Source organism: Oncorhynchus clarkii, chromosome 7 (assembly GCF_045791955.1).
Source record: "Oncorhynchus clarkii lewisi isolate Uvic-CL-2024 chromosome 7, UVic_Ocla_1.0, whole genome shotgun sequence".
Classification (NCBI taxonomy): domain Eukaryota; kingdom Metazoa; phylum Chordata; class Actinopteri; order Salmoniformes; family Salmonidae; genus Oncorhynchus; species Oncorhynchus clarkii.
In genome coordinates, this window is record NC_092153.1 from 49,499,469 (window position 1) to 49,643,647 (window position 144,179).

Below are 144,179 nucleotides of genomic sequence, written 5' to 3' on the forward strand. Positions count from 1 at the left end.
GAACATATGTATTTAAGTAAAAATTGAATGAATGAGAAACACACTTAATTAACAGATTCAAACATGGAAGCCATTCCTAAACAGAGCTATATCAACACCCTTATTGTAAATTGAACAGGTCCATGTTGCCGCTGTCAATTGTGAGCAGCACATTTAACACTGCACTCTGTCTTATTCCTCCAGAATAAGCAGGACAACATTACACAGGTGAAAAAAAGGTACCAAAAACAGTACACCACAACACTTTTAAATGTGTTACTGAGTGTAGATGTTTCAACATAAGAGTTGATGGGGCAAAGTTGATGGGGCATAAAAAGCATGGTATGTAGTAAGGGGTAGCTAGAGTGATGGTTGGCCATGGAATAAATATAAAATGGGGTGCTGGTGTGCTTCTTCACCCCCTTTAAGTCGTTGTCACAAATATCCGGCCCATGCCCAGTCATATTCGAGGTCTTAGCATGTGTCATTAGACGTCATTCCGTTTTAGATGCAGCATTCAAATTGTGGTCATCATGTGTCTGTGAATCAAAAACATTAAAGACGATGAGTGATCACAGAATTTCCACATATTGAGCCATAGACAATACAACTTAAGAATTGAGGAAAGCATATTGTTGACAACATGGTGGTTTACACTATGTCTACTGTGTGTGAATGATGGAAGAATCTTACCCCAGCTATAGGTACATTTGAGTATATGTGGTCACTTATGCTTGCACATCAACCACTAATGGGAGTGTTGGAGACTTGGGATGCTTACTCTGAAAATGCTGCTTGAATGTCTTCGGGTCTGCATCCATAAAGATAAGATGTTGAGGGACCATGGGGCATAGAGTGGAATAAGAGGTAGCTAGAGGGGTGGTTGGCTTTCTTCTAAGCAGTCGTCGCCATGGCATCAGTCAACAAGTTCAACTTCAACTTGAGAGTGGAGCATGCGTTATATATCAATATCCCCACTCCACCCCCTTATACGGGAGTATGTATAAGCTTTTCGTTCCAGCCCAAACCTGATTGCAAATCGCAGCCTATCGCCGTGATTCGGTATGTTGATTTATTAAGTCAGGTGTTAGAGCTAGGCTGGGACAAAACCCTTCACACACGCAGGCTCTTCAGGAGTTCCTGCAATGACTGAAATAGACCAAAGCAGGAGAATAGTGTTTCAGGTTGAAACCACTTACAGTACCTAGCTGAGAGGTTACAAGACTAAGGCACACCCATTGGTTCTGGAATATAGAAGGTGAAAATAAGGTTTGCAATTTGTTATCAACCTTAAGCAATTCTTAAATTGATAACATCAATAACATGACAGTAATTCTACCTCAAAAACAAACGTGTGAATACCTATTAATTTAAAACCCACCATAGCAGGTAGGACTAAATAAGGTCACCTAACCTTGTCTACTAGCTATACTAGTGATCTGCTGTCCAGAGGGTTACAGCAAACATAATGTTTCCCCCAGTAAAGTGAGCACACTGTTGACTCAAGATCAGTCCATCTCTGAAAATTCTCAAAATGCCAGATTAAAACAATACAGCTAGCTAGGGTAGCTACAAGTCAAATCAAATTAAAGTTTATTTGTCACGTGCGCCGAATAGAACAGGTATTCGGTATACCTTACAGTGAAATTATTACTTACAGGCCCTAACCAACAGTGCAATTTTTAAGTAAAAAATAGGTATTAGGTGAACAACAGATAAGTAAGGAAATAAAAAACAACAAAAAGACAGTGAATAATAACAGTAGGGAGGCTGTAACAGTAGCGAGGCTATATACAGTAATGAGGCTATATACGGGCATCAGTTAGTCGGGCTAATTGAGGTAGTATGTATATGAATGTATAGTTAAAGTGACTATGCATATATGATAAAGAGAGAGTAGCAGCAGTGTAAAGAGGGGTTGGGGGGGGGGGGGGGGGAAATGCAAATAGCCAATTGATTACCTGTTCAGGAGTTTTATGGCTTGAGAAGCCTTTTTGTCCTAGACTTGGCACACCGGTACGGTATTAGAGAGAACAGTTTATGACTGGGGTGGGTGTGGTCTGTGACAAGTAGTACTTGAAGTAGGCTACACACCCCTCACCCACAGACAAACAAACAAACATTATGAAGGACGCATTTTTATTTATTTATTTCACCTTTATTTAACCAGGTAGGCAAGTTGAGAACAAGTTCTCATTTACAATTGCGACCTGGCCTAGATAAAGCAAAGCAGTTCGACACATACAACAACACAGAATTACACATGGAGTGAAACAAACATACAGTCGAAAAAGAAGTATATCTACAATGTGAGCAAATGAGGTGAGATAAGGGAGGTAAAGGCAAAAAAAGACCATGGTGGCGAGGTAAATACAATATAGCAAGTAAAACACTGGAATGGTAGATTTGCAGTGGAAGAATGTGCAAAGTAGAGATAGAAATAATGATGTGCAAAGGAGCTAAATAAATAAATACAGTAGGGGGAGAGGTAGTTGTTTGGGCTAAATTATAGATGGGCTATGTACAGGTGCAGTAATCTGTGAGCTGCTCTGACAGCTGGTGCTTAAAGCTAGTGAGGGAGATAAGTGCTTCCAGTTTCAGAGATTTTTTTAGCATAGATAGTTAACTAGTCTGTTGGTTTATAAAAGCGAAAGAAAGCTCAACTCGTTTTTATGAAATTCTCATACATTTAAAATACATCTCTCCAGGCTAATGTTGCTAACTAGATAACCATGAGCTAGCTACATTTAAAACTACATTTAAAACTTGCCCAAGACAGAATTGTCAATTTAATAAACTTTAGCCAATTTATGAATTAATAACATTAGCTAACATTACATACAGTAGTTAATTCAAAAATGTCTACCTTTGCCTCAATTTGACTTTCTAATGCAGATTATCATGGCCCTGGTGAGTGATGTGAATCTTGAGAAGGGCATTTGTTGTTATGTATGACAGCCACATTAGCAGCTAATTAGCATTACATTTTTTCGGGGTAAATACTAGGGAATATAAAATTCACCATGTCCGAGAGAGATTTACACGGTTATGAAAACGTCGCACCAGGGACAACACGAAATACAGCCATAATTTATTGATGTGTTTCAGCCATTATTTGAAGTGTTTAAAATTTAATGGTGGAAAAACGATTGGAACCGTTTCCGTGTTTGACCATTAGGTTTTATGGTTATTATGCCAGAGCACGATGAGCTAAAATCTAACGAGGGAACATTAGATAAACCCTCAGCTATTTGTCCGTAAAGATTGCACTGATAAACAATGGGGAATAGTAGCCTGCTTGACCTTCTGCAGCTTGCCTGCCAATGCATGCTTGTCCAAACCCACGTTTTGACAACTGAATGGGAACTTGTCTGTCAACCTGCCAGCCCATCTGATCGATGCCAAATACATTTCATTGACAACTAAAGTTGCATTCTTAAATTGCCTCCAGTGTGTCAGAGTGTGCTCTGGGTTGTTCGTAAATTCAGAACGTTCAGAGTGTACCCTGCACTACTGACACTGGACGCTTTGGTCGAGGAGTAGGATTATTCCTAGTGTTCTTCACAACGGCATTCAGTCAAGCACCCAAGCTTACTAAATAAAGTTGGCTAATGCTAACTGCATAGCAGTTCAGCAGGTTCAGCATAGCTAGCTAGCAAAGAGATTCACATTTCTTGCTATCTACCCACTTATGACTGACTTGTGATCGACGACGTTGCCCTCGCCAGATTGATTGTATTGACATTCCCAGCCTTAGCCCACTTTTGTCACCAAAATATTGTCATTGAAACTGAAACACTGCATACCAAATGGGTGAAAGCAGCAAACAACGTACCAGGCCAGCTGTGATTCAAATAAAGTTGGTTTTGTAGCATAAACTGGGACCGATACTATGATTGTCTGTTTAATATCTGCAAAGTAGTTAAAATGCTGCCAGTTCCACTTTAAAATAACAGCTTGATTATAATTGTCAAACAGTATTTTGTTTGTATTTTCTATTGAGAAGGTTATTCCAGTCCATTCTGCAGTGTTTGCGTTCTGGGATATGTAGTTTTTGTTCATATTAAATAATAATAATAATAATAAGTGAATTATGAATTATTTTAGACAACCTACAAAATGATCTTGTAGACCACTATAATTATTTAAATCTCATTTTAGAATAATATGTGTTAAAAATGAAATATTTCAAGAACGTGTTAAACATAGTATTGGTAAGCATACATCATGTCAAAAAATATACATGTGCATTCTGATTTCTGGAATACTTTTTCCATTTGAATTTCAATGAATTTCACTGAATTAAATGATCCTTTCATTAAAATTTAATTCCAATTCTCCTTCCTGTGGGGTGAGGCCAATATGAATTACATTTCAAATTCAAAAATTGAATTAGAAGTGAAGACCAATTCACAAGTCAATTCAGAATTAACCCCAACACTGGAACCGATGAAGTAAACCTGAAGAAGGTGTTAGCGTTTTTAAAATGATTTATTTAGTAATTTCAAGCTCTCTCACACCTGATACTACTTCTGGGAAGGATGGAAGGAAGGATGCATGGAGAAGTATTAGAAAATGTCCATAGAGAGAGCAACGTCCTCCTCTGTGTATCTAGGCTCCATACCGGACAGGGCCAGCAGAGGGAAGAGTTCTGCTCAAGATTGACGTGTCTTTCATCTCCCTGTCAATGTAGCTTCACTCACACACAGTTACTCCACTCTGTCACTCTCAGCCCAAACTACTCTCAGCCAAACATGCTTCCATTGGTATACATACACTGCTCTTGAGTAAACACACATTTGGTGTGTCTGAACAGGCTCTTGGACTATGAGTATAATGTTATATAATGTTATAGTATTCCTTTCGTGTTTATTCCTTCACATTCCTCTGTGTATCATTGGACTTTCATTCACTTTGAAGGACTATTATCCAGGGGAAGTGTACATCTCTGACACATGAGAATGTTATAATTTTTTATTAGTATTTTGATACTTTTGCACAGTACTTTTCAATACTCAATAGAAACATAGCTTTGACCTAGGTGAAAAGCCCATTGCTTACATATTTCCTAGTACCGATTGCTTGAGGATTGTAATATAGGCTGGCTATATTTTAATGATGTTTGTGACATACAAAATCATTCATGTGACATACAATCAAGATACACATCACAAACATGAGCTAAGAATAATGTCTTGTAAACACTTTTTCAACATGGAAAATGTTGATAATTCATTGCACCTCCAAATAGGAAAAATAATATCAGCAAGGAGATTCACATTATTCTGTTGTTTTCTCAGTTTTACAGAGAACGAGAGTAGGCAAACTGTCTTTGCCCAGGGGGGTTGTGGGTCCTGCTGGTAGCTGTCTGAGTGGATGAGAGGGAAGTGAGCAGCCTCTGTTGTGGACGTCAGAGCCTGTGCTGGGACATAAGCTGGCCTTTGTTTTACGACGCTTTACGATGCAGATACTGCCATGAATTTAGCAGCCCTTGATGAGCCGTTTTACATGCTAATCATTTGACATCCTGCTCGCTAGTAGAATAAATAAATGGAGGGTGATAGGAAGGGAGGGAACGGTGGATGAAGGAAATATGAGCAGGTGATATTTTTGCTTTGGTTGAGCAATGATGAAATAAATTCATCCTTTTCGGTTTCTAAGCTGCTCAGAAATTTGGAGGTAACAACAAGCATACTGCTAGGAGATTAGCTCTGTAAAAGTGTAACTATATAATTATTTTCTGATCCACAAGCTGTGCCACACACACTCAGTGTATCAATGAATACCATTAGATGAGCCTAAGTTAACTGAGATGTGTGGCTCTCCATCACAAACTCTGCTCTATGTAAAAGCACCACCACACTCTCTTCCAAAGTTGTATGTGGGGCGGGTCAAAAAAAAAGCTAAATTACAAAACAAATAAAGTAGCCATGTGAAGTACTCCGGAGGACTGGAATTACATCTCCATCCCAATGAATGGCCTGCAGCTCTCCTGCCTCCACTATCATTGTCTCCTCCTCCCCCGACTCTCCGCTGACAAGTTTTTAATTGCCATAAACTCATGCATATTCATGACAGGTGTCAGCCCTATGTTGTTGATAGACTGTGGTAAAAGGCTGTTTTGCATAGCAATGATAACATTTATTTGTTTGGTTATACCTAATCCCTTCCTCCACCTTCCTCCAACGCTGTTGTTGTGCTAGAAGCCCGTCTGTCTATTTAGCAGAAGTATATGATGTTCAGTAGAGGTTGCCTGTGCATGTGCTGTATTGCGTTCTTATCTCTGTCAAAGAACGACTGTTTATCAAGGTTAAACTCTCATCAGCTGTAATTCAAATAGAAAAGTGTATTCGGCTTCAACTTAACAAACTCAATGACAAACACATTGCATAAGTCGTCATGTGATGTCTTTTATATTCTGCTGTGACCTTTACCACCAACCTGTCAATCCCCCCATGGCCTCTCCAAGCTCAGAGAGAAGGGTTCAATACCCAGACCTCCCCAAGCTCAGAGAGAAGGGTTCAATACCCAGACCTGCAGAGTGCAGCCATTTTCACGCCCCTTCACACCCTCCAGTGTGTGTTGCCCTGTTTACCTTGTTTCACAGGGAGCTTTGGTGGTTATATTTAATTTACTGGACCACACACACACACACACACACACACACTCTGCTTCTCAAGGAGTCCGCTAGACACTGTTTGTTACCTAAATCAGTTGATATTTTCACATTCACGATCTGTGACTTTCCCTCCCAGATCAATTGATGGCATGGCACATTACCTTGAATGGGAATAATGTCCATTCTATAGTTACTGAATGTAATTATATAGCGCTAATTTGCCCGAATACGGACATTCAGCCTTTATTGTGTTTACATGTGATTCAGTGCTGCTTAAGTTCACAACCTAGCTTGAACTATTAATGCCTTGGATGCTCTATTGAATTAGACACTGACAGGTGTTTATTTGTTTTCAAAGCTAGTGTTGGCATTATGTTGAGTTGGGCTATGTCTGTCATTCAGAAACCTACATCAATTGAAAATCTATGAGTCTTGAGAATAAAATGTGAATTGAGGAATTTGTGTTTAAAACTGTCAGTTACTCACTTCTTATACAGTTGAAACCCATGAATGTCTGGATGATACATTTCAAAGCTTTGTATGCATGTCATGTTCTTTCGTATCATCAAAAACTCTTTGAAATGTGTTAATTAGTTTCAGTTTGTTAGCCCCCTGTTGCGCTGAACATCATTTCACACTAACAATTCGTGATTTGCTTTACTTAAAAAGCACGGCTTTCAATATCACAATTTCCATGCAGTTTGTCAGACAGCATATTGGCCCTCATGATTGTTTTTATTTGATTATATTTGCGGTTGCTCTGCACCAACGTGTACAACAGTTTAATTAAAGGAGGAGAAGAGCCTGAATGCAAACGTAATTGAAGAGTAAATTGAATTATTGTATTTGCTCAGTCATGTTGCCCTCTGGGTGTACTCTGGATTTCATTTGACACTGTGAAACTCCTGAGAGAACAGCTTTCAGACATGACAGCATTCTATTTACACACACACACCCAGGCATCCACGCACATACAATCACGGACAACATGCACAAATGCATGTACAGTACATACACAAGCTTACACAGGCATAAGCACACACACACACATGCACACACACACAAACTATATTAATTTCATTGCATCAGTGACATGCTTTTATGAAGCCCCCTAGGCATATGAAATGTAAGCCTTTCATTTATTAATTTGATTCAATGCAGTTTAATAAGGTTACTTTAGCAACTGCGCCATCAAAGAAAATATCAGAACAAATCATTGAAATCTAAATTAATTGGCAATTTTGCATGCAGTGTGGATAAGTGTGTTTTCTTTACTTGTTTCTCAGGCCTTGGAAAGTAAGTACCCTGTCCCTGGCTGTCACTGTGCTTATTTAGATGTATTTTAGTTCCAGGTAGGGTGACTCAATGGCAAGCCTTTACCCACGAAAAGAAAATGCAGTGGAGATGATGGGGTTCACATTGAAGCCTGTCAGTTTGAACGCTGGGCAGTTTATCCCTATCCCATCCACTTTCATCCATTGTCAGATCCTCATTGGATACATCCTGCCAGCACTCACTGACACCCTCCCCCCTCCGAGCCTTCACCCCCCCAAGAGGTCAGAGTCATTACGCTGCTTTCTGCGCCACCATTAAAGCCTGTTTAAATCCTTTCTTTCTTTTCAGCAAGCGATCGTTATATTTCTTCTGTCTCCCAACTCAATGCGACAGGTTTTTTTTCAGAGACTTTGAATAAATCTCCTCAAACGGCAGGTCTCGTCCTCAAAGGCTTTTAACGCACTCTGTCAGAAATAAGAGGTGTGTTCGAATACCCACACTAACATAAACTATACTACATACTTAATGAGTATATACTACATACTATATGCTATTTGTTCATTTTAGTATACTGTAAACAAACGGTATCCTTTCAGTTGAGCGTACTAGCGCTTTGCCTGTCTCCCGGAAGTTGATGCTGTTGCTACAGTATGCAACCTCTTGCTAGCTTGTTAGCATATCAAATTACTAGCTAGACATCTTACGATTTCGGATTTGTTTGTAAATTCAATCTGGAGTGTCAGAGTGCGCTCGTAAATTCAGAGTGTTGTCAGATTGTCTGCTAGTAAATTCAGAGCGTTTCACTCTTGGAGCTTACACTGGAAGCTCTGGCCAAGGAGTAGGGTTAATCTGAGTGTCCTGACCTCACGACGGCAGTCAAGCATGTGTTAGTAGTCAACCAACGTTAGGTAGCTAGCCAACATATCAGACAATACTGCTGTAATGATATGCTATGCTGTTCGTAAGGATAGCGTAGCTAACAAATTGTCAGCCAACATAACGTAACATAGCTTTAGTGAAAAGTAAATACTTTATTACATGTTTTAATATTTCTCATAATTAGTTAAAGCGGTGAATTTGGATCCTTTCTCGTCGGACTTCGGCTTCATATTTTCAGAATTTTCTTGAAATCTGAAAATGTTGGGAAGCCATTGCATTATGGAAGCCATTGCATTATGAGCGTACACTTCGTATTTTGGTGAATTTAGTACGACATCCGGGGACTTTAGGCATACTAACTATATCTATACTATGGCCAATATGCATAATACATACTCAATTTACATCACAAATACAGTGCCTTGCAAAGGTATTCATCCCCTTCAGAGTTTTTCCTATTTTGTTGCATTGCAACCTGTAATTGAAATACATTTTTATTTGGATTTCATGTAATGTATATACAAAAAATAGTCCAAATTGGTGAGGTGAAAAATGACTCGTTTCAAAAAATTAAAAAATTAAAAAACTGAAAAGTGGTGTGTGCATATGTAACGGCTCTCGTCGAAAGGAGTGGACCAAAGCACAGCGTGGAAAGTGTTCATGATTTTTATTTTTTTTAAAACATTCAAACAAAAATAACAAATGTGAAAACGAAAGCGCACAGTTGTCAGGTACAGACACTAAACAGAAAACAAGATCACACAAAACCCAAATGGAAAATGACAACTTATATATGATCCCCAATCAGAGACAACGATTGACAGCTGCCTCTGATTGGGAACTACACACGGCCAAAAACAAAGAAATAGAAAACATAGACTTTCCCACCCGAGTCACACCCTGACCTAACCAAACATAGAGAATAATAAGGATCTCTAAGGTCAGGGTGTGACCGCATATGTATTCACCCCCTTCGCTATGAAGCCCCTAAATAACATCTGGTGCAGCCAATTAACTTCAGGAGTCACATAATTAGTTAAATAAAGTCCATGTGTGCAATCTGTCCATAGGACCACTTTAACCCGTACACTCCGCAGAGCTGGGCTTAACAGAAGAGTGGACAGAAAAAAACCATTGCTTAGCCTTTTTGGGATAGGGGGTAGTGAGTATAACAGAACTCATACGGCAGGCGAAAACCTTAGAGAAATTCAACCAGGAAGTGGGACATCTGAGGTTTGTAGTTTTTCAAAACTTGGCAAGCCGAATACACATTGAGATAAAGTTGCACTTCCTACGGCTTCCACTAGATGTCAACCGTCTTTTGAAACTTGAATGAGGATTCTACTATAAAGGAGGGGCTCATGAGACCTCTTTGAGTCAGTGGTCTGGCAGAGAGCCTTGGTATAATGACGCGCGCTCCCTACAGAGTTACCTCGCATTCCGGTGCTTTGTCTGAAGACAAAGGAATTCTCCGGTTGGAACATTATTGATGTGGTGAACATCAAAGGTGAACCTCCGTCCCAGTCTCAAATCTCTGGGAGACTGAAACAGTTTTCCCTGTATTTAGCTCCATCCTTCATTCCTTCAATTCTGACCAGTTTGCCAGTCTTTGCAGATGAAAAAATCCCCACAGCTTGTCAGGGGATGCTTGTCTCGGGGTGATGAGAGGTGTTGGCGTTTTCCTTGACTGACAAAAAGCTAAATTGTAGTCGCATATGACCAGAGTGCCTTCTTCCATATGTTTGGGGCATCTCCAAATGTGTTTGCTTATAGGCCAAGCTTTGAAAAACTACAAACCTACATGTCCCACTTCCTGGTTGGATTTCTCTCAGGTTTTCGCCTGCCATATGAGTTCTGTTATACTCACAGACATCATTCAAACAGTTTTAGAAACTTCAGTGTTTTCGATCCAATACTAATAATAATATGCATATATTAGCATCTGGGACAGAATAGGAGGCAGTTCACTCTGGGCACGCTATCCATCCAAAGGTGAAAATGCTGCCCCCTATTCCAAAAGGGGGAACATTTAAATGTCTTGGAATGGCCTAGTCAAAGCCCAATTAGCTCAGAGCTGTCCTTGCTGTTTTTTAGCCGCTCCTCAACTCCTAACGGGGTGCTAACATTGTTCTTTGAAATGAACAGCTTTGCCCCATGCTATTGTTTTGACATTAATATCTGAAATGTTTTTATATAATTGAATCATCCAATGTGAATTCAGTTTGGGTTCTCACAGTAATTGAGACTATTGGAAGTTACCAGTGTCAAAGCAGAGCAGGTTTACAAGGGATTGAGTGCTTTGTTTGTTGACGAGAGAGCTGTTGCTTTTGAGCTCCAAGGTCACTCTGCTCCCTGAATGTTTCTCTCAATTAGTTTTCCATCCAGACCTTGTGGGAGTGATTTGTCTCACCTACTGTGTGCAAGAATTTAAAACCCATTCACAGCCTCACAGTGCATAGGAACATATCATTATGAATTTTTTGTACACCCAGCTTAGTTACCTGTTAAATAGTTTGTACTTTTAGTCACATTGCTAGAATTAATTAATAGGAATGAGATTTTTCATTTTTGTAATTTTTCAAATGTAACCTTTATTTAACTAGGAAATTCAGTTAAGAACAAATTATTATTTACAATGATGGCCTACCAAAAGGCAAAAGGTATCCTGCGGGGGTGGGGGCTGGGATTAAAAAATATATATAATAATTGTAAATTAAATAAAAAATATAGGACAAAACACACATCACGACAAGAGAGACAAGACAACACTGCGTAAAGATAGACCTAAGACACAACAACATAGCAAGGCAGCAACACATGACAAAACAGCATGGTAGCAGCACAACATGGCAGCAGCACAACATGGGACCAGCACAAAACAGGGTACAAACATTATTAGGCACAGACAACAGCACAAAGGACAAGAAGGTAGAGACAACAATACATCACACAAGCAGACAGAACTGTCAGTAAGAGTGTCCATGATGAGTCTTTAAATGAAGAGATTGACATAAAACTGTCCAGTTTGAGTGTTTGTTGCAGCTCGTTCCAGTCACAAGCTGCAGCGAACTGAAAAGACGAGCGACCCAAGGATGTGTATGTTTTGGGGACCTTTAACAAATGTGACTGGCAGAACAGGTGTTGTATGTGAAGGATAACTGCTGCAGTAGATATCTCAGATAGGGGTAGTGAGGCCTAAGAGGGTTTTATAAATAAGCATCAACCAGTGGGTCTTGCGACAGATATACAGAGATTACCAGTTTACAGAGGAGTATAGAGTGCAGTGATGTGTCCTATAAGGAGCATTGGTGGCAAATCTGATGACCGAATGGTAAAGATCATCTAGCCGCTCGAGAGCACCCTTACACACAATCTATAAATTATATCTCCGAAATCTAACATGGGTAGGATGGTCATATGAATTATTAGTTTGGCAGCTGGGGTGAAAGAGGAGCGATTACAGTAGAGGAAACCAAGTCTAGATTTAACTTTAGCCTGCAGCATTTCAAGGTCCTGGAGTGGCCTAGCCAGTCTCCAGATCTCAACCCCATAGAAAATCTTTGGAGGGAGTTGAAAATCCGTGTTGCCCAGCAACAGCCCCAAAACATCACTGCTCTAGAGGAGATCTGCATGGAGGAATGGGCCAAAATACCAGCAACAGTGTGTGAAAACCTTGTGAAGACTTACAGAAAACGTTTGACCTCTGTCATTGCCAACAAAGGGTATATAACAAAGTATTGAGATAAACTTTTGTTATTGATCAAATACTTATTTTCCACCATCATTTGCAAATAAATTCATTAAAAATCCTACAATGTGATTTTCTGGATTTTTTTTCTTACTTTGTCTGTCATAGTTGAAGTGTACCTATGATGAAAATCACAGGCCTCTCTCATCTTTTTAAGTGGGAGAACTTGCACAATTGGTGGCTGACTAAATACTTTTTTGCCCCACTGTATGAGGTGACCAAGCTCTAAACCCTCAGAGGTAGTAATCACACCTGTGGGGAGAGGAGCATTCTTCTCACCAAACCACATGACCTTTGTTTTGGAGGTGTTCAGAACAAGGTTAGGGGCAGAGAACACTTCGGGGAGGGGCAAGCTGAGTATAAGACAGTATCATCTGCATATAAATGGATGAGAGAGCTTCCTACTGCCTGAGCTATGTTGTTGATATAAATTGAGAAGAGCGTGGGGCCTAGGATCGAGCCTTGGGGTACACCCTTGGTGACAGGCAGTGGCTGAGACAGTAGATGTTCTGACTTCACACAATGCAGTCTTTGAGACAGGTAGTTAGCAAACCAGGACAAAGACCCCTCAGAGACACCAATATTCCTTAGCCAGCCCACAAGAATGGAGTGGTCTACCGTATCAAAAGCTTTGGCCAAGTCAATAAAAATAGCAGCACAACATTGCTTAGAATCATGTGTAATGGTGACATGATTGAGGACCTTTAATGTTGCAGTGACACATCCATAACCTGAGTGGAAACCAGATTGCATACCAGAGCGAATACTATAGACATCATGTCACGTTCTGACCTTAGTTCCTTTGTTTTTGTCTTGTTTTAGTATGGTCAGGGCGTGAGTTGGGGTGGGCAGTCTGTTCTTCTATGTTGGTTTTTGAGTTCGGCCTTGTATGGTTCTCAATCAGAGGCAGCTGTCAATTGTTGTCCCTGATTGAGAATCATACTCAGGTGGCCTGGGTTTCACTTTTGGTTTGTGGGTGTTTGTTTCCGTGTGAGTGTTTGGGCCACACGGTACTGTTTCGTTTTGTTCACATTGTCTGTTGTTTTGTTCCAGTGTTCCGTTTGTTTATTAAAAAGACATGAACACTTACCACGCTGCACCTTGGTCCTCCTCTCTATCTCCAGACGACATCTGTTACACATCAATAATATTTTTCCAACACTTTTGATAAACAGGGCAAAATATAAATAGGCCTATAACAGTTAGGAACAGCTTGATCTCCCCCTATAAATAAAGGACGAACCTTGGCTGCCTTCCAAGCAATGGGAACCTCCCCAGAGAGGAGAGACTGGTTAAAAAGGTCAGAGATATGCTTGACGATGATAGGGGCAGCAACCTTAAAGAAGAAAAGGTCTAAACGATCTGACACAGATGTTTTTGGTCAGGTTTAAGGAGTTCCTTTAGCACCTCGGACTCAGTGACTGTCTGCAGGGAGAAACTTTGTAGCGGGGCAATGGAAAAAGAGGGAGGAGCATTCGGGCTAGTCACTTTAGGAGGGGTGGGAGATGAGGAAATGTTGAACAGGCAAGGAGGCATGGCTGAGTCAAATAGGAATCCTGACTTAATGAAGTGGTGATTAAAGAGCTCAGCCATGTGCTTCTTGTCAGTAACAACCACATCATCAACTTTACGGTATATGGGAAGCTGTGAGGAGGAGGGTTTATTCTCCAGGTCTTTAACCGTTTTCCTGAACTTCTTGAGGTTAGACCCACAGAGAGATAACTGCTTCCTAAAGTAACTAACTTTGTTTGGCCTTCCGAATAGCCTGAGTGCACTTATTTCTCATTTGCCTGAACGAGAGCTAGTCAGCCTGAGTATACGTCTGCCAAGCCTTTCGCCAAATGCAATTCTTGAGGTGGTGTAACTCTGAGAGATCAAGGTCGAACAAGGGGCTGAACCTGTTTTTAATTCTCATTTTCTAGGGGCGTATTTCTTAACAATACCACTGAAAATATCAAAGAAGAAGGTCCAAGCTTCTTCGACAGAGGGGATTAGCTGATTCTATATCAATTTACAGAGGCCAGGTCATGAAGGAAGGCTTGCTCATTCAAGTTTTTGACAAATCAGGACAGGTCATTTCACTGAGCAGCCATTACAAACACAGGCTGAAAAACAGTGATCACTAAGGTCATGACAGAAAACACCAGATTGATTGATACTTATCAGGATTATTTGTGAGGATAACATCGAGGAGAGTAGCCTTTTTCTGGGTGTTTGGTAGTCATATATTGTGGGATTGGTAAAAATCTGAGAAAGATTAAGGAATCCCATTGCTTTAGGACTTCAGGTGGTTTAATTAAGCATTTCCCAATTTAGGTCACCAAGCAGGACAAATTCAGACTTAGTGTAAGGGGCCAGGAGAGAGCTAAGGGCAGGTAGGGTACAGGCCGGTGCTGATGGAGGACGATAACACCCAGCAACAGTCAATGAAGAGCTATTTGAAAGTTTAATGCTTAAAACCAGCAAATCAAATTGTTTAGGGACAGACTTGGTGGAGACAACGGAGCACTGAAGGTGATCCTTGGTAAAGATTGCCACTCCCCCAACTAAGAAAATCTAAATGTAATACTTGGAACTTATCGAGTTCACCCCTCCCCCAGTGCCGCCATTCAACAGCATCTTCGGACTGTCCTTTTGCGAATTCAGAAAGTTATGTAATCCTCACAAATTGTGTTACACATAGATGGCTTTATGGTTTTACAAAATATATAGTACTGCATATTATTTCTGTCTGTTGGTGAATTAGTCAGTTGTTCAAGTTCAGGTCTAGTAACAGTTCTCATACTAGAAACGTGATATTTCAAGTTGGTGCAAATGAAATAGATGTCAGGGTCAATGTCCTGACTTGTCTTTGTTCTCTTGTATGTTAGAGTGCAGTAGTGATAGATGCACCTCTGTCCTGGAGGATCAACTTACAGAGCCATGTTTCTCAGTCTGTGACCCGTATATAGTGATAAAAAAAATAAAATCAGTAGAGACCCAGTTAGCTGAAACAGATTTCATCAGTTCTAGCTTTGATTTAGTGATCCTAAAAGGAGGAACACTGATATTGAGTGACCCATATTTACTGTCTATACTCCAGTGTGTCTGCCAGCCTGAACTCATGTAGTGTGAGTTGGCCTCCAGTAGCTCCTCAGTTTCACTGTCCTCCATTCTGCAGCCAGCAGGGAAACACTCTGCAGCACGCTTCTCTCTTACTGGTTTTAGGAAGTCAGCCGCTGTGGATTTCCTCAGCAGAGCTACAAAAAAAACCCACAGAGGACTATTTGCACCAACACACAGTACTTAATGTCCATAGGAATAATGTCCTAAGTAACTAAAATATCAATGTCAAATGTAGTACCGGATGACAATTGTGATAATAGTGATAGAACCAAGTCAAATAATATCAAATCAAATATGAGTCTATTTTTCTTCCATACAGTATATTCGTTTTTTTATTTTGTCCTTGCAACACCATCACTTTGATATGGATCACCAGCTCTGAGTCTTACAGAGAGACAGATGTTAAAATAACTTACTTGTATAGCCATTATAAGGTGCTTTGAAACCCTCATGTGGCAATTGAATTACAAATTCCATTACTTGTTTCTATTCAGTACTACCTGAGTGTTCTTGAAACACCTGTAACTGAGCTGTTTCCAGTTTAAGAGTTTAAAGAAACGTATAATACAGATAATATATGGACTCTTACCTGCTTCACAGATGTAGGTCATGTGCACCATAGCCAGCAGTGGCTCAGCAATATCCATACGCAGCCTCATTGCCTCTCAACAAGCAAAGTGCAATGCCACTAAAAGCCCCAGCTCTTTGTATGTTACCTGAGAAAACACCCCAGCATTGTTCATTGTGTGTGTGTGTGTGTGTGGATGTGCCATGAGCAGCTTCGTTTCAGATCAAAATAGCTTGTTTAATAAGAAAAACAATATAAAAAAAATCACACATCACTGCACTAATCAAACTAAAGAGCTGACATAAATGTAACATGGTGTGTATCCATGTAAATCCCTCCCCGCTACAACAGTTATGACACAGACTAGTTGTAAGTAACATATTTCTGTCTTTGCATTTAAAAAGTAGAAATTGCTTATCTGGCTGAACCTATCGGTAGTTATCAGTTTCTATAGTGTAATCTAAAACAGGATACTTCCACTGCTGTATTTAGTCACTTTGTTAAGAATATCAAATTCTTATTACTCACCAGTCAGGACTGAATGTGGTCACTTTCATTATAGGTGTTCTGTTCGCTGAACCCTTTAGTTCAGGTTCACCAAGGCAACATTGAAACTATTTGGCTCCTGTGTAGTGGAGCACTACAAATCAGTTCCTGAAGATTCTTTAGGATTAAGCACACAGGAGGGTGATAGTGGTTTGAGGACAAAGAGTCTTCTTGTGATGCAGAGTGTCGCATTACTCTACCCCCATAACTATGGGGCCAAAGAATTTAGTGAGGGCACAGGGGACTATGTCTAATGGTGTCTCGCAGTTCTTCTGTATCCAGGTTGGGGATGATTAAAAGTTTCACATGTTGGATATCCTCTATGACTGAATTCCCAATAGGAATGAAACATTACTTTGCAAGCCAGCATAATGTGACTTGCAGTCGTATGTGTTTAGGAAGAACCCTTCAAAGATAAAAGGCTTCTTGTTAAAACTATTTACAGAAGGTTCTATGAAGCAACAAAAAGGGTTCCCCTATGGAGACTAACCAATTAACCTATAGTTCTACTTAGCACCTTTTTTTCTGAGAGTATATTATTTGGATTAGAGTCAGATACTGTATAGCAGTTGCAGAACCAATGGGTTCTGGCTGTTCATTTGAATGGGTTTACTTCTAACAAAATCACAGAAAAATATTATTATCGATTAGAATGAATGTTGAAAATATTACTTGATATAGAGTGCAACTATCATCATATCCCAGTTTTTAAAAGTTCCACTGCATCAATGAAAAACAGTTTGATGCTAGGATCTCACATCACATTTAGCTATTCCATCAAGATTAGTTTGAGCCCTCATATAAGCTTCAGTAATTAGTGCTCCTCCAACCAAGACAAGTTTAGCATCTATCCAAATAAGGAGTGTAGCGTAGGGCTTAAAGTAATTGCTCTACTCTATAAATATCAATTTCTCTCACATTTCACGCAGAGCATGGAGTTAAATAAGGAAATTAACATTACTATATTGCACACATATTTCTTCTCCATCCTAATCCCTGGGCATCATGCTACACAATATAGAAATGATACAGACTCTTATCGTTGACCACAACAGAGGCAAAGCCACGGCAGGGCCAGGCCGGATGTAGGCCCTGCCAGATTGAAAACTGGCCCACACAATCAAAATGGCTTAATATACAATATATTCAGAAAGTATTCAGCCCCCTTGACCTTTTCCACAATTTGTTACATCCTTATTCTAAAATGGATTCAATCTTTTTTTTCCTAATCAATCTACACACTATACCACATCAAGACAAAGCAAAAACAAGAATTCTTTAGAATTCTTTGCAAAAACAGAAATAGCACATTTACACAAGTTTTCAGACCCTTTATTCAGTACTTTGTTAAAGCACCTTTGGCAACAATTACAGCCTTGAGTCTTCTTGGATATGACTCTACAAGCTTGGCACACCTGTATTTGGGGAGTTTCTCCCATTCTTCTCTGCAGATCCTCTCAAGCTGTGTCAGGTTAGATGGGGAACGTTGCTGCGCAGCTATTTTTAGGTCTCTCCAGAGATGTTCAAATCCGGGCTCTGGCGGGTCACTCAAGGACATTCAGAGACTTGTCCCGAAGCCACTCCTCTGTTGTCTTTGCACAGTGTACTTAGGGTCGTTGTTCTTTTGGAAGGTGAACCATCGCCCCAGTGTGAGGTCCTGAGCACTCTGGAGCAGGTTTTCATCAAGGATTTCTCTGTACTTTTCTCCATTCTTTCCCTCGATCCTGACTAGTATCCCAGTCCCTGCCACTGAAAACATCCACAGCGCATGATGTGATGCTGCCACCCCCATGCTTCATTGTAGGGATGGTGCCAGGTTTCCTCCAGACGTGACACTTGGCATTCAGGCCACAGAGTTCAATCTTTCATCAGACCAGAGAATCTTGTTTCTCATTGTCTGAGAGTCATTCGCTGCCTTATGGCAAACTCCAAGCAGATTGTCATGTGTATTTTACTGAGGAGTGGCTTCTTACCACTCTAACATAAAGGCCTGATTGGTGGAGTGCTGCAGAGAACTTTGTCCTACTGGAAGTTTCTCCCATCTCCACAGAGGACCTCTAAAGCTCTGTCAGAGTGACCATTGGGTTCTTGGTCACCTCCCTGACCAATGCCCTTCTCCCCCGATTGCTCAGTTTGGCTGGGTGTTGATGTTGCCCTGTTGGGTGAGGTTTATGACCCCCCTCCCCCCATTAATACCTTTGCCAATTTTCTCTCTACTCTACAAAATGGACTCTGCCGAAAGCCCTGTGTTACCACAGAGAAAGTATGGTAACATCAAAAGGTTGGGGAATGGAACAATGTTTCCCTTTCTCAACCAGTTGAAGATTTCTGTTGGTATTTAAATAGGACAACATAAATTGTATCTTGGAAAGTCTAGCTATCAGATTCACATGGAATTGTTGTGCAATTTAAATGTTTAAATATTAAACTATTAGTTAGAACATGAAATGTGATTTTAGCTTCTAAATGAGAATTGTTTTCAGAAGTAAACTTATGTTCACTCAGTGGCCCAAGTGAACAGACATTGTTTGAGAACTATGAAACACACCCTTCTCTCCCCCAGTACAAAAGCCCATTGACGGAAGTCAACCTCAGTTCCCGATGATGTGAGTACTGGTGTCCATACATTTAAAAGGGAGGATTTCAACGTGGAGGTGACGATCACCATGCTGGAATGGTGAATTTCGACTAGACCACCCAGAATACAGTATGAGCTGATTATGGCAACTTGGTATGAACTTTGAACTATTATTCACCAAAGAAGAAGTGATACATCCCAGATGTTCTGACCCGTGTTATCAGCTGCAGCAGTAAATATGTGTGGCCAAGGAAAGGACAGACAATCTCCTAAGAACTACAGGGTACTGTAACGGTTTTCCTCCTCTTCTGAGCAGGAGTAGGGAAGATCGGACCAATGCGCAGCGTGGTAAGTGTCCATATTTTAATGAAATAACCGAACACTGAATACAAAAGAACAAGAGCAATAAATGAAAACCGAAACAGTTCCGTATGGTAAAACACAGACACAGAAAACAACTACCCACAAATCATAGTGGGAAAACAGGCTGCCTAAGTATGGTTCTCAATCAGAGACAACGATCGACAGCTGCCTCTGATTGGGAACCATACCAGGCAGAAATACACAACATAGAATGCCCACCCCAACTCACGCCCTGACCAAACTAAAACAGAGACATAAAAAAGGAACTAAGGTCAGAACGTGACAGGTACTTCAATGTATCCGCTCTACAACACTACGACCAGAAAGATTCTTCAAAGGACAATGGCCTCTCTGCTGGGCAAACCAGTCTTCCATCTTCGACCCATCTATCGAAGTGCAGCTCAGCGTAAATATATATCTTGCATTTTCCGTTTTCCGAATGGGCGGTTATTAGAATGCATAAGATTCTGTATTTACGGTAGCATAGATTCTCAAGGTTCGATAGATACCCAATCCCTTTGTCCCTTAGTCTGTTCACTCTTTCATTCGAACCCAACCCCCTTCCTTTGTTTAAACAACCGTCATATCGGGTTAGCCCACTAGGGGTTTTTCATGACATGATTAGAAATCGATGTATGACCTATCCTGTGTATATATATGAAATTCTGTGTGATTATTTAGGCATTTAGTAAATAAATAATTAAGCCAATTTGTGTATTGCTGATATAACTTGTTAGCTAGGGTTCGTGCAGATAACCAAGTACTTCCGAAAATCAGAATGAGACTGATCGAGGTGACGATTAATAATTGACTGCTATTAATATAAAAAATTTTCAGATCTTTAAGAGAGTGGATTCGGGGGATAACCGCTCTATATAAGTTATTGCTTCCATGGTGCCCCAGGTTATTAATGGTTTAATTGTTGCATGGTTTAATTAAATCACATAATCAATTAAACATTAGTTAATTGATTTGATGAAATAGCATGTCATGTAATTTAATCAAAGTCAGAGACACAACATAATTGAATCTAAAAGAATGACTTTTTTATGTTGATTTAGCCTATATAATATGAAAAGCAGATCACATAATACACCCAGGTTATTATATACATTATTGGAGTTGAAGACAGGAATTGGTGAGTCATGTGTGTGTTCTGGAGGCTGCCTCCATGTTGTTCTCTGATGAGCCAGTGGGTAGCGTTAGCTATAGATTTCTAGTACTAGGGCTGATCCTACTATTTATAGAAATTGGAGGAATAAACGTAGTGCTATTTCTGCCTCCCACGTTTCAGAAGCGGGTAGGCTCGGTCATTATTAATTTCTCGAGCGAGGACACAGGGCCAGCAGGCTGAAATTTGAGTAGATATTAGCTTGACTAGAGATAATTATCTCTCGTGTTTCCACGCGAGTAGACCAAGTGTTTACCATGCGTCCCGGTAAAACATCGCAAAAATAAAGCAGAGAAATGGTTTGAACATAATACAATATTAGTAAAACCGTACCCTTTGCTGAAGGGGATCCTATTTTGTGCTGGGAAGTGAGATTACTGTACAAATCGGATTAGCTTAGCACTAGATGCTACAGCTAACAAAGGAACAGCAGCCATTTTGTTTTCTTGTGTCACACTGAATTTCCTCCTGCTTAGGCGACGGAAGTCCCTCTGTACTTTCATTCGAGTTCAGCTCTGTGCGATCAGTTACCTCTAGTGGTGAAGAACTGCAAGTAAAATAATATATATATAAAAAATAAAAAAAAGAACATGTTATTATTTTTTACTATTCTATTTGTAAACAAAACGTGTTCTCATTTGTTGTAACTACGGGTAAATTTATGATAATCCTGCCAATCTCAATTGACTGGATAATTGCCTCATCCAATTTAATAAGCTAAATATACCTTTTCAGGTTCTTCCAATTCGTTTTTTTTACTTTTCCATATTTACCTAGATGAAGCAGCGCTCTCAGGTTAGTTAAAGTTTACTTCCGAAATATCATTAAGATTGATTAAATCAGTCATATTTGCTTTTGCAAAGCTCATTCAAGACTACTCAGTACTGAATGAAGTCCCACCTCCAGCGGGAATCCCATGTGGCTTCGGCCTTAGGGACATGTGAACCTGGTGATGAATGTACCCTAACATTTAAACTACTGTTCACACTTCCATATTAAACCAGATGAACCAAACCTCTCTGGTTATTTAAAGTTGAATTCCCAGATAGCCTATCCAGGTATGATTCATCATTATCATTGATTAATAAATTTGCTTTTGCAAAATTCATTCACGTCCATCTCCCACATTACTGATACAGTACTGATGGTTCATTAATGTCTATAAATAGATTAAAATCATCTTTGCAGCTTCCAATGAATTCCAAACCCAAACTTTGAAAAAAATAAATAAAATAGGATGTTTTTCTCTACATTTTTCAAATAATGTGCAAGCTATCAGAGGTGGTCACTCTGTTAATTAGTGAACCTCCAGCCATTAAACGATTGATCTCTGACATCAGCAGCGATAACAACCCTAACTATGCCATTAGCGGAAAAACTGCAGAAATTCTGAACAACGTTCTCCAAAATTAACGCAGGCTTTGTAATGGTTCTCTCCACTTTAGCCCTTATGTATCCCCATCAAAGATGGATATCGGTCCAATACAGCTGAAGCACATGCAAGACATGGCTGACATGAAGGAACAGGTGGAGAGAACCAAGCAACTATTGACAAAAGCAGGAAATGAAAACATTCTGCTAGCCGAGGAACTGCGTTTGAAATCTGAACAATTAAAAGTAATTTCAAATACGTATGACGATGAACAAGCAGAAACTCTTCAACAAAATCGTTGTCTCCAGGAACAACTCGATTTATCTAAAACTAAATACGATGTAGTCCACTCCAAACTAGATAAATTTGTCGAGTTATCTACAAACAGGAGCGCGCAATTTGATAACATGCAGGCAGTTTTGTTGAACGTTACTCAAAGTAACAATGTTCTACTCCAAATACTGCAGACCAGAGACGATCAGTTAATGAACACAATGACTAAGTTGGATGACAAATCAGCAGAACTCGTTGAAGTCGCTGACCAAATGAATGATGAGGAAACCCAGGTGATAAAGATGGAAATATTGATTTCTAAGCAAGCGGAGGAAATCTCATCACTGAATATCTCGCTCTGTACTCAAGACCTCTATCTGCAAACAATGACAGATAAGTTTGAGACCGAAAGGAGCAAGTGTGACACTCACGTGTCCAAAATCAGTACTTTAAGCACTCAAGTGGACTCTGCAATGCAGCAGAATACCACCCTCAGGTACAATCTGGTGGAATTCCAGAATGGTCACGCGCTACAGCGTGACTACCCAACCAAGCAACTGGAGTCCGGTACTCAAAGGAGTGAAGACAATAGAAGGTTTCAGACATTGCCTCCCTCTTGTGTCCCTCAGTCTTCTCCTCTTGGCCGTTCAGTACTGAGTAATATGGCGCCTTTTCGCCAACAAAGCCAAAGCTTGGTTTCTCCTCTTGGCCTTTCGCCCCCCGCTCGGTGCGGAATGCTTTGACAAATTCGCAAAGACTTTCCCCACCTTTGACCCCGTTCCAGGTAAGCCAAACGATACTGAGACGTTCCTAGCTGACATAGAGGACGCATTGGATGGCTACCCGAATGCTACGGGTTCTGACAGGGTTTACCTGTTGAAGCGAATATACACGTGAGAAGGTTAATTCGTCTACAACAGTAACACGTGCTAAATGACTACACTAAACTTGCCACCACTTCGAAATTAGAATTCAGTGGTTCCTCGACTCGCAAACATGATAGCTCACTGGCTAACATTGTCAAACAAGCTCGGAATGAACACCCACAAGCTTACTATCATAGGCTTCGTTCAAGTCACTTTGGCCTACTCACTGAAACAGGAATGGAAAAGTTGTTAGCATTCAAACAAATGTTTCTGTCGAACATGTATCCCACCTTCATTACCTACTTGGGCCCTAAAACCCACGATGGCTTGCCAATCTTACAAATCAGAGAGCTTGCAAGCACAGCTTTTCGAGGCATCAAAAGCTTGCAACGCTAAGAGCCCTGACCACTCAGTTTTGAAGTTTGACCAGGAGCACTCACTCCAGTTAGAGGGTGGATTATCAGGTATTGGAGCATTGAAAGATGATGCACAATAACAGTTTCTACCACGAAACCAGGAATACAATAACCACCGTGGTCAAAATAACTGTGAAGTACGTCGCCATCAAAGTGACTACTGCTGCAATCGACCTGTTCATACGTTCCTGCACCCAACCCACACAACGTGTCAGAGCACAAGGGTAACAAAGGTTAAAGGACGATCAAACCATAGACCAATGTTTTATAGAAGTAAGTGTTGAACAAAAGCGAGAAAATGTTGAGAAAAGGGTAAAAGTGTCAAGACTTCCACCGACGGTGGCTCCTCTCCCTGCTCGGGCGGCGCTCGGCGGTCGTCGTCACAGGTCTACTAGCTGCCACCGATTCCTTTATATTTTCTGTTGGTTTTGTCTTGATTGTTTTCACCTGTTGCTTATTTTGGTTTGTCAATAGTCTATTTAAACTTCTAGGGCCCGCCTGCTTTTGTGCGGGCTTATCCTTACTGTCTGTGGTGAGGTTGTTTTTCACCTGCATATTTTGCTGTATGTTCTTTTCATGGGTTTTGGGAACATACTTAATTTATGATCATTGCCTGATTGTTGGCTAGACCAAGCGCAATAAATGCATTCATTTGGAAGTATTGCTTTCTGCGCCTGACTCTACACCCACCACTCCTAGGAATCCGTGACAAAAAGATAAGTCACAAGTCCTAGAAGGGGAATTGCTGGACACCAGGTCCGCAGGAATTAACACCATTAGCAAGGATGTTAAAAAACACATTTATCCCGCTCCGCTGTTATTAATGGATTAATTGTCGCATGGTTTAATTCAATCACATATTTCAATCACATAATCAATTCAGGGTTAGGTAATCGATTTGATAAAATAGCATGTCATGTAATTTAATCATAGTCAGAGACAAAACACCTCTGTGATCTTGGGGACCTTCAATGCTGCAGAAATATTTTGGTACCCTTCCCCAGATCTGTGCCATGACACAATCCTGTCTCGGAGCTCTATGGACAATTTCTTCGTCCTCATGATTTGTTTTTTGCTTTGACATTGACTGTCAACTGTGGGACCTTATATAGACAGGTGTCTGCCTTTCCAAATCATGTCCAATAAATTGAATTTACTACAGGTTCAAGTTGTATAAACATCTCAAGGATGATCAATGGAAACAGGATGCACGTGAGCTCAGGTTTGAGTTTCATAGCAAAGGGTCTGAATACTTATGTAATATAAGATTTTCAAAATGTTAATAGATTTTCAAAAATTCTAAAAACCTGTTTTCGCTTGGTCATTATGGGGTATTGTGTGTAGATTTTTTTATTTAATCAGTTTTAGAATATATAATATTTTAGAAGACTTTGGGAATTGTTTAAGGGTGCCAATATATTTTCCCGGAATTGTATGAGAAATTCATTTCAGCATATATTTTCCAAGAGAATCTTGGCATGAACACATCATCTTCAAAATATCAACAATTGCTTCAATAAAACTGAAGAATACATCTCAGAACAAGCACACAAAATCTAATGAATGCACAAGCTTCTGAACCTAAGATATGACACATACATTTCCAACACATCCACAACCGTTGTGGATTACTGACATTATCATGCTGAAAAGGATATTGACAATGAAAAGAGAGAAACCAATTATAGAACATAACATATTGATTAGTTAGCTTTACAGAGACATTTTCAAGATGATCTCATGTAATGTACATGTTTTTCAAAATGTTTCCTAAAATAAACTATGGATGTTACATGGCCTGTACCAGTCACCCCCTATCTAGAACACGCAAAACAAAACTCAACACACTTCAATTTGGTCTGTATTGCTTCACTAACATCTCATCTTCAGAACTAATATTGGGGGACAGCTCTGAGGGGAAAAACAAGCACTGTGACGTTTTATAAAAGCCATGAAATATGATCGACTGAAAATACTTTGAGACTTGGCCACCTACACTCTTATAAAAAAAATGCTATCTAGAACCTTAAAAGGTTCTTCGGCTGTCCCCATAGAAGAACCCTTTGAATAACCATTTTGGGTTGCAGGTAGAACCCATATGGTTCCAGATAGAACCCTTTTAGGTTCCATGTAAAATCCATTCTACTGAGGCTTCAATGTGGAACATAAAAGGGGTCTCCTATGAGGACCTTTTGGAACACTTTTTTCAAAGAGTCAACTCTGTAATAGTCAAAATTGATGTAATTTCAAATCAAGTCTGATCTCCAACAAACTGTTTAGACCTTAAGGATAATTATGAAAGTTGTTATTTTTTAAATGACTAACTTGATTTGTGCACACTCAGGTTGACATTTACAAAACATTGCCCCTTATAGTCTAGATCTCGTCTAAACACCATGCCAAATTTTATTTACTGTAGATAAAATAGTTAGAGCATGGCCCAGCAGGCACTATTGGTCCAGTTGGTATGAGCTAATGTTTTGGGTTCTGACTCATTTTGCCTTCCCATCATACCCTTGGTTTTCGTTGCCTTGGGATTATGGGTTTTGTAATCCAGCCATAGATTAATGACATAGATTAATGACACTAATTTCTCTTCCTCCTCAGGACCTGCATTGCCCTATTTGGTATAATGTAATACATTTGTACCTCTACGTTGCATAAAAATTGTCTGTGAATAATAAAGAACAACCCAATTTAGGTTCCTGACAAAAACAATAGTATCTCAGCATAGACAGCGACAAAATGGAAGATTGACTTATTATTTCGCATACGGTTGATGTCAGAAGTTTACATACACTAAATTAGTATTTGGTAGCATTGCCTTTAAATTGTTTATCTTGGGTCAAATGTTTTGGGTAGCCTTCCACAAGCTTCCCACAACAAGTTGGGTGAATTTTGGCCCATTCCCCCGGACAAAGCTGGTGTAACTGAGTCAGGTTTGTAGGCCTCATTGCTCGCACATGCTTTTTCAGTTCTGCCCACAAATATTTTATAGGATTAAGGTCAGGGCTTTGTGATGGCAACTCCAATACATTGTCTTTGTTGTCATTAAGCCATGTTGCAACAACTTTGGAAGTATGCTTAGGGTCATTGTCCATTTGGAAGACCCATTTGCGACCAAGCTTTAACTTCCTGGCTGATGTCTTGAGATGTTGCTTCAATATATCCACATAATTGTACTTCCTCATGAAGCCATCTATTTTGTGAAGTGCACCAGTCCCTCCTACAGCAAAGCACCCCCACAACATGATGCTGCCACTCCAGTGCTTCACGGTTGGGATGGTGTTCTTCGGCTTGCAAGCCTCCCCCTTTTTCCTCCAAACATAACGATGGTCGTTATGACCAAACAGTTCTATTTTTGTTTCATCAGACCAGAGGACATTTCTCCAAAAAGTACGATCTTTGTCTTCATGTGCAGTTGCAAACCGTAGTCTGGCTTTTTTATGGCTGTTTTGGAGCAGTGGTTTCTTCCTTTCTGAGCGACCTTTCAGGTTATGTCAATATAGGACTGTTTTTACTGTGGGAAGGATACTTTTGTACCTGTTTCCTCCAGCATCTTCACAAGGTTCTTTGCTGTTGTTCTGGGATTGATTTGCACTTTTCGCACCAAATTACGAGACAGAACGCAGACTCCTTCATGAGCGGTATGGCGGCTGAGTGGTCCCGTGGTGTTTATACTTGTGTACTATTGTATAGATGAATGTGGTACCTTCAGGAATTTGGAAATTGTTCCCAAGGATGAACCAGACTTGTGGAGGTCTACAATTTTTTTCTGAGTTCTTGGGTGATTTCTTTTGATTTTCCCATGATTTCAAGCAAAGTGAGCACTGAGTTTGAAGGTAGGCCTTGAAATACATCCACAGGTACACCTCCAATTGACTCAAATTATGTCAATTAGCATATCAGAAGCTTCTAAAGCCATGACATAATTTTCTGGAATTTTCCAAGCAGTTTAAAGGCACAGTCAACTTAGTGTACGTAAACTTCTGACCCACTGGAATTGTGATACAGTGAATTATATGTGAAATAATCTGTCTGTAAACAGTTGTTGGAAAAATGACTTGTGTCATGCACAAAGTAGCATGACACATGCTAACCGACCTGCCAAACTATAGTTTGTTAACAAGAAATTTGTGGAGAAAAAAAACTAGTTTTAATGACTCCAACCAAAGTTTATGTAAACGTCCTAATTCAACTTTACCACGGTTTAAGAATGTCCTTGAATGCTAGTGTTAAAGCTAGCTGTTGCTATTTGGCAAGGTATTTGTGCAGTTATATTGGAGCCTGCCTCCTGTATGCACTGTTATCATCTTACTCAAACTATTTACAGTGTTGAAATAATACAAATCTAGCTATGAATTATTGCTGATGAATTGTAAAACTAATATTGTATTTTCTGAAAAACATGAACTTTTTCCTTCATTCAATTTAGCAAAAATATCTTTACACCAACCAAAGGTATTTTAATCAGCTTATGTCTACTGACAGTTGACTGTGACTTGATATTCAGTGAGAGAGTGTATTTGTATAACACTTTCTTCCTGTGCTGCCGCCAATTACACGCCAGCTTTATTTTGTTCTGTTGCATTCTGAATAGAGCGTCTCTGGCTCCCCCGGGCTGCAAGATTGCTTGGTTATCACTAGAAGGAGAATATTTCCGTATCACATTCAATGTGCTGTGGCAGCTATCCAGTGGGAGGCTCACATGGCCATTGTCTAAGGACCTGAAGAGGAGAACGCTCCAAAAAACTGGCCTCTGTATTTCGAGATGGACGCCAGCGCCCAGGGTTTTTAATCGTTTTATGTCGCATCACTTTGTACACTCCATACTGAAAAGAGGCGTGTTATTCATTTGTTGCTTGTAGACAGGGATGGGTCCTAATTCTATGTAGAGCAGCTCAGAGTCCTAATGCTGGCGAAGGACAGACTGAGGTAATGGAGTCATGTCTATTGGAATAAACATGCTGCTATTGCTCTGTGCAATGTGCACTCACAAACCAAGGGCAATCTGACCACAGCCTTGACCAGGTGAGTTTGTTTAAGCAATAAGGCATGAGATCCTGGGAATCATCATGTGAATAACTCCCAATTTAGGGCTGTTCTTAGGCCGGAGGCAATGCCAACAGCAGGGGTGCCCTTAGGGGGTGTTATTCTCAATAATGTCTGGGTTTGAGGGCCTTCTTGCTTTCATTATTATATTGAGTAAATTAAAACTTCTACTGTACAAAATAGTCCGGGCAAAAGCCAGTCGTTAGTTCTGAGATTCTGAAGTTGCAAGCAGAATTGTCTGGTTGTTCATTCTATCCATTTTATTTGCAATGGCAAATCTAAGCGACTGAAGCTAACACAATCACATCAAGCAGTTTTACCTTTGTTTCTATTGCCATTTTTTTATATAAATTACACTGATCCTAATAAATGAATTCACCTAGCTCAGATAAGCTGTCGGTCTCGTCACATTCATATGCATGTCATGGAGGAGAATACCTCTCCCCAAAAATGGCAACATTTTTTCACAGGTCGGAGAGGCAGACAGTAAGCTTTAGACAAATCCTTACTGTTGTAAACCCAATGCTAGCTTAGTAGCATGGAGGAAAATTGTGTAGAGCTTTTATTCAGGGGAGATTAAGTTTAAAAATTTACTGGCTGGGCTATGGGACAGTGGATGCGCATTGATATATCTAATGAAACTGTTAACAGGTATTACCCGGAGAATTCGGGATTGAGGTGTTATAACTCCCTGCTATCAAGCAGTTAGCATCCAGGATCCAAACAACACATTTTAAAATGTCCTATAATTCCATTAATTCAGTTATTTATCTTGCCTCTGGCTCAAACTTCATGCCGTGTAAGCCTATTCAACATAATCTTTAATTGTTTTGGACTGAAGTTTTATGATTCGATTCTACCCTTTGCAAGTACTAATACATATCTGAAAAGTTAGGAATGCCCAAACACAGTTTAAGTTGTTTATGTCAGTGTCTCAATCATTGGACATGTGTTTTGTTTATGTAATGCACACAATATTACTAATATTTCGGCTAATTTCATGCTACAGTAGAGTCAAGGGTGAAATCAACCAAAGTGAACCAATCAAGTTTTAGTACACTGCAGTCTAACCTAGAGGAAGGAGTGTGAGATGTATTAGCTCATAATATTAGCTCCACTGACACATGCCATTTCAATTCTGGGCTTAGTGACAATTATCATAGCCAGTGATCAAGAGTTACCGTCATGGTTGTACATCCCCTGAAATGCTGACGTCATGGACATTGATATTCATGAGGCAAGTGGGTTCTCATTCAATATCATGTGCCGGCAAACCTTATTCAAAATGGTGTCTCTCCTTGGGTCTCCAATACTTTGGACTTTTATTTGCGCCATAAATCCAAGATTCAAGTTTGTAGGGTTTTAAAAAGGCCCTATTATTCATGTCAGGGCTGAGGGAGGGATGTAAATATGAGAGAACAAAGTGGTGTGTGAGGTGATAACAAGCCTAATTTATGCTGATGTTGCGCTATAAACTATTTACGGAGACTGTTAGCCGATCGCCAGATTTATATTGATGTCCCAGGAGCCATAAACAATCTAATAAACATTTAAGGTGAACGTCAAAAACAAACAGGCAGAAGCAACAAGCTGCCCAAGGTTATGGAGCTTGTTTACCCTGGTTGGTTTTTAAGACCACCTTTTCTGCCCTTCACCTCCATCTTGTAATCTCAAGTTTTATGATAAGACCTTGATGTCGAGATGGCCAGTTGTTTGAGCAATCCCAGAAGAGTGGTTTGTTCAACCAACTTCAGCATGATAAAATGGCCCATTCAAAGAACACAGGAAGAGGTTTCTCAAACGTTGTCATGTTCAAAGAATGTCTGTAAACCTTGTCCCTTCCTTTGGCTATTATCCATATTTATTGCGAACCCTTCAAAGTTTCATATTGGTATCTGAAGAGGACTTTCAACATACAATGTACATGTTCAATATACGCTGTGTAACACTGTGTTGTTATTAGAATGAGATCCAAGTGACCTTGGCAAACATTTGGTCGCTAATGCAAATCATCAGTATTCGTCAGTAGCACCAGTTGGCTGGCTTGATTTCTAGTCAGATTCCACTGGTTGTAGGTTAGAGCTGAGAATCCTTAGAGGCTTGTCAAAGGTCTGTGGATGAGGGGATTGACTTTGAAGTGAGGCTTTAGCTGGCAGTGAGCTCAGCTGGATCCATACCCTTCCAACATGTCCATCACTAACCACTCACCGCCCCGAGCTCAAACACTCCCTCCACTAGGGAGGCCAAAGAGAGCTAAACTATGGAAACTGTTGGCCAAACACATTTCATTGTTTCTCTGCCCTCCTTTCTCAATCTTGGCAAACTACTGGAATTACATCATCTTCCCTCTGAGACATGCTCCATATCTCCATTTGTATTCAACAAGTTAAGCAGCATCTGACTCTGTTTCAATGGATGGAGTAGGCTACTTTGTAAAAGTAATCTGTTACAGTTACTAGTTACATGTCCAAAATTGTAATCAGTAATGTAACTTTTGGATTACCCAAACCCAGTAACGTAACGTAATCGGATTACTTTCCCCTTAAGATGCATTAGAAGAAGACAAACATTTATTTTACCAATTGAACAACATATTGCAGGATAAATCAATGTTAGAGTTTAGATAGCTGGCCATAAATGGATTTATGGATTTATTATGTAGGCTTCTTCTAACCCATTGATTCTACTACATATATAGTCTGTCAGATTTCCAGTAATTCCAAAATATTGAATGCCCCTTTGTCTTCAACAATAGGACTTGGAAATATGGAATTATATACTCAGTGGCCAGTTTATAATGTACACCACCCCCTTCACGAAAATGGTCGACGGAGAATGGCAAAAATTGTGCAAGCTAACAGGCGGGCCACAAACAGGCAAATAACGGCGCAGTACAACAGTGAAGTTATCAGCTAGAAACAAGAAGAAGCGGTTGTCACGGGATCACCAACACTGGACAATTGAGGAGTGGAAAACATAGCCTGGTCTGACAAATCCCGATTGCTGTTGCGTCCTGCTGATGGCAGAGTCAGGATTTGTCGTAAGCAGCGTGAGTCCATGTGCCCATCCTGCCTGGTTGTCAACAGTACAGGCTGGTGGAGGTGGTTTATTGGTGTAGGGAATGTTTTCCTGGCACCGTTAGGTCCCTTGATACCAAATGAGAAATGTTTCCATGCCCCAGAGAATTCAGGCTGTTCTGGAGGCAATGGGGGGTCCAATCCGGTACTAGATGGGTGTACCTTAGTGTAAATCAGCAACAACAACAAAAATAACTGAGCATACCCTACAAACGAAGAACTTATCAGCCTACTCTGTTGTTTATGATTTTGTTGTCATGGAGGACTGATTGGGCTCATTGCTTAGAGTTGAAAAATAATGTTCTCATGGAATGGCATGCTTTGAATACTACTGAGAAGCACCACAGGTCGGGAGTTTACATACACTTAGGTAGGGGACATTAAAACTCATTTTTCAACCACTTCACAAATGTCTTGTTAACAAACTATAGCTTTGGCAAGTTGGTTCGGACATCTACTTTGTGCATGACACAAGTAATTTTTCCAACAATTGTTTACAAACAGATTATTTCACTGTATCACAATTCCAGTGGGTCAGAAGTTGAAATACACTAAGTTGACTGCGCCTTTAAACAGCTTGGAAAATTCCAGAAAATAATGTCATGGCTTTAGAAGCTTCTAATAGGCTAATTGACATAATTTAAGTCAATTGGAGGTGTACCTGTGGATGTATTTCAAGGTCTACCTTCAAACTCATTGCCTCTTTTCTTGACATCATGGAAAAATCTAAAGAAATCAGCCAAGAACTCAGAAAATACATTTTAGACCTCCACAAGTCTGGTTCATCCTTGGGAGCAATTTCCAAACACCTGAAGGTACCACGTTCACCTGTACAAACAATAGTAAGCAAGTATAAACACCATGGGACCATGCAGCCGTCATTCCGCTAAGGAAGGAGACACGTTCTGTCTCCTAGAGAGGAACGTACTTTGGTGCGAAAAGTGCAAATCAATCCAAGAACAACCGCAAAGGACCTTGTGAAGATGCTGGAGGAAACAGGTACAAAAGTATCTATATCCACAGTAAAAACGAGTCCTTTATTGACATAACCTGAAAGGCCGCTCAGAAAGGTAGAAGCCAATACTCAAAAACCGCCAGGGACTGGTGCACTTCACAAAATAGATGACTTCATGAGGAAGTAGAATTATGTGGATTTATTGAAGCAAAATCAAGACATCAGTCAGGAAGTTAAAGCTTGTTCGCAAATGGGTCTTCCAAATGGACAATGACCCCAAGCATTTTTCCATGTGGCAAATTGGCTGAAGGACAACAAAGTCAAGGTATTGGAGTGGCCATCACAATGCCCTGACCTCAATTCTATAGAACATTTGTGGGCAGAACTGAAAAAGTGTGTGTGAGCAAGGAGGCCTACAACCCTGACTCAGTTACACCAGCTCTGTCAGGAGGAATGGGCCAAAATTCAACCAACTTATTGTGGGAAGCTTGTAGAAGGCTACCTGAAACATTTGACCAAAGTTAATCAATTTAATGGCAATGATACCAAATACTAATTGAGTGTATGTAAACTTCTGATCCACTGGGAATGAGATGAAATAAATAAAAGCTGAAATTATTAATTCTCTGTACTATTATTCTGACATTTCACATTCTTAAAATAAAGTGGTGATCCTAACTGACCTAAGACAGGGATTTTTTTACTAGTATTAAATGTCAGGAATTGTGAAAACCTGAATTTAAATGCATTTGGCGAAGGTGCATGTAAACATCCGACTTCAACTGTATGTCCTTCACACCTTTTTTGGACAGAGAACAAAACGAATAAAATGCTAGTGTAACAGTATAAATTTAGACCGTCCCATCGCCCATACCCGGGCGCGAACTAGCATGAAACAGCCAACTTGTTTTAGTCATTGATTTCACCCCAACCTTTTTATTTTTTTATTTTTATTTTATTTCACCTTTCACCTACTTTTGTTCTCTTGCCTTTGGAACCATTGCCATTCGAATCAGTCATTTGGGTTTTGATTTTCCTTTCCATTTGAATCCCCATTCTCTGTACAAATTCAGCTTGAAATTAACTACTTTCTTTTGTAAGTTCTCATTTGCAACTGCGACCTGGCCAAGATAAAGCATAGCAGTGTGAACAGACAACACAGAGTTACACATGGAGTAAACAATTAACAAGTCAATAACACAGTAGAAAAAAAAGAGAGTCTATATACATTGTGTGCAAAAGGCATGAGGAGGTAGGCGAATAATTACAATTTTGCAGATTAACACTGGAGTGATAAATGATCAGATGGTCATGTAGAGGTAGAGATATTGGTGTGCAAAAGAGCAGAAAAGTAAATAAATATAAACAGTACGGGGATGAGGTAGGTAAAATTGGGTGGGCTATTTACCGATAGACTATGTACAGCTGCAGCGATCGGTTAGCTGCTCAGATAGCAGATGTTTGAAGTTGGTGAGGGAGATAAAAGTCTCCAACTTCAGCGATTTTTGCAATTCGTTCCAGTCACAGGCAGCAGAGAACTGGAACGAAAGGCGGCCAAATGAGGTGTTGGCTTTAGGGATGATCACATGTATTGTAACACAATACATGTGTTTTGTTCGATAATGTGCAGATTTATATCCAAAAATCTCAGTTTACATTGGCACCTTACGTGCAGTAATGTTTTGATTCCAAAACATCCAGTGATTTTGCAGAAATACTCATAATAAACATTGATAAAATATACTAGTGTTATTCACAGAATTAAAGATAGCATTATCACTTTTGGATAAATAGCGTGCCCAAACTAAACTGCCTCCTACTGTCCCAGATCCTAAAATATGCATATTATTATTAGTATTGAATTTTAGAAAACTCTGAAGTCAGCGATTTTTGCAATTCGTTCCAGTCACAGGCAGCAGAGAACTGGAACGAAAGGCGGCCAAATGAGGTGTTGGCTTTAGGGATGATCAGTGAGATACACCTGCTGGAGCACGTGCTATGGGTGGGTGTTGCCATCGTGACCAGTGAACTGAGATAAGGCAGAGCTTTACCTAGCATGGACTTGTAGATGACCTGAAGCCAGTGGGTCTGGCGACGAATATGTAGCGAGGCCAGCCGACTAGAGCATACAGGTCGCAGTGGTGGGTGGTATAAGGTGCTTTAGTAACAAAACGGATGGCACTGTGATAAACTGCATCCAGTTTGCTGAGTAGAGCATTGGAAGCTATTTTGTAGATGACATCACCGAAGTCGAGGATTGGTAGGATAGTCAGTTTTACTAGGGTTTTACTACGGAGACATTGATTTGTACTTATATTAAATTCTGATGAAGTTTGTCTGAGTACTGCTGGGACTGGGGTTTATTATTCTGTCTGTCTAATTAAACACACGTATCTTTAACCCATGTTTTTCACTTGATAAAAAATCAAATAAGTATACCTACTTATACTTCAAGTGTGTCTGTGCATGATCTCTAAAACTTAAGGCAGTTTCACACTGCTGGGAGGACTAGGGTATGGAGAAAACCACATGAGTACATGCATCCATCCATCATTGCAGGCTGGTGGTGGTGGTGTGATTGTGTGGGGTGTGTTTTCTTGGCACACATTGGGCCCCTTGATAAAAGTGGAGCAACTTTTGAATGTCACAGGATATCTCAACATCATTGCCAATCAGGTGCTTCCCTACATGGCTGCAGTGTATCCATCTGCAAATAGATTTTTTTCAGCAGGATAATGTCCCATGCCAGAAGGCTAGGATTGCCCAGGAATGGTTTCACGAACATGACAGTGAATTCAGCTTACTGCAGTGGCCTGCCCAGTCATCAATCCAATTGAGCATCTGTGGGATGAGATGGAATGAGCTATTCGGGGTAGAGATCCACTACTAGCCAACTTGGCACAACTGTGGGAAGCATTGGGGTCAACATTCGCTTTGCCACCTCGTAGACTCCATGCCCCAATGAATGGAGGCTGTTCTGAGGGCAAACGGGGGTGCAACTCAATATTAGGAAGGTTTTCCTAATGGTCTGTACACTCGGTGTACAGTCGTGGCCAAAAGTTTGAGTTTGAGAATGACACAAATATACATTTTCACAAGGTTTGCTGCTTCAGTGTCTTTAGATATTTTTGTCAGATGTTACTATGTAATACTGAAGTATAATTACAAGCATTTCATAAGTGTCAAAGGCTTTTATTGACAATTACATGAAGTTGACGCAAAATTTGCAGTGTTGACCCTTCTTTTTCAAGATCTCTGCAATCTGCCCTGGCATGCTGTCAATTAACGTCTGGGCCACATCCTGACTGATGACAGCCCATTCTTGCATAATCAATGCTTGGAGTTTATCAGAATTTGTGGGGTTTTGTTGGCCACCCGACTCTTGAGGATTGACCTCAATTGGATTAAGGTCTGGGGAGTTTCCTGGCCATGGACCCACAATATCAATGTTTTTTTCTCAGAGCCACTTAGTTATCACTTTTGCTTTATGACAAGATGATCCATCATGCTGGAAAAGGCATTGTTCGTCACCAAATTGTTCCTGGATGGTTGGGAGAAGTTGCTCTCGGAGGATGTGTTGGTACCATTCTTTATTCATGGCTGTGTTCTTAGGCAAAATTGTGAGTGAGCCCACTCCCTTGGCTGAGAAGCAACTCCACACATGAATGGTCTCAGGATGCTTTACTGTTGGCATGACACAAGACTGATGGTAGAGCTCACCTTGACTTCTCCCTACAAGCTTTTTACTGGATGCCCCAAACAATCGGAAAGGGGATTCATCAGAGAAAATGACTTTACCCCAGTCCTCAGCAGTCCAATCCCTGTACCTTTTGCAGAATATCAGTCTGTCCCTGATGTTTTTCCTGGAGAGAAGTGGCTTCTTTGCTACCCTTCTTGACACCAGGCCATCTTCCAAAAGCCTTCGCCTCACTGTGCGGGCAGATGCACTCACACTTGCCTGCTGCCATTCCTGAGCAAGCTCTGTACTGGTGGTGCCCCAATCCTGCAGCTGAATAAACTTTAGGAGACAGTCCCGGCACTTGCTGGACTTTCTTGGGCGCCCTGAAGCCTTCTTCACAACAATTGAACCCCTCTCCTTGAAGTTCTTGATAATCCGATAAATGGTTGATATAGGTGCAATCTTACTGGCAGCAATATCCTTGCCTGTGAAGCCCTTTTTGTGCAAAGCAATAACGGCACGTGTTTCCTTGCAGGTAACCATGGCTGACAGAGGAAGAACAATGACTCCAAGCACCACCCTCCTTTTGAAGCTTCCAGTCTGTTATTCGAACTCAATCAGCATGACAGAGTGATCTCCAGCCTTGTCCTCATCAACACTCACACTTGTGTTAAATCACTGACATGATGTCAGCTGATCCTTTTGTGTCAGGGCTGAAATGCAGTGGAAATGTTTTGGGGGGATTCAGTTAATTTGCATGGCAAAGAGGGACTTTGCAATTCATTGCAATTCATCTGATTACTCTTCATAACATTCTGGAATATATGCAAATTGCCATCATACAAACTGAGGTAGCAGACATTGTGAAAAGTAATATTTGTGTCATTCTCAAAACTTTTGGCCAAGACTGTATATCTCAAGGTCAGTTGCATTGCATAAACTGAGGTCAATAACAAAAGATTCATGCTCAAAGCAAATTTCCACAAAGTGGGTGGATGTCAAGCTATCAAATGCTAGTACACAATGTGGGTGTTTGTCCAATCAATGTGTATATAGAAATAATAAGGACGAAACACATTTGTTTGTTTCAATTTACCTTTATGAAAAGTGAAAATAGACAACATGTCATTGGGGAGTAACGAATTACATGTAATCCGTCACATAAAACGGTTTACAAGAAATCTGCAACTGACAAAAAAATGAAGTAATCAGATTACAGATAATTCTGAGAAACTACAGTAGATGATTACTTCTAGGATTACTTTTAAATTCAGAAAGGATGTTTGAGAGAAAATTCTTTGACAACATTCTGTTCTATCAATGACATTCAAATCAGCCTTGAAAAAATATGCATGTTTAATTTGTTCCGGCTGAGTGAGTCTGACCACAAGTCAGAGATTAATATGATGACACACGAAATACGTTCGATGGATCGCGGAAAAGAGCAGGAATAGGCTTTTGTAGGCTACAGACCAAGCTACAAAATGTCTTTCAATGGTGTGACTCCTGTCAAAGATTGAATAAACGATTGGAGGGTAACGATGACAGCAGTGGTATAGCATACATCACTTATTATTGATACCTGTATAGGGCTGTAACCAAACTGCTTTTCTCTTATTAGCTATTTGCAGCTTACGGATTGTGCTTATTCACAAATGTATATGTTTATTCTAACTCAATAATGGTTAAATTGAAGAATTTTAAGATGCCTATCAATGATTGTTTTTGCGACAAGTGGACAGCAAGTGAAAAATGCACTTGTGCAACAGCTGCATATTGCAGATCCCAGCCTATGGAATAAAAGTTTGAGGGAGTTTCTACCTTCTAAACTCCCCTGTGGTATAGTGCTCCATTCTGTCAATGCAATTTGTGCTGAACAAAAAAAATGTTGATAGGACTAAGGGATACGTGCATACTTTTTATTAGAAAATTATAGACATATCAAAGTGTCACCAACAAAAATGTAAACAATAGGTTTTATCAAATGTAGCATTTGGCATATGTTTTTATATGCAAATACAGTTGGTGTCGGAAGTTTACATGCACCTTCGCCAAATACATTTACATTTTCACAATTCCTGACATTTAATCCTAGTAGAAAATTCCCTGTCTTAGGTCAGTTAGGACCACCACTTTATTTTAAGAATGTGAAATATCAGAATAATAGTACAGAGAGCGATTAATTTTAGCTTTTGTTTATTTCATCTCATTCCCGGTGGATCAGAAGTTTACATACACTCAATTAGTATTTGGTAGCATTGCCTTTAAATTGATTAACTTGGGTCAAATGTTTGGGTCCATTCCTCCTGACAGAGCTGGTGTAACTGAGTCAGGTTTGTAGGCCTCCTTGTTCACACACACACTTTTTCAGTTCTGCCCACAAATGTTCTATAGGATTGAGGTCAGGGCTTTGTGATGGCCACTCCAATACTTTGGAAGTATGCTTGGGGTCATTGTCCATTTGGAAGACCCATTTGCGACCAAACTTTAACTTCCTGACTGATGTCTTAAGATGTTGCTTCAATATATACACAATTTTCCTTCCTCATGATGCCATCTATTTTGTGAAGTGTACTAGTCCCTCCTGCAGCAAAGCACCCCCACAACATGATGCTGCCACCCCCGTGCTTCACGGTTGGGATGGTGTTCTTCGGCTTGCAAGTATCCCCCTTTTTCCTCCAAACATAACGATGGTCGTTAAGGCCAAACAGTTCTATTTTTGTTTCATCAGACCAGAGGACATTTCTCCAAAAAGTACGATCTTTGTCTCCATGTGCAGTTGCAAACTGTAGTCTGGCTTTTTTATGGCGGTTTTGGAGCAGTGGCTTCTTCCTTTCTGAGCGGCCTTTCGGGTTATGTCGATATAGGACTCGTTTTACTGTGGATATAGATACATTTGTACCTGTTTCCACCAGCATCTTCAAAATATCCTTTGCTGTTGTTCTTGGATTGATTTGCACTTTTCACACCAAAGTACGTTCATCTCTAGGAGACAGAATGCATCTCCTTCCTGAGCGGAATGACGGCTGCGTGGTCCCATGGTGTTTATACTGCATACTGTTGTTTGTACAGATGAACGTGGTACCTTCAGGTGTTTGTAAATTGCTCCGATGGATGAACCAGACTTTTCCTGAGGTCTTGGCTGATATTCATTAGTTACCACAGTATCACTCTGTCGCATTGTTGTCATTGTTATTAATGTTCTACAGATGCCGTAGCATATTGATGTCTGTGTGATGGTTAGAATCCCTAAAGTCGATCTCCGTGCCCTCATGGAAATATAATTAGCATAATTTATGGTTATATATATGGAGACTGTTTAGTCCCAAAAACAAGGTGTTAAATACTGTACATGTAAAAAAAAAGAAATGTTTCCTGATAACTTTCAGAAATAGGACAGACACTTCTGAACAAAATTCCTTTGTTTTTTGGGGGACTATCTGTTGTTACATGTTGTTAATCTGTTATTTAATGCATTTCTGTGGGCTAACAGCAGAAAGGCTAAATCATTTTTATATATATATATTTTTTACTTCAAGGTGTCTTAGAATTCAAAATCAAATAGCAAAATTATCCTTGGTATGACCTTCTTAGTAGGGCTTTGTCACAATCGGTGGAATGAATGGACCAAGGCACAGTGTACTTAGAGTTCCACATGTTTAATAAATATGCAACTCACCAAAAACAATACAGAAGGAAATTAAATGTGAAGTTCTGGGCTGCTCTCAGGCAGTTACACAAAAACAAGATCCCACAAACAACGGGTGGGAAAAGGCTGCCTAAATATGATCCCCAATCAGAGACAAGGATAGACAGCTGCCTCTGATTGGGAACCATACCAGGCCAACAAAGAAATAGAAAACATAGATTGCCCACCCTAGTCACACCCTAACCTAACCAAATAGAGAATTAAAAGGATCTCTAAGGTCAGGGCGTGACAAGCTCATCCTACTAATTATTTGCCTCCTTTTGAAATGTCATAGTGTTTCTAAGCCACAGTATTGCACTTTAGACAAAATCTTCATCAGTACCGTATTGAATCTGCATTCAGTAGAATGCTCAGCTGTCCATCAGTCCTAACAGATATTCAAAACAATATTGTGAGGAAAAATGCAACCTATAAATAGGAAAACATTGTGGATTTCTTGTTCACCAAAAACTTCAGCAATTAACAAGTCTATGACTTTCTCTTTTTGGATGTCAATTACTTCTATAGAATGTGTCATAGCACCATTTTAATTTACCATTCACACCCTATTAGTTTGTATTTAGTTCAAATTATAATAAATTATGCTCACTGTTTGGTGCAAATTAAGATATTTAAATAGGCATACATTAGTGTTGTGTGTTATATGGAATGCTTACCTTTTTTGAATGAATTGTGAATAGGAATTGGAGTGAATTGGAGCTGTGAGCTTCTCTTTATCTATGCAGTAGACCTCCCATTAATATCACCAATCTTTGTTATTCTCACAATGTTCTCATTTAGATTGCACACTTTGAGGTTGAGGCTGGTCTTCAGTGTGGAATTCATTTAAATACATTCAATTTCCTTCTTAAGGGCTTTTCATTGGATTTTGTGAAATATTTCATTAATGGCTATTATGATAAGTTACAGTATTTACTGTTGTGAAAGAGAGATGTGATTTAGAAAGAGAGTTGGGAGAAAAGGAGAGAGCAAGAGAGAGAGAGCGAGAGAGATAGTATTTTCGGTGCTGAATCAATGTAATTTAGAGGTGCCAAGTGTGTCTTGAGACCCAATGGTAGTACAGGCCCCTTTCACATAACACAATGCATTCAGCAGCAGTTTAAAACTGGAGTGGTACAGTAGTGGAGCCATCCTTAACTCTGCTCTCCCTCTCTCACTGTCCAATAGCCTCCCCCCTGGGAGACGAGCTGCTCCTCTCATTAGTTGAACTGTTAGTGACCCTGGTGCCTCAGGGTGCCTCCCAAGTTTGGCCCCAATTCTTGTTTCCATCATAATTGCTTAGTCAATTTCATCTTGAGTTCACAGTGCACCCTCTCCTTCTCCCTTGCTGGGAAAGATAACCGCCGAGATTCTGCAGTCGTTAAGGTGTGTACTTTTTTTAATTGGCTGCTGCGCTAGGTGCAGCTGTGTTCCTGGAACAACCTCCCCTTGTCTCCCATGCCCATGCTGTCACACTCTCCTTTAAAAAGCTATACAGGTACCTAACTTATTATCTGGCATGTTGCTCATCATTAGCGGAACATTCCACCCAAGGAATGTTTAAGACATTTTATCCTTTTACCACAAGCTGAATATTGTACGACTGAACGGACAAAGATTTTGGAATGTTAGAGAAAATATAAGTACTTCTGGTTATTTTTCAATCCATTGTGGGTACTTGTGTTTTACTAAACCTACTGCCTGAAGCATTCCAGTAATGTATCCCATCAGCATTTTGTTCCCTAGAACTACCGATTTAATTTGGTTGATGCACAGAAATTATATTTCAATGATACTGTGTTTGAAAAAGCCTAAAAGTTTTAATTTTCACTGTTATTGTAATTACAGAAATGTGATATCTTTCTCGCCCACTATTCCAGCAATCATTGATGCACAATTAGTCTAATTAGAGGCTGGCTACCTAAGCACATCCATTATCTCTGAGGGAAGTTTTTAATAATGTGCTTTGATGTAGATACAATGCTTTACACTAATGTAATCCTGTAATGGCTTCTAGGTATCGGCCTGGTTTGGGTGAAAACAGTGGTGTAGGGTATGTAACATGTTTTGCTCTAAGATGCTCACAAGCTACGCAAGAGTCGTTAGAATGTCAGGGGTTCGTATACATACAGCGCCTTGCAAAAAGATTCATCCCCCTTGGCGTTTTTCCTATTTTGTTGTATTACTACCTGTAATTTAAATGGATTTTTATTTGGATTTCATGTAATTGACATAGACAAAATAGTCCAAATTGGTGAAGTGACATTTTAAAAATTACTTCAAAATAAATCAATGGAAAATGGTGCGTGCATATGTATTCACCCCTTTTGTTATGAAGCCCCTAAATAAGATCTGGTGCAACCAATTACCTTCGGAAGTCACATAATTAGTTAAATAAAGTCCACCTGTGTGGACTTTATTTAAAAGTGTCACATGATCTGTCACATGATCTGTCACATGATCTCAGTATATACACCTGTTCTGAAAGGACCCAGAGTCTGCAACACCACTAAGCAAGTGGCACCATGAAGACCAAGGAACTCTCCAAACAGGTCAGGGACAAAGTTGTGGAGAAGTACAGATCAGGGTTGGGATATAAAAAAATATTAGAAACTTTGAACATCACATGGAGCACCATTAAATCCATTATTACAAAATTGAAAGAATATGGCACCACAACAAACCTGCCAAGAGAGGGCCGCCCACCAAACTCACGGACCAGGCATGGAGGGCATTAATCAGAGAGGCAACAAAGACAAAGATAACTGAAGGAGCTGCGAAGCTCCACAGCGGAGATTGGAGTATCTGTCTATAGGACCACTTTAAGCCGTACACTCCACAGAGCTGGGCTTTACAGAAGAGTGGACAGAAAAAAAGCCTTTGCTTAAATAGAAAATAAGCAAACACATTTGGTGTTCACGAGAAGGCATATGAGAGACTCCCCAAACATATGGAAGAATCTACTCTGGTCAGATGAGACTACAATTGAGCCTTTTGGCCATCAAGGAAAACGCTGTGCATGCTGAAGTTCTCATTTTTTTTGTCTTAGTTCTTGTGTTTCAAAGAATAATATTCAAAGTGGTAGGCATGTTGTGTCAGCCACCAATTGTGCAAGTTCACCCACTTAAAGATGAGAGGCCTGTAATTTTCATCATAGGTACACTTCAACTATGACAGACAAAATAATCAAGAAAATCACATTGTAGGATTTTTAATGAATTTATTTGCAAATTATGGTGGACAATAAGTATTTGATCAATAACAAAAGATTCTCAATACTTTGTTATATACCCTTTGTTGGCAATGACAGAGGTCAAACGTTTTCTGTAAGTCTTCAAAGTTTTCAGACTGTTGCTGGTATTTTGGCCCATTCCTCCATGCAGATCTCCTCTAGAGCAGTGATGTTTCGGGGCTATTGCTGGGCAACACGGACTTTCAACTCCCTCCAAAGATTTTCTATGGGGTTGAGATCTGGAGACTGGCTAGGCCATTCCAGGACCTTGAAATGCTTCTTACGAAGCCACTCCTTCGTTGCCCGGGCTGTGTGTTTGGGATCATTGTCATGCTGAAAGACCCAGCCACGTTTCATCTTCAATGCCCTTTTCACTCAAAATCTCACGATACTAGGCCCCCTTCATTCTTTCCTTTACACGGATCAGTCGCCCTGGTCCCTTTGCAGAAAAACTTGTGATCATTTTGACCCCACGGGGTGAGATCTTGCGTGGAGCCCCAGATCGAGGGAGATTATCAGTGGTCTTGTATGTCTTCCATTTCCTAATAATTGCTCCCACAGTTGATTTCTTCAAACCAAGCTGCTTACCTATTACATATTCAGTCTTCCCAGTCTGGTTCAGGTCTACAATTTTGTTTCTGGTGTCCTTTGACAGCTCTTTGGTCTTGGCCACAGTGGAGTTTGGAGTGTGACTGTTTGAGGTTGTGGACAGGTGTCTTTTATACTGATAACAAGTTCAAACAGGTGCCATTAATACAGGTAACTGTGGAGTGGAGGAAAGAGGAGCCTCTTAAAGATGAAGTTACAGGTCTGTGAGAGCCAGAAATCTTGTTTGTTGGTGACCAAATACTTATTTTCCACCATAATTTGCAAATAAATTCATAAAAATCCTACAATGTGATTTTCTGGATTTTTTTCTTCTAATTTTGTTGTCAAAGTTGAAGCGTACCTATGATCAAAATTACAGGCCTCTCATCTTTTTAAGTGGGAGAACTTGCACAATTGGTGGCTGACTAAATACTTTTTTTCCCCACTATGTACTTACAGCATTCATATAAATTCATTTTTAAAAGGTTTTTGCTTTGCCTAACCTTATTTGTTATTGATATTTGTCAATAAACTCATGAATGCAGCTGTTTATGTCAAATTACTATTATTTTTTTTAAGAAAATGGGCAAGCACTTCATTGTGAGGCTAAATATAAGGGCTGGACATGCACATAAAATAAATGAAAATATGATTTTTGCTGTGGTCTCAGAACTGATAGGTTTATAGGAGCACCGGGTAATGCAGATATTTCACAATAGTTATTTCAGATACGAATACCACAGCACCCCTCATCAAATCAATGTGACGGGCATCCATACTGTGTCATTTGGTTTGAAATGTGTTGGAGAGATGTCTACAAAGTATGGATACATCCGGGTGTCTTTGAGGACATTGTAATTAAATTACATTTGCTGCTCTTTACATTGCATTAGGATTTATGAGCCACATTCATCAGGATTTTGGCAGAGTCAGATGAACTCGTGGATACAATGGTGTTGATGTGAGTCATGACCAGCCTTTCAAAGCACTTCATGGCTACAGACATGAGTGCTACGGGTCGGTAGTCATTTTGGCAGGTTACTTTAGTGTTCTTTTGCACAGGAAATATGGTGGTCTTCTTGAAACATGTTGGATTTATGTCAGGGACCGGTTGAAAATATCAGTGAAGACACTTTAGTTGGTCTATGTAAGCTCGGAGTACCACTCCTCGAAAGCGGCAGCTCTTCCCTTTCGCTCAGTGCGGATGTTGCCTGTAATCCATGGCTTCTGGTTGGGGTATGTACGTACGGCCACTGTGGGGACGAAGTCATCAAGGCACTTCTTAATGAAGCCAGTGACTGATGTGGTGTACTCCTCAATGCCATCGGAAGAATCCTGGAACATTTTCCAGTCTGTGCTAGCAAAGCAGTCTTGTAGCTTGAATCTGCTTCACCTGACCACTCTCTTATTAACTGAGTCACAGGTGCTTCATGCTTTAGTTTTTGTTTGTAAGCAAGAATCAGGAGGATAGAAATATGGTCAGATTTGCCAAATGGAGGGTGAGGGAGAGCTTTGTACACGTGTCTGTGTGTGGAGTAAAGATGGTCTTGAGTTTTTTTCCCTCTGGTTGCACATTTAACATGCTTGGCGAGATTAGGTAGAACGGATAAAAGTCACCGGCAACTAGGAGTGCCACCTCTGGATGAACGTTTTCCTGTTTGCTTATGGCTGTGTACAGCTCATTGAGTGCAGTCTTAGTGCCAGCTTCGGTATTTGTTGGTATATAGACAGCTACGAAATGTATAGATGTAAACTCTTGATAAATAGTGTGGTCTACAGCTTATCATGAGATACTCTACCTTAGGCAAGCAAAACCTCAATACTTCCTTAGATTGTGTGCACCAGTTGCTGATTAAAATATACAAATGCCGCCACCCCTCGTCTTACCAGTGCCCACTATTCTATCCTGCCGAAAAAGCTTGAAACCCGGCAGCTGTATGTTATTCATGTCATCGTTCAGCCATGACTCGGTGAAACATAAGATAATCTAGTTGTTAATGTCCCGTTGGTAGGATATACGTGCTCGTAGTTAGTCTATTTTACTATCGATTGATTGTTCGTTGGCTAATAGGACCGATGGTAAAAGGAGATTACCACGATCAGCTCCTTTGTTTTGTTGACGTTGAGTGAGATATTATTTTCCTGGCACCACTCTCCCAGGGCCCTCACTTCCTCCCTGTAAGCTGTCTCATCATTGTTGGTAATCAGGCCTACTACTGTTGTGTCGTCTGCAAACTTGATGATTGAGTTTGAAGCGTGCGTGGCCACACAGTCATGGGTGAACAGGGAGTTCAGGAAGGGGCTGATAATGCACCCTTGTGGGACCCGTGTTGAGAACCAGCGAAGTGGAGGTGTTGTTTCCTACCTTTTCCAACTGGGGGCGGCCCATCAGGAAGCCCAGGAGCCAGTTGCACAGGAAGGTGTTCAGACCCAGTGCCCTGACCTTAATGATGAGCTTGGAGGGTACAATGGTGTTGAATGTTTAGCTATAGTCAATGAACAGCATTCTTCCATAGGTATTCCTCTTGTCTTGATGGGATAGGGCAGTGTGCATTGCGATGGCGATTGCATCGTACGTGGATCTATTGGGGTGGTAAGCAAACTGAAGTGGGTCTAGGGTGTCAGGTAAGGTAGATGGTATATGATCCTTAACTAGCCTCTCAAAGCACTTCATGATGACAGAAGTGAGTGCTACGGGGCAAATAGTCATTTAGTTCAGTTGCCTTTGCCTTCTTGGGTACAGGAACAATGGTGGACATATTGAAGCAAGTGGGAACAACGGACTGGGCTAGGAAGAGATTGAATATGTCTGTAAACACCCCAGCCAGCTGGTTTTCGCATGCTCTGAGGACAGGGCTAGGGATGCCGTCTGGGCCTGCAGCCTTGCGAGGGTTAACATGCTTAAATGTCTTACTCACGTTGGCCACGGACAATGAGAGCCCACAGTCCTTGGTAGCCTGCCGTGTCAGTGGCACTGTGTTATCCTCAAAGCGGGCAAAGAAGGTGTTTATCTTGTCTGGAAGCAAGACGTCAGTGTCCGCAACGTGTCTGCTTTTCCCTTTGTAGTTCACTTTGATTGTCTGTAGACCCTGCCACATACGTTTCGTGAATTGCGACTCCACTTAATACAGAGAGACGTTTTTCCTGTTTGATTGCCTTACTGAGGAAATAAGTACGCTGTTTGTATTCAGCCATATTCCCCGTCTCCTTGCCATGGCTAATGTGGTGGATCGCACAATCAATTTTGCGTGAATGCTGCCATCAATCCACGGTTTCTGGTTTGGGTAGGTTTTAGTTACAGTGGGTACAAGATTTCATATACACTTCCTGATGAACTCAGTCACTGTAACTGTGTATTCATTGATGATATTCCTAGAGGCTACATATCCGGAACATATCCCATGATCAAAACAATCTTGAAGCATGGATTCCAATTGGTCAGACCAGCATTGAATAGACCTAGCAACGGTACTTCCTGTTTGAGTTTCTGCCTGTAGGAAGGGAGGAGCAAAATGGAGTCATAATCAGATTTGGAGGGCAGGTAGGGCCTTAGGCATTTCAAAAGGTTGAATAGCAGTGGTCCAATGTTTTCCCAGCTTGAGTACTAAAGTCAATGTGTTAGTAGAACTTCGGTAAAGATTTCAGATTTGCTTTGTTAAAATCACCCAGCTACAATAAATGCGGCCTAAGGATATGTGGTTTCCAGTTTGCATAAAGTCCAGTGTAGTTATTTGAGGGCTATCGTGGTAACGGCTTGAGGGGGAATGTACACGGCAGTGACAATAACTGAAGAGAATTCTCTTGGGAGGTAATACGGTCTGCATTTTATTGTGAGGTATTTTAGGTTGGGCAAACAAAAATACTTGAGTTTCTTTATGTTATCACAATTACACCATGAGTAGTTCATCATGAAACAAACACCACTGCCTTTCTTCTTCCCGGGGAGTTCTTTATTCCTGTCTGTGCGATGTACTGAGAACCCAGCTGGCTGTATTATTATTTACATCCCTTCAAAATGAACTTCTGTAAACTGCTGTGTTGATCATTTCAAGTAACAGTGGACCTAATCGGTTACAAAATAGGCCTCAGGAGGAATACTGTCACAACCTGGTGATTTTGCCTTTATTCATATTATCCAATGCCCTTTGAGTTCATGAAAAGAGATTTGGGCTCCAAGCAAGCCGGCTTACTCAGTTATTAAGAGAAGGAGTTCTTATATATTTTAAAATCACAGGTTGTTGAGACACAGCGGTCCTAAATGAGAGCCTGGTCTCAAGCATATTTGTCAATAAACAGGATTGTGATTTGGAGTGGGTCGATACATACAGCCATACCAAGCCATTAGATTAGTGATCCATTGCGCATGTCTCGTTTCCTACTTGAGCCCCTATTGTATTGCCATGTACAGTTGAAGTTGAAAGTTTACATACACTTAGGTTGGAGTGATTAAAACTTGTTTTTCAACCACTCCACAAATTTCTTGTTAACAAACTATAGTTTTGGCAAGTCGGTTAGGACATCTACTTTGTGCATGACACAAGTCATTTTTCCAACAACTATTTGCAGACATATTATTTCACTTATAATTCACTGTATCACAATTCCAGTGGGTCAAAAGTTTACGTACACTAAGTTGACTGCCTTTAAACAGCTTGGAAAATTCCAGAAAATGTCATGGCTTTAGAAGCTTCTGATAGGCTAATTGACTTTTGAGTCAATTGAAGGTGTACCTGTGGATGTATTTCAAGGCCTAACTTCAAACTCAGTGCCTCTTTGCTTGACATCATGGTAAAATCAAAAGAAATCAGACAAGACCTCAGGAAAAGTCTGGTTCATTCTTGGGAGCAATTTCAAAACTCCTGAAGGTACCATGTTCATCTTCTCCTTCCGCTCAGGAAGAAGACGCTTTCTGTCTCCTAGAGATTAACGTACTTTGGTGTGAAGTGCGAATCAATCCTAAAACAACATCAAAGGACCTTGTGAAGATGCTGGAGGAAACGGGTACAAAATTATCTATATCCACAGTAAAACAAGTCCTATATCAACATAACCTGAAAGTCCGCTCAGCAAGGAAGAAGCCACTGCTCCGAAACCGCCATAAAAAAGCCAGACTGCGGTTTGCAACTGCACATGGGGACAAATATTGTACTTTTTGGGGAAATGTCCTCTGGCCCGATGAAACAAAAATAGAACTGTTTGGTCATAATGACCATCTATGTTTGGAGATAAAAGGGGGAGGCTTGCAAGCCGAAGAACACCATCCCAACCGTGAAGCACGGGGTGTCAGCATCATGTTGTGGGGGTGCTTTGCTGCAGGAGGAACTAGTGCACTTCACAAAATAGATGTCTTCATGAGGGAGGAACATTGTGTGGATATATTGAAGCAACATCTCCAGACACCAAGTTAAAGCTTGGTCGTAAATGGGTCTTCCAAATGGACAATGACCCCAAGCATACTTCCAAAGTTGTGGCAAAATGGCTGAAGGACAAAGTCAAGGTATTGGAGTGGCCATCACGAAGCCATGACCTCAAACCTACAGAAAATTTGTGGGCAGAACTGAAAAAGTGTGTGCAAGCAAGGAGACCTACAAACCTGACTCAGTTTCACCAGCTCTGTCAGGAGGAATGGGCCAAAATTCACCCATCTTATTTTGGGAAGCTTGTGGAAGGCTACCCAAAACATTTGACCCAAGTTAAACAATTTAAAGGCAATGCTACCAGATATTAATTGAGTGTATGTAATCTTCTGACCCACTGGGAAGGTGATGAAAGTAATAAAAGCTGAAATAAATAATTCTCTACTATTATTCTGACATTTCACATTCTTAAAATAAAGTTGTCATCCTAACTGACGTAAGACAGGGAATGTTTACTGGGATTATACACTGCTCAAAAAAATAAAGGGAACACTAAAATAACACATCCTAGATCTGAATGAATGAAATATTTTTATTAAATACTTTTTTCTTTACATAGTTGAATGTGCTGACAACAAAATCACACAAAAATGATCAATGGAAATCAAATTTATCAACCCATGGAGGTCTGGATTTGGAGTCACACTTAAAATTAAAGTGGAAAACCACACTACAGGCTGATCCAACTTTGATGTAAGGTCCTTAAAACAAGTCAAAATGAGGCTCAGTAGTGTGTGTGGCCTCCACGTGCCTGTATGACCTCCCTACAACGCCTGGGCATGCTCCTGATGAGGTGGCGGATGGTCTCCTGAGGGATCTCCTCCCAGACCTGGACTAAAGCATCCGCCAACTCCTGGACAGTGTGGTGCAACATTGCGTTGGTGGATGGAGCGAGACATGATGTCCCAGATGTGCTCCATTGGATTCAGGTCTGGGGAACGGGCGGGCCAGTCCATAGCATCGATGCCTTCCTCTTGCAGGAACTGCTGACACACTCCAGCCACATGAGGTCTAGCATTGTCTTGCATTAGGAGGAACCCAGGGCCAACCACACCAGCATATGGTCTCACAAGGGGTCTGAGGATCTCATCTCGGTACCTAATGCCAAACGTCCTGCACGGTGTTGGGCTGTAACCAGAACCCCCACCTGTGGACGTCGGGCCCTCATACCACCCTCATGGAGTCTGTTTCTGACCGTTTGAGCAGACACATGCACATTTGTGGCCTGCTGGAGGTCATTTTGCAGGGCTCTGGCAGTGCTCCTCCTGCTCCTCCTTGCACAAAGGCGGAGGTAGCAGTCCTGCTGCTGGGTTGCTGCCCTCCTGCGGCCTCCTCCACGTCTCCTGATGTACTGGCCTGTCACCTGGTAGCGCCTCCATACTCTGGACACTACGCTGACAGACACAGCAAACCTTCTTGCCACAGCTCGCATTGTTGTGTCATCCTGGAGCTGTGCTACCTGAGCCACTTGTGTGGGTTGTAGACTCCGTCTCATGCTACCACTAGAGTGAAAGCACTGCCAGCATTCAAAAGTGACCAAAACATCAGCCAGGAAGCATAGGAACTGAGAAGTGGTCTGTGGTCACCACCTGCAGAACCACTCCTTTATTGGGCGTGTCTTGCTAATTGCCTATAATTTCCACCTGTTGTCTATTCCATTTGCACAACAGCATGTGACATTTATTGTCAATCAGTGTTGCTTCCTAAGTGGACAGTTTGATTTCACAGAAGTGTGATTGACTTGGAGTTACATTGTGTTGTTTAAGTGTTCCCTTTATTTTGTTGAGCAGTGTATATCAGGAATTGTGAAAAACTGAGTTGAAATGTATTTGGCTAAGGTGTATGTAAACTTCCGACTTCAACTGTATCTACTAAGGATATTATACCATTCTAATCCCTAAGAACAAATATCTTAGGGTTTGTTCATTTGAATGTTTGCCAATGACAGGCTAAATGTTGCTGTAAACATTAGTTGTTGTTTTTTGTTTCAAGCTCAGGTAATTGTATACCACTGAGTTTGTATTTACTGATTTTAGTGTTGTACAACTTTTTAACATTGCTATTGTACAATCTATTCACTTCCCTCATGAAAAATCACATTGTAAGTAAAATCGATAATACCATTTATAATTATTTTTTATTTAACCTTCATTTAACCAGGTAGGCCAGTTGAGAACATTTACAACTGCGACCCGGCCAAGATAAAGCAAAGCAGTGTAACACAAAGAGAGTTACACATGGGATAATTAAACATACAGTCAATAACACAGTAGAAAGATCTATATACAGTGTGTGCAAATGTAGTAAGAGTAGGGAGTTAAGGGAATAAATAGGCCATAATGGCAAAATAATTACAATTTAGCAATAACATTGGAGTGGTAGATGTGCAAGTAGAGATACTGGGGTACAAAGGAGAAAAACAATAAAAACAATATGGGGATGGGGTAGTTGGGTGGGCTATTTACAGATGGGCTGTGTACAGGTGCAATGATCGGTAAGCTGCTCTGACAGCTGATGCTTAAAGTTAGTGAGGGAGATATAAGACTCCAACTTCAGTGATTTTTGCAATTCGTTCCAGTCATTGGCAGCAGAGAGCTGGTGGGTGGCAGTTATGGTGACCAGTGAGCTGAGATAAGGCGGGGCTTTACCTAGAAAAGACTTATAGATGACCCGGAAACAGTGGGTTTGGCGACGAACATGACACGAGGACAAACTAACAAGGGCATACAGGTCGCAGTGGTGGGTAGTATATGGGGCTTTGTTGACAAAACGGATGGCACTGTGATAGACTGCATCCAATTTGCTGAGTAGAGTGTTGGAGGCTATTTTGTAAATGACATCGCCGAAGTCAAGGATCGGTAGGATAGTCAGTTTTACGAGGCTATGTTTGGCAGCATAATTGAAGGAGGCTTTGCTGCGAAATAGGAAGCGAGTCTGGATGGAGAGTTTACAGTTCAACCAGACACCTAGGTATTTGTAGTTGTCCACATATTGCTACCGTCCAGAGTAGTGATGCTAAACGGGAGGGCGGGTGCAGGCAGCGATCGGTTGAAGAGCATGCATTTAGTTTTACTAGCATTTAAGAGCAGTTGGAGGCTACGGAAGAGTGTTGTATGGTATTGAAGCTCGTCTGGATGTTTGATAACCTTTCTAGCGCAGGCTCGATAACATTCCGCTGAAAAAGCAGGGCGCAAAATTCAAAAATATTTTTACGAAATATGTAACTTTCACACATTAACAAGTCCAATACAGCAAATGAAAGATAGACATCTTGTTCATCTACCCATCGTGTCCGATTCAAAAATGCTTTACAGCTAAAGCAAAACATATGATTATGTTAGATAACCGCCAAGTCAAAACAAATACAGCCTTTTTTCCAGCCAAAGATAGGCGTCACAAAAAGCAGAAATATTGATAAAATTATTCACTAACCTTTGATGATCTTCATCAGATGACACTGATAGGACATCATTTTTTATTTATTTGATTTATTTCACCTTTATTTAACCAGGTAGGCTAGTTGAGAACAAGTTCTCATTTGCAAATGCGACCTGGCCAAGATAAAGCATAGCAGTGTGAACAGACAACACAGAGTTACACATGGAGTAAATAATTAACAAGTCAATAACACAGTAGAAAAAAAGAGAGTCTATATACATTGTGTGCAAAAGGCATGAGGAGGTAGGCGAATAATTACAATTTTGCAGATTAACACTGGGGTGATAAATGATCAGATGGTCATGTACAGGTAGAGATATTGGTGTGCAAAAGAGCATAAAAGTAAATAAATATAAACAGTATGGGGATGAGGTAGGTAAAATTGGGTGGGCTATTTACCGATAGACTATGTACAGCTGCAGCGATCGGTTAGCTGCTCAGATAGCAGATGTTTGAAGTTGGTGAGGGAGATAAAAGTCTCCAACTTCAGCGATTTTTGCGATTCGTTCCAGTCACAGGCAGCAGAGAACTGGAACGAAAGGCGGCCAAATGAGGTGTTGGCTTTAGGGATGATCACATGTATTGTAACACAATACATGTGTTTTGTTCGATAATGTGCAGATTTATATCCAAAAAGCTCAGTTTACATTGGCACATTACGTGCAGTAATGTTTTGATTCCAAAACATCCAGTGATTTTGCAGAAATACTCATAATAAACATTGATAAAAGATACTAGTGTTATTCACAGAATTAAAGATAGCATTTTCACTTTTGGATAAATATCGTGACCAAACTAAACTGCCTCCTACTGTCCCAGATCCTAAAATATGCATATTATTATTAGTATTGAATGTTAGAAAACTCTGAAGTTTCTAAAACTGTTTGAATCATGTCTGTGAGTATAACAAAACTTATTTAGCAGGTGAAACCCAGAGGACAAACCATTCAGATTTTTTCTTTGAAGTCACTGTCTTTTCAATATGTTTTCATGGGAAGTCTTTCCTATAGTTCCTACCACTTCCACTGGATGTCACCAGTTTGTAGAAATTGGTTGAGGTTTTTCCTTTGTGTAATGAAGAAGTACCATAGCTCAGAACGAACATCACTTCATGTGTACCTTTTGATAGAGGCGCGTAACCAGAAAAGTAGCGTCAGTTTGTTTTGCTCCTGTATTGAACACAGATCATCCCGTCTTCAATTTGATCGATTATATACACGTTTAGAAATACCTAAAGTTGTATTACAAAAGTCGTTTGAAATGTTTTGGCAAAGTTTACAGGTAACTTTTGAGATATTTTGTAGCGACATTGCGTAAGTTGGAAGCGGTGTTTTTCTGGATCAAATGCGCCAAATAAATGGCCATTTTGGATATATATCGACAGAATTAATCGAACAAAAGGACCATTTGTGAGGTTTATGGGACATATATGAGTGCCAACAAAAGAAGCTCGTCAAAGGTAAGGCATGATTTATATTTTATTTCTGCGTTGTGTCGCGCCTGCAGAGTTGAAATATGCTACTCTCATTGTTTACTGACGCGTTGGCTGGATTTGTAAAGAATTTTTAAAGAAATGTTTGAATCTGGCGCACTGCATTTTCCCTGGCTATTGGCCATGTGAGACGCAAGCGTCCCGCCTACCCCAGAAAGGTTAATGCAACCGCTGTGTCAAAGCATAATCTGAGATCGGCGCTCAGAGCCCAAAACAGCCAGAGGAATATCTGCCATTTTGGAATCAACAAAGTTAGAAACACCATAAATATTCACTTACATTTGATGATCTTCATCAGAAGGCACTCCCAGGAATCCCAGTTCGATAATTAATTTATCTAGGATAGGGGGCAGCATTTGGAATTTTGGATGAAAAGCATGCCCAAATTCAACTGGTTGCAACTCATCCCCAGAAGATAAAGTATGCATAATATTAGTAGACTCTGAAGTTTCTAAAACTGTTTGAATCATGTCTGTGAGTATAACATAACTTATGTAGCAGGCGAAACAACAAGGACAAACATTCCGCTGAAAAGGCAGCGCGGGAAATTAATCACTAACCTTTGATAATCTTCATCAGATGGCACTCATAGGACATCATGTTACACAATACATTTATTTAATAATATGCATATGTACAGTGCCTTGCGAAAGTATTCGGCCCCCTTGAACTTTGCGACCTTTTGCCACATTTCAGGCTTCAAACATAAAGATATAAAACTGTATTTTTTTGTGAAGAATCAGCAACAAGTGGGACACAATCATGAAGTGGAACGACATTTATTGGATATTTCAAACTTTTTTAACAAATCAAAAACTGAAAAATTGGGCGTGCAAAATTATTCAGCCCCTTTACTTTCAGTGCAGCAAACTCTCTCCAGAAGTTCAGTGAGGATCTCTGAATGATCCAATGTTGACCTAAATGACTAATGATGATAAATACAGTCCACCTGTGTGTAATCAAGTCTCTGTATAAATGCACCTGCACTGTGATAGTCTCAGAGGTCCGTTAAAAGCGCAGAGAGCATCATGAAGAACAAGGAACACACCAGGCAGGTCCGAGATACTGTTGTGAAGAAGTTTAAAGCCGGATTTGGATACAAATAGATTTCCCAAGCTTTAAACATCCCAAGGAGCACTGTGCAAACGATAATATTGAAATGGAAGGAGTATCAGACCACTGCAAATCTACCAAGACCTGGCCGTCCCTCTAAACTTTCAGCTCATACAAGGAGAAGACTGATCAGAGATGCAGCCAAGAGGCCCATGATCACTCTGGATGAACTGCAGAGATCTACAGCTGAGGTGGGAGACTCTGTCCATAGGACAACAATCAGTCGTATATTGCACAAATCTGGCCTTTATGGAAGAGTGGCAAGAAGAAAGCCATTTCTTAAAGATATCCATAAAAAGTGTTGTTTAAAGTTTGCCACAAGCCACCTGGGAGACACACCAAACATGTGGAAGAAGGTGCTCTGGTCAGATGAAACCAAAATTGAACTTTTTGGCAACAATGCAAAACGTTATGTTTGGCGTAAAAGCAACACAGCTGAACACACCATCCCCACTGTCAAACATGGTGGTGGCAGCATCATGGTTTGGGCCTGCTTTTCTTCAGCAGGGACAGGGAAGATGGTTAAAATTGATGGGAAGATGGATGGAGCCAAATACAGGACCATTCTGGAAGAAAACCTGATGTAGTCTGCAAAAGACCTGAGACTGGGACGGAGATTTGTCTTCCAACAAGACAATGATCCAAAACATAAAGCAAAATCTACAATGGAATGGTTCAAAAATAAACATATCCAGGTGTTAGAATGGCCAAGTCAAAGTCCAGACCTGAATCCAATCGAGAATCTGTGGAAAGAACTGAAAACTGCTGTTCACAAATGCTCTCCATCCAACCTCACTGAGCTCGAGCTGTTTTGCAAGGAGGAATGGGAAAAAATTTCAGTCTCTCGATGTGCAAAACTGATAGAGACATACCCCAAGCGACTTACAGCTGTAATCGCAGCAAAAGGTGGCGCTACAAAGTATTAACTTAAGGGGGCTGAATAATTTTGCACGCCCAATTTTTCAGTTTTTGATTTGTTAAAAAAGTTTGAAATATCCAATAAATGTCGTTCCACTTCATGATTGTGTCCCACTTGTTGTTGATTCTTCACAAAAAAATACAGTTTTATATCTTTATGTTTGAAGCCTGAAATGTAGCAAAAGGTCGCAAAGTTCAAGGGGGCCGAATACTTTCGCAAGGCACTGTACATCCACAAATCTCTGTTTACATTGACGACATGTTCAGAAATGCCTCCAAAATAACCGGAGTAATTACAGAGAGCTACGCCAGATAACAGAAATACTCATCATAAACTTTGACTCAGATATACGTTTTACATATAATTAAAGATGCACTGGTTCTTAATGCAACCGCTGTGTCAGATTTTTTTTAAACGTTACGAAAAAGCATACCATGCAATAATTTAATACAGCGCTAAGACGTAACAATATTTCTCCGCCATGTTGGAGTCAACAGAAATACGAAATTACATCATAAATTTCCCCTTACCTTTGATGATCTCTCATCAGAATGCAGTGCAAGGAGTCCTAGTTCCACAATAAATTGTTGTTTTGTTCCATAATGTCCATTCTAGTGTCCAATTAGCTGCTTTTGCTAGCACGGTTAGTTCATATGTCCAAAAGTTGGCGCTGGTCCAGGCGAACTTGGACGAAAACTTCAAAAAGTGAAATTCCAGGACGAATAAACTGGTCAAACTAAGTAGAGAATCAATCTTCAGGATGTTATTTTCATATATATCCAATAACGTTCCAACCGCAGCATTCGTTTTTGTCTACAGAGTAGGCGATATCAACAGTAATGTGCACAACCAGGAGCTGGCATTCTGACAGACCACTGACTCAATCCCCTCCCATCCGGTCATACATCACACTAGAGGCTTAATTCCATGTTCTACTGACTGTTGACATCTAGTGGAAGGCGTAGGAAGTGCGAACATATCCATATCTTGTTTGGCTGTGAATAGGCGATGACTTGAAATTCGACCTGCCCCAGAATTTCCACTTCCTGTTTGGAAATTTGCCTGCCTTATGAGTTCTGTTATACTCAGACATCATTCAAACAATTCATCCAAAAGTGAAAATGCTGCCCCCTATCCTAAAAAGTTTAACGGTGTCCAAAGATGGGCCAGAAGTATACAGAATTATGTCGTCTGCGTAGAGGTGGATCAGAGAATCACCAGCAGCAAGAGCGACATCATTTATGTATACAGAGTCGGCCCAAGACTTGAACCCTGTGGCACCCCCATAGACTGCCAGAGGTCCAGACAACAGGCCCTCCGATTTGACACACTGAACTCTGAGAAGTAGTTGGTGAACTAGGCGAGGCAGTCATTTGAGAAACCAAGGCTGTTAAGTCTGCCGATAATGCGGTGATTGACAGAGTCGTAAGTCTTGGCCAGGTCGATGAAGACAGCTGCACAGTATTGTCTTTTATTGATGGCGGTTATGATATTGTTTAGGACCTTGAGCGTGGCTGAGGTGCACCCATGAGCAGCTCGGAAACCAGAATGCATAGCGGAGAAGGTACGGTGGGATTCTAAATGGTCGGTGATCTGTTTGTTAACTTGGCTTTCGAAGACTTTAGAAAGGCAGGGTAGGATAGATGTAGCCCTGTAACAGTTTGGGTCTAGAGTGTCTCCCCCTTTGAAGAGGGGGATGACTGTGGCAGCTTTCCAATCTTTTGGGATCTCAGACAATATGAAAGAAAGGTTGAACAGGCTAGTAATAGGGTTTGCAACAATTGCGGTGGATAATTTTAGAAAGAGAGGGTCCACATTGTCTAGCCCAGCTGATTTGTAGGGGTCCAGATTTTGCAATTCTTTCAGAACATCAACTATCTGGATTTGGGTGAAGGAGAAATGGGGAGGCTTGTGTGAGTTTCTGTCATTGGAATTTCATAATTCCTATATGTGTACATGAATTAAATCTCTGTCTATTTTATAAGAATTTGTAAGATTCCTATTTGCATAAAATAGACAGAGACCAGTCTTAACAAAATTAGATAATAGCATTTATTTTTGGAGCTCGCTACCATGAAACCACGAACAGTTTATATACAAAATATGACGTCATAGGTTATAAAATGTCCTTCCTCCTATCGACCAGGACAAAACAGGTTCAAAAGTTTATTCCAACCCCCTCGCTCACTCACTCCAGACACCTTCACCTTCATCCATCACTATTTAGAAGACAGGAAAACACTCGCTGCCTTATCTAAACATCCCAGAGCTAAGTTGAGTCGGTTCCACCATCGGTTAACGATACTTTCTGCTTACTTAAAACCCACAATCCATTCCTTATGAATTAACATTATTAATCAGATATTGTAAAACAGGGTAGAGTTCAATTAATTATAGTTCTATTTAAATGTAGATATTGTTTAGTCATTATACATACAATTCCTAACAGTTTCTGTGGGCTGAGGGGGGTGTGTAACAGGCTGCAACATTGAGAGACTTATTTCTGGAAAGGTGGATTTTTAAAAGTAGAAGCTTGAACTGTTTGGGCACAGACCTGGATAGCATGACGGAACTCTGCAGGCTCACTCCACCCCCTTTGGCAGTTCTATCTTGGCAGAACATGTAGTTGGGGATGGAAATTTCAGAATTTTTGATGTCCTTCATAAGCCATGATTCAGACATGGCTAGGACATCAGGGTTGGTGGAGTGTGCTAAAGCAGTGAATAAAACAAACTTAGGGAGGAGGCTTCTGATGTTAACATGCATGAAACCAAGACTTTCAGTTACAGAAGTCAACAAGAGATAGCGCCTGGGGAATAGGAGTGGAACTGGGGGCTACAGGGCCTGGGTTAACCTCTACCTCACCAGAGGAACAGAGGAGGAGTAGGATAAGGGTATGGCTAAACGCTATAAGAACTGGTCGTCTAGTGCGTTGGGGACAGAGAATAAAGGAGCACATTTCTTGGCGTAGTAGAATAGATTCAGGGCATAATGTACAGACAATAGTATGGTAGGATGTGAGTAAAGTGGAGGTAAACCTAGGCGTTGAGTTACGATGAGAGGTTTCGTCTCTGGAGGCACCAGTTAAGCCAGGTGAGGTCTCCACATGTGTGTGGGGTGGGACAAAATAGCTATCTAAGGCATTTTGAGTGAGACTGAGGGCTCTACGGTGAAATAAAACAGCAAGAACTAGTCAAGACAGCAGTAGAAAATGTTAATTGACGTTAGAGAGAGGCATAAAGTAAACAGAGATGTTGATCAGGAGAGCTAAGACTACAACGGGTAAATGGCGATGAATGGGCAGAGCGGGGTAGGAAGGTACATACAGGACCTGAGTTCGAGGCTGCGGCCGACAGATTAAAAAAAATATTAAAGTGTATGTCCATGTGTTGTGGACATATACTTCACTGAAAATAACTAAGTTCCATGTTAATCTATTTTTTTGATGGACGAGTCCCAGTGTTGCTGCTGTTCTGGATCTGTAGCTCCATAACAGATGGCTCTCTGGTCTAATGTAAGCACAGTATTTTTCATTGGATATGAAAATACTATATAGAGCAGCCACAAGTCTCCATTATAGCAAAGGTCAGAATGACACAGTAATCAATGCTGCTGCTGGAAGGAGGCTTGGAGCCCTGAAACGACTGCTCTGGCCCTGGCCTTAATCTTCTCCCTGCTCATTTAGTTGCCCTTTCTCTTCAGACGCTGTGCCCACCTAATCTCATTTCCGCAGCTAATGCCTGTTCCGGGAGATGGTGTGCTGACAAGGCGCATCATGATAATGATTCATGTACACAACCAAATTGGATCTCACAAACACCTCTGGCTTATTAAAGGCAAAATCCACTCAAACTACATTTGTGTTTTTTTAATTAGTCCACTGTTAATACAGACCCAAAATACATGTATCAACAGTGGAATAGCGAAAAAAATATCAAAATAGTTTTGGCTTTCCATGGTGACATCTCTATGCTGAAAATTGGTTAATAGACCAATATCAAAGAGAGCTCCAAACCTCTATGCCATAACAGCTAGTTCAGTTTTTCCCTCCCCATTCAGAACGCTGCCAGACAAGACAGTCCTAGCAAAATTCTTGCTTGAGAAATATTTTTTAGCTAAAGAATGATTTTTGCGCGTTTTAATGGAAATCTATTACAGTAAGATACTTAATTGTAACCAGAAATGATATGATATTGATAATAAAAAAAGTGTCCTAGCTAGACACAGGAGTGGTATAGTCTTTTGACCATACAGACAGGTAAGTAATCTATGCATTAATTTGATAATAATTTTTTGGTTAGATATAAGAATAATAAACATTTTTGTTGCACCAATTGTTGAATTGATCTCATTGAATGTTTTGGCCGTTTAGAAACTTTGAATGTGGACTGTATGCTTACGAAACAACCCCACTTTCAGGCTAGGGCAGTGGCTGAGGTCAAGAGGAAAGGAATCCACTACAATCAAATCAAAAGACTCAGTGAAGGATTACCATCAGAAGGACAGCTCCGGTTCGGACACACGCTGGATATTGTTCTATTTGTCATTGCATTCTGACCACAAGGACAGCTCTCTTGGAAGGACTTGAACTCCTAGAATTCGCCAGCTGTGAGTAACCACTGTGAATGAATGAAACTTAGTTATTTTCAGTGAAGTATATGTCCACAACACATGGACATACACTTTAATCCTGTTCAATGCGATCATTTGATCATGCATATTATGGAAGCGCCAATGTGCTTATAATTGGAACGTTTGATAAACTTGGGAATGGAATTCAAAACAATTTTGAATAGTGAAAACAATTAAGAAGTTTGTGTTTGGGAAACACTGAGATCATATGCACAATGTAGTCTCATCATATGTCTAATATTTGGCCTAACGTTGAAATGCAATGCATCAATGGAACGCAACTAAAGGATCTAAAGATACTGCGTGTTTAAACTTCATTAAAGAGGACAAAACATATAATGAGTTTAAAACGCGTCTAAAATGCCGAACTTGTACATGTTCAATTCAAAAGGGGTCAATATGCTGAAATGGATGACTGTGTTTTAAAGCATTAAAGGAGGTCTAAAGGGGCATTGCATTTAGCAATCAAACCAACAACTCTGTCATTATAAATTGAGTGAACTAAAGTGAATGATGGCGGATGAAATCCCAAATAAGACCCCACTGGAGAGGGCAGAGGATCATTTAAATTCACTCTATGCAGCCCGGCGAGACAAACTTGAAATAAAAGTCCTTGTTGATGGAGGTAACGTTGAAACTGTGAATGAGGGTCTTGAAGCATTTGATGTTCTCAATGACTTTAAGAATGCTCATGAATCTGTGCTAGAGCTGGTCACAGAAGAGGAACAGGAAAATGAGAGCATTAACCTGTTATGGCTGCAATCCCGATATCGGGATCGATATGACAACCACCAGTTAAAATAGAGGGTGCCAAATTTAAACCAAAGATATCTCATAATTACAATTCCTAAAACATACATGTGTCTTATATCATTTTAAAGCTATTCTTGTTGTTAATCCCACCAAAGTGTCCGATTTCAAGTAGGCTTTTCAGCGAAAGCACTACAAACAATTATGTTAGGTCTCCACCAAACCACAATAAGCACAGCCATTTTCCAAAATATAGCATTCACAAAAAGCATAAAGATAAAATTAATCACTAACCTTGAATTATCTTCATCACATGCATGTTTTGTTTGATAAAGTTCATATTTATATAAAAAAATCTGACTTTACCTTGGCTATTTAGATTCACTAGTTCCAAAAATGTCAAGTGATTTTGCATAGCCACATTGTTTCAAAAGAAATACTCATCATAAATGTAGATGATAATACAAGATATACACATGAAATTATAGATATACCTCTCCTTAATGCAACCGCTGTGTCAGATTTCACAAAAAGTTTACGGAAAAAGCAACCCATGCAATAACCTGAGACGGCACTTAGAACAGTAGCCAAATTAACCTCCTTGTTGGAGTCAACAGAAACCAGAAAATACATAAATGTTTCCTTACCTTTGATGAACTTCATCAGAATGCAGTCCTAGAAATTGCAGGTCCACAATAAATGCTTGATTTGTTCGAAAATGTCCGTTATTTATGTCCAATTAATTACTTTGGTTAGCGCGTTTGGTAAACAATTCCAAAGTCACAAAGCGTGTCCACTATAATGTGACGAAGTGTCCAAAAGTTCCGTAACAGTCTGTAGAAACATGTCAAATGATGTACTGAATCAATCTTTAGAATGTTGTTTACATATATCTTGAATAACGTTGAATAACGTTCCAACCGGATTAGAATTAGAATTACTTCAGATGAGCGGTGGAACGCAAGTCCTTCCCCTGTGAACGCGCCTGGTGAAAGCATGGTCCACTCATGGCTGTGGTGACTATTTCCTGTGTCAATCGACCCCCCTTCACATTAGAGTCATCAGACAAAGTTCTATTGACTGCTGACATCTAGTGGAAGGCGAAGGAAGTGAAAACTCATCCATATCTCGCTGTAATTTCAATGACACCTTGGTTGAAAATCTGCCACCTCCAGAAAAAAACAGGAAGTGGAATTTCTCAGGTTTTTGCCTGCTATACGGGTTCTGTTATACTCACAGACATAATCCAAACAGTTTTAGAAACTTCAGAGTGTTTCTATCCAATACCAATAATAATATGCAAATATTAGCAACTATTAGCAATATTAGACTGAGGAGCAGGCCGTTTGATATGGGCACCTTTCATCCAAGCTACTCAAGACTGCCACTGCAGCCATAAAAGTAAACTATTATCAGAGAGAATAAAGTAGACGACGCACGTCAAACTTTGATTTATGACCCTATGTCCGGATGACATGTGCATACCCATATATGGGCATCCGGTCAGGGCATCCTAGCTGGAAGGTATCACGTGGTTATGCCCACATAAGGGCATCCTGTTCCTTTTGTCAGGTGTTAGAGTGTGTGTTAATTTATGTCTATATTGCATCTATTCCTTTGAAGTTGTCATGATGATTGATGTGTAGGGACCTTGTTGAACTGGGGGGGACTTGTGTTTGAACATTTCAAAGATGATGGCCCCACACCCCCTATTTTATTGCCCTTAGGGCTGTTGTCTATGAAGCAGGAATGTCCGGGGGGGGATTGTGTTGGGGGCAGACGCATTATACATAAGACCTAGAACAAATGCGGCCCCAGAACACTAAACAAGATTTAAAAAATAAACCCAAAACATTAAACAGAAAAATATGTCTCCTAGGCTAATTCTCAGGGTGCTATGCTTCTCTTGTCATGAACCCAATGATAAATGCATCGAGGACGTTTTGTATGAGGCCCCTGAATGTTTTATAAACCTTTTGGGATAGGGGGCAGCATTTTCACTTTTGGATGAATAGCGTGCCTCCTACTCTGTCCCAGATGCTAATATAAGCATATTATTATTGGATAGAAAACACTCTGAAGTTTCTAAAACTGTTTGAATGATGTCTGTGAGTATAACAGAACTAATATGGCAGGCAAAAACCCGAGAAAGAATCCAAACAGGAAGTGAGAAATTGATTTTCAAAACAGTGCCTATTGAAATCCCAGTGAGATATAAATGAGGATGCACTTCCTAGGGCTTCCACTAGATGTCACTGTCTTTAGAAACTGGTTTGAGGATTCTACTATAAAGGAGGGGCTCATAATAGCTCATTGAGTGAGTGGTCTCATGAAGCTCGCGAAAAAGTTTGCTCTCGTTCCAATGCTTTTCTTCAGACAATAAAATTCTCCGGTTGGAACCTTGACGATTTATGTTAAAAACATCCTAAAGATTGATTGCATAAATCATTTGACTTGTTTCTACAGACTGTAATGGAACTTTGAGTTTGTCTGGAGGAAGTGCTCGCACCTCATGAAGATGGATTACTCTGCTGAACACGCTAACAACAAGTGGCTAAATAATGGGCTTTATGGAACAAATCAGTCATTTATTGTCGAACTGGGATTCCTGGGAGTGCCTTCTGATGAAGATCAAAGGTAAGTGAATATCTATAGTGTATTTTCTAGCTTCTGTTGACGACAAAATGGCGGATATTCCTCTGGCTGTTTTGAGTTCTGAGCGCCGTTTTCAGATTATGCTTTTTCCGTAAAGTTTTTGTGAAATCTGACACAGCGGTTGAACAGAGGATAAGTCCATCTTTAGTTCTGTGAATAACACTTGCATCTTTTATCAAAGTTTATTATGTGTATTTCTGCAAAATCACAGGATGTTTTGGAATCAAAACATTACTGCACGTAACCCGCCATGGTAAACTGAGATTTTTGGATATAAATATGCACATTATCGAACAAAACATACATGCATTGTGTAACATGATGTCCTATGATTGTCATCTGATGAAGATCAAAGGTTAGTGATTCATTTTATCTATATTTCTGCTTTGTGTGACTCCTATCTTTGGCTGGAAAATGGCTGAGTGTGTTTGTGACTTGACTCTGACCTAACATAATCATATTTTGTGCTTTAGTTGTAAAACATTTTTGAAATTGGACATGATGGGTAGATTAACCTCTTGAAACTAGGGGGCACTATTTTCATTTTTTGAAAAATAACATTCCCAAAGTAAACGGGCTATTTTTCAGGACCAGATAATATAATATGCATATAATTGACAGCTTAGGATAGAAAACACTAAAGTTTCCAAAACTGTACAAATATTGTCTGTGAGTATAACAGAACTGATATGGCAGGCAAAAGCCAGAGAGAAATCCAATCAGGAAGTGACTCTTATTTAGAAAGCTCTGAGTTCCTATTGAGCAGTGAAAGGGATATCAACCAGATTCCTTTTTCTATGGCTTCCCTAATGTGTCTAGTGTCACAAGACAGTTTCAGGCTTTTATTTTGAAAAATGAGCGTGAGCGACAACATTGCGTCAGTGGTCAGCTGGTGGCTCTGAGTGATTTGTGCGTAATAGACAAATGCGGCCATTGTTTCTCTCGCTACTAAGAAGCCAACTGACCCGGTTGATATGTTATCGAATAGATATTTGAAAAACAACTTGAGGCTTGATTATAAAAAACGTTTGCCATGTTTCTGTCAATATTATGGATCTAATTTGGATAATATTTTTCGGCTTTGTCGTGACCGCAGTTTCCGGTGGATTTCTCAACCAAACATGAAGAACAAATGGAGGTATTTCGGCTATAAAAAATAATCTTTATGGAACAAAATGAACATTTGCTGTTAAACTGGGAGTCTTGTCAGTGAAAACATCCGAAGATCAAAGGTAAACGGTTAATTTGATTGCTTTTCTGATTTGTGACCAAGCTTCCTGCTGCTAGCTGGACATAATGCTATGCTAGGTTATCGATAAACTTACACAAATGCTTGTCTTGCTTTGGGTGCAAAGCATATTTTCAAAATCTGAGATGACAGGGTGATTAACAAAACGCTAAACTGTGTTTCACTATATTTCACTTGTGATTTCATGAATATGAATATTTTCTAGTCATATTTTTGTTCGTTGCGTTATGCTAATTAGTGTCAGTTGATGACAATTCTCCCGGATCCAGGATGGGTAGTTCCAAGAGTTAACAAGATGTTTATCTTTCATTTGCTGTATTGCACTTGTTAATTAATAACCTCTTGATACTACCCATCCCGGGTCCGGGAGCGTAATCATCAACTGACACTCATTAGCATAAACAACGGTTGTTTCTTCCACGGTTGTAAATCTTGCTTTGTGCCCCAGGCCATGTGTGTCCTAACCCAAAAGACGTTTGGGGAAATGTACCAAGAGTTTCAAGACAGAATGGAAACTTTACAGGCTACTTACGAGTTGAAAGTGAATGTGATGTGGGAGCATGAGTGGACCGCACTCAAAAAGTCTGATCCTCATGTTCGATACTCCCTGTCCAGCTTTGACACACCAGAACCCTTGGAACCACGACAGGCCTTGTATGGAGGCCGTACCAATGCTTTGACATTGTGGTATGTAGCGCAACCCGATGAGACAATAGGAAACGTAGATTTTACATCCCTTTAACCTAATTTAATGAGTTCCTCATGCTATCCTATGGGGCATCCTGAAATTATTCACCGCGACTTTGACTTACCCCAAAATTATTTTGGTCTGATCAAAGCAACTGTCTACCCTCCTAGGGGTTTGTTTATACCAGTGTTTTCTAACAAGGGACCTCAAGGAAAACTTTTCTTTCCCCTTTGTCGCACCTGCAGGGAAAACAACAACCAGGAAAAGCCTTGTGATCACTCAGATCAAGAAAGAGCCCTGACAGGTGTATGGGTCACAGTTGAATTCTCTAAGGCTCTAGAGATGGGGTATCATGTGGCCAAAATCTTTAAAGTGTGGACTTTTTCCAGGAAATCAGACACTCTTTTTAAAGAGTACATCAAGACCTTCTTGAGATGCAAGCAAATGGCTTCAGGCTATCCTGCATCAATCACAGATCAAGAGAGCAAAGACAAGTACATTCAAGACTATCACGACAGAGAAGGCATACTTCTTGACCCTGACAGAATAGAGACCAAAACCAAAAGAAACGTGTCGAAATTGTACTTAAACTCTCGTTGGGGGAAGCTTTCGCAGAGATGCAATATGCAAACAACAGGAATTTGGGAATTTGTTTTTTCTAACCAATACGGAATTTCACATTTTTGATTTTTGAGTCAAGACATTGCCCTGGTGCAATGGAGACGTAACAAGAAGTGGGTTCTACCCCCGGGTAATGTAAATGTGTTTCTTGCAGCATTTACCACGGCCAATGGCCGACTTGAACAGTAGGCCCTCATGTAGCAGCTTCAGAGGCGGATTCTTTACCACGACACAGACTCTGTGGTCTATGTAAGCAAACAAGGTGATTGGAACCCCCCACTTAGCAACTATCTGGGTGGTTTAACGAGTGAACTCGAAGATGGTGACCATATCACAGAATGGTCCTCCTGTGGTCCCAAAAGATATGCTTTTAGGACTAAAGACAATCACATGGTGTTGAAAGCCAAAGGCGTGACTCAAAACTATGAAAATGCCCAGCGTGTAAACTTGGAATCAATCACACACTTGGTCGAGGGGTTCATAAATGACCGGAATAGTGACTTGGAGATTTTGAGCTCCTCCAAAAAAATTGTTAAGGATAAAAAGGGCTTCCATTTAAGGAATGTCCCACTTACTAAAAGATTCAGGGTAGTCTATGACAATAGACTGCTTTTACCTGACGGGACCACATTGCCCTTTGGCTACTGACTTATGTTATAAGCCCCAGTGTGTCTTAAAGCTTAAGATATAATGGTTGCTGTAGAATGTTTTGACCCCCGGTTGCAACTACCATTTTCGGCCTTAATCGCAGGTATTTGGCCTCGGTAAAACAAGGTGAGAGAGAGACCAACTATTTAATGCTTTCCCTACCGGACCCTTTAAAAGATGACGCTCCTAGCGAGAGCCAAGCCCCTGTAATGCCTGTACCTGCGATCTTACCGGCTGAAGATAAAGTTAGGCATGACATGTTGACATATGTTCCGGCACATAACAGGAAAAATGTTAGATACATTATGAACAAGATAAAAGACTCAAAGGGGACCTCTACTTGGAATGACAAAGGATAATTTATCCTTCAGGGCGCTGTTGTCAAGGGTTCACATATGCTTGACTTGCTTAAAAGTACCACAGCAGCCCACAAGGTTGCTGATAACAGAAGACCTCCCGGGTTGCGTTTTTGGACGTCAAACACTTGACATTTTTGGAAGTTGAGCACTTCAACTCAGATTTAGATCTATGGACTCTTCTCCTATATTTGTATATAGCTATGAACTGTAATAGTGCTCTGGTATAGAATGTTTTGGATCTACGTTTGAATATTAAGTAATTGTTGTGCATTCAGTGCAGTTAACAATTAGGGGCCGGTATGTTAGAGCCGATTTGGACATATTTGTATAAAAGACAGAACATACAGAGCTCCATATGTGTTTGTGTAAATATATGAAATATGAATGTATATGATAAAATATTAGGTACGTACCTTTATGATTTATATTTACCTGATTGAGATATATTCCTTTGTTATTTGTGTAACTTAGTTTTTGGCCCCCTCTCTTGCCCATTCATTGTACTGTGGTAAGTGTGTTAGGATAAAAGCAGGAAGTTGGGCCTTCGGGGGTAGGGGGGGAGGAGGGGTCCTAGCTAGACGCGGGAGCGATATAGTCTTTTGACCATACAGACATACAAACAGGTGATATTGTGTATTTTTCACGTCAAGTAATCTATGCTTTAAGTTGATTGGAGAATCATTTTTTGTTAGATATAAGAATAATAAACATTTTTGTTGCATCATATCCCTGGATCTCATTGAATGTTTTGGTCGTTTGGAGACTCTGAATGTGGACTGCATGGGTAATGAAACAACCCCACTTCCAGGCTAGGGCAGTGGCTATGGTCAAGAGGAAAGGAAGCCACTACGTTTGGAGATGTAATTTTAGGCGAAAATTGACAAAAAGGATCTGATCCTTCAGAGGTTAATACACAATGTACCAGTGTCAATGGATGCAGTGTTGTACTCCTTTCAGAAACTGCAAGTTGTAATGTACCATGTAAACACTGTTTTTATGCTTCTGGGTCTTCATCAAAGAGGACGTTATCACCAACAGGCACGAGCACAAATAGGGCTCTTCCTGTGCAGAGCACATGCCCCTTTGCCCTTCCAGTCTCCAAAGTGTTATACCCCCCCCCCCAAAAAAAAAAAAAATTGTTGTTCAGGACCCACTTAAGGGCTCAAGTCATCATGATGTCACCCACCACCCTGTCCATTGGTTGCGCCTGTTGATCTGGGCTGTATGGAGCTCGTGCGCGCCCGGTTGTGCCTGTTTCTCGGTCAGGTCATGGCTAGAATTATACATCTTTTGTCAAGTGAACGTGAAAAAGTCTATATTTTTGGATTTTAGCTAACCCTAATCTTAACCTAATTCTCCTGACCTGCTACGTTAATTCTCCTAACCTGCTGCGTAAATTCTCCTAACCTGCTACGAAAAGTCAAATCTGACAAAAGCTGTATCCAATCTAGTCAAAACCCCGTCTGCCTTGCATGGCTTGATAGATGCGGTCACCGGTTGAATGTGTGTAGCTAACTACCTAGTTCAAATGTCAACAGTACTGCCACAGCAGCATAACATGTGATTAACACTTGATTTAGCCTACATCATCATCAATATTCTGTCTGGTTGGATGTGAGAGGCAGAAAGAAATAGAGAGGAGCAGATGCATCAATGATCTCCATCCCATTTTCAGTCCGGTGTTGAACATACAGTGCCTTGCGAAAGTATTTGGCCCCCTTGAACTTTGCGACTTTTTGCCACATTTCAGGCTTCAAACATAAAGATATAAAACTGTATTTTTGTGAAGAATCAACAACAAGTGGGACACAATCATGAAGTGGAACGACATTTATTGGATATTTCAAACTTTTTTAACAAATCAAAAACTGAAAAATTGGGCGTGCAAAATTATTCAGCCCCCTTAAGTTAATACTTTGCTGCGATTACAGCTGCAAGTCGCTTGGGGTATGTCTCTATCAGTTTTGCACATCGAGAGACTGACATTTTTTCCCATTCCTCCTTGCAAAACAGCTCGAGCTCAGTGAGGTTGGATGGAGAGCATTTGTGAACAGCAGTTTTCAGTTCTTTCCACAGATTCTCGATTGGATTCAGGTCTGGACTTTGACTTGGCCATTCTAACACCTGGATATGTTTATTTTTGAACCATTCCATTGTAGATTTTGCTTTATGTTTTGGATCATTGTCTTGTTGGAAGACAAATCTCCGTCCCAGTCTCAGGTCTTTTGCAGACTCCATCAGGTTTTCTTCCAGAATGGTCCTGTATTTGGCTCCATCCATCTTCCCATCAATTTTAACTATCTTCCCTGTCCCTGCTGAAGAAAAGCAGGCCCAAACCATGATACTGCCACCACCATGTTTGACAGTGGGGATGGTGTGTTCAGCTGTGTTGCTTTTACGCCAAACATAACGTTTTGCATTGTTGCCAAAAAGTTCAATTTTGGTTTCATCTGACCAGAGCATCTCTGATCAGTCTTCTCCTTGTATGAGTTGAAAGTTTAGAGGGACGGCCAGGTCTTGGTAGATTTGCAGTGGTCTGATACTCCTTCCATTTCAATATTATCGCTTGCACAGTGCACCTTGGGATGTTTAAAGCTTGGGAAATCTTTTTGTATTTTTTTTCTCTCACTACAGAGGCATTTGGTAGCGAGGGAGCAAGATAAATACTGTAGTAAAGAGAATAAATGTATAAAAGATCAATTTTTTAAATTTATTTTTTAACATTTACTCAACTAGGCAAGTCAGTTAAAAACATTACATCAACAAACATCTTATTTTCAATGACGGCCTAGGAACAGTGGGTTAACTGCTTGTTCAGGGGCAGAATGACAGCTCTTGGATTTGAACTTGCAACCTTTCAGTTACTAGTCCAATGCTCTAACCACTAGGCTACCCTGCCACCCCAAAATTATCAATGTTACTTTAACATGCGGGTTGGGTTTATGTTAAAGATGACGGAGATGCAATACAGTGACGTACGTACACTACAGTCTTAGCATCTGTGGTTCTACAAAGGCATGCTAAGTAGCAGCTAACAAGGATGCATGGCACACAAGTACATATGATTTACACTCTGCATGCAGGCACATATGCTGAAGGCCAGAAAATTATTGTTTGGGTCTCAGCTTTTGAGTTGAGATCCAAAAATGTATATTAATATGAATAATGGCAATCACCGCATTCCCATATGTATAGAATGCATCCGGAAAGTATTCAGACCCCTTAACTATTTCCAAATTTTGTAAGTTACATTTTTTAAATTTAATTAGATTTTTTCCTCATCAATCTACACACACTTGCCCATAATGACAAAGCGAAAACAGGATTTTAAAATGTTTGCAAATGTATTAAAAATATATATATATATATATCTTATTTACAAATGTATTCAGACCCTTTGCTATGAAACTCGAAATTGAGCTCAGGTGCATCCTGTTTCTATTGATCATCCTTGATGTTTATAAAACTTAATTGAAGTCCATCTGTGGCAAATTCAATTGATTGAACATGATTTGGAAAGGCACACGCCTGTCTATATAAGGTTACACAGTTGACAGTGCATGTCAGAGCAAAAACCAAGCCATGAGGTTGAAGGAATTGTCCGTAGAAATCCAAGACAGGATTGTGTCTAGGCACAGATCTGGAGACCTAGACATTTCTGCAGCATTGAAGGTCCCCAAGAGCACAGTGGCCTCCATCATTCTTAAATGGAAGAAGTTTAGAACCACCAAGACTCTTCTTAGAGCAGGCCGCCAGGCAAAACTTAGAAATCAGGGTAGAAGGGCCTTGGTCAGGGAGGTGACCAAGAACCCGATGGTCACTCGGACAGAGCTCCAGAGTTCCTCTGTGGAGATGGGAGAACCTTCCAGAAGGACAACCATCTCTGCAACACTCAACCAATCAGGCCTTTATGGTAGAATGGCCAGAAGGAAGCCACTCCTCAGTAAAAGGCACATGACAGCCCACTTGGAGTTTGCCAAAAGGCACCTAAAAGATTCTCAGACCATGAGAAACAAGATTCTCTGGTCTGATGAAACCAAGATTGAACTCTTTGGCCTGAATGCCAAGTGTCATGTCTGGAGGAAACCTGGCACCATCCCTACGGTAAAGCATGGTGGGGACAGCATCAAGCTGTGGGGATGTTTTTCAGCAGCAGGGACTGGAAGACTAGTCAAGATCAAGGGAAATATGAATGGAGTAATGTACAGAGAGATTCTTGATGAAAACCTGCTCCAGAGGTTCACCTGTCAAAAGGTCAACGAGCCTAACCACACAGCCAAGACAACACAGGAGTGTTTCTGAATGTCCTTGAGTGGCCCAGCCAGAGCCCGGACTTGAACCCGATCAAACATCTCTGGAGAGACCTGAAAATAGCTGTGCAGCGACGCTCCCCATCCAACCTGAAAGAACTTGAGAGGATCTGCAGCGAAGAATCTGAGAACTCCCCAAATACAGCAGTGCCAAGCTTGTAGTGTCATACCCAAAAATACTTGAGGCTGTAATCGTTGCCAAAGTAAAGTGTCTGCATACTTATGTAAATGTGATATTTCAGTTGTTGTTTTTTTAAGACATTTGCAAACATTTCTAAACTGTTTTTGCTTTGTCATTATGGGGTATTGGGTGTAGATTGATGAAGAAAAAAAACTATTAAATACATTTTAGAATAAGGTTGTAACGTAAAAATGTGGAAAAAGTCAAGGGGTCTGAATACTTTCTGAATGCACTGTAAATCATTTCAGTTAATAATTTCAGTTAATAAGGTTTTCACAGATGAAGTCCAGATCTCTTTTTTAGTTGATAACATCCTCAAAATGAATACATAGAGAAGCAAAGGCCCGGCTGTGTTAGAGAAGAGCCTTGTAGTGCCAGGCTCCTTTAACATAATCAGCATGACATGGAATGACTCTTGACAAGTTACTATGTTGTTGAGAGCAGAAGTGCTCTTGGCCTTTTCAGCTCTACATGACCATTACCCTGGCCACTCGACAGTTCCTAACAACTTCTCCTCAACTAATGGAACCTGTTTTATTGCATATATGGATGGCTGTATGTAAGCTCTTTTTTGGTCTTCTTTGAAGTGGCTGAGCCCATGCATTATTTATATGTTTGATTGACAGCTTGGGGCCATATGTCTGAGTCTCCGACAGGGTTTGTCTACAGATCAGACTGTGCTGAATCATCGACAGATTGCCAAAGCACTAAATAATACTGATCCAAGTTTCCTCTGAACAGACAAACAGCCTTTTCCCTGAAACATGTCTGGGTGACATTTCTGTCCACTAAACAACCATATTACCATAATACTTTCAGTGGGATGTTATAGAAAACATCTTGTTTTATGATGCCAATGACAATAGCAGCGATACACTACAGAGAAGAGTGATTATGTGATGCACGCTATGAAATTGTAGGCCTCCAATCTATTTGATGTTATGGATGATTTTGTCAAGATGTCACCACATTTTGTATCCTACAGAAGATGTTAAAGCGGACCCAAACTAACACCTACCTATATGTTTTACAACCTGTCAAATGCAGATTTTCAAATATTCAGAGGGTGAGGGTGTTATAAGAAACAGTTTATTGAGCATGCAAGAAATACTAGGTAGATATTATTTCACAGACCAGACCTTTTGAATTAACACCTTTCCCTGCTCCTCAATAACAAGGCGTTTTCTGTTTCAACTCATTTTCTTTATCTTCAGACTAAATATTATATGTTTCGTTATAGCCACACGTGTTTAGTAGGCCCAACATTACACTTTTCTTTTTATTTATTTCTCTCTATCCTTATGTTTTCTGTTAGGTAACAGGACTAAAGACTCGATAGGAAAGGCTGACAGATTTACTGTTTAGCCACCTCTGATCAGAAAATTAAATCTAAATAAGATTTTTCTATGAGAGACGACCACAGTTGTTGATGATATACGTTGGTCAGAAAACACTGGGAAAGTGTTAATTAAAACCACTGCTATTCTTCTCTGTCTCACTTGTTTTACATTCTTAACAGGGTCTTTCGTCAGCTCTTTTGATGTCTCTGTCGTTCAGAAAGAGGGGAATTTACTGATAGGACATGCTTAGGCCACGCTAAATAAAATTCCCCCTGAAGGAGCGCAGAAGGGATTTAATCTAGTTTCAATGGTCTACCTGCCACATCGACCACCACACATGGCAGACAGGTGACAAACCTTACAGGTTTATTTGCTGCTGTTCACTAATTGATTTTAAATTGACCTTAGGTAACAAGAGTAGATTACACTTATTATAACTGAGTGAGGCCACAGTTTAACAAGCCTTTATTTGATTGAATTGCATTGTTTAATTCCCCTATCAAGTGTGACAAAATAATACTCTGGTGTCACTGAGAAGCATGGCATGATTACCCTCATACAAATAACTAGAAGATGGGCGAGGGCTAGTCTCACCGATTGGTTGTCAGATGGCATCTTGTCATCCATTGCAGTTTAGTATGTGTAATATTCTATCAATTGTTCTATAGCTATGAGGTAATGCCTTATTTTCCTCAAATAGCACCTTTAAATCCTAATACAAATGTAGCCTGCTGTATAAGACGCCACCATGTCTTGCCAAGTAGGCAGACATTTACAATGCAGCTGCACCTGGAAGCATTGGATGTCCTTTTGATACTGTATGTTGCTTTTCTACAACACAATTCTCTCCTTATCCTAATGGTCTCATATATTTTCTTCTGACTGTCAGAAACCTCATGTTGGGGGGTGGGATACCTTTCACTATTGCTTTATTGTTGTGAGTGGGCTTTGGGGACTGTATCTGCCTCACGCTTTGTGTACGAGCAAATTTAATTACAGGGGCTTTTCAATTCCTAACTTAATTCTGAAAGAATTTCAAAATGTACCGTTCCCTTATGGTCTCAGAAGACATGTTTAGCACTTTTGATACATCTGGCACGTGAATAGACTACCTTCTGTAGTAAACACAGTGAAGTAGTAGGAGCCAGTATTGTGTCTTAGTATTCTGTTAACATAAACATGTTTCCTGTGTGGATTTAAAGCCGGTGTAAGAGGCTATGAGAAGAGAATATATCAAGACTGGTATCAGGGCTCAGCGTATAACCTCAACAGCAAAAAAGGATGATGTATGATTGTGATTGTAAGCTCATGGCAATCCATAAAATATCTGGATATAATCATCTTTGTTGTAATGGAACAGGGCTTTGTGGAAGCGCTGAGCTGAGTATCACCAGCCGAGCGTTGGAATGGATTCAGCCACATCCCTGGTTTCAGAGTGGGGATTCTGTGTTTAAACAACCAGAGCCTATCAGTAGCCCGGAATCACAGAGCAACATGCAACGCTGCAGACATGAGATACAGAACTGAGCTCTCATTTTCACTCCCAGTCCCCTTGTGCATGTGTATGTGACAATTCTGCATTCTGTGTGTGTGTGTGTGTGTGTGTGTGTGTGTGTCGCTGTGTATGTGTGTTAAGTTCATGCTGAGGCATATGTGTTGTGAAAAGCAATTTGAGATTAGAGTGCTGTGGCTACCTTTTAAACTAGCCAGGGTTGTAATTGAAGCTGGCCCTGGGCTTACCGTAGGGTAAGTCAAAGCAGCTGTGTCTCAAATGCAGTCTCTACTACAGCCTCTGAATCACCAAGCACTGAGACTCACAAGCATCTACATTCTCTTACCTATGTTAAAACAGCCATTTGATGGCGGAGATGTAGTAAGCATCAAGTCGAATACAGATTGATCTGTTTTATTGTGTTGATGGAGGACTATCATGGCTAGTATCACTCAATAATGGGACAATTTCATTCAGGTTAATGCGTTTGGTTGGATTACCCTCAGAAATATCAATGACTGAAACAGATTGGCTTAACACAGACATACATTTCAATAAGTTGGTCTCTACTCCATGTATTTTCCTTTGTGATGAAGCTGGCGGGCTTTACTATGTCTGACACATGCGTTACTGAAACTGCTTTAACCTTGGATACCTTCAATCCCAGTGTATCTTTTGAAGGTTCTGTTCTATTCATTTCATTGCACCACAGGGCTTTGCATTATTTTGGGGTTGCTGTTATGAGCACCTGGGTCCAATATGGCCAACCCCGGTGTGATAATCAATAGCCATTTACTGGCCAGTGTGTAAAACGGTGTGTGATTGAGTCAACCTCCTGTCTTAAAGGGAAGATTGCAGAATAAGGTGGCTGTTATACATTTTGATTTGCTTCATCTTCCCAACTTAAAGTCCCACTACGACATCTAACTTTACTTTTGTATTCTGGGAGAAATTTGACCTAAGTGATGTCGGACAAGCGTTCGGAAAAGAGGCGTAAAGAGGAGCACTACACGAGCAGAAGTGAAGCCACTGTCCACATTAGATGATAAAGACCCACATCATACAGAGTCCTCCTATTTTTTTTCAAAAATATTTTGGCACTCAGAATAAAGCCAATTTATCATCTGCCCATATCCTATGATTTCTTTATTCTGTATCAGCAAATAAATATAAATATACAGAGCGCAGGCGTTTAGCGTAGCCACTTTTACACCCCTTCTGGCTTTCCGCTACTTGTTAACCACTAGCAGCCTTGAAACACATCACTTATTAGGAGATCTGCACATTAGCATTTCTACACAAGATCAAGATAAACCTTTACCATCATAGTAGAAACTGAACGTCTATAACCAAACTGGCTAAAACTCTGTTGTTGGCCGATGGGTAGCTATAGCTAGCCAAATGCTAATCTGATTGCTACAACTAGCAGCAGTAAATCCATGTATAGTTACGAACACAAACATTGTTTACCATGATATCCTGAAAGTTATATTGGCCAATAAAGATCTGAAAGTTCAGAAAAAAATAAAGATATTATAGATGGGCTATGTACAGGTGCAGTAATCTGTGAGCTGCTCTGACAGCTGGTGCTTAAAGCTAGTGAGGGAGATAAGTGTTTCCAGTTTCAGAGATTTTTGTAGTTCATTCCAGTCATTGGCAGCAGAGAACTGGAAAGAGAGGCGGCCAAAGGAAGAATTGGTTTTGGGGGTGACCAGAGAGATATACCTGCTGGAGCGCGTGCTACAGGCAGGTGCTGCTATGGTGACCAGCAAGCTGAGATAAGGGTGCACTTTACCTAGCAGGGTCTTGTAGATGACCTGGAGCCAGTGGGTTTGGCGACGAGTATGAAGCGAGGGCCAGCCAACGAGAGCGTACAGGTCGCAGTGGTGGGTAGTATATGGGGCTTAGGTGACAAAACGGATTGCACTGTGATAGACTGCATCCAATTTATTGAGTAGGGTATTGGAGGCTATTTTTTAAATGACACCGCTGAAGTCGAGGATCGCTAGGATGGTCAGTTTTACAAGGGTATGTTTGGCAGCATGAGTGAAGGATGCTTTGTTGCGAAATAGGAAGCCAATTCTAGATTTAACTTTGGATTGGAGATGTTTGGATAATTTACAGTCTACCCATACACTTAGGTATTTGTAGTTGTTCAAAGTCAGAACCATCCAGAGTAGTGATGTTGGACGGGCGGGCAGGTGCAGGCAGCGGTCGGTTGAAGAGCATGCATTTGGTTTTAATTGTATTTAAGAGCAATTGGAGGCCACGGAAGGAGAGTTGTATGGCATTGAAACTCGTAACCTACCCATCAATCTACATATTCCATCCCGCCCCACCCTCCTGTGTCTGTCCTCTTATGCCAGCACCAAGCTGTAATTTACTGTAGGTGGACATTTACTATGAAGTTCTAGGGGGATGTTTCCATTACAAAGAGTATTGCCCCTTTAAAAGAAGCTCAGTCAGCTCTCTTGGTAGTTATTCTAATAAGGGCTCCCAAAGTCTATAAAAGGACCTTTCATTACCTTTGAGAACAGCACTTATTCTTTAATGAGGAAGTACTTTGAACATTTCTCTGTACAACTGTATGGCAGAGGGTGGTTTATCCTTAATCCAGTTGATCGGAACATTAGTTTTTGATAAATGTAATTCAAATTGTGAAAATAGAAGTGTCTATATATATATATATATATATATATATATATATATATATATATATATATATATATATATATTTTAGATGGATTATTAGCAATCTATGTTGTTATATTTGTGGAAATATATTGCGTAACCTATCCTTCACATCCCACCCGTGGGATCCAAAGCTACACTCTTTTAGATAGGAGCTGATAGGAGGGGAAAAAAGTCTAATAAAGAAGTGTGCCAATAAAAGTATTGTTGATATGTTGATGTGCCTATTAAGTATCCTGCGAGTGTTCTTAAAAGGGCAATCAGCAGTTGCTACATCCATTTTGATGTAGAATATATCACTAGCCACTTTAAACAATGCTACTTAATTCAATGTTTACATACCCTACATTACTCATCTCATATGTATATACTGTACTTGATACCATCTACTGCATCTTGCCTATGCCGTTCTCTACCATCACTCATTCATATATCTTTCTGTACATATTCTTTATCCGTTTACACTTGTGTGTATAAGGTAGTAGTTTTGGAATTGTTAGGTTAGATTACTAGATGGTTATTACTGCATTGTCGGAACTAGAACACAAGCATTTCGCTACACTCGCATTAACATCTGCTAACCATGTGTATGTGACAAATACATTTGATTTGATTTTTGGACTTATAAATGAATTATATGTACCTATTGATTCTTGAAGAATATAACTCATGAGCTTAGTAACTGTTGTACCCAATCAGATCCTAAAATATAAGCTTATTTTACTCCAATTTTAGTAAACAAATTTAATGTAAACAAACACCATTTAGCCTCAAAACGTGCTTAAAACTATAATTTTAATATCATTGACGGGCAGTCCTTGCATCCATAGCACTGTCTATAAATTTGACAGTGGTTACATTTCTCCAGCCCCATCCTTCATCTTTTTACCGAAATGAGCGGGGTTGTCTGTTATTGTTTCTACTGCCGATTGCCGCTTTAAAGGATATTTTTGATAGTGAATTAAATTGTGTTGTTGATTGGATAGTTGAAAGCAAAACTGTCTCCGATGATAATAATGATGAGCAAAAATAGAATTGTGAACAAGATCACTTCAGTGAGTGTTTTTTAAGGGAATATTAATGTTGAATTCTTGCTCTGGAAATGTCCTTTCACAACTTTAATGCAGACGGTCTGCCTGTTCATTTGATGTTCTATTGAAAATGAGTAAATTTACCCCCTTGAGGTGTGTTTGATGCCAGTGTAATATCAGGTGCACCCAAAGACTGATGTCTGAGCTGATTTGTCCTGGTAGGGATCCTGTGAAGGGAGTTAGTCCATGTTTCGGTCAGGTCTGTGTGTTGATTATGCTATCTGACAGGGAATGGGAAATCGGGTACTGGCAATGTACTCCTGGATAGCAGAGATTACACATCGTTCTGACACTGTGTGTTCAAGGTTACAGTTACAGATAAGACATGTGACCCATGTGTGTGATTCTGTGCATAATGTTATACAAACAGTCACTCGTGGCTATAGATTTATCATGACCTGCACGGCACAATTACTGACTCAAGAAAAACAAACAGTAAAGATGTTAGCTCGCATGGCACATTTGCATATGCTAGCACAACACATAGCACGCAGTGTTTTCCCTATCTGTCGGCTAAACAAATATAACATACTTAGGATTTAGCAGTTTTAGCCAAAACGTGCACATGTCTCCAGAATTGAACCCCATACCCTGACATTACAAGTGCTTTACTCTATTACCTGAGCTACAAAGGACCATGTCACTTACCAGTCTTACATTCAAAACATTTCATTGTGCATAAATATTTCAGCACACAACCATTGATCCAAAATATCAGTTTACTGGGAAATATAATACATTGGTTTAATCACCAAAACACAACATAATAAAATCGTCTCAATTTAGTTAAAGTTTGTGAAAATGGTGTGTTTCTATGTTTTGTAGTAAAAAAGATTGAAAGGATAAGTGCTTCCAATGACATCATCAACCAATTAGTATACAATTAGTAGGCAATGCCTACTCGCAATTATTCAAAATCACAAAATGCACACTGATGATGTTATTGGAAATATTATTTCCAATATTTTTTACTACAAAACATTAGAAACACTCAGTTTTCAGATATGTTGGTTGTGGTGCTGCAGATGATGAATACAAAGTTTCCCTTTAAAGATATTGATAACGGCCTTCTGATTTGGTTAACGTGTCAACTGTTGCTTTCTGTCGAGCAAATCCCAAATTTAACACCTGCTTCAATTCTTCAAGCATACTTGTAGGTCTATTGTAGATAGAAAATGCCTAATAAAAGGGATCTTAAAGCTAGTGGAATTTAGCAGGCACTTATAGAATTCTTCAAGAAGAAATATGTGGTTCAGTTGCAAAATATATATTTTTTATAAATGACACACTGTACTGCAATTCACAGAGTTATAAACACATTGAAATTCAGTAATTGAACTGATGTGGAAAATATTTACATTTAAAATAAATGCAATTTTAGATGGAAATGTGTAATATAGACATTTTCTTTAGATGATGTTGAGCCTTGGCAGTAAGTGTCCACAGCCACAGAGCCAATACAATACATCATTTGAAGAACAAACATCATTATGGCAATTCATATCTTACAGTAAAACTGTACATATAACTTTAATGTCAAGAGAAGACATGTTTAACGTTAAAAAAAGTTTTAATGTTCTCTTACTTAGAATATAGTCTTGATGTAGGCCTAGACGGTATCCAAAACAACTAACAGTACACTGAATTGATACATTTACAGTTATTTTAATTGTGAAATCATGTATATAAAAACACTAGATATGCACACACATAAACTAAAGAAATGTCCCTTTTTCAGGACCCTGTCTTCAAAGATAATTCATAAAAATCCAAATAACTAACAATATCTTCATTATAAAGGGTTTAAACACTGTTTCCCATGCTTGTTCAATGAACAATTAATGAACATGCACCTGTGGAATTGTCGTTAAGACATTAACATCTTCAGACGGTAGGCAATTAAGGTCACAGTTATGAAAACTTAGGACACTAAAGAGGCTTTTCTACTGACTCTGAAAAACACCAAAAGAAAGATGCCCAGGGTCCCTGCTCATCTGCGTGAACGTGCCTTAGGCATGCTGCAAGGAGGCATGAGGACTGCAGATGTGGCCAGGGCAATAAACTGCAATGTCCGTACTGTGAGACGCCTAAGACAGCGCTACAGGGAGACAGGATGGACAGCTGATCATCCTCGCAGTTGGAGACCATGTGTAACAACACCTGCACAGGATCGATACATCCGAACATCACACCTGCGGGACAGGTGCTGGAGGGCAACAACAACTGCCCAAGTTACACCAGGAACGCACGATCCCTCCATCAGCGCTCAGACTGTCCGCAATAGGCTGAGAGAGGCTGGACTGAGGGCTTGTATGCCTGTTGTAAGGCAGGTCCTCACCAGACATCACCGGCAACAACGTCGCCTATGGGCACAAACCCACCATCACTGGACCAGACAGGACTGGCAAAAAGTGCTCTTCACTGACAAGTCGCGGTTTTGTCTCACCAGGGGTGATGGTCGGATTCACGTTTATCGTCAAAGGAATGAGCATTACACAGAGGCCGGTACTCTGGAGCGGGATCGATTTGGAGGTGGAGGGTCCGTCATGGCCTGGGGCGGTGTGTCACAGCATCATCGGACTGAGCTTGTTGTCATTGCAGGCAATCTCAACGCTGTGTGTTACAGGGATGACATCCTCTTCCCTCTTGTGGTACCATTCCTGCAGGCTCATCCTGACATGACCCTCCAGCATGACAATGCCACTAGCCATACTGCTCGTTCTGTGCTTGATTTCCTGCAAGACAGGAATGTCAGTGTTCTGCAATGGCCTGCGAAGAGCCCGGATCTCAATCCCATTGAGCACGTCTGGGACCTGTTGGATCGGAGGGTGGGTGCTAGGGCCATTCCCCCCAAAAATGTCCAGGAACTTGTAGGTGCCTTGATAGAAGAGTGGGGTAACATCTCACAGCAAGAACTGGCAAATCTGGTGCAGTCCATGAGGAGGAGATGAACTGCAGTACTTAATGCAGCTGGTGGCCACACCAGATATTGACTGTTACTTTTGATTTTGACCCGCCCCCCCCCTTTGTTCAGGGACACATTATTCAATTTCTGTTAGTCACATATCTGTGGAATTTGTTCAGTTTATGTCTCAGTTGTGTACATATTTGTATGAACATAACATGTTAAGATTGCTGTGTGGTGTTTTGGATACGCATGTTACATCTTTGGCAGTTGTAGGAAAGATGCATCGTTAAAACACTCGTAAGCCTATATTCCATCGCTATTGGGAAACGGGCCTGGCTTATCATTTCTTTCTATTTGGCTGGCTACTCCATGTGCTATTGGAAAACCCGACACACACACACACACACACACACACACACACACGGTTTCAATGTTTCCATAGCATTTTAAATTAACTGATGAAAATGGTCCAAAGTGAACGTTAATTGGGTCATCGCTGTGTGCAATAAACTAATTGCAGCATTCTCCTAATTCTTAATTGTGGAATTGTTGGAGCCCATTTGGAATCTTAGTGCAGGAGACAGCTGGTGGGTGTGTGCGTGAATGCGTCTTCTGGGACCAGGCCCAAATCCACCCAGTGCTCAGCTTCTGTCTTTCTCTTTCTCCAGATATCTTTCCCTCTCTCGCTCTTTTTCTTTCTTTCTCTCTCTCTCTCGCGCTCTCTCTCTCTCTCGCTCTCTCTCTCTCTCTCTCTCTTCCTTCTCTCCTCTCAGTGCATGCTCACTGTATCAAAGGTACCATGTTGCAGTGCAGAGAGGGCGGAAACGGAGAGAGTGTGACGGAGACGCTAAGGGAGAAAAATGTAGCGGGATTATCTCCTGGCCTCAGCCTTTCTCCTTAGTCTCCTATCCCATGCAGCCTCTGTTGTGCCGCAGAGCACTCGGAGAGAGGCCTGTGTAATCACTTAGGCCTCATTTAACCCCATTACAATAAGTAATTCACACATTTCAAAAGGGGATCCACAGTCATTAGGTGTAATTAAATTGAGGGGGAGTGGTCACAGTAGAACGCAAATGTACTGCTTTTTTAGAGAAGGATGCATCACCGTGCATCCGAGAGGATTTTGTGTTTGTTTTATGACTCTGTGTTTTTTACACACCCTGTGCTTTAATTCATTTAATTTTCAGCCCCAAAGTTGTGCACTTGTGTAGGGCATTAGTGTGGACTATACCACAACACTTCTTTAGCCAGCTCAGTGTTTGCCGAGGCTTTTGACCTCCTGGGTCAGGAGTTTTTCTGGACCACCTGAACTAACAAAGAAAACCTTTGAGCCCTAAACCTCTGAGCCCCCCAATGACTAACTAAATGCTAACCAATGTAAGCTTATAAGCACATTGTTGTATTGCAAGGTGGGATTGATTTGCTATTTTTTGTCAACGATCTACACAAAATACTTTATAATGTCAAAGTAGAAGAGAAATTCAAACATTTTGTAAAACAATTATGTAAAATACATATGTATTCAACTTGTTGAGTCAATGCATGTTAGAATCACCTTTGGCAGTGATTACAGCTGTGAGTCTTTCTGGTTAAGTCTCTAAGAGCTTTGCACACCTGGATTGTACAATATTTGCACATGATTTAAAATTCTTCAAGCTCTGTCAAGTTGGGGTGTTGATGATGACTAGACAGCCATTTTCCAGTCTTGCCATAGATTTTTAAGCCTATTTAAGTCGAAACTGTAACTAGACCACTCAGGAACATTCAGTATTGTCTTGGTAAGCAACTCCAGTGTATATTTGGCCTTGTGTTTTATGGTATTGTCCTACTGAAATGTGAATTTGTCTCAAGGTGGCAGACTGTACTAGGTGTTCCTCTGCCTGTGCTTAGCTCTTTTCTGTTGCTTTTATACTTGCCGATCACATGTATACCGATGACATGATGCTACCATCATTGAAAGTATAAAGAGTGGTCCTCATTGATGTGTTGTATTGGATTTGCTCCAAACATTTTCATTCAGGACATAAAGTTAATTTCTTTGTCACATTTTTTGCAGTTTTACTTTAGTGCCTTATTGCAAACAGGATGCATGCTTTGGAATAATTTTTTTCTGTACTGGCTTCCTTCTTTTCACTCTGTAACTGGTATTGTGGAGTAACTAAAATGTTGATCCTTCCTCAGTTTTCTCCTATCACAGCCATTACACTCTGTAACTGTTTTAAAGTCACCATTGGCCTCATGGTTAAATCTCTGAGCAGTTTCTTTCTTCTCTGGCAACTGAGTTAGGAAGGACGCCTGTATCTTCCTAACTCTTTGTATTGACTGGGTGTATTGATGCACCATCCAAAGTGTAATTAATAACTGTACCATGCTCAAAGGCATATTCAATTGGTGCCCTTCTTTGCGAGGCATTGGAAAACTTCCCTGGTCTTTGTTGTGTTTTATCTGTGTTTGAAATTTCCTACTCGACTGATGGACCTTACAGATAATTGTACTGTATGTGTGGGATAAAAAGATAAGGTAGTCATTCAAAAATCATGTTAAATAATATTATTGCACACAGAGTCCATGCAACTTATTATGTGAATTGTTAAGCACATTTTTCTTCCTTATAATTTAGGTCTGAATACTTATCGACTCAAGACATTTCAGCTTTCCATGTTTAATTCATTTGTAAAAATGTCTAAAAACATATTCCCACTTTGACATTATGGAGAATTGTGTGTAGGCCAGTAACACAAAATCTACATGTAATCCGTTTTAAATTCAGGCTGTAACACAACACAATGTGGAAAAAGTCAAGGGGTGTGAATACTTTCTAAAGGCAGTATATGTGTGTCATGTTGTAGAATGCTGGATTCTTGGATATACAGAAGAAGAAAGAGAATTCAAGTGCGGTGGAGATACAGTGGGGAGAACAAGTATTTGATAACCTGCAAAATCGGCAGCGTTTCTTACTTACAAAGCATGTAGAGGTCTGTAATCTTTATCATAGGTACACTTCACTGTGAGAGACGGAATCTAAAACAAAAATCCAGAAAATGACATTGTATGATTTTTAAGTAAATCATTTGCATTTTATTGCATGACGTAAGTATTTGATCACCTACCAACCAGTAAGCGAACTGCAGAAAAAAGTGATTTTCTGACGCTCTAGACGTCCAGTTTTGATAGCCTTTAGCCGTACCCTCATCCTACTCCTCCTCTGTTCCTCGGGTGATGTGGAGGTAAACCCAGGCCTTGCGTGTCCCCAGGCACCCTCATTTGTTGACTTCTGTGATCGAAAAAGCCTTGGTTCCATGCATGTAAACATAAGAAGCCTCCTCCCTAAGTTTGTTTTACGCACTGCTTTAGCACACTCCGCCAACCCTGATGTCCTTGCCGTGTCTGAATCCTGGCTTAGGAAGGCCACCAAAAATTTGGAGTTTTCCATACCCAACTACAACATTTTCCGTCAAGATAGAACTGCCAAAGGGGGATGAGTTGCAATCTACTGCAGAGATAGCCTGCAAAGTTCTGTCATACTTTCCCGGTCTATACCCAAACAGTTTGAACTCTCCAAAAATAAGTATCTTGCTATTGCCACCTGTTATCGACCCCCCTCTGCTCCCAGCTGTGCCCTGGACACCATATGTAAATTGATCACCCCCATCTAGCTTCAGAGTTCGTTCTGTTAGGTGACCTAAACTGGGACATGCTTAAAACCCCGGCAGTCTTACAATCTAAACTAGATGCCCTCAATCTCACACAAATCATCAAGGAACCCACCAGGTACAACCCTAAATCTGTAAACATGGGCAACCTCATAGACATTATCTTGACGAATTGGCCCTCCAAATATACCTCTGCTGTTTACAATCAGGATCTCAGCGATCACTGCCTAATTGCCTGTATCCGCTATGGGTCCGCGGTTAAACGACCACCCCTCATCACTGTCAAACGCTCCCTAAAACACTTCTGCGAGCAGGCCTTTCTAATTGACCTGGCCCGGGTATCCTGGAAGGATATTGACCTCATCCCGTCAGTCGAGGATGCCTGGTCGTTCTTTAAAAGTAATTTCCTCACCATCTTAGATAAGCATGCCCATTTCAATAAATGCAGAACTAAGAACAGATATAGCCCTTGACTCACTCCAGACCTGACTGCCCTTGATCAGCACAAAAACATCCTGTGGTGGACTGCAATAGCATTGAATAGTCCCCGCGATATGCTACTGGGAAGTCAGGAACAAATACACGTAGTCAGTCAGGCAAGCAAAGGCTAGGTTTTTCAACAGAAATTTGCATCCTGTAGCTCTAACTCCAAAAGTTTATGGGACACTGTAAAGTCCATGGAGAACAAGAGCACCTCCTCCCAGCTGCCCACTGCACTGAGGCTAGGTAACACGGTCACCACCGAAAATTCCATGATAATCAAACATTTCAATAAGCATTTTTCTACAGTTGGCCATGCCTTCCTCCTGGCTACTTCAACCCTGGTCAACAGCTCCGCCCCTCCTGCAGCTACTCGCCCGAGCCTCCCCAGCTTCTCCTTCACCCTAATCCAGATAGCAGATGTTCTGACAGAGTTGCAAAACCTGGACCCGTACAAATCAGCTGGGCTAGAGCTTCAATGCCATACACCACTCCTTCCGTGGCCTCCAACCGCTCTTAAACACTAGTAAAACCAAATGCATGCTTTTCAACTGTTCGCTGCCCGCACCCGCCCGCCCAACTAGCATCACCACCCTGGACGGTTCTGACCTAGAATATGTGGACAACTATAAATACCTAGGTGTCTGGCTAGACTGTAAACTCTCCTTCCAGACTCATATTAAACATCTCAAATCCAAAATAAAATTTAGAATCAGCTTTCTATTTCGCAACAAAGCCTCCTTCACTCAAGCCACCAAACTTACCGTAGTAAAACTGACTATCCTACCGATCGTCGACTTCGGCGATGTCATCTACAAAATAGCTTCCAATACTCTACTCAGCAAACTGGATGCAGTTTATCACAGTGCCATCCGTTTTTTTACCAAATCACCTTATACCACCCACCACTGCGACCTGTATGCTCTAGTCGACTGGCCCTCGCTACATATTCATCGCCAGACCCACTGGCTCCAGGTCATCTATAAGTCTATGCTAGGTAAAGCTCTGCCTTATCTCAGTTCACTGGTCACAATAACAACACCCACCCGTGGCACACGTTCCAGCAGGTATATCTCACGGATCATCCCCAAAGCCTTTCCTTCCAGTTCTCTGCTGACAGTGACTGGAACGAATTGCAAAAATCGCTGAAGCTGGAGACTTATATTTCCCTCACCAACTTTAAACATCAGCTATCTGAGCAGCTTACCGATCGCTGCAGCTGTACATAGTCTATCTGTAAATAGCCCACCCAATCTACCTACCTCATCCCCATACTGTTTTTATGTACTTTTCTGCTCTTTTGCACACCAGTATATCTACTTGCACATCATCATCTGCTCATTTATCACTCCAGTGTTAATCTGCTAAATTGTAAATCTTCGCTACTATGGCCTATTTATTGCCTAGCTCCTCGTGCCTTTTGCACACACTGCATATAGACTTTATTTTTTTCTACTGTGTCACTGACTTGTTTATTGTGTTATTGGCTTGTTTATTGTTTATTCCATGTTATTCCATGTGTAACCCTGTGTTGTTGTCTGTGTCACACTGCTTTGCTTTATCTTGGTCATGTCTTAGTTGTAAATGAGAACTTGTTCTCAAATAGCCTACCTGGTTAAATAAAGGTGAAATAAATCAATACAATTAAATTAAATTCATTTTTGTTTTAACTAGCTTCAAAATGAACTATTGGCTGCAGCAAACCAGGGTTTTCTTTCTTTCATTTCTGTTCTGATGTTTCGATACCAAGAGACCAGTTCGACATTTTTAGATGATAAGAAAAGTGATACTTTGTATTGTCCTTATATACTTTGTACAGTGTCATTTGCTGAACACCATGTCGGTTACCATGTCTACATTCTCTTTTGCCCAGCATGTCATTAAGGCCTCTGCAGTGTTTCTGCAGACAGAGTTGTCTTTTACCCTGGTCAACAGGAAGCCTGTGGTGCCTGGATGTATTCTTCCATTATGACTTTAACCCTAACAGGGACACCGCTTGTTAGCTGGGGCTGAAATAGAGGAAACGACTGAACCATCCTGAACCTGAAAACAGGTAGGTCACAGCTTAATCTCCAAGTCTCTCCTCTCTCTAGTTCTTTCTCTCGCTCTCTTTCTCTCTCATCCTCTCTCTCCCTCACCTCCCTATAACATCCTGTTCTCAAAGGAGCAGTTCTATTGCCACCTCTGGTTGCTGAGCAACAGTTTGTCTCTCTAGTAAGGTGAGTGTGACCTCAACACCAGGCCAAGTAAACAGCTGTTTACCACAAAAACAGAAGGAATAAAAAACTGTCTCCTGCTATATGTGGACAGTGAGGTTGTTTAGCTGGTATACAGTTCAGTTGTTTGTGTCACAACAACAACTTTAAAACAGATGTTTACCTCTTAATGGATATAGGCAGAGCGGATGTAGAGGTGTCATAGATCTTAGTCAACTCTTGTCTTGACTCTCCTCTTTCTTTGGGTGAAAAACGCAATAATTTTGTCTATTAATCATCGTTTTCAACCTGCAAATGCAAACCTTGCATTCATTTGCATGATTTCCGTCCCTTATTTGCTTGAATAATGTGCTTTTTCTCTTTCTGGAATGATAATCAGTCCTTGGCTTTGTGCTTGAGTTCCTCAAGTGCTGTTCTGCCTTGCACAACGTCTCTGTGTTTAGGTTAACTTTGGACTGGACAAGTTTTTTTACAGCATTATAGGGTGTTGATTTATAATCCTTAACTCTGAAGAAAGAGAACAATGTTATCAGCTTCTCAGGCCATCCAGAATACATGATAATTATTGAATCATACACTTTCCATTCTACATGGAACCTTAAAATAATTCCAGGATGCAAATTAAGTGGACTGTGATTATCACTCCAGTGTAAAAAGTGTGTACATGTGTGAGTTTAACCCACTCTCAATCTTCTGTGTGTGTGTGTGTGTGTGTGTGTGTGTGTGTGTGTGTGTGTGTGTGTGTGTGTGTGTGTGTGTGTGTGTGTGTGTGTGTGTGTGTGTGTGTGTGTGTGTGTGTATCTAATCAAACGCGCCGAATACAACAGGTATAGATAGACCTTACAGTGAAATGCTTACTTACAAGCCCTTAACCAACAATGCTTTAAGTGTTAAGAGAGATAGTGTTAAGTAAAAAATAGATTAATACATTTTTTTTTAAATAAAAGTAATAAATAATTAAACGACAGCAGTAAAATAACAATAGCGAGGCAAAATACAGGGGGTACAGAGTCAAAGTGCGGCGGCACCGTTTAGTCGAGGTTATTGAGGTGATATGTACATGTAGGTAGAGTTAATTTAAAGTGACTGTGCATAGAAAATAACAGAGAGTAGCAGCAGCCTAAAAGAGAGGTCTGGGTAGCCATTTGATTAGTTGTTCAGGAGTCTTATGGCTTGGGGGTAGAAGCTATTAAGAAGCCTTTTTGACTTAAACTTGGCGCTCCTGTACCGCTTGTCGTGTGGTAGCAGAGAGAACAGTCTATGACTAGGGTGGCTAGAGTCTTTGATCATTTTTAGGGCCTTCCTCCAACACCCCCTGGTATAGAGGTCCTAGATGACAAGAAGCTTTGCCCCAGTGATGTACTGGGCCGTATGCACTACCCTCTGTAGAGCCGTGTGGTCGGAGGCCGAGCAGTTGCCATACCGGGCAGTGATGCAACCAGTTAGTTCCATAATATCGACAGAAACATGGCAAACGTTGTTTATAATCAATCCTCAAGGTGTTTTTCAAATATCTATTCGAAAATATATCCACCGGGACATCCACCATGCTCTTGATGGTGCAGCTGTAAAATCTTTGAGGATCTGAGGACCCATGCCAAATCTTTTCAGTCTCCTGAGTGGGAATAGGCTTAGACGTCCCTCTTCATGACTGTCTTAGTGTGTTTGGACCATAATAGTTTGTTGTTGATGTGGACACCAAGGAACTTGAAGCTCTCAACCTGCTCCACTACAGCCACGTCAATGAGAATGGGGGCGTGCTCGGTCTACCTTGTCCTGTAATCCACAATCATCACCTTTGTCTTGATCACGTTGAGGGAGAGGTTGTTGTCCTGTCATCACATGGCCAGTTCTCTGATCTCCTCCCTATAGGCTGTCTCATCGTTGTCGGTGATCAGGCCTACAACTGTTGTGTCATCGCAAACCTGATGATGGTGTTGGAGTCATACCTGGTCATGCAGTCATGAGTGAACAGGGAGTACAGGGGACTGAGCACGCACCCCTGACCGGCCCCTGTGTTGAGGATCAGCGTGGCGGATGTGTTGTTACCTACCCTTACCACCTGGGGGCGTCCCGTCAGGAAGCCCAGGATCCAGTTGCAGAGGGAGGTGTTTAGTCCTAGGGTCCTTAGCTTATTGATGAGCTTTGAGGGTACTATGGTGTTGAACGCTGAATTGTATTCAATGAATAGAATTCTCACATAGGTGTTAATTTTGTCCAGGTGGGAAAGGGCAGTGTTGAGTGCAATGAAGATTGCATTATCTGTGGATCTGTTGGGGCGGTATGCAAATTGGATTGGGACTAGGGTTTCTGGGATAATGGTGTTGATGTGAGCCATGACTAGCCTTTCAATGCACTTCGTGGCTACAGACGTGAGTGCTATGGGTTGGTAGTCATTTTGGTTGGTAGTCATTCAGTTTACCTTAGTTTTCTTTGGCACAGGGACTATGGTGGCCTTCTTGAAACATGTTGGCATTACAGACTCAGTCAGGTTCAGGTTTAAAATGTAAGTGAAGACACTTGCCAGTTTGTCAGCGCATGCTCGGACTACCCGTCCTGGTAATCCATCTGGCCCTGCGGCCTTGTGAATGTTGACCTGTTTAAAAGTCTTACTCACATCGGCTACGGAGAGTGTGATCACGCAGATGTCCGGAACAGCTGATGCTCTTATGCATGTTTCAGTGTTACTACAGCCACAGTGTGTCCATGTTGTTGAATATGGATGGGCTTAAACTGTAGCTCTACTGGTAGAAATGTTTTGTTCGCCGTGTCAGGGCTTAGATCAAAGCGCTATTCTCTGTTCTCATATCTGTACATGTTGTGGTAGGGGGAGGTGAACAGTACTTAGGGCACTTGGCTGAGATCTGAAACGTTACATTCCTGTCTGTCTGCACTTGGATTTCCCAGGGATGTTATTGGATATCTTTCCAGTAATGCTGGAATAGAGGGTGCAACAGGACAATCCCTGAGGCTTTACAGGGCATACATTAAAGTCTGTGGGATCCCAACGGGCATCTAGTATTTCCCACTATCTCATTCCTCTTTTCTCTCTTTCTCTCTCAATATTTATCCATGTACTCACACACACACACACACACACACACACACACACACACACACACACACACACACACACCATCCCCCTCACAATAGCTGACGTGCTGCACTGCATATGTGTCCTGACATGCAGGTGACACCATGATTTGACTCTGAAAAGAACATCTTGGATTTTTCAATAACGTTGGGTAATGAGAAAACAGGTGTCACTTCCAGTCGATGAGATGGACAGTTTAGTGGAACATTTTAGAAAATAGAAAATGGGTTTTATGATGCTGTCAGACCTACAGCGTTTCCTTACCTGTCGTGTTTATTGATGGAGCACCCCGACAATGGGTTTTCTTGGTAAATTAACAAGACAGATAGACGCTGGTTGTTAAAGAGTCAGTCTGGATTGGGACTATTTTGTAAGAACATGGTCCAGTCATTGGGTGATAGAAAATCACATTTGCTTAATTAGGTCTGTTACACAAAACTGAACATAGCTAAAGCTGAAGGCAAGCACAGGGATCCTAGATCAAAGACCAGCTATTAGAAGTTTACTTGAAGGCAAATAACCTATTTGCTTTGTGTGTGCCATCCAGGCCTGTGTAATGTGTGCTAAGTTAAACAAGTATTGTGCCTTTAATGACCCTGTTTCAACAAGGCAGGGCTATGTAAATTTGAATTACTAGAATTTGAATTCTAGTAGAATAACAGTATATAGAATGTATGCTTGACATCAAATACACTTGCATTGCACTGCATATAGTATAGTAGTGCAGCAATTGTTAATGATATGACGTTTACACTGTATGTAAAATAAAAATTTAAGCAGATATTTTCACTAATTGGTAGAATGTGTCCCCCTATTGAATGATCATGGTATCCTTTTTGATGTTTACTGTTCATGGCAACATGACTCTAATTGGAGTCGTACTACCTTTTAACATCATCATACGGCTCCAATAAGGGATGACACATCATTACCCTTTTAATCAGTGCCATTGATCTACCTCTTTTGATCCAGTAAACCCACACCAGACTTCTTAAGAACAAGTCTCAGTAAGTATGAGTATGAAGGAACATCAAATCCAAACAGATACATATCTATAGTTTGAAGGTTGGCCTTCTACTGTATGTCATGGATAGGAAAGCCTAATCATTGAGCCTTGCTCTGGCAGAACATGGCTGAAACTCAAGCTTAAAAAGATGGATTATAACTTGTCATATTCGCGTTAAACATTCCCACTGCCATGCCCTTTAGGGCCCCTGCTACAGCTCAAATCCCCCATCACAGGCATGCAAATCTCCCTGACAACACAAATCACACCCTTTGATTAAACATCTTCTTTCTGGATTAATTCATTAGCAAGATTCTCAGAATAGTTGATTACATAGATCTAGTAATCTTATTCAAATTCATAATTAGCCATATTTTCCCCCTCTTCCCGTGGTAGGGAGAGAAAGAGCTGTGATTAGCACGGCACAATGATCTCGCATTACCGTTCAATCTAGCAACACACATTACCAGACGCACAGGCTGGGATTACCACTTGCATTATGGCTTTGTTCTGGAAATAGCCTCTAGGTAACTGCTTGAGAGCTGTGTTGTCATTGTGGTAAATGTCAGTGGATGACAGATGTGTACTTCACATTGCATTCTCAAGGAGATCAAACAAATGTGACAGACATTGGATGTCGCACCAAGAAGGTCAATGGTTTCTCAGACCTTTTTATGTGAATCCCCTTGAATATTGGTTTTGTGTTTTCTATTGCCAGCCTCTCCAGAATCACTCAGATCAGAGATCTTCTTTGACAGTCGCAGACCACTGTGGGTCACACTTGAAGACAACTAAACCACACACCATATACAGTCAGGTCCAATAATTATTGGCACCCTTGATAAATATGAACGATAAAGACTGTATAATCATATACAACACATACTGAGCTATATTATATCCCATACTAACTCAATTGCTCAGAGAAATATATTTTGTTTAGCAAGTAATATAACATATCTGAAAAAGATACGGGTCAAAATTATGGGCACTTCCCGTTTAAAATACTCTAACACCCTCCTTTTACGAGGATAGAGGCACTGAACCTTTTTCTAAAATGTTTTTTGAGATTGGAGAACATGTTGGGAAGGGTCTCAGACCATTCCTCCATACATAATCTTTCCAGATACTTGATATCCTTAGTCTGTTCTTATGGACTTGCCCTTTTCAATTCAAATGAAAGTTTTTCAATGGGTTTTAATCGAGAGACTGAGAAGGCCTTTGCAAATTTTTTATTTTGTGGTCAATAAAAGAACCAAGTGGATTTTGATGTGTGCTTGGGGTTCTTGTTTCCTGGAAGATCCACCTCCGGACACTGAGATGACCGTTGCAAAAATTTTGTTTTCGGGTCAATTAACCATTTCTTTGTGGATTTTGATGTGTGCTTGGGGATCCACCTTCATCCAAGTGTCAGCCTCCTGGCAGAGGCAACCAGGTTTTTGGCTAAAATGTCCTGGTATTTGGTAAAGTTCATGATGCCTTTAACCTTTACAACGGCCACAGGACCAGTGGACGCAAAATAGCCACACAACATCAAAAAAGCACAACCATATTTAAACGTAGGTATGAATTACTTTTGTGCATGTGCTCCAAACCCACAACTGGTTTGTGTGGCCAAAGCGCTCTATTTTCAATGGCAACTGTTTTATTATTTTATTTTTGCTGGACATAACATTTCATACAAAATTGTGACGTAGTTCACAATTGTGCATCACTTTCGGGGACCCTTTTTGGCTTGTTAGCACTACTTTCAAAACTACTGGCTGAAATTATACAAAAGCTCTGCTGTATCTCTTTAATGTCTGAAATTATCTCTTCCCATCTTAGACTGCCTTTCTACTAGGGATGGGTATTCGAATAGTATCACAAAAAAAATTCTGATAGCCGCCGTAGTAGCCAACATTTGCCACAGCCAAGACTAGCTAACTTGTAGAGCCATATTTAGAGCCTGTCTTGACTTGAGTAGCCTAGAGAAGCTAGCTAGTTAAGCTAACCATGTACTGTATACATGTAGCTAGCTAGCTAGTCTAATTGAGCCTACATGCTATGTTTTCTCCCCAACCACATTCAGATTAAACAACAATGTACCTGTTGGTTGCTTGTTGTAGCCTACTATGACTGTAGTGCTGCTTTGATTTGCTTACAAAATCAACAAGCTATAGGCTTGAAGGCTACTGGTCTTTTTGTGGTGTGCAAGTCATACAAAGTACATTGAAAGTTTGCTAATTCATTATATTCATGTTTTGAAATGTCATGGCATATCCTTGTATGTAACAATGTCTCATGGATATGTACAGTACATTTTATTTCGAAAAATCCTGTCACGCTTACTCCTGCTCCCTCCCTCCCTCCACCACTCGATGTCTCAGGTCTACTAACTACCGGTCCTGGCAACCCACATTACGCACATCTGGCAATCATCATTGCGCACACCTGCTCCCCATCGTTACGCACACCTGAACTTCATCACCACCCTGATTACTTTCCCTTCATATAGCCCTCTAAATCCTCAGTCATCAGGTGGTATTGGTTTTGGTTATGTTCAGTACACTTCTCCTGTTTTGTATTTGGTTTATGTTTATTATTACTCACCTTCTGCACCTGCTTCCTGACTCTCCAATACTAAGTATTTGAATACTTATATCCGAATACTAACATCCGTTCGGATATTCTAATATTCTAATAACCGTGCTCATGCCTACTTTCTACACAGCCCTATCTTTGATATGATCACATTGTGTCACATTTATGTTAGAATGCTGTGAGCTGATGCCACCCTCAAGATTTGTCATGCTTGCCAAAGATGCCAATGGACATTTTTCAGGACAAGTGCTTATTCTGTTCACAAAATGTAACATTTCAATATTGAGCAAATACAATCAGGATTGATTCTGTTAATTCAGATTTTATATTTAATTTGCAAGAACAGAGTACATTTCACTTTTTTTATCAGGAATACCACAGAGACATTGATGAGTTCAGGCTCTGGTACCTGCAGACAAGTTGTTTCTGTTCGTAGAATATGTTCTAAAGATTCGAGGTCCAGAAACGATCTTTCCTTCCCCAGTTTGTATTGCTGATGAGTCAATATTCTCCGTCATAGCCAGCAATAAAAAAATGCATTAGCAACAAGAGACATTGATTTATTTGAGGTCTTGCTGTTTTTTTCAACCTGCTTCAAACTTTACCTTAACCCAAGAAAAGACTCAGAAGATATGTAAGGGAACACCCCCCTGAAATGGACAAAAATGAATGGGAAGTCATTGGCACTGGACAAACCATATACACGGTGTCCAATACCACTCAATTCGGCGTCGTTTTGTTCAAAGTTGATTGCAAATGCCATATGGCAAGCGAGCGCTCTCCACCGTGGTTTTTCATATTGCAAATGCAACACAAGTCAACATCCAAAAGTAAAATTTTGGTAAAAGTAAAAGTGAAAAAAAAATCAAAAACTTATTACCCCCTAAAAAAAGTGCTTTCTGGACCGTTTTTGTCAATTACACATGTGTAAGAACTGTATGAATATACTTTTGTCTAATTTTATCATATATATATATTTTTAATTACTTGCGCATAAGGCATATGTTTTGTCCATTTGCAATATGATTTCATAGGAAGTCAAAAGTCAAAGTCAAAAGTCACTTTTTTGGCAATATGAAAGATTTGAAAATGGCAAATCAGGATGTTATGTCCACTTGCCATTTACCATCATGAATTTGACATGCTCAAAAATACTGCAGAAATGCAACATTTGGTGATGTTTTTTTCACTATTGAATCATATTGCAAATGCGCGTGCATTTGCAATATGTTTCAATGGGCATTTACCATCACGAATTTGTCATGCTTAAAATCCTGCAGGAATGCGAAATTGACTGGCCCGATGAACTCGGGATGGCTGGGCAGTGATTCTGGTTCCTCTACATCGCTCGTTAGGGTTGATTTCAGAATATCACTTTGGTGATGGTACCTCACTGTTTAAACATATTGCAAATGGACAATAGTCACCAGCAAGTCACCATCCATCAGTCAAATAGATATCATTCTGACACCAAACCCACTTTTTCCAACTCGTTTAGTAGCCAACTATCACATACTTCAGAGCTGGCCCAAAATTCACAACCCCTTCTGTTCAAAACATAATAAAAACATAAAACACGTAGTTACGTTCTGGCTGCGGGTCCAGTTCTGATGATATGTGTAGGCCTAGCTGAGGCGACCCCGAATCCCAAGTTTCAGCTCGATAGGTCATTTGGTGCCGGAGCAAGACCCTAATTGGTGCTAAAAATCCACTTTTTTCCATGCCTTGCTACGGGGTCCTTGAATGAGCTATCGGACAGAAACGTTGGGGTCCATCTCTATGGGCCGAGCCGGTTTCAATGCACCTAGTCTTGCGTCTCTGAGACTTTTCTAAATGTCTGCATTTTCGTAATGGTCAAAATGAATTGAAGTCATTGCAAATGTACGAGGCTGTTTCTCGGTCCGAGAACCTTCTAGAGCCACCTAACTCACCACGCACTATCGACCTGAGGTCTAGAACAGGTTTCTAAAGTTTCAAAACTCTTGGTCTGACGGTTCTTTTTTAGCTCGAACAAAGGTAACTATTGCAGGCACTGGCTGTCTCTACGCACCCCAATGGGTCCCTCCTGCCAAGCTGTGTGTGTGTTTTATTTAGTTTTTCTTTTAAATTTTATGGGAGTCATGACTGACTTACAGTTCATGTGGGTTGCCTAATCACACATATTAAGCTTTGAAAAGGTCTGACCATTTTAACCCTTCAAAACAGCCACTATGACACCATTTAAGGCACTTCCGGTTGGCACAGGAAGCTATAAGTAAACTCATAACCTGATTGGGGTATGCCTTTACAGAATCCTGAGTTTTAAGTCTTTACGTTAAGAACTGAGTTATTTACGGAGGGTTTAGTGAGTGTGTGTTATTTCAAAAAATCACAGAAATCTCGCAGAGCTCCGCAGCACACTTTAAAAAGATTTGTATGAACACCCTGCAACTGGATCTGTAACTGTTTTTTAAAAAAACTATTTTTGAACATCGCCAATTTGACATTGTACGATTTCTCTTAAACGACGATAGATAAATGTCTGGTTCTTTTTTTATTGACACCGTAGGTTCCTTTACTTTGACGTGAAGCAGAAAAATTATTGCTCTATTTTCATTTTGGACCTTTAATCCCAGAAAAATGGCCATAACTCAAAAACCATTGAGGCCTAGACGCCATCTTGTTCGGGCCAACTGCCCATTATACCAAACCTACGCTCACCAAGTTTCGTCTTCAAAGTCTTTTCTGTTTTGGAGATAAGGCCACGTCGTGATTCGTGATGTTTTGTACATTTGCAATATGATTCCATTCGCCCTCTTGTGGGATTTATCAGGGACAGCGGAAAAATGACCAAAATTTGATTATTTTATCAAACGGAAACCGAATGTCAGAGAGAGTTCGTTTGATAACTTCCCGGTAGATCCGGCCCTGCCGCACGGCCCGACGCCGTCCGCGAATTTTACAAACGTTTTCGGACGTCTAGTAAGGGACCGTACATTTGCAATATGGACTTTCTCACTAACCATATGGCGAATGTCAAAATGTTCCCTTAAGGTATGAAAAGACTCAGAAGATATTCGCTTAAAGATCAGACCCTTTTTTTCAATTTTAGCCTGAAATGAATACCCAAATCTAACTGCCTGTAGCTCAGGATCTGAAGCAAGGATATGCATAATCTTGATACCATTTGAAAGGAAACACTTTGAAGTTTGTGGAAATGTGAAATTAATGTAGGAGAACATCACATTAGATCTGGTAATACAAACAAAAAACATGCATTTGCTATTTGTATTTTTTTCTTCCATCTTTAAAATGCAAGAGAAAAGCCATATTACCCTAGGTGTAATTTAGATTTTGTCCACAAGATGGCAGCAGTGTGTGTGCAAAGTTTCCGACTGATCCAGTGAAGAATTACCTCTCTACAGAACACTTTGCCAGGAGTTTGCCCAAATGTGCCGAATTGGTCAATTTATACATTTTCAATTACATAAATATAGAGAATATACAAAACTGTCAGAGACAGTATTGGGGTGAAACTGATTGAACCCAGTTTCTACATTTTGAGTATATATATATTTTTTTTTCAAACAAAACTACACTATATTTTATATCTGATACCCTCAGGATGACAAGTCAGAGCAATATGACTGCATGTAAGTACATTACTGAATGTAAGTACATTAGCGTGCTCCCTCTCCAGCCTCTATGTCACCAGGCTGCTCGTTAGGCGCATAATGACATTCACCTGGACTCCATCACCTATTTGATTACCTGCCCTATATATGTCACTCCCTTTGGTTTCTTCCCCAGTCGTCATTCTTTCTGTTTCTGTTCCATGCCGGTGCTCTGTTTGTGTTACGTGTTTGTTTCATTTATTTATTACATTTATACACTCCCTGAACTTGTTTCCCAACTCATCCTACAACGTTACAATTATTTACCTTCAGAGGTGAATGTATCAAACCAGTTGCTGTGATAAATGTGTTTTGTTGTTGTGCACTATACTCAAACAATAGTATGGTGCTTTGTTTCTGTAACAGCTACTGTAAATTGGACACTACATTCAGATTAACAAGACATTAAGCTTTCTGCCCATATAAGACATGGCTGTTGTATACAATTTTGGCTGTTGTATACACTGTTTTCTAGTCACATTATCGCATATTAAGCAACAACATCGATCCCGTAGAGGATATACAGCACCTTCAAAAAGTATTCAGACCCCTTGACTTTTTCCACATTTTGTTTTGTTACAGATACTTACAATACTTAAGTACCTTATTTACATAAGTATTCAGACCCTTTAATATGAGACTCAAAACTCGAAATTGAGCTCAGCTGCATCCTGTTTCCATTGATCCTCCTTGAGATGTTTCTACAACTTGATTGGAGTCCACCTGTGGTAATTTCAATTGATTTGACATTATTTGGAAAGGAATTGTCCGTAGAGCTCCGAGACAGGATTGTGTCGAGGCACAGATCTGGGGAAAGGTACCAAAAAATGTCTGCAGCATTAAAGGTCCCCAAGAACACAGTGGCCGCCATCATTCTTAAATGGAAGAAGTTTGGAACCACCAAGACTCTTTCTAGAGCTGGCCACCTGGCCAAACTGAGCAATCGGGGGAGGGAGGTCAGGGAGGTGATCAAGAACTTGATGGCCACCCTGAGAGAGCGCTAGCATTCCTCTGTGGAGATGGGAGAACTTTCCGGAAGGACAACCATCTCTGCAGCACTCCACCAATCAGGCATTTAAGTGGCCAGACAGAAGCCACTCCTCAGTAAAAGGCACATGACAGGCTGCTTGGAGTTTGCCAAACGGCACCTTAAGACTCTCAGACCATGAGAAACAAGATGGTCTGATTAAACCAAGATTGAACTCTTTGGCTTGAATGCCAAGCATCATTTCTGGAGGAAACCTGGCTCCATCCCTATGTTGAAGCATGGTGGTGACAGCATGCCCTGTGGATGTTTTTCAGTGGCAGGAACTGAGAGACTAGTCAGGATCGAGTCATCGATGAACGGCGCAAAGTACAAAGAGATCCTTGATGAAAACCTGCTCCAGAACACAGGTCCTCAGACTGGGGCTAATGTTCTCCTTCCAACAGGACAATGACCCTAAGCACACAGCCAAGACAACACAGGAGTGGCTTCGGGACAAGTCTCTGAATGTCCTTGAGTGGCCCAGCCGGAGTCCGGACTTGAACCCAGTCGAACATCTCTGGAGAGACTTGAAAATAGCTGTGCAGTGACGTTCCCCAACCAACCTGACAGAGCTTGAGACGAAATGTAGAGAAGAATGGGAGAAACTCCCCAAATATAGGTGTGACAAGCTTGTAGCGTCTTACCCAAGAAGACTTATGTAAATGTTACGTTTCAGTTTTTTATTCATAAAAAAATGAGAAAATCCAGTTTTTGCTTTGTCATTATGAGGTGGTGTGTGCAGATTTGGTGAGGGGGGAAAACAATTGAATCAATTTTAGAACAAGGTCGTAACCTAGCAAATGTGGATGAACTCAAGGGGTCAGAATACTTTCCGTAGGCACTGTATATTCAACAAAACACAGTGTTGAAGCAACTTCTCCGTTGAGTGTTACATTTTCCTCTGCTCTTTTAATTGATCAGGGAATGCTTTAGTCGGCTACTTTAACTGAGGTATTTTTATTAAGACGGTAATCTTTTTGATTGTCATACAGATGAGTATATTTGGCCTTTCTATTTGACCTGAAGTAATAATAATTAGTTTAGCTGGGATCATGTACAGTGTAAACTATTATATTCTTTATTTTGGGTAGTTTTGATGGTAGATCTGCTATAGCTCCCATAGCGGGCTATGCTTTCTCACTAGGTTCATGTTCTATGTTTTATATGGTGCTGTATCCGTTTTACCCTTCTCTTAGATAGGGTTGTGTGTAACTTCCTCACTCTAATGGCTTTTGACAACTCTCCTAATCCATTCCTTGACTGTCTGTCAGAATCACACTTTAAAACATCTCCCTCTCCTTCTCTTAACTCCTCTATGAAAATCTATGATTCGTCTCATCTTTTCTCCCAGGCCTATGTTCTGTAGATAGTGCAGTGAAAGGTGCAGCTTCTGGTGACTGTAGACTCTCATGTCCAGTGGACTGGCTGCATGGATCACTGTGCTTCCATGCCGGTAACCATACAAGAGAAATCAGGTCATTGAGTATTCTGAGCTGCAGGAGTGAGCCTCAACCTTTTTATCTCTATCGTGTTTACGTTATTGTCTGATCAGGGCTCCACAGCCTGGTGGAAATGGGGCTACAGCAGAAACCCGAGAGTGGGCAGTGCCAAGGCCAGGATGGGTGGGCAAGACAGTTTTGGAGTTTCACCCAGCAGTGATAAGGTGAATCTGGATGTCTTTCCAGTCCAGTCTAAGATTAAAACTTCTTATGGATAGGCGTCCCGCTAGCAGGACACCTGTCGACGACATCCGGTGAAATTGGAGGGCATGAAATTAAAATAAATAATCGTAATATTAAACATTCATGAATTCTTGTTAATCTAACTCCGTTGTCCTATTTTACAATAGGCTTTACAGCGATTGTCTGAGGACAGCACCCCACATCAACATATTTTTCAACCAGCACAGGCTTCACAAAATCAAAAATAGCGATTAAATAAATTCCTTACTTTTGAAAATCTTCCTCTCTTTGCAATACCAAGGGTCCCAGCAACAACATGAATGGTCGTTTTGTTAGATAAAATCCTTCTTTATATCCCAAAAAGTCAGTTTAGTTGGCGCCATCAATTTCAGTAATCCACTTGTTCAACATGCAGACAAAGGAGTCCAAAAAGCTACCGCTAAACTTCGTCCAAACAAGTCAAACAATGTTTCTATTTAATCCGCAGGTATCCTAAAATGTAAATAGTAGTAGTGGTATGTTCAATAGGAAAGTAAAATTAGTAAGTGCGCGCCCTCTTCCTCGCGCGCCGAAAGACTGATATTTTTCCGGTGCTCTCTCCACCAAAACTCAAAATTCTTGCAAATTTTTCAAAAAACAAGCCTGAAACCTCGAATAAAGACTGTTTACATCTAGTGAAAGCCATAGGAATTGCAATCTGGGAGCTGGAATTAAATAGGACCCATAGCTTTCTATTGAAAGCCTCAAACCTCAAAAAAAGAAAAATTCTGGTTGGTTTTTCTTCTGATTTTCACCTGCCATATCAATTCTGTTATAGTCACAGACATTATTTCAACAGTTTTAAAAATGTCCATAACATTTTCTATCCAATGCTACCAATGCTATATGCATATCCTGGCTTCTGGGCCTGAGTAACAACCGTTTACTTTGGGCACTTCAGTCAGGCAGAAATTCAGGAAACAAGACCCTATCCCTAACCAGTTTTAAGAGGGAAAAATGAAACAAACATTTAGCATTTTAGAAAAGTCCGCATTTTGGATGTAATTATAGGATGGATCTGCTTTCTTTTATTACAAAGCTGAATTTCAAGTCAATACACATTTCCAATTAAAAATGTATATGCACACATTTTTCTTCCTTTTGTATTTTCTTTGAAGATGTTTTATTTCATATATCACTACTAAATTAGTTGCCTTACTAAATTATTCCTTGTGCTATCTTGCATGCTTTCATGTTTAGCTCCGCATCATGGTTGTGTATGGGGCCTTAATCTTGTTTAGGGTTGATGCACAATATATACTGGTCTGCTCTTTCTCTGCCCAAGTCATCAATAGATAAGATTCTCACCTAAAGACCTCTCTCGAAAAACAATAATTTGGCATCTCGAGAATCACTGTGAGTTGTTTGGCTGTTTTGTAAGGTAGGTTGTTCAGTTGTATTTCAATATTCTGTCGAATTTGTACTCCATGTTCATTTTATTAGGTACACCCATCTAGTACCTGGTGGGACTCCCCTTTGCCTCCAGAACAGCCTACATTTTCGGGCATGGACATATTGGCTCAATTGATATCAAGGGACCTAATGTGTGCCTGGAAAACATTCCCTACACCATTACACCATTGCCACCAGCCTGTACCATTGACACCAGACAGGATGGGGCCATTGACTTATGTTGCTTAAGCCAAATTCTGACTCTGCCATCAGCTTGTCATGACAGGAGTCGGGATTCGTTGGAACAGCCAATGTTTTTCCCCCCTTAAATTTTCCAGCGTGCCCACCGTAGCCGCTTATTCTTGTTTTTAGCTAATAGGAGTGGAACCCGGTGTGGTCGTCTGCTGCAACAGCAAATCCGTGATAAGGACCGATGAGTTGTGCATTCCCAGATGCCGTTCTGCGCCGATATTTGCCTGTTTGTGGCCCCCCTGTTATCTTGCACAATTCTTGCCATTCTCCTTCAACCTTTCATCAATGAGCTGTTTTTGCCAACAGGACTGCCGCTGACTGTATGTTTTTGGCTTGTCGCACCATTCTCGGGTAAACCTAGACACTGTTGTGAGTGAAAAGACAGGACACCGGCTGTTTCTGAGCATTGGAACCAGCACACCTGGCACTGACAATCATACCACGCTCAAAGTCACTTAGGTCACTTGTTTTGCCCAAGTTCAATCGAACAGTAACTGAATGCCTCGATACCTGTCTGCCTGCTTTATATAGCAAGCCACGACCACGTGACTCACTGTCTGTAGGAGCAAACCATTTTCGTGAACAGGGTGGTGTACCTAATAAACTGGGTACTGAGTGTATATTGCATGTGAACATCTTTAAGTAAAAATACTGTTTTTATAATAACTATCAACCACAAATATATTGCATGGAACGAATTGCAAAAGTAGACCAAACTGCTGTCTCAATATTCCTGGGACATAGGCCAAGCACTGCACAGCATGTTTTGCTAATCATCTACAGTACACATTGATTGATTCAACAGACTTTTGCTTAAATGTCACAGTATTATGAAAACCTGTCACTGGCAGCAGAGAACTAGAAGGAAAGGCAGCCAAAGGAGGTGTTGGCTTTGGGGATGACCATTGAAATATACCTACTGGAGCATGTGCTATGAGTGGGTGTTTCTATGGTGAGCTGAGATAAGACAGAGCTTTACCTAGCAAAGACTTATAGATAACCCGGAGCCAGTGGGTTTGACTATGAATATGTAGTGAGGGCCAGCCAACGAGAGCATACAGGTCACAGTGGTGGGTAGTATATGGGGCTTTGGTGACAAAACAGATGGCACTGTGATAGACTGCATCCAATTTGCTGAGTAGAGTGTTGGAAGCTATTTTGTAAATGACAACGCCGAAGTCAAGGATCGGTAGGATAGTCCGTTTTACAAGGGTATGTTTGGCAGCATGAGGGAAGGAGGCTTTGTTGCGAAATAGGAAGCCAATTCTAGATTTAACTTTGGATTGGAGATGCTTAATGTGAGTCTGGAAGGAGAGTTTACAGTCAAGCCAGACACCTAGGTATTTATAGTATTTATAGTCCACATACTCTAAGTCAGAACCGTCCAGAGTACTGATGCTAGTCGGGTGGGCGGGTGAGGGCAGCGATCGGTTGAAGAGCATGCATTTCGTTTTACTAGAATTTAAGAGTAGTTGGAGGCCACGGAAGGAGTGTTGTATGGCGTTGAAGCTCGTTTGGAGGTTTGTTAACACAGTGCCTAAAGAAGGGCCAGATGTATACAGAATGGTGTCGTCTCCGTGGAGGTGGATCAAGGAATCACCCGCAGCAAGAGCAACATCATTGATATATACAGAGAAAAGAGTCAGCCTGAGAATTTAACCCCCATAGAGACTGCCAGAGGGCTGGACAACAGGCCCTCCGATTTGACACACTGAACTCTATCTGAGAAGTAGATTACGGTGGCAGAGTACAGTGGTCTACTTTTCTCATCAGACCCTGCTCTGCTTGGCAGCAATGACATGCACTATTGCAATTGTGTTTGTTATTTATCTGAAGACATTGGCATGTCTCATATGGAACAGTTTATGAAACATCAATAGTTTTTTGCCATTTTGACATAGTCTGAGTGAATAAAAAAATGTAACAGTAGCTTTTCTATTCTATGAATAGCATTGAATTGGAATCCAAGAAAGCATTGCATCTTTTGTTTTCTGTCACGTCTGCTCCCGCTCTTCCCCCCTGGCGCTCGAGGGCGCCAGGCTGCCCTTCATCACGCACTCCTGCCATCATCAATTATGGACACATGCCTTCCCTCATCACGCGCATCAGCGATACTAGATTCACCTGGACTCACTCATCACCTGTTTATTACCTCCCCTATATTTATCAGTTCCCCCCCACTCTTCCCTGCTGATGCATATATTGTTTTTGTCTTTGTTACCCTTGTGTTGACGCTGTTCCTGTCTCATTCCATGTCCGTTCCTTAGTAAATGTTTTACTCCCAGTACCTGCTTCGTCTCTCCAGCGTCAATTCATGTGACAGTTAACAAGAGGTTGTAAGATCTCTCTTTTATTGTCCAGACAGGGTGGACAGAAAAGTGAAAAAGCATTTGTTCTTTAGGGGAGAGACACAATAGTCAACTGATCAACTGACAGTGACTTTGGAAAGAACAAAGAGGAGACTTACAGTATGTCTGAGTAACAGTTATATAGATGAATATGACAGACCATTATGTCTGTCTGTCTGTCTGTCTGTCTGTCTGTCTGTCTGTCTGTCTGTCTGTCTGTCTGTCTGTCTGTCTGGTTCTGTGCAGGACAGTTGGGGGCCCACAGACTTTGATTTGGCGTGATTGAGGCGTGGCCTCCTTTCTTGTGTTGAGACTCTGTTTCATAATTAAAAGTTCTCTCCCATAGGCCTGCTCCAGATGTGATGGTGAAATTGCTGACCTTTTCTATACCATGGAGAGATGCTGGAGACAGCATCTCTCCATGACATCTCTAAATGACAGAGGCCTTATGACCAAGGCATATTTAGATTATTTTGAACCCCTTCTATTTTTCTGTGGACCGTAAGATAAAAATGGTATCTGAGCTTCCTCTGTCTAGTAACTGTAGTGCAGTGTTTGGTGGTAAACTCTAAAGGAACTCTAAAATAAATGTTGCTTCTTAGTATTTGACCTCCTTAGGCAGTGACTGATTGGTGCTTGTAGTATTCCAGCAATCCATTAGCCTGTCAAAAGCATAATTATTCATAATTACCTTGTATTACATCAAGCAGGCACATTAAGTGTGCCTAGGCTAATTATTCTGCAAAATTTTTACATTTTTAAATGGAAAATAACAACCATTATGCATAGTTACAGATTAGATGTGTGTGTTTGTGTGTGTGTGTGTGTGTGTGTGTGTGTGTGTGTGTGTTTGATTGCATGTGTGCAGGACTGCATGTGTGCATAGAGTATGTTTGTGTGGTAATCTATCCCTGTCTGTGTGTAGGACTATGTGTTTTACTTAGGTCTTTGTGTGTATGTGTATTTTCTGCATTTGTTGTGTGTTTCTCTGTGTGTGATAAAGTGCTGTGTGTTATCTATTATTCTCCTGCACATGACAGTCCTAGTTGGCGGATGATTCACAAAGTCTCGCTGTGGAATTATCTGTGGAAAAAGCTACAATGAATTCATGAGGACTAACTAGTATGTCTCTGCTACTTGTAAATTCAAATTTCTGAATGATATACTGCGATGACCTGAACCACCATCTTCAGTCAATATGATTCATATCTGTGGCGGAATACAGGATTAGAAACCAGTGATTATTTTATTATTCTAGGTGAGGGTGGAGCCTTAGGCAGTCGGGGCAGAATTCAACTAATGATTGGACATGACTGGCAGAGAATTGGGGAGTTGGAGCAGGGAACAATTGGTCTCTACTGATCTTTTGAAATATCTCTATAGAACAGCACCTTCAATAGCATGTAAAGTAAAGGACCTATTATAGCAAGCATAGTAAACAACATGCATTTCAATGGAAATACTTCACATGATCAAAGGTATCTGAATACCTGCTCGTCGAACATCTCATTCCAAAATCATGGGACTTAATATGATGTTTGGTACCCCCTTCGCTGCTATAACAGCCTGCACTCTTCTGGGAAGGCTTTCCACTAGATTTTCGAACATTGACTTACTTCCATTCAGCTTCAAGAGAATTAGTGACTTTGGGCACTGATGTTGGGCAATTAGGCCTGGTTTGCAGTCGGCATTCCAAATTATCCCAAAGGCGTTCGATTGGTTGAGGTCAAGGCTCTGTGCAGACCAGTAAAGTTCTTCCACATTGATCTCGACAAAACACTTCCTGCACGGGGGCATTGTCATGTTGAAACAGGAAAGGGCCTTCCCCAAACTGTTGCCACAAAGTTGAAAGCACAGAATTGTTAAGAATGTCATTGTATGCTGTAGCATTAAGATTCCCATCACTGGAACAAAGGGGCTTAGCCCGAACCATGAAAAACCTCCCCAGACAATTATTCCTCCTCCACCAAATTTTGTAGTTGGCAGTATGCATTCCGGCAGGTAGCGTTCTCCTGGCATCCGTCAAATCCAGATTTGTCCGTCGGACTGCCTGATGGTGAAGTATGATTAATCACTCTGGAGAACACCTTTCCACTGCTCCAGAGTCCAATGGCGGTGAGCTTTACACCACTCCAGCTGACGCTTGGCATTGCACATGGTGATCTTAGACTTGTGTGCGGCTGCTCAGCCATGGAACCCCATTTCATGAAGCCCCAGACAACCAGTTCTTGTGCTGACGTTGCTTCCAGAGGCAGTTTGGAACTCCCTAGTGAGTGACAGATGATTTTTACGTGCTATGCGCTTCAGCACTCGGCGGTCCAGGTCTGTGGGCTTATGTGGCCTACCACTTCACTGCTGAGACGTTGTTACTCCTAGATGATTCCACTTCACAATAACATCATTTACAGTTGACCGGGGCAGCTCTAGCAGGGCAGAAATGTGATAAACTGACTTGTTGGAAAGGTGGCATCATATTACAGTGCCACATTGAAAGTCACTGAGCTCTATGGAGATTGCATGGCTGTGTGCTCGATTTTTATACACCTGTCAGCAACGGGTGTGGCTGAAATAGCCGAATCCGCTAACTTGAATGGGTGTCCGCATACTTTTGAATAGAGTATATAGTGTATCACCGTAACTGTCAGGGGTTGAAAATAAGTAAAATAGGCTGTGCTGTGGATGTATACCTTTACTTGCCTTCCATTAATCACATGTAAACTCATTTAGTTTGTATTTTAGATTATGCAGCCTGTGAGTATGGATATATTCGTGGTATTGTGTAACTGGTCTTGGTGTTTAGCATTTTCCTGATGTGGTCTTGGCGAGCATACACATGTCTGTAGTGATGTAATACTGTATACCATATGTCAGCTCTACTTCATTCAATTTCCGTGCTCGACATAACCTTTGCAGACAATCTACGCATGTACAGTATGTCCTACACAGTGATATACGTGTAACAGTTACTAGACAAAATAAATTATGTCCCTGATAGTCCGAACATCCGACATTCATAGACAATTTCAGTCTCCAGGTGTTTGTGCACCTTATTAAAAAAAATTATAGCACAATGTCCTCTAACATTTCATATTACACAGGGGAGAAGCCTTCCCACTGCTCTGACTGTGGAATGAGCTTAGACACCTCAAACGGACTATAATGTGAAGTAATCTCTTGTAGAGTTGTAGGCGTAGAGCTGTCGGCTCTCATACAGTATGCTGCTTCTTCCTGTTCTTGTAGGATTGGTTCTCTTCTGAAGCCCCCTGCCTCTCCGTGGAGGATCCATTATGTGCTGGTCTTGCACAAAGAAAAACAGGCCCTGCGTAGCTGCATTATTCATTTCTTAATTTCACATTGTCAGAGTTATTGAGAAATAATGTAAGGGTGGGAGAGACCTGAACAGAAAGCAAATGAAGCACTCTATTCTCATGGAAAGCAGCCATGATGGAAGTTTGCTTTGGTGTGGTGGTGAATAGCAAAATGTTAATTCTCTTCCCCCATCCCCGCACCATGATGCTTTGCTTTTGTCTGCCAGGACTATGACATCTTCTGGTTTTCTCTACTGGAAAATATGTCATTCTCCAGAGTGATCACTTGCCTTTGCATGACTCACTGCATGTCATTTGATGCCCTTGGGGGGAAGCAGTAGATGATAAAGCTTGTTGTTTGAAGACAGTAAAAACACACAGCTTCTCTGTGACAGATCCAGACTCACCATAAAGCTTGTGTTTCACCAAGACTTCAGTCACGGGCTGATTGAATTACTCGCCTTAGAGTTTTGTATCCTTTGCATGTGATTTGTATTTCTTAAGCAATGCTAATTAAAAATAGATATTCATACAATCTCTGGGATCAAAGTTCCATCCTAATAACATGAAATGAATAGAAGAATATTACACAGGATAATTTAGTTTTTATGGAATATATTATATTTCTGATAATTATTTTAGCATATGTTTAATATCCATCCACATAATAATATTTTGTTTATTGTAACAATTCTTTTCACTTTCATGCACCTCATTCCTACCAAGCTTTATTAAAACAGGAATGAAAATAATAATTTTCAAAATAATATAGAATATTCAGTGGGAATGATACCTGGTTCCCTTTGCAGGTTAACATTTTTCATCATGAATCTTGTTCTGGAGGCAGCTCTGCAGAGTGGTCACTAGCTGGCACAACCACAAAGTCATAAAATCTCAATTTAAACCTAACCCTAACTTTAACCTTCACCTTAACCACACTGCTAACCCTAACACTACATTTAAAAAGCTAATGTTTATATTCATACATTTTTACAATATACACCCTTTTGACTTTACAGCAGGCCTATCTAAGGAGAAATCGCTCAGTTCTGCCTCCAGGACAAGACTCATGACAATAAACATCAACCTGCTGTCTCTTTTCCCTCCTGTCTTGACACCAAGTACACACTACAGTACCAACATTTGAGAAATGCTATTGAATGACATTTGATTATCACGTAGAATGTTGCAATGGAACATGCCATCTCATGTTGTATTCTCAATAAGAGAGTAACACAATAAGCTCCCATACAAAATAAATGTGAAATTAATCATATAAAAGTGTATTAATTTCCAAATATTGGAAATAACCAAAAGGCCCCCATGGATGTAAGATATTCATTAAACAGACAATTATAAAGATGTGATAAAAAGAAGAGAAATGTACTTTATTCATTAATTCCATAATGCAAATTCTATTAAGCTGGCACCTTAAATAAATACATTTCCTGATGGCTCCCTACATTGCTACTACAGATATTGGAATCTCAAATTATATGTTTTATTCTTGAAATCCAAATTAACTGACTTACTGGGGACATTCATTCATTCTGCCTGGCTCACAGGCATATCTCACCAGTGAATGCAAGGCTTAAATACTTTATGGCTGGTAATGAGTTTTTTTTAATGAGCAGGGCCACACTATAAACAGGTCCCATGGAGCATTTTTTTTACAGTTAGCGAATATTAAATGGCTTAAATAATCACGTTCCCTGCATAGAAAGACTTTGCTGACCATTTCTACCAAGTACCTATGGATATTTTCTCTTGGTAATGTTAATGGAACTTTGGAAAAGTTATTAGGATGATACACATGGCACACTATTCCAGGATATTAAGGAAACATTTAAATAGCGGCATGTCTTTCAATTACACATTTACGAAATGCAAACGTTTAAGAATGTGTTATTAGAAAATTGCAGGAAATTCTTATGTTTGTCCAGAGGGAGCCTGTGTGCGTGTGAATCTGTATTGGTGTGTGTGTGTGTGTGTGTGTGTGTGTGTAAGTGTGTGTGTGTGTGTGTGTGTGTGTAAGTTGTGTGTGTGTGTGTGTGTGTGTGTGGCGGTGGTATAATGCCCTTCCTGTGGTTAGCGCTGTCTGTTTGGGGAGGCACTGCTGATTGCTCCTTTTTCATCAGACTGTCATGGCTGGACCTCAGGAGGACCTCACACTGGCCCATTGACCTCCACTTCTCTAGGTCAACCTTCCCCTCCTCTAGAAACACCTCTCCCTATGCATAAAGTTAACTTAGTATCTCTTAGCAATTGTTTGAATTGGTCTCAATGTGTTGATTTTTATGTTGGGGTTAACTCTGCTTAGTATATCCAACTCATACCTTAGCAACCAAGATACTACTTTAGTGTGAATCAATCATACATTCCTATGTCATAACATTTATACATTTATACTTGACTACTATTGATATTAATGATACGTTTATTAACATTTCCCTCTTCACAGATGGTATTCCAGTGCAATGAAGAAAGACACCCATTTACCGGTGCTATCGTCAACGAGACAGTGATTGAGCTGTCCACCAGTCCACTTCGTCAACTGTCAACGGCAGGGAGATTCCACTAAGCAGAAGGGCCTGAGGTTATTGAGTCCTTTTGATAGTGTCAGAGCATGGAAGGCCTGTAATCCATCTCTTCAGCTCTTTACTGATGGGCTCCTCAACCATCTCCCAGCCCCAGGCCTGCTGGGTAAGTAAGTTAGTCATGCTAGCTAACCTCTCTGTTATAGTCTGCTACAGTCACTTGGCAGGGAAGTGTCACATTTTAAAACAGTTGGATCGATGTGAGTAATGGCTTTGTCACCATACACTCTCTGACATCTAGAAAAATACATTAAAAAATCCAAATAATTATAGTTCTGTTCTGTTACCTTGGAAATATGGTGACAGGTTAGAATGTAAAGAGTGTTGAGAAGTATAGATTTGTTTTAGTTTTTGTCTAGAGGTTTTTGTTTTGTTTTTTTTAACTTTTGACTAGATGAACTGGGTCCAAGGGAAGCGGCCAGAGTGAAAAAATTGGTTCTATACAGACTACACAGGGTAAACCAATAATACCTTCAGAACAAGACTAATTGGAATTCAATGGAATTCACCTCAACCCTTACAGCACATATGTCAGAGTCAAGGCCCGCGGGCCACATCCGGCCCGCAAGAAGGTTTTTTACGGTCCCTGGGATGATCTTGATTTATTATTAGAACCGGCCCGCAGCAAGCCGGCAGCCCGCAGATCTTTTACACGCACCAATACTACATTTCCCACAATGCAAAGGTGACGCACCGAGCAGTAGGCTGCTTCATTTCAATATTTATTGGCACAGCAGTCGTCAGCATCACAGTAAAATTAACTTTCAGATACCCATCAAAAATGGCAAAACGGAAGGTGGATACTGAGAACCGGGGGTTTCAAACAAGGTGGGAGTCGGAGTATATGTTCACGAAGGTAGCTGGAAAACCTGTGTGTCTTCTGTGTGGAGAAAGTGTGGCGGTACTGAAAGAGTATAATCTGAGACGACATTATGAAACGAAACACGCGGACAAAAACAAGAATATGGACATGGAACAAAGGCTACAAAAGGCAGAGGAATTAAAACGAGGCCTCAAATCTCGACAGGCTCTGTTCAAAAAAGCCAAATCACAAGGCCAGGCTGCTGTCAAGGCCAGTTTTATTTTGGCAGAAGAGATCGCTAAATCAGCCCGGCCATTTACGGAGGGGGATTTCATCAAAAACTGCATGATTAAAGTTTGTGACGAAGTTTGCCCAGAAAAAAGGCAACTCTTTTTAAATGTGAGTCTGAGCAGAAACACCATTGCCGAGAGAGTAGACCAGTTGTCCATCAATCTAAAAGAGCAGCTTGTGAAAAAGGGAAAAGATTTTATTGCATATTCCTTGGCTGTGGATGAGAGCACCGACATTTCTGACATTGCCCAGTTGTCAATTTTCATCCGCGGAGTGGACTCCAACCTAAGCGTGACAGAGGAGTTTTTGGCTTTACGTCCTATGCATGGCACAACTACGGGGCATGATTTGTATGAAGAGGTGTCAAGATGTGTAAATGAGATGGAGCTGCCTTGGGAAAAACTCGTGGGTTTGACAACCGACGGAGCACCTGCGATGTGTGGACACAGGAGCGGACTGGTGGCGAAGATACGGGAAAAGATGCAAGAGGAAAACGCGACAGGTGAGCTGACAGCTTATCATTGTATCATACACCAGGAAGCGTTGTGCGGTAAAGCCTTGAAAATGGAGCATGTAATGAGCATCATCACGCGCACAGTTAACTTTATCAGAGCCAAAGGTTTGAATCACCGCCAGTTCAAGGCATTTCTGACAGAGTTAGAAACGGAGCATGGTGATTTGCCTTATCACACAGAGGTGCGATGGCTAAGCCAGGGAAAGGTGCTTCAAAGATGTTTCGAGCTTCGTGAGGAGATTTGTCTGTTCTTGGACAGCAAAGGGAAAGACACAACACAACTCCGAGACGAAATGTTTCTGTGTGAAATGGCTTTTCTGTGTGACATTACGAGTCATCTGAATGCAATAAACTTGCAGCTGCAGGGTCGGGATCGTGTCATCTCTGATATGTACAGTACAGTGAAGGCATTTAAAACCAAACTGACTCTGTGGGAGACGCAGATGCGGAAAGAAAATTTGAGCCACTTTCCCAGCTGCCAGACCATGAAAGAGAAGCTCTCTACCAGTGCGTTCCCGAGCACACAGTTGGCTGATAAAATAGGTATGCTTGCCGCTGACTTTCGACTTGCTGACTTTGAAGCACAAAAAAGCAGGTTGGAACTGCTCGGTAACCCATTTGCTGTTGACGTGGAAAGCTCACCACCAAACCTCCAAATGGAGTTGATTGACCTCCAATGCAATGATGCACTGAGGGCAAAATATGCGGCAGTGGGTGCTGCGGAGTTCGCCCGTTTCCTCCCCGGCACAATGCCCCAGATGCGCATCCAGGCTGCTCAAACGTTGTCTATGTTTGGCAGCACATACCTGTGTGAACAACTGTTTTCTTTGATGAACCTGAACAAAACATCACACAGAAGTCGACTTACTGCTGAACACCTCCACTCAATTCTGAGGATTTCTTCAGCTCAGAGCCTTACCCCGAACATTGATGAACTTGTGGAAAAGATGGGACACCACCAAGTATCACCCTCAACCTCAAACAAGTGAACATTACTGTGCAATCACATATTTAGAGTTTTTACTCAGTTCAAGTTTAAAAGTTAAAATTTAATATTTGTTTTCACTGCATGTTACTTCTCCTTAAACAAAGTGTTGTTTTTGATTAATAGATTTTTGCACTTTATTTTTTTGTATTTCAATCCAATTATATTTTAAAAATATTTCAGTTGAGTGGATGATAGAAAATTGCTATTATTGTTTTTTCTTTGAAGTAAATTTAGCCCACTTTTGCTAAAATAGAAAATATAGTCTACTGATGGTGCCTTGAATACCGGTTTCTTTCATTTAATGTTCATGTTATGGGGATATTTATATAAAGGAAATTTGTCTTTTGTGTCTGTTGAAAATTAAAGATTACTGACAGAGCCATAAGAAAATATTGCTTTATTTATCTGATCATATTGTAATATATTTGTTAGGTTTTCAGTAGGTTCAATTAGGTTCACTAGACTATATGCGTCATTTAAAAATGTTTCAATGAACATTCGAACAGTCCGGCCCTCGTCTTGTAGCTGATTTTTTTATTTGGCCCTCCGTCCATTTGACTTTGACACCCCTGCCTTACAGTATAGCTATTTTGTGTCTATCCTCATTATATTTTTATTTTGTCGTTTTTGCAGAAGTTAGCATATTGGTTACTTTTAGTGTTGGTTTTAATGAATGTCTAATGACTGTGACCTCCAGAGCAGAATGGTGAGGTGGTAAGGGATCATCATGAGAGACTAGCAGGATGTGTTATTATTAGCATATCTCTAAACTCTTCCCAGACTCAATCCGGAGATTAAGCACTCTTTACTGTCAACACACTCCCTCCTGCTAAATAGCATAGATACTATATCAGAGTTCCACGAAACATATAACGTCCTCTTCATCTTCACTGATAGACAGCTTTAACCACCTCTACGCCCTCAACCAATTAGGTTGGACGGAAAGTTTGAACAAATACAGATATTTTGTGTCCTCAGGGACGACTTTTAGTGTTTGTGGAAAAGTAAATATGCATATGGTTTCTAACTTCAGTGGGAGCTGTGTTGTGTAGGGAATCCCATATTGTGTGGAGCAATTCAATTATATCTTCTCTCTATCCTCTCTTTTCTGTATTAATTAGTAAATAGGCAGACCCCTCTCATCTGTTTCTCCCCTCCTCTTCCTGAGGCCAGCAGATTCTACCATGTTTGATTAGAGCATTAATAGCCACAGACAGTCTTGGCAGTCGCAGCAGTTATTGACGGCAAAGTATGCATCTGTCCAATCAGCTTTTTAGCCGATTGCATTACATTTGATTAGAATGCAAATAACCCCAAAAAACGAAATGTTCTGATTTTTCACCATCCTACTCACACACCCAAACTTGAGTCAATTAGTTTGAACCAGTCAGTACCAGCACTGATATTGTAGCGGCTCACAGCAGCATGGGGAGGCTCTACAAACAATGCATTCATCAATAATAAAGAAAAGTAACAGAGTTGTACAAATCAGAGTTGGAAATATAGCTGTTAGCCTATCCATAATTTTGCTCCATATGAACCCCAAACTGAGATAAATAGACAGCACCAGTAGGATGTACAGCAGTACAAATAACAGTTGGTAAAACTCTTACACACAGCAAATTGGCCAGTTTTACCTAGTGTTGTTTTTTGTGTGTAGCATTTTCTAGTGCTGATTCAGGTGTTAAATGAATTATGTTTGTTAAATTAACACTCATTGGTGTTAAATAACCCCAGTGTTACGAATCCCTTTTGGCCCGACAGTCTAGGGGGGATGGTAATGAGATCCGTAACATAACTCATGTAAATTATAATAGTGACAAAGTAATTTGGAGGTGCTCAAACAAAAGAAGAGGTTAAGACGCAAAGAGAGAGATCTACATACATGGCATTTACAAAGATATTGCTACTGAAATCTATCAAGAACAGAGGTCTACCAACATGGCATTACAAAGAGATGGAGCTCTAGAGCAAACAAATGATGGGGTTTTTAAACCATGGGGAACTCATGGGTAGGGTAGGAAACAGGAGGAGGTGTGTCTTCTGATTGATGGGTTGATTGTTGACTGATTGGGGAGTGATGATTTTCACCTGTGAGGGGAGACGGAGAGAAAAGAAACACACACAGGATAATGGTATCCGTAACACTCCCACCCTTAAAAGAGCAACCCTAGTGGTTGCGACCACAGTATTACCATGAATACTCACAACAATAACAAAGTCAACCAAAACATACAAAAATCATTACACACGAGACAAAGCATCTGCCAACACATTATCTGAACCCTTTTTGTGGCGGATCTCCAAATTATAATTTTGTACAATCAGTGCCCAACGCATAAGGCGCTGGTTCTGGTTGTACATCCGGTGGAGAAAAACTAAGGGGTTATGGTCAGTATACACAATCACGGGTAGGGCACTGGAACCAATGTATACTTTAAAGTATTGCAGAGCCAACAACAAAGCAAGAGCTTCTTGTTCTATTGTCGCATAGTTTGTTTGACATTTATTACATTTACGTGAAAAATAACAAACAGGATGATCTACTTCACTCTTGTCCTGCTGCAGTAGAACAGCACCAGCACCTCTGGCACTAGCATCTACCTCAAGCTTGAACGGTTGTTCAAAATCCGGAGCAGCAAGTACAGGGGTACTACATAAGAGTGCTTTCGCTGATTCAAAAGCTCTCTTACAATCAGGGGACGACACAAATGGTCTTGCTGGACTGAGCAAATCAGTCAATGGAGCAACTACCGCAGAGAAATTTTTACAGAAGCTACGGTAGTAGCCAACCATCCCTAAAAAGCGGCGTAGCTCTCGTCTAGTGGTAGGTGCAGGGAATGCAGTTATAGCCAAGACCTTGGCATCAACAGGGCGCACCTGTCCATGGCCAACCTCTTTACCGAGATAGGTAACAGTAGCCTTCCCAAACTCGCACTTTGCCAAGTTCAGGGTTAGAGAAGCAGCTGCCAACCGTTCACATACTACCCTTAGCAAGTCAACATGATCTGACCACTCAGACGAATATATCACTAGGTCATCAAGGTATGCACTACAATTAGGAACGCCAGCTAATACGGAGTTAACCAGTCGTTGGAAAGTGGCTGGTGCATTTCGCATCCCAAAAGCCATGACTGAGTACTGAAGGAAGTTGTCTGGGGTCACAAAGGAAGAAATCTCAGAAGCACGTGAAGTTAACGGAACCTGCCAGTAACCTTTTAAGAGGTCCAACTTGGTTACATATTTGGCAGCACCAATAGTGTCGATACAGTCGTCCAGTCTGGGTAACGGGAACGAATCTGGCATTGTGACAGAATTTACCTTTCGATAATCCGTACATAACCTGGACGTACCATCAGGTTTAGGAACCAGAATGCAAGGAGAACTCCAAGGGCTTGAACTTGGCTTAGCCAGGTCATTCTCCAACAAATATCTCACCTCATCCCTCATTATCTTCCTCTTGGAAGCGTTGATACGATATGGGTGTTGCTTGATAGGTGTAGCATTTCCAACATTAATGTCATGTTCCAACACATTTGTGCGAGTAGGAACGTCATTAAAGAGACATGGAAAACTGTGTAGTAGCCTCACAATATCATTGGCCTGTCCATCCGTTAAATGAACCAGACCTGACTGGATAGACAGTAGCATTTCTGAGTTGGGCAATCTAACACACTGCTGTTGAGTATTGCGCAACTCCAATCCATCTGCATCATCAATATGACAGTCCACTATCATCGCAGTAGTAGCAGAGGAGACTGCAGTACCTTCCTCAGTTTTTGAACTATCTAAATGTGTGATGGGTCGGGTGTGGTAAGCTTTCAACATGTTAATGTGACACACACGAGATTGGCGTTGTCTATCAGGAGTTTGAAGCACATAGTCAGTTTCACTTATTTTCTTTTCAATTAAATAAGGACCAGAGAAACGAGCTGACAGTGAAGATCCTGGAACAGGTAATAACACCAGTACTTGATCACCTGGCTGTAGTGGACGAGAAACAGCCTCTTTATCATAGTGTCTTTTCATGCTCCTCTGTGAGGAAGACAGAGCTTCCTTTGCAAGAGCACAAGCTTGGTGTAGGCGCTCACGAAAGCGACTAACATAGTCCAACACATTCTCATCTCTGGTACACAACTCTTGGGACAAGAACTGTTCTTTAAGGACTTTCATTGGTCCTCTTACTGTGTGACCAAACACTAGTTCAGCCGGGCTGAAACATAGGGACTCCTGCACAGTTTCACGAGCAGCAAACAAAACTAGAGGAACTCCCTCATCCCAATCTTTCTCAGATTCCAAACAATATTTACGTAGCATAGACTTCAGTGTCTGATGCCATCTTTCAAGCGCACCCTGAGACTCTGGGTGATAGGCGCTTGATACACGGTGCGTAATTGATAAGGATTTCAACACCTGCTTGAAGAGCTTGGATAGGAAATTGGTACCTTGATCGCTTTGTACCACCTTAGGTAACCCGAATGTCGTGAAGAATTTTATTAAGGCTTTACTCACTATCGAAGCTGTAATCCTTCTCAGAGGAATAGCCTCGGGGTATCTTGTAGCCATACACATTATCGTTAACAAAAACTGGTTACCCGCTTTTGTCTTCGGTAACGGTCCGACACAATCAACCACCACATGCTCAAATGGTTCACCTATGACAGGTATGGGACAAAGAGGAGCGGGAGGAATAACCTGATTTGGTTTTCCTGTTATCTGACAGGTGTGGCATGTCCGACAGAACTGAGCCACATCTTGTTTTAAACCCGGCCAAAAGAAATGTCGAAGGATCCGATCATACGTCTTTGTAATTCCTAAATGACCAGACCACTGGTGATCATGAGCAAGGGATAACACATTTTGTCGAAAGGCTGTAGGATTCACTATTTGGTAAACAGCATTCCAATCTCCACCCGCGTCAACATGGGATTTCCATTTACGCATGAGGAGATTACCATCAATGAAGTAAGCCACGTTCTTCTTCTTCACATCTTCCAATGAGACAACACTAGTAAAACATTTAGCAAGTTTGTTGTCAACCTTTTGGTTAGCAATCAGCTGCTCACGAGTGACTGGTAACTGTATTGCATCAGCAATAAGTTCAACGTTCTTTAATTCTTTCCTGGGCTGTTTGTCAGAGGTGATCAACTTCTCAGAGGTATCACACAATCCATCCTCTTGATCATCCTCTTTGAACAGAACAGTGTTCGACAAATCTATCACGTCACCCTCTTGTAGTGCCTGAGCACGAGTGACAGCACAAGCGGGGAACACATGTGGATAACTCTGTGCCAGCTCATTAGAGAGAGAGTGGTCACTTTTATCCAATACTTCCAATACGGGTACTACCTTTCCTCCGGCAATATCGTTACCCATTATAAAGGTCACACCTTTCACTGGCAACATAGGACGTACCCCCACTCTGAATATGCCACTGATTAACTCAGAGTGTACTTTCACAAAGTGCAATGGCACTGGGACAAAACCCATTTCAATACCCTGCACTAACACACTGGAACCACAGTATGTATCGTCAGATAAGGGCAACACATCAGACAATATAAACGACTGCGCCGCACCAGTATCTCTAAGGATTTTAACCGGACGCTGAGACGCTTCGTCATTCGTTAGGGACACAAACCCCTCGAAAATGAATGGTTCATAACTGCGGTCGGGGACTGAGACTTTCAAACTGCAGTTACCCTGAGGCACTTGTTTTGTTGCAGACCTCACAACCGTACGAATTAGACCAACACCTGTTGGTGGCTTGGCACGAAGAGGCATCCCTTGTTTGCGTTTAAGCAGGAAGCAATCATTAATCATATGTCCTACTTTATGACAATAGAAACAGGAACGCTCATTCTTCTGGCGTGCTTGATATACTACTGCTGGCCGACTAGGGCTAAAGGTAGGAAACTCAGTGGTTCTACTCTCAGTTTGAGCCAAAAACACACTCTTGTGCGTCAACACAAACTCGTCTGCCAACACAGACGCTTCTGCCAGGGAGGATACTTTCTGTTCGTTTAGGTAAACTACAATGCGTTCGGGTAAGCAATTTTTAAACTCTTCCAACAAGATTAACTCCCGGAGAGAGTTGAAATCAGTTACCTTACTAGCAGCATGCCATTTATCAAACAGATTTCCCTTGTCTCTAGCAAATTCCACATAAGTCTTACTAGAAGACTTTCTATGAGACCTAAATCTCTGTCGGTATGCCTCAGGCACAAGCTCATAGGCACGAAGAACAGTAGCTTTGACTACTTCATAATTCAAACTGTCCTCTAGAGGTAGCGCTGACAAAACCTCTTGGGCTTTACCAGTTAATTTACACTGAAGTAATAAGCACCATACTTCTTCAGGCCACTTCAATGCTACGGCTATACGCTCAAATACACAAAAATAGGAGTCAACCTCCGACTCTCTGAACAAAGGTACTAAGGCAATCTGCCTACTAATGTCAAACGTGTTTGAGGACACAGCTGGTGAGGACGACTCACTAACAGTGACAGCAGGAACGAAGGCTAGCCTCGCTGTCTCTGCCTCCAGTTCCATCTGGCGCATTTTAAACGTCATCTGCCTCTGTTCTCGTTCTCGTTCTTTTTCTGCCTCAATTTTACACATCTCCAAATCTAAATGCCGCTGTTCTTTTTCTGCCTCAATTTTACCCATCTCCAAATCTAAATGCCGCTGTTCTCGTTCTTTTTCTGCCTCAATTTTACACATCTCCAACTGGAGAGTCTCTGGCCTAATTTGGGCTCTCTCTTCCACCTCTAGTTGTAACTGTGCTAAACTGACATCCCCCTTGGCATCACCGTTTGACAGTGGGGAGCGTGGATCAAAATGGGACAATGTGGCTGGTGTTTTAGCCTCGCCCTCATTATCAGACACCAATGGGCTTACAGGAGCAGCAACATCCCCTATAGGGGTAGTATGCTCAGGCAGCGGTAACACAAGCACCTGCTCTTCCAACAATACATTTAATACTAGCTGTTTAACCTCCGACTTAACTACATTCTGTGGAATCGATACTGAATAATGGTCAGCCAAGGTCACTAAATCAACTCTACGACATTTGTCAAAAACCTCCCACGAAGGGTTATCCAAAAAGGATTTCAAATCAAAAGTAGCCATCTTACACTACTTCACAAGAGCCAACGAAAATAGCAAACACTAATGCTACTTCTGCTATGACGCTCAACACTGAACTATACCACTATCAACAATCTACATGAGCGGCATGGGTGTCAGTAAAGACAGATCCCGGATGAGCCCCCACTTATGTTACGAATCCCTTTTGGCCCGACAGTCTAGGGGGGATGGTAATGAGATCCGTAACATAACTCATGTAAATTATAATAGTGACAAAGTAATTTGGAGGTGCTCAAACAAAAGAAGAGGTTAAGACGCAAAGAGAGAGATCTACCAACATGGCATTACAAAGAGATGGAGCTCTAGAGCAAACAAATGATGGGGTTTTTAAACCATGGGGAACTCATGGGTAGGGTAGGAAACAGGAGGAGGTGTGTCTTCTGATTGATGAGTTGATTGTTGACTGATTGGGGAGTGATGATTTTCACCTGTGAGGGGAGACAGAGAGAAAAGAAACACACACAGGATACACACACACACACACAGGATAATGGTATCCGTAACACCCAGGTTTGGTGTTAATAACTAGTGTTAAACCAAAACCACTCCCATAATTATCATATTTCCCAGCATGCTCTATTGCAGGTTGATTTTTAGAATTGTTTGTTTTTGTGGATTTCTGGTTCCGGTGGCTTAAATGTGTGGCTTTCTCGTGGCTTTTCTTAACACAAAATAACTATGAATTAACAGACTTATTTTAAAATAATTGTCAACATAAACATCACAATAAGGTGTGGGACATTTATTACAAGGAAAAATAGCAGGTCTATTTCGCTCCAGTAGCTGGCATATTCTGTCTTTTCACAATTCACCTGTGGGAACATGGTGGCTCTTAACAGCCGACAACAGAAAGAGTTGGCCACAACTATCCGAGAGATTGTTCATGAGGAAATTACCTCTGCCCTCGACTTGTAATTAAACCGATAAATTAATCTCTTGCTGCTCACTTCTAAAGTGGATACTTACTCATCCAAAGCGGAAAGTTTGGAGACAGCGGTCAACGTGACAGAAGGGTGACTCCTTGACCTAGAAAAAATGCGAACTAAGCTAGAAGGGGAAATCAATTTCCTAAAAAAAAAACTGAATCACTCGAAGATCATTCCCATAAATTCAATGTGTGGGTCACAGGACTTGAAACTGGTGTGGAAGAGAGCGAACCCAAATCACTTCATGAGCAATCTTTTCTCTGAACTGTTGGGCGGGAGAAGCAGGGTCCCATGTCCCTGATGAACACCGTATGGGTCCTGTCTGGAATGTATCTCTGTGTATGCTTGCTGAAATCCACAGTTTTGAAGTCAAACAGCAAATTGTTCACCTCGCAGTGGAATCGGGGGCTGTTACCTATGCGGCGAAGAGGATCAGCGTCTACCCAGATATGAGTTCCAAACTGCTAAAACAGAGGGCTACCTAAAACGAAGTGAGATCCCAGCTGCGCAAGGTAAACCTGAGAAGCAGCTTCATCCACCTGACAAAGCTGATCTTGACCTTCCGGAATAAAACACACACGTTTTCCACTGCATTTTTCTGATTATCAGTGGTCTTGTAAATCTTCCATTTCCAAATACTTATTTTCCACCATAATTTGCAAATAAATTCATTACAAATCCTACAATGTGATTTTTTGGATTTATTTTTCTCGTTTTGTCTGTCATAGTTGAAGTGTACCCATGATGAAAATTACAGGCCTCTCATCTTTTTAAGTGGGAGAACTTGCACAATTGGTGGCTGACAATACACATTTTGCCCCACTGTATATTCAGGTGTTTGGAAATTGCTCCCAAGGATGAACCAGACTTGTGGAGGTCTACCAATTTTTTTCCTGAGGTCTTGGCTGATTTCTTTTGAAATTCCCATGATGTTAATCAAAGAGGCACTAAATTTGAAGGTAGGCCTTGAAATACATCCATAGGTACACCTATCAGAAGCTTCTAAAGCCATGACATAATTTTCGGGAATTTTCCAAGCTGTTTATATGCAACAGTCAACTTAGTGTATGTAAACTTCTGACCCACTGGAATTGTGATACAGTGAATCATAAGTTAAATAATCTGTCTGTTAACAATTGTTGGAAAAATTACTTGTGTCATGTACAAAGTAGATGTCCTAACCGACTTGCCAAAACTAAAGTTTGTTCACAAGAAATTTGTGGAGTGGTTGAAAAATTAGTTTTAATGAGTCTAACCTAAGTGTATGTGATCTTCCGACTTCAACTGTAGCTACATATTGAGAACAAGTTCTCATTTACAACTGTGACCTGTCCAAGATAAAGCAAGGCAGTGCGACACAAACAACAACACAGAGTTACACATGGAATTAACAAGCGTTCAGTCAATAACACAATAGAAAAAAAGAAAGTCTATATACAGTATGTGCAAATGGCGTGAGGAGGTAAGACAATAAATAGGCCATAGTAGCAAGTAATTACAATGTGGCAAATTAACGTTGGAGTGATAGATGTGCAGATGATCTCCATCCATGGCTAATTGTATCTAGCTCCCTGGAGGACAACAACACATTGAGATACAACAATTCAAGTTGTTTCTGTCAATAACGTGTGCTCTCAAAGTGATTTGATAGGAGTGACACCAAATCCAAACTGGCTTCCCATGACACTTTTTTGTTTGTTTGTCAGAACCATTGACAGTTGAGTTCACTCAGTTTAGCTTAACGCTGATTGGCTATTATACTTTTTTTTTTATCAAGGCAAGCCAAATGCTCGCTTCCCTTGCGTTTAATACTATGGCCAGAAGCAATGTCATACTCGTTTGGACCAGACAGGATCAGACAATTGAGACATGGATTGTGTATGTGCGCCTTTCAGAGGGTGAATCCGTAACTGCAGGGTTGGTACATTCAGAAGGTGTGTCGGCGGGCAACCACAGGGTGCATAAGAGGTGTCTAGTGCAGTAGTGCCTAGGTTGCATGCTCGCTCTTACCACATGCTTGCATACTCTCGCTAACAACTCGCTGCCGCCGACTAGACCTTTAACTGGCACCGGGGACCTTATAACGAGTCTTGTGAGGCTTGTGGGCATCCTAGAAAACGGATAACACAATTGCGGTCATGAGTCTCAGCTTTCCACAAACGGGTCATATTAGTGTAGCACAAATAATCCGGATACTATAAATGTTTTTGTGAGAAGATTGATTTTCGGGATTTCTCATGGTCTGACAAACACGGCTTTAGCTCTGCCACATTTCACCAGAGATGCGGAAGGGCGATATCGGTGGATGCTGTGGATTGAAAGTAGGGTTGAATGGAGGAAACCCGGTTGCCCAGATTTACTGCACAAAACCGCCTCCCTTTTCTCAGGATAAATAACTGCAAAAAAACTGTAAATTATAATAAATGGTGTTAAATATCAGGCACGGCGTGAAACAACCGTTGCGGAATCAACAAAGTTAGAAACGACACCATAAATATTAACTTACCTTCGATGATCTTCATTATAAGGTATTCCCAGGAATCCCAGTTCGACAATAAATTACTGATATTTAACACCATTCTATGTGTGGTCTAAATATGGCTTCGCATTTTCTCTTCTGCTTAATCATGCTTTGAATGATATGCGTAATTCCAGTCCATATATTACAATATAATACAATACACTAATACAGTTCACAATCAAAAAGACTAGCCTACTGCAGCTAGTTTCATTTATTTACCAAAGAGAGCCTGCTTTTATTTACCAAAAGCTAGCTGCTTTTATGTTTTTCTGTTCTGCGTAATGTGCAGTAGCCCATAGATGTATTGTATAATGTCACAATCAATTGGGATTTTTTGAGCTTGGGCTAGATAATTGTCATTAAAGCCGGATTTGGATACAAAAAGATTTCCCAAGCTTTAAACATCCCAAGGAGCACTGTGCAAGTGATAATATTGAAATGGAAGGAGTATCAGACCACTGCAAATCTACCAAGACCTGGCCGTCCCTCTAAACTTTCAGCTCATACAAGGAGAAGACTGATCAGAGATGCAGCCGAGAGGCCCATGATCACTCTGGATGAACTGCAGAGATCTACAGCTGAGGTGGGAGACTCTGTCCATAGGACAACAATCAGTCGTATATTGTGACAAATCTGGCCTTTATGGAAGAGTGGCAAGAAGAAAGCCATTTCTTAAAGATATCCATAAAAAGTGTAGTTTAAAGTTTGCCACAAGCCACCTGGGAGACACACCAAACATGTGGAAGAAGGTGCTCTGGTCAGATGCAACCAAAATTGAACTTTTTGGCAACACTGCAAAACGTTATGTTTGGCGTAAAAGCAACACAGCTCATCACCCTGAACACACCATCCCCACTGTCAAACATGGTGGTGGCAGCATCATGGTTTGGGCCTGCTTTACTTCAGCAGGGACAGGGAAGATGGTTAAAATTGATGGGAAGATGGATGGAGCCAAATACAGGACCATTCTGGAAGAGAACCTGATGGAGTCTGCAAAAGACCTGAGACTGGGACGGAGATTTGTCTTCCAACAAGACAATGATCCAAAACATAAAGCAAAATCTACAATGGAATGGTTCAAAAATAAACATATCCAGGTGTTAGAATGGCCAAGTCAAAGTCCAGACCTGAATCCAATCGAGAATCTGTGGAAACAACTGAAAACTGCTGTTCACAAATGCTCTCCATCCAACCTCACTGAGCTCGAGCTGTTTTGCAAGGAGGAATGGGAAAAAGTTCAGTCTCTCGATGTGCAAAACTGATAGAGACATACCCCAAGCGACTTACAGCTGTAATCGCAGCAAAAGGTGGTGCTACAAAGTATTAACTTAATTAAGGGGGCTGAATAATTTTGCACGCCCAATTTTTCAGTTTTTGATTTGTTAAAAAAGTTTGAAATATCCAATAAATGTCGTTCCACTTCATGATTGTGTCCCACTTGTTGTTGATTCTTCACAAAAAAATACAGTTTTATATCTTTATGTTTGAAGCCTGAAATGTGGCAAAAGGTCGCAAAGTTCAAGGGGGCCGAATACTTTCGCAAGGCACTGTAGATAGCAAATGTTCAGTTTTTCCAAAAAGATTATTTGTGTAGGAGAAATCGCTCCGTTTTGTTCATCACGTTTGGCTAAGTGTAGGCTCATTCCTTGCGCATTCACAGCCATATAAGGAGACATTGGAACACAGCGCCTCCAAAATCTGGGGCATTTCCTGTTTGAAATTTCATCTTGGTTTCGCCTGTAGCATCAGTTCTGTGGCACTCACAGATAATATCTTTGCAGTTTTGCAAACGTCAGAGTGTTTTCTTTCCAAAGCTGTCAATTATATTTATAGTCAAGCATCTTTTCGTGACAAAATATCTTGTTTAATACCCTGTTGAAGCCAGGAGTTCCTCAAGAGGAACACCACCCCCCCCGTCCAGCTCAACCCGTGGCGCATGGAACGCAAAAATATTCTTAGAAATATTTAACCTCCACACATTAACAAGTCCAATAGCTCAAATGAAAGATAAACACCTTGTTCATCTACCCAGCATGTCAGAATTTTTAAATGTTTTACGGCGAAAACACACCACATATTTATATTAGACCACCACCGAAATCAAGACAAGCGGCAGCCATTTTGTCCCAGAAAATAAAAAATTATAAAAGCAGGATTAAAAAATAAATCATTCACTAACCTTTTGAAAATCTTCATCAGACGACAGTAATAGGGCACGTTACACAGTACATTTTTTTTTTTTCAATAATATGCCATATATATCCATAAATGTCCATTTACAATGAACTCATGTTCAGAAATTACTCAAAAATGTCTGCAGGAAATCTAGGTAGCGCGGCAAGATAACGTAAATAGACATCATAAACTTTGGCTAAATATACATGTTCCACATATAGTTAGAAAGATACACTGCTTCTTTATGCAACCGCTCTGTTACATTTCTTTTTAACGTTACAGAAATCGCACACTATTCAATATATCTGAGACGGCGCTCAGTTCCAAGCTACATTTCTCCGTAATGTTGGAGTCAACAGAAACACAGATTTAAGCATAAATATTCCCTTACCTTCGATGGTCTTCGTTCAGAATGTTCTGGAAGGGTTCATACTTACCCAATACATCGTTTGGTTTCAAGTCTTGCGTCTTTGTATGGGCTACTGCTAATAACATCAGCTGAAATGCACCCAAAATGTCCTCTGGTCCGGAAAAATTGCGCATCAAAACTTCAAAATTACATATTATATGTCGACTAAACAGGTCAAACTAAGTGCAGAAGCAAGCTTTATGATGTTTTTAACACACAAAACAAATTTCAAATCAACCGGGCATCGTTTACTCTTCCCAGGAGTGCTGGAACAAAGGAATGGCTGTGACCAATTCGCGCCCTAACGCACAGGTTTTTTCTCGCGGCACTTACTCAAATCACTCCCATAGGGTCAATTCTCGCGCGATTTGAACGATTAGACGCTCTACAGAATGAGGACATCTAGTGGAAGAGATGGAAAGTGTCCCCAGATCCATAAGTGGCTGGGAAGGGTGGGGGCGATGACGTCAAAGTTGCTCCAACTTTCATGACCACAAAACTAGTTTGGAAGAATGCATGCCCTGTGAGTTCTGCTATACTTACAGACATAATTCCAACGGTTTTAGAAGCTTTAGAGTGTTTTCTATCCAATAATAATTATTATATGCATATATTAGCAATTTTTTATAATTTTTTTTCAGTTTTCTAGGGGTACCCAATTTCTCCAAAGGGGGCGTAAATCTGCCATGTCTTCATGGCAGATTTTAGAAGTTAAATATTTCTAAAAATATGTTTGAATTTCGCAGCCTGCCTTTTCATAGGAATGTTGTCGAGGGGTTCCTCTAGCGGAAGGTTCCCTGCACTAGAAAGGTTAAATGAAGTCCACCTGTGTGCAATCTAATTTTCACATGATCTGCCACATGATCTCATTATATACACACCTGCTCCAGAGTCTGCAACACCATTAAGCAAGGGGCACCACCAAGCAAGAGGCCCCATGAAGACCAAGGAGATATCTAAACAGGTCAGGGACAAAGTTGTGGAGAAGTACAGATCAGGGTTGGATTATGCAAAAAATATCCAAAAGGATAGGTTCACCTTCCAGCTTGACAATTATTCTAAGCATATTGCTAAAGCAACACTCGAGTGGTTAATTAAACCTGTTGTGACTAGGGGGCAGTATTTTCATTTTTGGAGAAAAAAAAAACAGGATATTTTGTCAGGACAAGATGCTAGAATATGCATATAATTGACAGCTTAGGATAGAAAACACTCTAAAGTTTCCAAAACTGTAAAAATATTGTCTATGAGTATAACAGAACTGATGTTGCAGGCGAAAGCCTGAGAAAAATCCAATCCGGGAGTACCTCATGTTTTGAAAGTGCTGCGTTCCAATGTGTCCCTATTGAGCAGTGAATGGGCTATCAACCAGATAACTCTTTCTCCGTATTCCCGAAGGTGTCTACAGCATTGTGAGGTAGTTTTACGCATTTATGTTGAAGAATACCCATAAGCGGCTACATTACGCAAGTGGTCAACCTGATGCTCCCAGAGAGATTCTCGCGTAAAATACAGAGGTAGCCATTACTCAAATCGGTCCTACTGAAAAACGAATTGTCCCGATGGATATATTATCGAATAGATATTTGAAAAACACCTTGAGGATTGATTATAAACAACGTTTGCCATGTTTCTGTCGATATTATGGAGCTAATTTGGAAAAATAATTTTCGTGACTGCAATTTACGGGCGATTTCTCAGCCAAACGTGAAGAACAAACGGAGCTATTTCGCCTACAAAATTAATATTTTTGGAAAAAAGGAACATTTGCTATCTAACTGGGAGTCTCGTGAGTGAAATCATCTGAAGGTCATGAAAGGTAAACGATTTAATTTGATTGCTTTTCTGATTTCCGTGACCAAGTTACTTGCTGCTAGCTGGACAAAATGCTATGCTAGGCTATCGATAAACTTACACAAATGCTTGTCTAGCTTTGGCTGTAAGGCATATTTTGAAAATCTGAGATGACAGGGTGATTAACAAAAGGCTAAGCTGTGTCTCAATATATTTCATTTGTGATTTTCATGAATAGGAATATTTTCTAGGAATATTTATATCCGTTGCGTTATGCTAATTAGTGTCAGCCGATGATTACGCTCCCGCATGCGGGATGGGGAGTCACTAGAGGTTTTAAAGGGGAAACATTTAAATGACTTGGAATGGCTTAGTCAAAGCCCAGACCTCAATCCAATTGAGAATCTGTGGTATGACTTAAAGATTGCGCTACACCAGCGGCACCCATCCAACTTGAAGGAGCTGGAGCAGTTTTGCCTTGAATTTTTTTTATTCCCAGTGACTGGATGTGCCAAGCTTATAGAGAGACATACCCCAAGAGACTTGCAATTGTAATTGCAGCAAAAAGTCCCTCTACAAAGTATTGACTTTGGGGGGTGAATAGTTATGCACGCTCAAGTTTTCAGTTTTTTTGTCATACTTCTTGTTTGTTTCACAATAAAAATATTTTGCATCTTCAATGTGGTAGGCATGTTGTGTAAATCAAATGATAGAAACCCCCCCAAAAATCTATTTTTATTCCAGGTTGTAAGGCAACAAAATAGGAAAAATGCAATTGGGGGTGAGTACTTTCGCAAGCCACTGTAAAACAAATCCCATCAAAATGTGTCTGTTTAAGCTAGAGATATCTGTTTTTTTGCATGGGCTGCATTTCAATTGGGGTTTAATATTTTCCCGATATTTTACAAATGTTACATCCTGAGAATAAATTACTTTTCTACCGGAAGTATCATTCAAAGCATTGTAAAGCCTATAAATATGTCTGGATTTGATTAGTGCTTTGGTTAGCATGAAAATTCAAACCTGAAGCTACCTCAGCCTGATGAGCCATATATTAAATTATTATTATGAGCCTCTTGAAACTCTGGGGGCAGTATTTCATTTTTGGATGAAAAACGTTCCCGTTTTACATTCCAATACAGTCCAATACAGCATATGAAAGATAAACATCTTGTTAATCTACACATCGTGTCCAATTTCAAAAAAGCTTTATAGCTAAAGCACAACATATGATTATGTTAGATCACCGCAAAGTCGAAAAAACACAGACATTTTTTCAGCCAAAGATAGGAGTCACAAAAAGCAGAAATATAGATACAATTAATCACTCACCTTTGATGATCTTCATCAGATGACACTCATAGGACATCATGTTACACAATGTTATGTATGTTTTGTTCAATAATGTGCATATTTATATCCAAAAATCTCAGTTTACATTGGCACGTTACGTGCAGTAATGTTTTGATACCAAAACATCCGGTGATTTTGCAGAAATACTCATAATAAACATTGATAAAAGATACTAGTGTTATTCACAGAATTAAAGATAGACTTCTCCTTAATGCAACCGCTGTGTCAGATTTCCAAAAAACTTAACGGAAAAAGCATAATCTAGGAACGGCGCTCAGAGCCCAGAGGAATGTCAGCCATTTTGGAATCAACAAAGTTAGAAACAACACCATAAATATTCACTTACCTTATATGATCTTCATCATAAGGCACTCCCAGGAATCCCAGTTCGACAATAAATGACTGATTTGTTCCATATAGTTCCATCATTCATGTCCAAATAGCCAATAGCGTGTTCTGCCCAGTAATCCATCTTCATGAGGCGCAGGCACTTCATCCAGACAAAAACTCGAAAAGTTCTGTTACAGTCCTTTAGAAACATGTCAAACGATATATGGAATCAATCGTTAGGATGTTTTTAACATAAAACATCAATAATGTTCCAACCGGAGAATTCCTTTGTCTTCAGATGAAGCACTGGAACGCAAGGTAACTCTGTCGGGAGCCCGCGTCATGAGACCAAGGCTCTCTGCCAGACCACTGACTCAAAGAGGTCTCATGAGCCCCTCCTTTATAGTAGAATCCTCATTCAGGTTTCAAAAGACGGTTGAAAGTGGAAGCCGTAGGAAGTGCAACCTCATCCATATCTCAATGTGTATTCGGTAGGCCAAGTTTTGAAAAACTACAAACCTCAGATGTCCCACTTCCTTGTTGGATTTTTCTCAGGTTTTCGCCTGCCATATGAGTTCTGTTGTACTCACAGACATCATTCAAACAGTTTTAGAAACTTCAGAGTGTTTTCTATACAATGCTACTAATAATATGCATATATTACCATCTGGGACAGAGTAGGAGGCAGTTCACTCTGGGCACGCTATTCATCCAAAAGTGAAAATGCTGCCCCCTAGCCCAAAAAGGTTAACTAATTATGTGACTTCTGAAGGTAAACGGTTAAACTAGATCTTATTTAGGGGCTTTATAGCAAAGGGGGTGAATTCAAATGCACGTACCACTTTTCCGTTTTTACTTTTTAAATTTTTTTGAAACAAGTAATTTTTTTCACTTCACCAATTTGGACTATTTTGTGTATGTCCATTACATGAAATCCAAATAAAAATCAATTTAAATTAAAGGTTGTAATTCAACAAAATAGGAAAAACACCAAGGGGGATGAATACTTTTGCAAGTCGCTGTATTACGTTAATTCGATTTCTGCGGGGGTGCAGTTAATTGTTATTAACTGGTTGTCTTGAAACTCCAGTCAAACCGACAGGGGATCTTGGCACAGCAGTGGGCCCCAGAGATGCATCTGTACAGGCCCACCTCTGTGTGGACATGCCCTGGCCGCTATCAACCACTGCCCCGCTGCCTCTAGTACAACAAAGGCTAGGGGAGCACACCCTGAGAGACGATCGGCATGCTGTCGGCGCACGGTAGGTGGACGCTGACAGACTGGGGATCCGGCAGCCTCCTGTAGCTGTGGAAGAGCTGGTATCCGCTGGTATCCACTTCTGACCTTGGTGAAGCCATCAACCTGGAAACTGGACTAAAGTTTGGCGGTGTTGGGGTGTCTGGTATTGGGAGCAGAAATGAATGCACCGGGGAGCCCTTAATCAGATCCCTGCACGCCAATTGCAAAGGGCTATTATGGTCGTCAGCAGTTGGGACTGAGCAGCCCTATTGTATTTAGGAGCCACCCTGCTCACCTCAGCTGGGGAGAGGCCTAAGAAAAGGTGGCCTAAAAATTGGCCACTCACTCCTTCCTGGATAGACTACCTCACCTATCCAGAGTTCCACTTAGCGGTCAAAAAATGCTAAAGAAAATTATTCCCTTTAAACTGGCGACATGGAACATGAGAACTGTTTTGAAAACTAACGATAATAACGATAGACACCAACAAATCTGATTGCTGCAGATCTAAAACGCTACAATTGCTGCCCTGAGTGAGACCAGGTTCCTGCATGAAGGTTCCCTGAAAGTGGAGGGAGAAGGCTACACCTTCTTCTGGAAAGGTTACTCTCTGGGTGGGCAACATCAACACAGTGTGAGACTGGCAATTAAGAACAGCCTCTTACCCAGCCTCACCAAAACACCTGTTGGCATAAGTGAAACACTCTCCGTATCCCCCTAGCCAAAATGTGCTATGCTACTCTATATAGAGCATACACACCAACGTTACCATCTGAAAATGAGTAAAATGACTGCTTCTACCAGTCCCGAGATGAGGCCCTTCACCGCATCCCCGGGGATGACAAGATATTTCTGCTGGTTGACAGATCAACAGGATATGGAGCGGAGTGCTGGGTAAGCATGGTGTTGGCTAGGCATGAGACTGCTAACTTTGCTAACTCTAAGATTACCAAGCATGATCGCATCATTACTAACACCTTGTTCCAGCAGAAGAACAAATACAAAACATCTTGGATGCACCCACGGTCCAAACACTGGCACCTGATCGGTGACGTCATAGTGAGACGTTCTGACACTAATGACGCCCTGGGATGGGAAGGGGCATGCTTCCTTCAGGGTGGGGGGTTTAGGCGGGGTGGGAGGCGTGCTTTGTTTGTTTCAATATGTATGTTTCTGTATGTACATTGATCAATGAATTAATGTTAAGCTATGCAAATATACATAACAAGTATAAACTAACCCAATATGTTACTTGGACTCGATAGACGCGTTACTGAAATGGTTGTTCCAGTTTAGATGCTTTAGGTAGTCTCATAGCATTATCTTCACAACCCGGAAATCGTTCTGAATGCAGGTTGCTGGTGAATAAAAATGCTTAATGTTAGATATCTCCATTCCGGCTGGATTCCAATAAGAAAAGCATAGTGTGACTTGCAGGCCTGATTTTGCCTGTAACCCATGCGTTTTAGCCCACAATATTAGAGAAAATCTAGGCCCTCAAAATAAGGCCTTATGAAATTTGTGTTGTACTGTGTTCATTTTTTATTTATTTTTTTTAAACTCTGTTTATTAAGTTTTGAACATACACACACACAGACAAGACAAAGCAATATAAATAATATACTCAACTAGAAAAAATAATACAAAGAAAATAAAAAATACAAAGAAAAAAAATAGCTTTAAAGATACCATACTTTAGACAAGTTAAACACACCGGGCAGAAGGCTACAGAGGTTAAAGGGGCAATCTATAGTACAGGGACAGGGCAAACATCTCACCATTGTTCAAGGGATAAGGGTGGAGAAATGCAACCACTCACAGAGAGTCATGGCCACAGACCGACCATCCACTGGACAAAAAAAAAGTTTACAATGCTTTAAAATAAAAAATGATTATTCATGTAGGCGTGAACAAAATGTAAAAATAACTGGGAAAAACAAGCTCACACTTCAGTCTCTGCCTGGGCAAGATGAACAAGGCATCTGCGGACCACAATCAATAAGCACATGGATCTTAATGCCCCCCCAGCAAAAAACACAGAGAGAAACTCCAACCCTTAAGTCACAGACTTATTTTAGTATTAATTGGAATGCCATCAGAGGATGGACTGTTTAAAGTAAGACCGGAATGGAGCCCAAGCCTCATCAAACAGTTTGGGGTTCCCACGTGAATTGAATTTAATTTTTTTCTAGTTTCAGAGAGCACAACACATCCCTCACCCAATATTTATAAGATGGGGGAGCTGCCATCTTCCAGTTCTGTAGTATTAGCCGTCTAGCTAAAAGAGTTGTATAAGCAACAGTGTCCGACTGGATTCTTGATAGGGGGGTACCCATGGGCAGTACTCCAAAAAGGGCTGTAAGGGGAGACGGCTCTATAACAGTGTCATATATATCAGAGAAACATTTAAATATTAATTCCCAGAAACCTGACAGTTTATGACAGCCCCAAAATTCAACAACCATGTCTCTGTCACTAACTCTACAATTCACTTCGAAAAAGCACTCTTGGAAATATGCAAATAAGGCTTTACACTAAGCAGTGTCTTAATTGAACACTGAAAAGTGTGGACCAATATAGACACTAGACCAGTGTTAAATGTAACACTCTCAGTGTTGATTTAACACTCAAAAAATGTGCTGTTCAGTTCTGTTATTCCCTCTGTCTCACATGAGGTACACTGTTGGCCTGTACAAATATTGCAGAATTGCTTCCAACATTATGTTGATCACTGAAGTATTGAGTATAGCAAAATGGTGAAATAATGCTTAAGTGGCTCCTATGCTTATATCATATCTTTCCTGTGTCCAGTGATGAGAGGAGCATCTTTATGGTGATCAGACCTGCCCTCAGGTTACATTGCCAGTCTTCTTTTCACCTCATTGAACACCTGATTTACTTAACAAAAGGCACATCTCAATAGGTGGTCCAGGTAAGTCATGACATAGCATAAGTTTGGGGGGTGGGCCTTTCCTCTTTTGTTCTCTATTGTTCCTCAAGCAATGGGGAGGCGGATGACATCAATACTGCCCATCAAACCAACTCCTTGAATGCCCTACTCCTTGACGTTGGTAATTGTGTCTAAACATGTTTTTTTACCCTTTAGTGTGTGTACTTTACTGTATTTACACTTGGGATATCACTTTTAAACAGGCAAAGTTAAAACATCACTGGAGGATGTCTTTAAAGGGAAGCTCAGTGGTGAAAGCCTTCCTCCCCTCCCCCTTGACAGAATCCATGTAAAGTACTTATGATGACTGTGACAGCGTGTAATTAGATTTTTATAGACAGTGTCATGGGTCATAACTTAGAACACTAGAGGGCTCAAAACTTTTTACTACCCTCCCTGAAGTTTAACAACCTTCCACTTCTATTCCTGCTGGACTCCTCTCGTACCCTTTCAGTTGTCATAAAGGTGCTCTCCTCCTCCCTCACCTGGCCTCCTCTAGCGGGAGAAAATATATATTTTCTAAATAAACCTCCCCATCCTCTCCGTCCTCCCCATCTCTACCCATCACATGCACACTTTTAGAAGGGAAAAAAATGTAATTTGGCGGTACGTACAGTACGAGAACCCTTTTTGGTTCCAGGTAGAACCATTTTGGGTTCCATGTAGAAACCTTTCCACAGAGGGTTCTACATGGAACCCAGAATGGTTCTACATTGAACTAAAATATAAACGCAACATGTAAAGATTTGGTCCCATGTTTCATGAGCTAAAATCAAGTTCCCAGAAATGTTCCACGTTTCTCTCAAGTTTGTGCACAATCCATCCACCGGACAGTTGTGGCATATCAAGAAGCTGATTAAATAGCATGATCATTACACAGGTCCACCTCTGGGGCCCCAAAGTTTTTCCTTATCTGGTAACCTAACCAGGAAAACTCTGTACCCTTTAGGTATGACAGTGATTAATCAGTTGTAAAAAGGTTTGATACGGGCCATGATGGGATCCGTTTTTTCTAATCAGGTCACATGGTTTAAAAAAAACTCTGGCCATGGGGAAGATGAAGACCCGGTCAAACTGCAGCAAATTAATTATATTTAGACTAGACTAACAGGGGTGTTTCCTCTACCCAGACACAGAGACAACAACTGATGGACAATAGAACTCACAGGGCTGAGCTTGCTTTATGCATGTTTGTATAGCACAGGCCTAAGCAACTGTAGGCCTAATAAAAAATGGACTTATAGTCTATGTCATCAATATTAAGTTGACTGATTAATTCCAGGTAATCATTTTGGATTAAAAAGGTCTAGTCAGCCTAGCCAGCTCAAGTTTGCATTACAACCACATGTGATCATATTCATATTTTCTCCTGACAAACAAATGGACTTCTAGTGGTGTGGGGGCTGTGCTTTGGCAAAGTGGTTGGGGTTATATCCTCCCTGTTTGGCCCTGTCCGGGGGTATCATCGGATGGGGCCACAGTGTCTCCTGACCCCTCCTGTCTCAGCCTCCAGTATTTATGCTGCAGTAAACCTCTCCGTCCTCCCCATCTCTACCCGTCACATGCACACTTTTAGAAGGGAAAAAAATGTAATTGTGTGTCGGGGGGCTAGGGTCAGTTTGTTATATCTGGAGTACTTCTCCTGTCTTATCCGGTGTCCTGTGTGAATTTAAGTATGCTCTCTCTAATTCTCCCTTTCTTTCTCTCTCTCAGAGGACCTGAGCCCTAGGACCATGCCTCAGGACTACCTGGCATGATGACTCCTTGCTGTCCCCAGTCCACCTGGCTGTGCTGCTGCTCCAGTTTCAACTGTTCTGTTTGGGGTTTTAGGCTGGGTTTTAGTACAGCACTTTGAGATATCAGCTGATGTACGAAGGGCTATATAAATACATTTGATTTGACTTTAAATACATAACGTTACCAATTAGTTTACCCTGACCAGATGGACCAGACGCATAGGCTGTATACAGCTGCTATTGTTAGTAGCCTACGTTTGATCAAACCGAAAAATAGTCTTGTTTTCATGCCATATAGCATGTCAGATCTCTCCTGTTTAGGTGTGCCTATAATGCAACATTTATGTAAAGAGTTTTTGCTTGAGTCTGTCCAGAGTGATGATGTGTTATCACCTTTGCTAAATAAATACTGGAGGAAAGTGGAAAGCTTACTTGGGCTTGCGCAAAAAAAATGCTTTACGTCAACCTTTCTTTTTAATCTCACTTTTAATGGATGATGTGATGGATTTGATCAAATTATTCTGAATTATTTCGACATCCCAGAGAAGACAGTACAAACTTCCATATGCTCATCAGGTAAAGCATTGTAACATTCAATTACCTCTGCAAGCTCCTTGTAGTTGACCTTGTTAGCTGAACTTTCCCACTCCTCGTGCCCCTAAGTAAAAGCCAACTCTTCCCAATAAACTGCTTGTGAACCCGTTTTATTTCACCTTCTCTTTGTGTTGCGCAGTTTGAATGCACAGACGTTCATCCATAACATGATCGGTGCACCTTTCTCCAGAAAATGTAATCTGATGTGGGCAATAATTCCACTACATTTGTTGTTAGCATTAGCTAGCCATTCTGGTGGAGAAAACTGCACTCTGGTATTTAGCTAGCTAGTTAGTTCAACTTTAGTAGCAAGTAGCTATCTCGACACAAAAAATAAAGTTCTAAAACCAAGAAAACAATATATAATCTACCTCCTCCGTCTCCTGTAGTTTGAAGAAACTAATTTGAATTGAACAATATCCTAAAAATGCTCAAATATAACTCTCAACACATAGTACCCCCATAATGCTCTGTAGCACAACAAAAATACACTACCCTAGGTTCGTTCTTTTATCCTAATCCCACGATTGGATGGACAACATGTCAGTTCATATTGCAAAAGCTTTGATTGGTTGGAGGACGTCTTCCGGAAGTGGTCATAATTACCTTCTAAGTCTATGGAAGGGGGTAAGGCCTACAAACCTCCTAGGTTTGTATTGAAGTCAATGTAGCCAGAGGAGGACGGGGAATAGCTGTCCTCCGGCTAAACCATGTTACTAGCCTAGAGTGTGTTTTTGAGACTACTGTAGACCTTCATTACAAAATGGTGAGTTTTAATCAGGTATTTGGTGACGTGAATATATTTAGTATAGTTTTATCTAAAAATGATAACTTTTTTAATGTTTCATTATTTTACATCTGAATATCACTGAGTAGGATGGTCCTCCCCTTCCTCCTCTGAGGAGCCTCCACTGTTCGATGACAACTTGGACACCATCACAACCTTACTGGACAAGGCCACAATCAACAGCAGAATCAATTCTATGCGAAGGAGATGTCACGCTGCAAGAGGCATTTGTTGGTCACTCCAGATATAGACTGGTTTTCTGATCCCCCTACCTTTTTTAAAATAAATGATATGTGACCAAGATGCATATCTTTATTCCCAGTCGTGTGAAACCAAAGGGATCTCCTATGGGGACAGCTGAAGAACCCTTTAAGGTTGTAGATTTTTTTTTAACTCTAAGGGTGCAGGTGTTAGGAGCATATTAGGAGCATATCACCTTAGGAGCATATTCACATTTATGGGAGCCGATTGGAGCAGTAGCATTACTGGTTGGTATTTTGGGCTGTGTATTAATGAAACTGGCACATGGCACAGAACCCTGTGGGTGACATGCTGGATCCACTGTATGCCAGGGATATTAAAGATTATTATCAGTCTGGTTAGGTTTATTTCTCCTCAGACAGAGTTCCTGTAGTGAAGCATTGCAGCTCACTGTGTGAATAACTGAAACCCCTTTTTCCTTGACTTGATATATTTCAATAGTGCATTTGGATCAATTTCAACCATGCTCTGATTCTACATGTCATTTTTTTCATGTCATATTGCTAGGACCCCTTCCACAGAGTATGACACAGATGGAATGGAATATCATACAAGCTGTGGATGTACGTGTGCAAATGCTTGTGACTGTGTTCTGCAATGCAGGGTAATCACTCTTCATTGTGAGTGCAGAGGAACTGCAGTTTTGGCAGTTCACTCATCGCTTGTTTGAAAAACGCATGTATGGATTTCTATCTGTCTGCCGTTCTCGTTAATGTACGTTACTTTGTTCTAATGTCAGAATAATATTTTTTTATGTGCAGCAACCAGCACTCTCAAATTAATCAGTTAGCTTTTCAAAGCAACTTAACAGACTGAAAGTCCATAATGGAGTACTTCATTATAGATTTTTTTAAATGTTCCTTTCAAGCTGCATAGAATAGAGGCTTCTTTTGATATCCATCCAGAAAAATATGGGCATCTGGGAGATGCGGAGAAACAAAACACCATTTCAATGATTTGCCTTTGAATCTTCTCTCATAAGCACTTTCTGTGAAAGTCAACAAAGTACAACTGAAGTTGACATAAGTTGTGTCTGGAGATTTCATTGAGAGGGGACTTCAAACTGAACTGACCAGAAACCCGGGTGTGTGTGTGCAGGGTGTGTCTTTGTGTGTGTTCATGTCTGTCTGTGTGCATGCATGTCTATGCGCTTACATTATGTGTGTGCATGTCTGCTTCTGCCTGTGTATATGTGTGTGTGAGTGCATGTCTGTGCAATTGTGTGTGCACATTTGTATTTTTGTATTTGTGTGTGTGTGTGTGTGTGTGTGTGTGTGTGTGTGTGTGTGTGTGTGTGTGTGGGTTATCTGGTTTGTTTGTATGGCGAACATAAAGCATTCAGCTACCAGCCCGTTACAAGGTGCCAGGGTAGATTGCTTTGGCATGGTGAGGCGTAATGCCTCTATTGGGCAAAATACATTTTGTGAATGTTAAGCCGCTGCTGCATGTATGCCTGTGATAAGCTGATCATAAACGAAAGGATTTATGATACTGCATTAAGGAGCTGCATTTATTCATTCAACTATTATTTAGTGTATAATGGTGAGGGGAAGATTTAAAGAAATACATTTTTGAAAGGATAGCAGCAGGAGGATGTAGCAGGATGTCGCATTAACAAGACAGGGAATTAAATTACTCAGGTTTAAAAAAAACATTTTTTTGCTTGGAGTGTCTTCATTTACTGAACTGATCAGAGATACGGGAGGAAGAGAGACCTCAAATGATCCATATTTTTGGCAGCAGACAGACGAGCAGTGTAAAATGATGATTCATGTAGGGCTAAGCTGATATCGGCGCTCTTTCTTTCTCTCACTCCCTGAGGCTGTGTGAATGTATTTTCACAAACCGAGGTACCTACTGCATGTTTGTTTCCTCACTGCCAATCACTTAACCCAGTTACTGCAATGCTGTATTACTTTATCTCAGTCAAAAGTAGACATTTGGACTGGTTTGTACACCTTTGGTTTGCATTTAGAGACATTACAAGGACCTGTGGTAATGTCAGTTGATGGCAAAAACAAGGACACTTCTCATAAGAAGTCCTGTCTAGGATTGCAAAGCTACCGGTAGTTTACCAAAGATTCCGGAATCTTCAGTAATTTAGGTAATTCATGTGGTGGAAAAAGTACTCAATTGTCATACTTGAGTTAAAGCCTAAAAGTATTTGGTTTTAAATATACTTAAGTATAAAAAGTAAATGAAATTGCTAAAATGTACTTAAGTATCAAAAGTACAAGTATTAACCATTTCAAAATCCTTATATTAAGCAAACCAGACGGCACCACAATGTTATATATGTATTTATTGGCAGATAGGCAGGGGCACACGCCAATACTCAGACATAATTTACAAACAAAGCATTTGTGTTTAGTGAGATCAGAGGCAGTAGAAATGACCAGGGATGTTCTCTTGACAAGTGTGTGAATTGGACCATTTTCCTGTCAAAATGTAACAAGTACTTTTGGGTGTCAGGGAAAATGTATGGAGTAAAAAGTACATTTTTTTCTTTAGGACTGTAGTGAAGTAAAAGTAAAAGTTGGCAAAAATATAAATAGTAAAGTATTGATACCTCTCCAAAATATTTTTATTTAAGTACTTTACACCACTGGGTAATTAACTTAACTTTGGTAATTTATACTTGAATCACTTTTGAAAAAGTATGAATATATAGTATTGATTTGTTTATTTCTGTGTCCATAATATGCATTAGTTTCTACTAGATAAACTGTATGGTTAAAGGTAAAATAGCCTAATTAATAAAAAAGGCATCCAATCAACAATGGCATTATTTTCTATTAACTCTGCAACTCTTCCCTACTATTGCATTTTTTCACAACAGCACATTGACAACAAATACATATTGACATAGTAAAATAAATTAGTGTAAAAAAAAAAATATATATATCTATATATTGCTGAAATCATCATATTAAACACCAAATTTATGGTTTGTATGTAGGATAATGTTTTACAGCTTTGTCATGAAATCTTTTTTTTTTTAAATATCTTATTTTATATATTTTACATGTAATAAGGCCACACAGAGGGCCAGAGATAATTATATACACCTGTAAAAATCAAGTACCCAAAAGTGCCACTAGATGTCTTGTGCTAGAGTACGTAAAATCCTTGAAAGATGCCAAAATTCTGGTAGTTTAATGATAAACTTTGAAGGTTTCAAGTAATATACTCTCCCTTTGCAGCCCTAGTCCTGTCACCATAATCTTCAGACTTTTGAGACTAGAAAAAAGGTACCATATGCTGCCAGGACGATATCTTGCGAATGCCCTGGTAAGGGAATAAAATAATCATTTTGTTGGTTGTGTAAATATTCATGCTTGTTTCTGACAATGTTCTGTGTAGAAATCGAGGACACTCCTCCATACATGAACGCCTGCAACTTTTTTTAGTTGTATTATGTGGGATTAGGTTTGGGTGGTATCCAGATTGTCATACCTTCATACCATTCCTGTACCATACCGGGGTATACGGTATTACCGGCAGTGCATTCAAGTGTCTCTATTTCTTTCCAAACAGCTTCTTTTTTTTACGCACAAAACAATTGATGCAGCAGGGATCTTGATCCAGGCAGGGATTGATTGTCTATGCGTTATACAAGAAGCTTGATGTTGCAAGCTAGCCACTTAGTGTGTGCCACGCTAGTGTTAGCAAGGGCTACAGTGACCCCCTCATACCGCTAATGCTGATATTATGCAAAGCTCCAGATTTCTAACTGAGTCCCTCTGACAGGCTAATTGCCTTGACAGCTCTTGTTAGAGATGTTTTATGTGTGCAGCGGAGGCTCCCAGAGTCAGGCCCGTGTGATTCCATGCCAGGCAGCTTGCCTGGCGGAAGTGGGGTGGGGGGGGTCAGGTGCAACTCCCTGGAGGGGGAGGGGTATCCAGGGCTGGGTCTGGGTTCGGCGGAGGTCTTTAGAATGGTCAGCAGCTGGGATGTTGGCATGCTGTCAGATCCTTGTGTCCCCCTGACCCCTCCGTTGCCCGGTGCATCTAGATGAGGTAAGTCGTGCAGTAGCGTGAGGTCACAGAGGCACTGTCATTAGAGGGGAGGTCAGAGAGCTATAATCACTTACATCTTAAAAAGGCTGCTTCCTGACAGCCACACCACAGGTAGTCATACATCATACGGGACTGGCTAGCTGTTGATGCCTGTTTCCCCTCCCTCCCTCACTGTCTCTGGCCATTGTGTGAATCCATGCAGCACTACTGCAGCGTAGTTATCTGTTTATAATGTAAGAGATGGAGTATTTTTTACATGATAGATGTGTGAACTTGTATTATGGATGGCTATTATTTATTTAGCTGAATGTTAGGATAGAAAACAGCACTTAAACCAGACTGTTATTTTAGGGATACTAGAGTTGATGCATGTGCCTTAGTCTTAATGTGTTTATTTCAATTGTTTTTTATCATGGGTTGGTCGTTGTGTGTTCCGTCATTGTAAGTAATTCTTTAATTTAATTTTTTAATTTCACCTTTATTTAACCAGGTAGACCAGTTGAGAACAAGTTCTCATTCACAACTGCGACGAGGCCAAGATAAAGCAAAGCAGTTCGACAAAATCAACACAGATTTACACATGGGATAAACAAACGTAGTCAAGAACACAATAGAACAATCTGTAGTTTGTAGATTAAGTAAGGAGGTGAGGCAATAAATAGGCCAATAGTGGCAAAGTAGTTACAAGTTAGCAAATTACACTGGAGTGATGTCTGTGCAGATGAGGATGTGCAAGTAGAAATACTGGTGTGCAAAAGAGCAGAAAAACAAAAACAAATATGGGGATGAGGTAGGTAGTTGGTAGGATGGGCTATTTACAGATGGGCTGTGTACAGCTGCAGCGATTGGTAAGCTGCTCTCACAGGTGCATTGATGATGCATGCTGTGCTACAACAATTTCCCAAATTGGGATTAAAAAAGTCATACTCTACTCTACTTTCTACTCTACTCTCTTAAAATAAATGTTTCAACTGGGATCCTGGCTGATCAGGTTATATCAGCCAGACTAACCCCATTACAAATGATGTCTCACCAGGTTAGGCTTTGTTTTTTACACCAACCACCACTGTGATGAAAGCATCTATGTGACCTATCAATAAAACATACTACACAGGGTTCTTCTTCTTCTTCTTTGACTACCGATGATGGGTCTTCTCTCTAGCATGTTTGTTCAAGGGTAAATCCATTTGAATTCAATCACTTTGTGACAGCATCCCTTTTAATTTATACAAAACTTTCCGTACGTGTTTTCCCATGGAAGAAGTGGTCAGAGAGTGACTTTTTTTGACCTGAACGCCAAAACATTCAGAGGATAGAGTTGCTCAAAGTTGGCCCATTTTGCATACCCCACCATACCATAACATATCTGGGGCGACAGGGTAGCCTAGTGGTTCGAGCGTTGGACTAGTAACCGCAAGGTTGCAAGTTCAAATCCCCAAGCTGACAAGGTACAAATCTGTCGTTAACCCACTGTTCCTAGGCCGTCATTGAAAATAAGAATTTGTTCTTAACTGACTTGCCGAGTTAAATAAAGGTACAATATCCATGTCTTCATCACTGGAAAAGATAAATGTTTGATTTTGATATAATTTAAAAGCTTAGACAGTGTTGTCAAACTTTTTTAGTATTTCACACTACTATTTCACACCAAATGAGAGTTTTGTATTGTGCCTGCCATCATTTGAGACACAACATGCTCTTGAAAACAGGATGGGTGTCATTTCATTCATAGAAATATAATTCATAGAATGGACCTATCCCTTTAGACCACTGCAATTTAGCTGGTACTCCATTGAAATGTAAATTAAATGTACATTTTAACTTCAAATTTCTACCACGTAGATGACCGCCGGTCCACCCGCTGTCTAATTTCAACTTAAATGGTAATGTCAATAGGTTTCCTATGGAGGCTTGATAGTACAATTTTAAACGACAGATGTTCCCATTCAAATCAACATTCTCTGATGTGTGGACCTCCAACCATCTT